Here is a 144,179-nt window from a genome sequence, read left to right on the forward strand (position 1 = left end):
GAGACCCAGGCCCCCGGCACCTACCACTGTCCAGAAACCCCGGCCCCCCGGCACCTACCCCTGTCCAGAGACCAAAGACCCCCGGAACGTACCCGTGTCAAGAGACTCAGGCCCCCCGGCACCTGCCTCTGTCCAGAGACCCAGGTCCCCTCGAACCTACCCCTGTCCACAGACCCAGGCCACCCGGCACATGCCCCTGTCCAGAGACCCTGGACCGCGACACGTACCCAGGCCCAGGCCCCCCGGCACCTACCCCTGTCCAGAGACCAAGGCCCCCTGGCACCTGCCCCTATCCAGACGCCCTGGACCCCGGAACCTACACAGGCCCAGGCCCCCCGGCACCTATCCCTGTCCAGAGAACCAGGCTCCCTGGCACCTACCCCTATCCAGGGACCCAGGCCCACGACACTTACCCCGTCCAGAGACCGAGGACTCCTGACACCTACCCCTGTCCAGAGACCCAGGCCCATGGCACTTACCACGTCCAGAGACCGAGGACCCCCGGCACCTACCCCTGTCCAGAGACCCAGGCCCCCCGGCACCTACCCCTGTCCAGAGACTCAGGCACCCCGGCACCTAGCCCTGTCCAGAGGCCCTGGACCCCGGCACCTGCCCCTGTCAAGGGACCCAGGCTCCCCAGCACCTGCCCCTGTCCAGAGACCAAGGCCCCCCGGCACCTACAGCTGTCCAGAGACTCAGGACCCCGGCACCTGAACATGTCCAGATACCCACGCCCCCCGGTTCCTGCACCTGTCCAGAGACCCAAGCACCTAGGCACCTACCCCTGTGTAGAGACCCAGGCCCCCCAGCACCTACCCCTGTCCGGAGACCCAGGCCCCTGGCACCTGCCCCTCTCCAGAGACCTAAACCCCCGGCACCTGCCCCTGTTCAGAGGCCCTGGACCCCGGCACCTACCCAGGCCAAGGCCCCTCGGCACCTGACCCTGTCCAGAGACCAAGGCCCCTCGGCACCTACAGCTGTCCAGAGACTCAGGACCCCAGCACCTGAACATGTCCAGATGCCCTGAACCCCGGCACCTGCCCCTGTCCAGATACCCAGGCCCCCCGGTCCCTGCACCTGTCCAGAGACCCAAGCACCTAGGCACCTACCCCTGTGTAGCGACCCAGGCCCCCCAGCACCTACCCCTGTCCGGAGACCCAGGCCCCTGGCACCTGCCCCTCTCCAGAGACCTAAACCCCCGGCACCTGCCCCTGTTCAGAGGCCCTGGACCCCGGCACCTACCCAGGCCAAGGCCCCTCGGCACCTGACCCTGTCCAGAGACCCAAACACCCGGCACCTGCCTCTTTCGAGAGACCCAGGACCCCGCACCTTCCCCTGTCCAGAGACCAAAATCCCCAAACACCTACCCCTGTCCAGAGACCCAACCCCCAGCACCTACCCTTTCCAGAGACCCAGGATACCGGCGCCTACCCCTGTCCAGAGACCCAGGACCCCGGCACCACCCCTGTCTAGAGACCCAGGCCCCCCGGCAACTGCCTCTGTCCAGAGGCCCTAGAGCCCAGCACCTACTAAGTCCCAGGCCCCTCGGCACCTACCCCGGGTCAGAGACCCAGGGCCTCCGGCACCTAGCCCTGTCCAGAGGCCCTGGACCTCGGCACCTGCCCCTGTCCAGAGACCCAGGCTCCTCGGCACCAGCCCCTGTCCAGAGACCCAGGCCCCTGGCACCTACCCCTGTTCAGAGACCCAGACCCCGGCACCTACCAGTTTCTAGAGACTCAGGCCCCCCGGCACCTACCCCTGTCCAAAGACCCATGCGCCCCGGCACCTGTGCCTGTCCAGAGGCCCAGACCCTCGGCACCTGCCCCTGTCCAGAGGCCCTGGACCCCTGCACCTGCCCCTGTCCAGAGGCCGAGGACCCCTAACACCTACCCCTTTCCAGGACCACGCACCTATCCCTGTCCAGACACCAAGGCCCCCCAGCACCTACCCCTGTCCAGAGAACCAGGCCCCCAGCACCTACCCCGTCCTGGGACCCAGGCCCCTGGGCACCTACCCCTGCCCAGAGCGGGGGAAGGGGGAGGTTGGAAGAAGCCTCATTTCACCTGCCCTTTCCAAAATTTCACTTCAAGAGCATTCAAAAACTCAGTATGTCCAGGTATAAATCTCCAAGTTTGTCTAATTTACACTGCTTAACAAAAGCGAGGTAGAGAGCAATTACTGTATCCTCCATCAATCTTTTCAGATTGCACAGAATTTCTTCCAGAAAACTCCAACAGAAAAAAAGACGGGTGTTTCCGTTTTAGTATGTACCTTGTCTTTCCCACAAGTCAGTGGAGAGTGAAAGCCTTTAATACGTTTCAATGTTCCCGGTATTGCTTTCCTTTACGATGAGCATGATAAAATAGACAATCCATGCTTACCAAGATTAAAAACACTTCCACCACGTACGGAAAATCTCTCCAAAAACACAAAATCTAATTCAAACATTATAAATAACAAGAGAAATGCAAAAACAATTGCATAAACAAACTTTAAAATGCATATGGGGTTGACAATATTGAAGCCATTACTCAAAAGGAACCTCTGTAAAACCAAGAACGCACAATCGACGCTGGAGAAAGCCAAACCAGAGGGTCTGAGCAGTCCTGCATTGCAAATTTCCACACACTCATTCCTAGACGAATACATCCAAGGCCACTCACTAACGAGAAGAAAAGTGCGTGGCGCTCCAGAGCATGCAAGTTTCGCCGCATGCATCAGGAAGGGGGCTGCGCCGGCGCGAGGACTGGCCGGTGGGCGTTCCAGCAACCTACAGCTGGCAAGGACCACGGCCATCCCCCGGGGCTAGGAAGGGTGGCCCGACTGCAGGCCTGCATCGCCGGGGTGACCCAACCCTCCCCTCCCCTCTCCCCGCGCCCGACTGCACAGCGCCGCCGCTCCCCCTCCGCCCGCCAGGCTCCCTGTTCTGCTTCAAACAAAGCGCGCACTAAGGGGCTGGCAGTGGCCAGGGAAGTGGAAACAGGAGAGTGGCGGCCATGTTGGCGGGGGGCGGCGGAGATGGGGAGACATAGGAGTACGGGCCAGCGAAAAAGGCGCGCGCGCCTGCCCCGAGGCCCAGGCCTGCCCCGCCCAGGTCCCCACCGCGGCCCCGCCGGCAGTGGGCATGGTGCGGGTGCCGCCGAAGGACAATTCTCCACCAGGCCCCGCGCGGGCGGCGCTCACCTGCGCCCCGGGCCAGGCCGCCGCACCCCTGGCCCGCCCGCAACCCGCACCCCCTCACGGGCCTGCACGACCCACGCTCCCCCGCGCGGACCTTACCTCCTGGCCGCTGAGGCCGCCGTCCACATGCCCGCAGTTGCTCTTTCGCGCTCCCGCCGGCCCCAGCCCGAGCCAGACGGCGCCTCGCCGCCGGCTCCCCAGCATCCAGCGAACCCGCGGCACCGCGCCCGACTGACTGCAAACTGCAACCGCCGCCCTGGCGCCGGGCGCCGACTGCCCACTACGCAGGCGCGGTGGAGCGGGGCGGGGTGGGGCGGGGCGGGGCGGGGCCGGGCCGGGCCGGGCTGGGCCGGGCCGGGCCCGCGAGCTCAGGACTTCCGGGTGCGCGCCGGCAATGGGGGGCGGCAGGCGCCCGGAGCCCTGGAGCCTGAGGGGGAAAGCTTAACTCATAGCCTCATATGAAGCAAGGAACTATATGTTTATAGATTACATATACATGAGATACCCTTTCTAATGATGCCTAGGATGCATATCACTAACAAATCACCCCAAAGCTTTGTAACCTAAAACAAAACACAGCATGGCTGTGGCAGGACAGCAACAACCTTGGCGGCTGGGAAAGAAAAGTGCTGAGGAGGAACCATTGATCTCTCTCAGCTCTTATCTGCCGGGCATCTGACCACTTGAATGCAGACTGCCCTAGCCACCTTCAGCCTGACCAGTAGGAAATCTTCATCTGAGAATTCTCAAAATCCTCCCAGCAGTGGTAACTCCAGTAACTCCAGGAGTTAACAGGATCCACGTCAGAACAAGATCAGTTTTCTGGATGTTAATCTGATTTCCTTCACCTTGATCTGATCTGAGTCACAGACTATAGCAATTGCTTTAAATTTAACTGTTGGATCTATATTGCCTAGGACAAATTTTAAAAAATTGTTTAAGGCTGGGCGTGGTGGGTCATGCCTATAATCCCAGCACTTTGGGAGGCTGAGGCAGGTGGATCACTTGAGGCCAGGTGTTCAAGACCAACCTGGCTAACATGGTGAAAACTTGTCTCTAGTAAAAATACAAAAATTGGCTGGCAGCAGTGGTGTGCACCTATAATCTCAGCCTCTTAGGAGGCTGAGGTACAAGAATCTTGGCACTTGAAATCGGGAGGCAGAGGTTGTGGGGGTTGAGATCATACCACTGCATTCTAGCCTGGGCTATAGAGCAAGACTCTGTCTCAAAACATATATATATATATTTGTTTGTTTAATTAAAGCATCTAATGGGGTGGCCTGTATTTGGAAAAGAGTTCTTAACTGGCTATTAAAAATAATAATAATAAGGTCAGGTGGGGCATGGTTGCTCATGCCCTTTGGGAGGTGTCACAGCACTTTGGGAGGCTGACATGGGCCTGAGGTCAGGAGTTCAAAACCAGCCTGACCAACATGGCAAAACCCCATCTCTACTAAAATACAAAAATTAGTCAGGTGTGGTGGTGTACACCTGTAATCTCAGCTTTTCTGGAGGCTGAGGCAGGAGAATTACTTGCATGTGGGAAGTGGAGGTTGCAATGAGCCAAGACTGTGTAACTACATTCTAGCCTGGGTGACAGAGGGAGACTCCCTCTCAAAGAAAAAAATAAAATTAAAAATAAAGGAAGTGGAGGTAAACTGCTCTGTGAGATGTCCTGATGACCTTGCATGTGTCCATATAGGCCACATTGACAGGGCTTAACCTCAGTTGATCTAAATCTTGGTAAACTGCCCCATGATCCTCCCAGAACATGAGAAAGTGAGAGGCCTGTGAGGAGCTACTGCGAGGCCATTTCTCACCCATCTCCCTGTCTTCCTCAGAGGCTATGGTGAGATAGAAGGGTTTCATTTTTTTTTTTTTTTTTTTGAGATGGAGTTTTGATTTTGTTGCCCAGGCTAGAGTGCAATGGAGTGATCTTGGCTCACCACAACCTCCATCTCCCAGGTCCAAGTGATTCTCCTGCCTCAGCCTCCCAAGTAGCTGGGATTACAGGCATGCACCACCACACCCGGCTAATTTTGTATTTTTTTTTTTAGTAGCGATGGGGATTTCTCTATGTTGATCAGGCTGGTCTTGAACTTCCAATCTCAGGTGATCTGCCCGCCTCAGCCTCCCTGTAAGATCTTTTAGGCTGACTGACGTGCCATGGATACCATATTAACCTCTGTGACCTGCATGGACACTCCAGATGAGTTCCTAGAATATCTAAAGTAACTGGAAGACTGAAGAAATGATCATCCCCTGTGGCATCTACTTAACTTTGAGACATTCTCTATTGTTCCTTATTCCCACACTAATTGATAAGGTCATTGGACTTTGTAACTGACCTTGGTCAACCTCCTGACTCCACACCCTATGAACCCCTCCCAGCTTGCAAACCTATGACACCCTCCCAGCTTGCAAAAAACCACCCTAGAGTAACTTCTGTAACTTTCCGCTGCCCACCCCAAACCTATAAAACCAACTTCTCTCCCACCGACCTTCGCTGACACCCTTTTCGGCCTCAGCCCACCTGCACCCCAAAGTGCAGGGATTACAGGCATGAGCCACTGCGCCCGGGCTTTTTTTTTTTTTTGAGATGGTGTCTAACTCTGTTGCCAGGCTAGAGAGCAGTGGCACAATCTCAGCTCACTGCAACATCTGCCTCCCAGGTTCAAGTGACTCTCCTGCCTCAGGAGGGTAACGTGGAGAGCATTTACACTAGGCTATCTCAGCTGTGTTCTCTGAGATCTTGTGTGTGTTATTTAATTTCTTTGAGCCTTAGTTTCTTGTCTATAAAATAGTCATAATATTATGACCTCCTTCTTTTGCTTGTTATAAGGGTTATAATAGCAGCTAATATACATAAAGTGCTTAGAAAATATCTGCCACACAGGATTCACCACTATTATCATTTTAAATATTATCATTTCCACTCTGCCTGGTGCAGAAATCACTCTGCAATATCTTTGGCAGATAGTTTTGCCATTCTAGTGATGGGGAACACTCTTCTTTTTTTTGTTTTTTGAGATGGAGTTTTGTTACCCAGGCTGGAGTGCAATTGCATGATCTCAGCTCACCACAACCTCTGGGACTACAGGTGTGCGCCACCATACCCAGCTAATTTTTGTATTTTTAGTAGAGATGGTCTTGATCTCTTGACGTTGTGATCCACCTGCCTCGGCCTTCCAAAGTGCTGGGATTATAGACGTCACTATAATTGTCACTTTTCTTTCACTCCCTGAATAAAGTACCTATGCATATATATTTGTGAATGGATCTTTTGTTTCTTTTCAAATGCTTTATTAGCAGTATTATATAATCATTTGGGTTTATTTCCATCTTTCTTTCATCCACAGGCAGCATATCACAATTTGGGTCATACCAAAGATATTTCTGTATTATTTTAAACCCCTTTTATTTTCCTTAATAGTGTTTGATTGATTTGAGGAACATATTATTCAACTCTCTGAATGTCTACCTCTTTACTGCAAAGTGAGCAAGATAACATTTACATCACAAACTAGTCTAAGGCATAAAATAGGATTACTATCTGATATTTGATTGGTACATTGCCTGACATATAATTAGGCATCATTTGATAGAGGTCTATTCACAGCAATATATCATCATTGTTTTCACCATCACCATCACCACCACCTCCATCATCATCACTCCCGGCCACAACACCTCTGTATATGTACCAGCAAGAGCGTGGCTTGAATGTAACTAATGTAGGAACTAAGAAGACTCTCTAATGTTATTTGTATTGATTAGTAATATTTGTACACATTTACTGCATACGTGTAGTATTTTTTACATGAATAGACTGTGTTAATGATCAAGTCAGGATATTAGGAAATTTACAGCATTCATCACCTGGAGCATTTATCTTTCCTCTTTGTTGGGAACGTTTTCATTCCTCTCTTCTAGCTATTTTGAAGTATACAACACATTTTTGTATATTGTAGTCACCTTACTCTGCTATCAAATATTAAAACCTTGTACTCTTATGGCACGATTGCTAACAGGGGTCCCCTTTCTGCAGGAAGTAAAAGGAATTGCTTTGCTGAGGGATCCTTTATCCCAGAACTGAGGATTTTTTTCTTTGCAACACTGAAAATTTACATGTAACACTGGACAAGTTGTAAAACAGTTAAATAAAGTAATCCGATACAAAAAAATATTAAGACTTACTCTTTTTATGTATCTGTATGTTTTTACTTATTAACCAGTATTTCTTCATTCTCTATCCCCCTGAACACCCTTCCCTGCCTCTGGCATCTATCATTAACTCTCTACCTTTATAGATGAACTTCTGTAGTTCCCACATACGAGTGAAAACATGCAATATTTGTCTTTCTCTGCTTGATTTATTTACTTAGAATAATGACCTCTAGTTCCATCTGTGTTGCTGCCAATGACAAGATTTTATTCTTTTTATTGCAATGGAATGGTACTTCATTGTGCATATATGCGTATTTTCTTTATGCATTTATTCATTAATGGACACTTAGGTTACACAGCTTTTCTATTGTGAATAGTACTGCAAGAACCTCAGGAGTTCAGGCATCCCTTTGACGTACCGATTTCTTTTCCTTTGAATAGATACATAGTAATTGGATCGCTGGATTGAATGGTAGTTTTTTAGTTTCTGGAGAAATCTTTGTACTGTCTTGCATAGCAGCTGTGCTAATTTACATTCCCACCAAGAGTATACAAGTCCTCTTTTTTCTTTGCATCTTCTCCAGCATAATTTTTTTAACTCTTAAGTTCAGGGGTCAGGTGCAGGTTTGTTATATAGGTAAACTCGTGTCACGGGGTTTAATTATAGCGCCCGTTAGTGATTTTTCCCGATCCTCTCCATTGCCTGTGGTGGGCGCCAGTGTCTGCTGTTCTCCTCGAGGTGTCCGTGTTTTCCTATCATTTAATTCACATTGATAAGTGAGAACATGTGGTATTTGAATTTCTGTTCCTGCATTAGTTTGCTAAGGATAATGGTCTCCAGCTTCATCTATGTACCTGTAAAGGACATGATCGCCTTCCTTTCTATGGCTGCATAGTATTCCATGGTGTATACGTACACGTGTACCCTATTTTCTTTGTCTAGGCTATCACTGATGGGCACTGAGTTTGATTCCATGTCTTTGCTATTATGAATAGTGCTGCAATGAACATAACACATGCATGTGTCTTTAGAATATAGAATGGTTTATATTCCTTTGGGTATATGCCACGTAATGGGATTGCTGGTTGGAATGGTAGTTCTGCTTTAAGGTCTTTGAGCAATTGCCTTCTGAACTGGGTATTTTGTCTGTCATCTCTTGTGTTGTTTTATTGTGACTCTTAGCCTTCTCGGATTGGGTTTCAGAATACTCCTGCATCTTATTGATCTTCCTTCCTATCCATATTTTGAATCCAATTTCTACCATTTCATCCATCTCAGCCCAGTTCAGAATGCTTGCCGGGGAGGTCGTGTGATCCTTTGGAAGAAAGACGGCACTCTGGCGTTTTGAGTTTTCAGAGTTCTTGCATTGCTTCTTTCTTATCTTTGTGTCTTATGTTTTTTCAGTCTTTGAAGTTGGCAATGTTTGGATGGGTTTTATTTTTTTTAATCTCATTTGATAACCTTGAGCTTTTGATTGTGGTGTAAGGTCAATCCAGACAAGTGACTTCATTTCTGAAAGATTTTAGGGTCCCAACACTCAGGTCCCAACTCCTGGCCTGCATGCTGTAACTCTGGGGGGACTGTATCAGGCTTGACTTTGTTCTTTGGCTCCCCCAGGTTAGGAATCCACTGTGCTTTGGAGGCTGATGTGCTCGCTGACCCCTAGCCACTACACTGTGATGGGTGGTGTCAGCCGAAGTGTTTAGCAGGATGGTGCCAGCGGGGTCCATTATTGTTTTGTATGTGCCAGGAGCAGTGGCAGCATGGCAGGCTGCATACTCTTAGACTGGGGCAGGATTCTAGCAGGTGCTAGGGTATCTGCCTCTGTGAAGGCAATGTAGCTTGGGGCTGTAGGGGGTCCCTGCTGGTGACCGTGTGTGTGGTCACACTTGTATTATTGGTATTTGGGTGGGGTGCTGGCGGGTGCAGATCTGTGTGCTTTCTCTGTGTTCAGTGGGAAGTTGTTGTTTTTTGTGGTGCAGGAGTTTCCACTGTTTTCAGTGCCTAGTTTCACTCCCATGGTAGTGTTGGCACAAGGGTACATGCTGGCATGGGCAGGGCTGGCTGGCTCCAAGACAGCAATGGCCATCACCAGGGAGAAGGGGGCTGACTGTACTCTCACTGCAGCAGTGGCAGAGAGGGATGCACACACTCACATGTACTGCTGCGGAGAGGAAAGCAAAACCCACTCATGCACACACATGCTGGCAAAGTGACATGGCGTGTTGCTCTGAACCCAGGGGAAGCTGCAGTGTGTGGAGCAAGCAGATGGGCTAGTGGGTGATTGTGGGCAGCTGCCCCATTGCGGTTCTCCACTTGTCAGCTGTGATCTGCCAGCACAGAGGCTACGATGTGGGTCCCAAGGGCACCAGTGTTTTCCCTGCAAGCAGGTACAGCCAGACTGACACCCCAAGAGAGGCCAGCTGACCAGGGAGTGCTCAGGTCAGACTGGCCCCATCTCAAGGGCAAGATTGCCCTGTAGAGTTCAGGTCCAGTGGTTCCCCGAGAGCTAAAGTCTTTGATGAGAGAAAGTTGAGCTTAGGGAGATGGCCATCCCTGGCCCTGCTCCACTGCAGATACTTCCCCACCAAACCCTTTGGGGTCCACGTCAGCTGGCGTGCTGCCCTGTCACTTCTCTAAGCAGCTCTCCCTTCCAACTGGAGTCTCCCTGGTGGTTGAGGAGGTCTCCTGCCTGGATTCCAGAGGCCCACGGCGAGAGTGGGTAGCTTCCTGCCAGTTCAACTCAGCTGTTCCCCTGAAGTCACTGGAGGCCAGGAACGAGTCCTGGTGTGTAGTGTCCCTGTGCAGGGTTCCTAACTTTCTCTCTTTTCAGCCTAGCTTCTGGGTCTTCCCTTTGTTCACTTTCAGTACCTTCCCTCTGAATATCTGTTAGACGTGCACCTGGCATCTCGGTCCCTCAGTGGCAGCTGTTCCACCTGGCTGCGTCCTGTTGGCCATCTTGCCCCGAGCCACAGGAATTATCTGGTATGGTAAATGTTTCTGAGGCTTTTTCTGCATCAATATTCATGAGGAATATTGGTCTGTAGTTTTCATTCCTTGTAGTGTCTTTGCCTGGTTTTTCTATCAGTATAATGGCGGGCCTCATGGAACAAGAGAGGGAGTATTCTGTATTTTCCGTTTCCCTTTCTGAAAGATTTTGAGAAGGATTGGTATATACATCTTCAGTAAATCCTTCTGGTTCAACACTTTTTTTTTTTCTTGTGAGGTTTTAAATTAGTGATTCAGTTTCTTTACTTACTATATATCTATTCAGATTTTCTATTTCATCATGATTTGGTTTGGTAGATAGTATATATCTAAGAATTCGTTCATTTCAACTGGGTTATCTGATAAACTGACAGAATTGTTCATAGTTTCCTCTTCAAATTTTTTCATTTCTGTAAAATCAGTAGTAATGTCCCCACTTTCTTTTTGATTTTAGCTATTTGAGTGTTGTATTGTATTTTTCTCTGGTTAATCTGTCTAAAGATTTGTCAATTTTATTTACTTTTTCAAAGAAGTAACAATTTTATTGATTTTTCTCTACCGTTTGTTTGTATTTTCTTAGTATCTCTACTCTAGGCTCATATTTGTTTTTTTGGGGCTTAGTGTATTTTATCTTTTGTAGCTTCCTAAGTTGTATTATGAGGTTATTGGTCTGAGAATTGTTTTTTTCATTAAAAATGTGTGTGGTTATGGCTATAAATTTCCCTGTTAGCACTGCTTTTGCTGCAACCCGTAAATTTTGGTATCGTGTGTTTTGTTGTCAGTAGTCTCAAGCAATTTCTAATTTTCTCTGTGATTTCTTTTTTGATCTGTTGGTTGTTTAAGAATTTGTTGTTGTCTGGGTGCAGTGGCTCATGCCTGTAATTCTAGCACTTTGGGAGGCTGAGACAGATGGATCACCTGAGGTCGGGAGTTTGAGACCAGCCTGATCAGCCTGGAGAAATCTAGTGTCTACAAAAAATACAAAATTAGCTGGGCATGGTGGCACATGCTGTAACCTAAGATATTCGGGAGGCTGAGGCAGGAGAATTGCTTGAACCCAGGAGTCAGAAGTTATGGTGAGCTGAGATCATGCCTTTGCACTCCAGCCTGGGCAATAAAAGAGTGAAACTCCATCTCAAAACAACAAAAAAAGAATTTATTGTTTAATTTCCACAAATCTGTGAAATTTTCAGTTTTAATTAGATTACAGGTTTTTTTCTTTTTTTAAATTATACTTTAAATTCTGGGGTACACGTGCAGATTGTGCAGAATTGTTACGTAGGTATACACACACCATGGTGGTTTGCTGCATCCATCCCCATGTGACCCACATTAGGTATTTCTCCTAATGTTATCCCTTCCTATTCCTCCCACCTCCTGCTATTTCTCCCCTAGCTCCCCACCCCGCAAGAGGCCTCAGTGTATGATGTTCCCCTCCCTGTGTCCAGGTGTTCTCATTGTTTAATACCTACTTATGACTGAGAACATGCGGTGTTTGGTTTTTCTGTTCTTCTGTCAGTTTGCTGAGAACGATGGTTTCCAGCTTCATCCATGTCCCTGCAAAGGACATGAACTCATCCTATTTTATGGCTGCATAGTATTCCATGGTGTGTATGCACCACATTTCCTTTATCCAGTCTATCATTGATGGGCATTTGGGTTGGTTCTAAGTCTTTGCTATTGTACAGTGCCACAATGAACATATGTCTGCATGTGTCTTTATGTTAGAATGTTTTATAATCCTTTGGGTATATACCTAGTAATGGGATTGCTGAGTCAAATGGTATTTCTATTTCTAGATCCATGAGGAATCACCACACTGTCTTCCACAATGGTTGAACTAATTTACACTCCCAACAGTGTAAAAGCTTTCCGATTTCTCCACATCCTATCCAGCATCTGTTGTCTCTAGATTTTTTAATGATCGCCATTCTAACTGGCATGGGAGGGTATTTCAATGTGGTTTTGATTTGCATTTCTCTAACGACCAGTGATGATGAGCATTTTTTCATATAGTTGTTGGCTGCATAATTGTCTTCCTTTGAAAAGTGTCTGTTCATATCCTTCATCCACTTTTTGATGGGTTTTTTGTTTTTTTCTTGTAAATTTGTTTTAGTTCTTTGTATATTCTGGATATTAGCCCTTTGTCAGATGGGTAGCTTGCAAAAATCTTTTTTCCCATTCTGTTGGTTGCTGGTTCACTCTAATGATTGTTTCTTTTGCTGTACAGAAGCTCTTAAGTTTAATTAGATCCCATTTGTATAAGTTTTCAGTTTTATTCTATTGTGATTGGGAAAAGTACTTTGTATGATTTTAGTCTTTGAAAATACATTAACTTGTTTTCTAGCCTAATATGTGGTCTATCCTGGAGAGTGTTCTTCCATGTTCTCTTGAGAAAACTTTAAGGTGTATTCTGCTCCTTTCGGGTGGAGTGTTCTATATTTGTCTGTTTGGTCCAATTGGCTTATATATTTAAGTCCTCTATTTTTTAAAAATTCTGTTATTTTAGCCATTTTTGAGAGTGAAGTATTCGAGTTTTTAGCATTTATTATACACCTATCAATTTCTTCTTTTAATTTCTCTCACTTTATCTTTGTATATTTTGGAGTTCTGATGTTTAGTAAATGTATGTTTATAACTTCTATAATTTCCTGATGAATAAATCTCTTTAACAATATACATGTCCTTTTATAACAGTTCTCAAAATTAATTGTGTCTAATGTTAGCGTATCCACCTCTGGTCTTTCTGGATTTACTGTTTTCTGTATATTGTTTGTCTTTCAATACAGTCTGATTTCTGTTTATTTGATTTTTTGGTGGTAAAGCTAATTTATTGCGTTTTATCTTTTGCGTGTACTCAAAAATATTTTTTTGTGGTTTCAATGGGGATTATACATACTATCCTAAAGTTATATTAATCTAATTTGAATTAACAACCATTTAACTCCAATCGCATTGAAAAGTTGACTTATACCCAGCCTGGCTGACATGGTGAAACCCTGTCTCTACTAAAAATACAAAAATTAGCTGGGTGTGGTGGCACACGTCTGCCTGTAATTTCTGAGGCACGAGAATTACTTGAAACCAGGAAGCAGGGTTGCAGTGAGCCAAGATCATGCCACTGCATTCCAGCCTGGGTGATGGAGTGAGACTCTGTCTCAAAGAAAAAAAAAAAAAAAGAAAGAGAGAGAAGTTGTACAATCCTATCTTCTTTTTATGTTTAGTTCACAAATTACATCTTTACACATTGCGTGTTCACTAACATGGATTTGTAATTATTTTGTATACATTTGCAATCTAAATCTTGTAGAAAACAAAAAATGGAGTTACAAGATAAAATTACAATAATGCTGTCTTTTATGTACCTGTGTACATTTATCAGAGATTTTTGTATTCTCATACAGTTTCAAGTTTCTCTCTAGCATTTTTTGAATGTCAGAGGCTCTCTTTATCACTTCTCATACAGAAAATCTAGGGGCAATGAACTGCCTTAAGTTTTGATTTCCAAGAATGTCATAATTTTGCCCTCATTTTTAAGGACAATTTTTCCAGCTGTAGAATTCTAGGTTGAAAGAATTATAGGTTTTCTTTATTTTCAATATATCATCCCACTGCCTCCTGATCCTAAAGACTTTTGGTGAGAATTTGGTCAACTATTTGTTAAGGATCTCTTAGATATGATGATTCACTTCCCTCTTGCTGAGACTTTTGGTAAGAATTTGGTCAACTATTTGTTAAGGATCCCTTAGATATGATGATTCACTTCCCTCTTGCTGCTTTCAATAGTCTCTCTTTTGATAGTTTAATTATAATGTATTTCAGTGTGGGTGTCATTGAATTCATTTAACTGGGAGTTTGTTGTGCTTTTTGTATGTGTAATTTTACACTTTTCAGAATTTGTATAAATGGAACCATACAGGTTATAGTCTTTGAGACTGGCTTTTTTTTTTAACTTATCAATTTGCATTTAAAATTCAGCCATGTCTTCATGAGTCTTGATAGGTCATTCCATGTTATCACTGCATAGTATTCCAGTGCTTGCTTGGATGTGATGCACCACAGTTTATCAATGTAATTATTAAAGGGCATCTTGGTAGATGACAGATCTTGGAGATTATGAATAAAGCTGCTATAATCATTTGAATGCAGCTTGAAATTTGTTAGATCAATTTTTGAATGTGCTTTTGCTGAATCATAGCATAAAATTATGTTTATCTCTTTAAGATTGTGAATCGGTTTTCACTTTTCTCATAACGTTTCTGGTTTATGTAACCTTTCTAATACTTCCAGTAGAATTCGGATCTCTTGTCTTATATGTTAGAGTTCAAACAGTTTTTTTCTCTCCAAATTTTTTCACAATTTTGTCTGTGTTTCTTTGTTTTCCTTTTTGACTTTTTTGGAGGGAGACCATAACTTATGCACATTCACTATCTTGAAAAGATTTTTACAAGGAGAAGTATCTGATTCATTCCATCATTTACCACTTATCCTTCTTAATCTCATTGACACTGAGCATACAGGAGTACTTTATATTACTAATAGCTCTTGAAATTATGCTCTTAAATACACTGATCTAATATACACAGAAAATAAAAGTAGAATATATAGGGTCTATTCACTTTGGGAAGGTTAGTGCTAATGAGCTATTCAGTTTCTTATAAGGATTTATCCTAAAATTTAGGTTATTTCCCACCAGAAGGAATGTGATATTTAAATGAGCAGTTTTTAATTGTCCTACACAGCTAACCACACCAACAGCAAACTAAATTGGAGGTAACTTTATATATATTTTTCACATAGAATGTTAAATGTATATAAATACTATTTATTTTACACATGAACAAATTGACATATTGCTATTTATTGTATTTAGACTTATTTTCTTATATAAACTGAATTCAGAGGAAAGTCTTAGAGAGTCCAAACAACAAGGAACAATTGAAGTATCTGGTTTCTATCCTTTGCTGTAAATTTCTGCTTAGATTAACTCTCATTTTCATCACATAGGATAAGTGTCAAAATCATCCCATCTTACTGTTTCTGCACACTTCATTCAAATCATATATTTGCATTTGCTTTCTCCTAAAAACTGTGGCACACAGTTAAAATAAAGATAATATTAAAAAGTCTTAAAGTTGAAGCAAATAACTTTCTGAACCATAAACGAACTCAATATTTTGCTTCTATCTCTTTTATTAACAATGTGTTACGTTAGTATTTTGAGTACTATCTGTAGCCTGTGCTAAGTACCTTATATGCAGTCTCTGATTTAATTGTTTTCTCATGACAGTTTAGTGGCAGGTACTATATTATCACTATGTTCTAGGATCCTTACTGCCTGTCCTACTAATTATCCATTTCTTCCAATTTCATCATATTATGGCCAATTTATGCTTTCTATCCACCTGGCTCTTGGTTAGTGGAGAAACTCATTCCTGATTTCTTTTTACTATGGTATGATCTCCCAATTCTGGTGAATTGTTTCATAGATACATATGGCTGTGGGGTGTCTGTGGCTTCTGCGTGTATATGTCAATGCTATGAGGATGGGGATTATTGTTGGAGTTTTCTTCAAGACAGATTTTAGAAGGGATGTGATCAAATGTAGAGCCATAACAATAAAAAAAACTACTTACATCCAGCCCCACCTTTAGTGTCTGGCCAAAAATACTGAAAAGAAGGAAGACTGTTATCTCACTAATTAAGCAATAGACAGGCTTGTCTGTTGATGGCTTTTCAAAGTAGAATTTTAAGATTACTTACTCAATAAAGGTAACATTTGGAGAATATTTTGAAAAGTAAAACAAGAAAATAAACATCATCTCTAATTATACCAGTCAAATATAATCACATTTAATATGTTGTTTTATATATTGCCTAACATTAAATAAATATATGTTAATGAAAATATCATCATGGCTTACATAAGTTTTTAGTAGAATTTGAATGTTTTAAAATGTTAAGTAATCTTCCAAAATATCCTTCTTAATTATCTTCAGAATTCTCCCATATTCTACCCGATTCATCAAATTATGGAAAGACAATGGAGACTAAGCCTTCCATTCAGAGATGAAAGCAGAAGGCAGATATGTGTGGGGACTCACAGTTACCATTTCTTGGAACATAAAAAGAATATTTTACCATGATTCCTGCTTCTTAATTTTTAAAACATATTTAATTTTAAATCTTCATTTTCCAGCACTGCTTTGTTTAGTGGAAAGTATCATAGTAAAATGTGAGATAACATGTTAAATCAAGTATTAGACCAAATAAAAGTTTTTGTTCTTTCCTGTCATTTTTAGGTACTAATAATTCATACTTAATGATCCCCTAGAAAATTAGGAAGTAGAAGTAATAGGAACGAACCTAATGCTATCAGACTCTTAAGGAATATAAAGCTAAGCTCTTTAGACATGAAGATAGATGATAGATAAATAAGGCCTCTGGTGTGTGCGTGTGTGTGCGTGTGTGTGAAATATGCTGGGCTCCCTGTCTGAGGGCCTGGATGCCTTAACTTGGGGAAACTGTGCCTGTTAGCTGCCTCTCTTCATGTGGTGGCTGTTCTTCATGTAGCTCATCTGTGTGGAACTGTGAGTTTCAAGTTCACCACCTCAACTCGTAAAGTGACCCTGGTTGAGATCCTGGGTGCACTAGGGCTGCTGCCACTCTGGTGCCTGCACTGCCATGATAAGCAGCATGTTTGAGTGGGGTGTCCTCAGAAGGGGAGTCTCAGGGTGTGACCCAATTGTATTATGTCACACAGTGATCTCATTTGGCAGCAAATTCTTCAATTTTGCATGGCAGACATCAGACATTTCTCTATGGATTTATGTTTTAGATGCGATGTGAGGCTCTCAGGTGGTAGTAGGGGACCTATTGCATAAGGGACCTTTACTTGGCCCAGTGAAATGCTTGCCACATATAATAGTCTATAGGAAGCATTTTGTGAGAACATCATTTGTAAACACCTGGCTTCATGGTGCTGACATAATGGCTCTATTTTTGTAATGTTCTGGCTGGTGATGATCTTGGCCAAGCCCTTCCTTACTGACAGGATCAACAGCTGTTCTGGGACCCTAACCTGCTTAACTGAGGGATGTGATGCTGGGTGGATTCAGCACGCCTGCCTTTTCTGGAGCACAGCTGTTGACTTCTCCGGTGATTCTGAGTCTTTCCTCGTCCTCAATCTCCTCTCTTCTTATTCACTTATAAAACCACTTTTCTTGGAAAGCTTCCTGATTAATGGTCCAGATAAGGAAGCTCCAGTAACATCACTTTAAAGGTTAAATATACAATATTTAGAAAGCCTCATTGATTGCAGGAAGAGTTTAAGAAACACGTGAAAGAACAATTTTGAAAATTTGTTTCTAAATGCACTAAATGCATTGACAACATATGTGTTGAGTGAACAGTATGTACCAAAATAGACAGATGAGAGGTATACATTGGGGTGTGAGTTGATAATCTAGCAATTTGTGGGACTGGAAGGTTTATGGAAAAGACAAAAGAAGAACATGCAAACAAATTAAAAAGCACTGAGAAACATCTAAAACCTGTTTGGAAATAGAAATAATACATATAGACTATCCTTCATTTGTATTTTCCCCCTGATTTCAGACTTCAAGCGCTCCGACTTTCCTCACTCTGCAAACCTACTTCTAATTATTTACATATGATAATGTGAGTCTATGCATCTTGTTCTCTATAGGATTTTCACAGGGAACCATATACACATGGTTCCATGCATAGATTTTGAGTGAATGCTTGTAACTTCAGTTTCCTTCTCTCCACTACCTTTTATAAATAAAAAGGCTGTAGTTCACATCTTTGATGGCGGCAAGTAGCAAACGTGCTGGGGAGACTAGATCTCACTCTGGAATCTGTCCTGGGATGCAAGTGCCTCCCAGGAGGCACTTGTGGTGTAGAAGACAGCTTCAAAGAGGAAAGGAATATAGGTAAAAATCTGGGTTTTTATGACAGAAAGGTGGTAAATTTCCGTCTTGAACAGGGTCAACGGATAGCACATGTGATCAGCTTGCAAACCCAGAGGTAAGCATTTTTCTCCCCTGTGTGTAATCCCAGGGAGTTGATGTGACCTGCCTGTCATCATGGAACTTAGCAAAGAAAATGCCAGGCCCAGTTCAGGCCTTTGTTAGGTCTCTCCTTCCTTCTAGCACATTGGCCAATTGTACAAGGAAAGTAGACGCAGAATTGGGTTCACGTACAGCAATACGACATTCAGCTAAAGTGGATCAGGGTGGGAAGTTTTAGGATTCAGGGGAGTTAAGATAGGAAGGGATAACTGTTCCTAATCAAGAGCGCCCTTGACAAGCAGTTAGAGAATCCCCCAATTTTCTCTCTAACATAAGTCACTGAAACTGAGAGCTAAGGCAGGTCCTCTGTGAGTCAGGAGCACTTAACTCAGTGGGGAGATCCCAGAACAGGATATTTCCTAGTTTGAGAATCCCTGTCATGCCAGCTAAGGATACATTTGCATTTTAGTTGGGACATTGCTGGACCAGCCCAGTTTTAGGCAGTTCCACTTCCCAGTGGGTGGGGTAGCAGGCCCTATAAAGATATTCCCTGCTGTGAGACTCCTAAACTCCTGGTACCCGAGCATCGATCTGCTTTGGAGAACCTAGTGAGTCTGCTTCCTTGAGTTCCTCTGTTCTTTGTGCCCTGAAATGTTGAATTTAATTGGTTATCAGCAAGTTTGGTTGATCCAATTCTGTGACCATGGGTTTGATGCTACTTAGTAGATGGAAATTTAGAATTAGAGTACAATGGTATGCTATTTTAGCTTGTTTCTTGTATACACTTAGGTGTCTATAAGGACAAAGAAATGAATAGGAAAGCTTTGATTTGGAGAAGAAGAAAGAACAAAGTATTTTTTTCCTCATGTTTTCTTGGTGTTCTTTTCAAATGTTTGTGACTTAATAGGCGGAAGAGCCTGCAATCCATCCCAAACAGCCCTTTGTTCTGTGCTCAAGTCAACCCACTGGAACTTTACAACAGATAATGGTGGTAGAAACGGCGTGTGAGATTGCCCATGGTATCTGAACGTGTCACTGCCTTTCCTGAAGGTGTAATTTTCACAGAGATAACATGCTTGGTTCATTACTGCAGAGATATTTTCTTTGGAAAAATTGTATGAGAAAATACAGGATTTCCCAGGGCCAATGAAGCAATTAATTTGCTAAAGTGGAAGAGAGAAATGAGGGCGTCATTAAAAGGCAGATAAGACTTTAAATAAATTTTTGGAGACTGGAGAAATAATATCCCATGGTGTTACATAAGCTTTGGCTTCTCTCTCTATAGGAACCCCTTCCTGTGAACACTGTCATATCATTTCTTTCAGGTTCTGAGACTCCAGCAGGATGTCTTACCAACAGCAGCAGTGTAAGCAGCCCTGCCAGCCACCTCCTATGTGCCCCATGCCAAAGTGCCCAGAGCCATGTCCACCCCCGAAGTTCCCTGAGCCCTGCCCACCACCAAAGCGTCCAGAGCCCTGCCCACCTCAGCAGTGTCAGCAGAAATGTCCTCCTGTGCCACCTTCTCCCCCCTGCCAGCAGAAGTATCCACCCAAGAGCAAGTAACAGCTTCGGGATTCATCAGGATCATGAAATGATGAGGATAATTGGCTCATCTTGTTCCACAGCTTCACCTGCATCTTCTTATCAAAGCCTACCGTGGTTACACAGGGAGCTTCTTTCCCCTTTGCCTGTAATCTGCCTGTGATGATCCCTGACAGCAAAATGTTTCCTTTTTGAGGCTGCCATACTGCCACTGTCCAGGTGGAGCTGAGAAAAGGAAGTCCTCAGCTGTGCCAGCTCTCACAGCTTTGGAAGAAAGAGCAGCAGCTCTCTCCCTGGGAACCATCAGAGAATTCTGTTGATGTTTTCTGTGTCTGTCTGTCACCTGGGCATGAGCTTCTCCCACCTGTGCAATTGTCACTTTTCTTTCACTCCCTGAATAAATCATCTTTGCATATATATTTGTGAATGAATCTTTTGCTTCATTTTGAATCTGCTTTATTAGCAATATTATACAATTATTTGGGTTTCTTTCCATCTTTCTTTCATCCATAGGCAGGATCTCACAATTATTGTTATCTGAATTTTGGGCCATATCAACGATTATTTTCATATCATTTTAAACCCCTTTATTTTTCCTTAATTAGTTTTTGATTGATTTGAGGAACAATTCAATCAGAATTTTAATCTCTTTATTGCAAATTGTGGAAAATAATATTTATATCACAAATTTATCTTAGGCATAAAATGGAATTAGTATCAGGAATTCAGCTGACACATCATTACTACTCATTTTATAGTAGTCTATTAGCAGCAGTACAGCATCAGAGAAATTCAAATCAAAACTACAATGAGCAAAGGAGAAAATGGGCAGTTGTTCCGTGTGCATTGAGTTTTACTTTTGCAGGATAAAAATGTTCTAGAGATGCATCGCATAATAATATCAGTGTACTTAACATGTCTAAACTAAAAAAATTGTTTTATTGTGCATAGAAATACAATTGATTTTTGCATATTGATCTTGTATCCTGTAATCTTGCTGAATTTGTCTGTAAGTTCTAAGTGTGTGTGTGTGTGTGTGTGTGTAAGAATTTCTTAGGTCAGCTCTCTGTATCTGTGGGTTCTGCATCTGTGCTGCTTTTTTTATGTTTGTTGGCTGTATAAATGTCTTCTTTTGGCAACTGTCTGTTGATGTCCTTTGCCCACTTTTAATGGAGTTGTTTGTTTTTTCTTGTAAATTTCTTTAAGTTTCTTGCAGATTCTGGATATTAGATCTTTGTCAGATAGATAAACAGCAAAAATTTTCTCCTGTTCTTTAGGTTGTCTGTTCACTCTAATGAGTTTCTTTTGCTGTGCAGAAGCTCCTTAGTTTAATTAGATCTAATTTGTCCATTTTTTCTTTTGTTGCAATTGCTTTTGATGTTTTTGTCATGAAATCTTTGCTGAAGACTACATCCTGAATGGTATTGCCTAGATTTCCTTCTAGGGTTTTTTTTCCCCCCCATAGTTTTGGGCTTTACATTTACAGTTTTTACAATAGAACCAAAAACAATAAAACATTTAGAAATAAAATTAACAAGAGGACAATGATATCAGCAAGATGGATGACTAGAGATGCCCAGTTCTCCCACCACCCTCACAAAAACAAACCAGAACAACAAATAACCAACTACATTTGGATTACAGTGTCTAAAGGAGAGCACTGGGATAAAGCACAGAAGTGGTGAAACCCATGCGGAGCACAGAAATGTAGGACATCCAAGAGACTAAATCAAGCAGATGAAGGAATTTCAGAACTTGAAGGTAAGTTTTTTGAAAGCATCATTTTAATTTTTTTCCAGTTAAAGGAAAAAAATTAGAAAAGAGTGAAGAAAGTCTATGGGACTTATGGGACACCATTAAGTGAACAAATATTCACATTATAAAAATTCCAGGGGATGAAGAGATAGTGAATGGCACAAAAAGCTGATTTAGCAAAACAATAGCTGAAAACTTCCCAAGTCTTGAGAGATATATGGACATCAGATCCAGGAATTTCAAGATTCCCCAACTGATTCAAACCAGAGCTGTCCTCTCCAAATCATATAATAACCAAACTGCAAAAGTCAAAGACACAGAGAGAATCCTAAAAGCAGGAAGAGAAAAGCATCAAGTCACATATAAGGAAATCCCCATAATTTGACTATTAGCAGATTTTTCACCAAAAACCATGCAGGCCAGGAGAGACTGAAATGATATAGTCAAAGTGCTAAAAGAGGGAGGCTTCAAGGCGGCTAAGGTATATTATACTTACTTCCATTACTAAGAATAACCAAAATAGAGAGTAGATAATGATACTTCAAATAGATGATCCAGAGCAGACACTGGAATTCAGCAGGAAAATGATAAGAAATACTAAAACAAAGAAAGGAAGAAGAAAGAAATTAGGCAGCCTGCTTGCCGATGATAGGCTGGGAGCCAAGAGAGACTCCCCAGTATGGGAAAAGAGTAAATGAGAATCAATATTGTGAAAATGGCCATACTGCCCAAAGTAATTTACAGATTCAACGCTATCCCCATCAAGCTACCAATGACCTTCTTCACAGAACTGGAAAAAACCACCTTAAACTTCATATGGAACCAAAAGAGAGTCCGCATAGCCAAGTCAATTCTAAGCAAAAGGAACAAAGCTGGAGGCATCACACCATCAGACTTCAAACTATACTACAAGTCTACGGTAATCAAAACAGCATGGCACTGTTACCAAAACAGAGATATAAACCAATGGAACAGAACAGGGGCCTCAGAGGCAACACCATACATCTACAATCATCTGATCTTTGATAAACCTGACAAAAGCAATGGGGAAAGGATTCCCTGTTTAATAAATGGTTTTGGGAAAACTGGCTAGCCATGAGCAGAAAGCAGAAACTGGACCCCTTCCTGACACCTTACACTAAAATTAACTCCAGATGGATTAAAGACTTAAACATAAGACCTAACACCATAAAAACCCAGAAGAATATCTAGGCAAAACCATTCAGGACATAGGCATAGGCAAGGACTTCATGACCAAAACACCAAAAGCATTGGCAACAAAAGCCAAAATAGACAAATGGGACCTAATCAACCTCCACAGCTTCTGCACAGCAAAAGAAACAGTCATTAGAGTGAATTGGCAACCAATAGAATGGGAAAAAATTTTTGCAATCTACCCATCTGACAAAGGGCTGATATCCAGATTCTACAAAGAACTAAAACAGATTTACAAGAAGAAACAAACAAGCCCATTCAAAAGTGGGCAAAGGATATGAACAGACACTTTACAAAAGAAGACATACATGAGGCCAACAAACATATGAAAAAATGCTCATCGTCACTGGTCATTAGAGAAATGCAAATCAGAACTACACTGAGATACCATCTCACGCCAGTTAGAATGGCGATCATTAAAAAATCTGGAGACAACAGATGCTAGAGAGGATGTGGAGAAATAGGAACACTTTTACACTGTTGGTGGGAGCGTAAATTAGTTCAACCGTTGTGGAAGACAGTGTGGTGATTCCTCAAGGACCTAGAAATAGAAATTCCATTTGACCCAGCAATCCCATTACTGGGTATATATACAAATGATTATAAATCATTCTACTATAAGGACACATGCACACGAATGTTCATTGCAGCACTGTTTACAATAGCAAAGACTTGGAACCAACCCAAATGTCCATCAATGATAGACTGGACAAGGAATATGTGGCACATATACACCATGGAATACTACACAGCCATAAAAGACGATGAGTTTGTGACGTTTGTAGGGACTTGGATGAATCTGGAAGCCATCATTCTTAGCAAACTGACACAAGAACAGAAAACCAAGCAGCACAGGTTCTCACTCATAGGCGGGTGTTGAACAATGATAACATGTGGACTCAGGGAGAGGAGCATCACACACTGGGGGCAGTTGGAGGGGCAGCCAGGGAAGGGAGAGAGGGGGTGGGGAGGGTTAACATGGGGAGAAATGCCAGATATAGTATGCACTTAAAGTAAAATAAAAATAAAAATAAATAATAAATAAATGAATAAAATAAAATATTATGCTAAGTTAAAGAAGTCAGATACAAAGGACCACATATTGTTTAGTGCTATTTATATGAAATGTCAAGAATAGGCAAATTTCTAGAAACGGAATGTAGAGTAGTGGTTTCTAGGGGTCTGGGGGCAGGGGAATGAGGATTAACAACTCATCAGTATGGAGTTATTTGGAGGAGTGATTAAAGGGTTCTGAAATTAGATAGTGTTGATAATTGCATGAACTGTGAATGTATGAAGGACTATTGAATATACACTTCAAAAGGGTGAATTTTGTAGTATGTAAATTCTGTGTCAATAAAGGTATTTTAAAAACAAAGAAAATGGGCTCTTTTGTAAACATAAATGCAAGAGAATAGAAGGAAACCAAAAATCTGAAGAGATAAAATCCAGAGTGATTTTGAGAGACAAAAGTCCATCAAAACTCAGGTTTGCAGGTAAGATTAGATTAAGTTTTGATGTCATCCCACCTAAGTTTATTTTTCCAGATAATGTCAAAGGAGCCACGGTAATGGAAGAAGACATGGAAAAAGGAAGTACAAGAATTTCATCTGTGAAAGAAATGTGAGTATAGTTACTAGCATATAGAACTGGCTAGAAGCAAACAGATTAGAAATCCACTAAATTTTTGAGGAATCATGTTTCCAAAGTAACCACAAGCAGGATCTGAAAATAAAATGAAATGAAGCAAAACAGCTTTTCAACAGCCTTAAATGACACTTGGTTAGAAAGTGAACTGCATTCTTCCAATCCATGAACATGAAATTTTTTCATTTGTTTGTGTTATCTATGATTTCTTTCAGCAGTGTTTTACAGTTCTCCCTGTAGAGATGTTTTATATTCTTCCTTTCACCTCCTTGATTATATGTATTCCTAGTTATTTTGTGTGTGTGCGTGTGTGGCCATTGTAAATGGGATTCTGTTTTTGATTTGACTCTCAGCTTGAACATCATTGATGTATACAAATGTTACTGATTTTGTACATTGTTAAATGGCCATACTGCCCAAAGCAATCAACAGATTCAACATCATTCCTTTCAAACTATGAATGCTATTTTTCACAGAATTAGAAACACCTATTCTAAAATTCATATGAAACCAAAAGAGAATTCAAATAGCTAAAGCAATCCTAAACAAAAAGAACAAGGAATCACATTACTTGCCTTTAAGCTATTCTATAAAGCTATAGTAACCAAAACAGGATGGTACTGGTACAAAAACAGACACAGAGACGAATGAAACAGAATAGAGAACCCAGAAATAAAGCTGCACACCTACAGCCATCTAATTGTTGACAACATCAACAAAAATGAGCAATGGGGAAAGAACTCTCTATTAAATAAACGGTGCTGGGATAACTGGCTAGCCATGTGCAGAAGAATGAAACTGAACCTCTATCTTTCACCATCTGAAAAATTAACTCAAGATGGATTAAAGACTTAAATGTAAGTCCTCAAAATATAAGAATCCTAGAAAAAACCTAGGAAACACCATTCTAGACACTGGTCTTGGGAAAGAGTTTATGACCAATTTCTTTTTTTTTTTTTTGAGACGGAGTTTTGCTCTTGTTACCCAGGCTGGAGTGCAATGGCGTGATCTCGGCTCACCGCAACCTCTGCCTCCTGGGTTCAGACAATTCTCCTGCCTCAGCCTCCTGAGTAGCTGGGATTACAGGCACACGCCACCATGCCCAGCTAATTTTTTGTATTTTTAGTAGAGACGGGGTTTCATCATGTTGACCGGGATGATCTTGATCTTTTGACCTCGAGATCCACCCTCCTTGGCCTCCCAAAGTGCTGGGATTATAGGCGTGAGCCACCGCGCCCAATTTCTTAACAATTGTAACAAAACTAAAAATTGACAAGTAGGACCCAGTTAAATGAAACAGCCTCTTCACAGCAAAAGAACCTATCAACAGAGCAAACAGACAACCTGCTAAGTGGGAGAAGATATCTGTAAATCATCTGACAAAGGGCCAGGCGTGGTGGCTCACCTCTGTAATCCAAGCACTTTGGGAAGCCAAGGCAGGCAGATCATGAAGTCAGGAGTTCAAGACCAGTCTGGCCAAGATGGTGAAACCCTCTCTCTACCAAAAATACAAAAATTACCCTGGTGTGGTTGTGGGCATCTTTAATCCCAGCTATTCGGGAGGCTGAGGCAGAGAATTGCTTGAACCCAGGAGGTGGAACCTGGGAGGCAGAGGTTTCAGTGAGCCAATGGGAGGTCAAATCACACCACTGCACTCTCAAAAAAAAAAAATCATCTGACAAAGGTCTAATATCCTGAGGATATTATCCATAAGGAACTCAAACAACACTACAAGTGAAAACCGAATAATCACATTAAAAAGTGGGCAAAAAACATGAACAGACACTTCTCAAAAGAAGATACAGAAGTGACCAAAAAACATGAAATAATGTTCAACATCACTAATCACCACAGAAATGTAAATCAGGACCACAATGAGATACCATCTCACACCAGTTAGAATGGCTATTATTAAAAAAATAAAAAAACAACAGTTGCTAGCAAGACTGTGGAGAAGAGAGAAATTTTATACACTATTGATGAGAATGTAAATTAGTTCAGCCACTGTGGAAAGCAGTTTGGAGATTTTTCAAAGAACTTAAAATGGAGGTACCATTTCACCCAGCAATCTCATTACAGGGTATATATACAAAAGAATATAGATTATTCTAACAAAAAGACACATCCACTTGTATGTTTATTGCTGTACTATTTACAATAGCAAAGTCATGGAATCAACCTAGGTGCCCATCAACAGTGAATTGGATAAAGAAAATGTGGTACATATACACCGTGGAATGTTCCACAGCCATAAAAAAGAATGAAATCATGTTCTTTGCAGGAACGTGGATGGAGTTGGAGGCCACTATCCTAAGCAAATTAATGTGAGAACAGAAAGCTACATATCACACGCTCTCACTTGCAAATGAGAGCTGAACATTGGATACTCATGGACAAAAAGATGGCAACAATAGACACAGGGGACTAATAGACGAGGGAAGAAATTGAAGGGGTTAAGGGTGGAAAAACTACCTGTTGGGTTCTATGCTCACTATCTGGGTGATGGGCTTATTCATATTCAAGCCTCAGCATCACACAATACACCCTTGTAACACACCTACAAGTGTATACCCCTGTATCAGCCCATTCTTGCATTGCCATAAAGAACTATCTGAGACTGGGTAATTTAGAAACAAAAGAGGTTTCATTGACTCACAGTTCCATAGGCTGTACAGGAAGCATGGCTGGGAAGGCCTCAGGAAACTTACAATTATGGCAGAAGGCAAAAAGGAAGCAGGCACATCTTCACGTGACAGAGCAGGACGAGAGCGAAGGTGGAAGTGCTACACACTCTTAACCAACAAGATCCTGTGAGAACTCACTCACTATCATGAGAACAGCAAGGGGGAAGTCTGCCCCCATGATCCAGTCACCTCCACCAGGCCCTTCTCCAACATTGAGGATGACAGTCTCACATGAGATTGGGTGGGAGCACATAACCAAACCATGTCAACTCCTAAATCTGAAATAAAAGTGGAAACTATAGAAAAGAAAAAAATAACAAAAAATTTTAAAAAGAAAAGTGAATTGCCAAGTTACCTAACCAAGAAGGGCATAGTCCACAGTACACACTTCAGGTTTGATTATAGAGAACAGTATAAAAAAGGGATAATTCTACCTATGGCAAAAAAATGCATAGCAAAGTTAAAAGGAGTTCTTTCCAGAGAACAGAATCAACACCTTAAAAGGAACTTCTGCCACTTCTGGTATATTGGAATGGGAAGAGTGTGGCTTCACAATGCCTGCCCAGTTGGATTTCAGAGTACCAAGGCCCAGTGGCTGCCATGTGTCACCATTATCTTCCTTTGCGCGGGGTAGTTTTGATTTAGTTTTCCTGTATCTGCATTGACATTGGATGCTGAGTAATAGGAAAAACGGCCCGTTCGTTTGCTTCATAATTTTCTGAACAAAAGGAGCCATCGGAAGACATGATGGACAGCATGTGAGACTCCCGGCCCTCACCCCTTCCTCTGGGGCTGCCTTGAAATCCCAAGCCATTTTTAGTCCCCAGCCGTCCTTGTCGCCCTACCATCTCGGCAAGGGCCCTCGATTCCTGCCCCTACATCCTCAGACCAGACGGCTCCTCAAGCCGTCAAGAGTCCTAAATTCCGGCGGACGCCCTGCACCGAGTTTCCAGCGACCCACATTCTCCCTCCGACTGCCCAGGATCGCGCGCTTGTCTCTGCGCAACAACAACATCGATGACCGCGGGGCGCAACTCCTGGGCCAGGCGCTGTCCACGCTGCGCAGCTGCAACCGGACCCTCGTCTCGCTCAACCTGGGCTTCAACCACATCGCGGACGTGAGTGCGCAGCGGGGAGAGACCCGCTGGGAGCAGGTGCGGCTCGGGCGGCTCACGCCTCCCTGACCACCCCTTAGGGCCTCCGGCTTAACTGTTCCCTGCTCTGGCTGTCCCTGGCCCACAACCGCATCCAGGACAAGGGCGCCCTGAAGCTGGCGGAGGTGGGTGTGCCGATCAGGTGGGTCCGGGACGAGGACTGGCCGGGGGAGCCGACCCTGACTCCGCTGGCGTTCGACCTCGGGGCACCCGCCTTCCACAGGTCCTGCGACCCTTCGAGCTGACGCACACTGAGGTGGTGGAGCGCCGGCGCCTCCTGCTGGAAAAAGGGACGCAGGAACGCTCGCGATCGGTGAGGAATCCCCAGGCCCCAGGCCCAGGCCCTCTAACCCTCGAGCCCACTTCCGAAGTCCGCTGCTTTTCAGCAAACTGGACATCCGGTTAAATCTCCATCCTCTGTCATGACTTTTTCCCTCCGACTTCTGCATAAACGTTTGCCAAGCCGCTGCTGGGCGGGCTCTAATTGCAGAACCACCCTATGGGCAGTTGAGTGTATTGGTTAAGAGACAGGACACTAGATTTAGACCATCTGGACCTGAAGTCCGGTTCATCCATATCCTAGCTTGTGACCTTGGGCATGTTACTAAACTTCTTCTTTTAATGGTAGAATATTTTGCTTTATTTCATTATGTGCAGGATATTTGGGATAACTAAACTTTTTTTTTTCTCTTGAGATGGAGTCTGGCTCTGTTGCCCAGGCTGGAGTGCAGTGGCACAATCTCGGCTCACTGCAACCTCCGCCTCCAGGGTTCAAGCTATTCGCCTGCCTCAACCACCTGAGTAGCTGGGATTACAGGTGTGTGCCACCAGGCCTGGCTAATTTTTGTATTTTTTAATAGAGACGGGGTTTCGCTGTGTTGACCAGGCTGGTCTCGAACTCCTGGTCTCAAGTGATCCGGCCCCTCTTGGCCTCCCAAAGTGTTGGGATTACAGGCATAAGCCACTGTGCCCGGCCTGTTATTTAACTTCTCCTTGCTTCAGTTTCTTCATCTGTAAGTGGGGATGACTGTACCTATTTCATGACTGTTGAGAGGATTTAATGACTTAATTCCTGCAATCCATTTAAAATAGCACCTGGCACTTAGCTCAATAAAAGTTAGCTGCTATTTTCCCCCCTCAGTATGACAGTCTGAGATCCTGCCTCACCCTTTGTCTCACCCCCACCCAGGTCCCTCTGCTATTTCTATTTCTTCTCCAAAGCATCTCACCCCAGAGGAGTCCATTACAAATTATTGTAGCATTTAGGCAGGGAGGTGGGTGGGAGGTGCTGTCAGCTCCACTGCTCCCCAAGTACGGACACAGCTACCTTTCATGCCCCCATTGAGGAAGGGGCTCTGGCTTCTTCCTCCCTCCCTTTCCATTTGTGAGCACAGCCCTCCTCCTCGAGACACGGGGACTCCAAAACAGACTGTGAGAAGAGTCAGATGGTAGGGATCAGCAACAGCGCATTGGTGGACAAGACAGACAAGACGCAGGCAATGAAAACCCCTAAGGGCCTGGGCAAGAAAAAGGAGAAATCATGGGTAGGTGTGCAATGGGACAGAGCCTGGGTGCTGGATGGACAGCGGAGGGGGCTTCCATCACGTGCAGAGGCAGTAGAGGGAAGAAGGCCACATGGGCCTTTGAATTCCCCCTAAAGCCTCCGGTCCTAACCCCTCTCCTTCCCTCACCACTGCTCATCCCCTCCAGAGGTGGGACTTGCACTTCTCTTCTCACCTTCTCCACGAGAATTGACCAAGAAAGAGGAGAAGTCAGGGGCTGGGCAGTTGCCCGCACAAGGAACCCCTAAGAAAGAAGACGCCACAAAGGCAGGCAAGGGGAGTAAGTGCGGGCGCCCCTGGGCAGCACCTTCCCACGTGGAGGAGGAAAGAGTGCTGGGCAGGGTGCAGGAGGCTGTTCTGGGCCTGAGCGCACCTGCCTGGAGCTCACCTCACCATGTCTCTCTGGGCCTGATTTCCTTCTCACAGTGGGATGACGTGGGGAGCCTCATCCGGCCCGGATGTCCTGAGCCACTGCTCTCCACACCCCCTTCGTCGGAGCTGGAGCTCTGTGACTCTGTCTTCAAAGAACCCACCCACCTAGCTGGGGTCCCCCTCCAGCCATTTCTTTTTTCTTTTTCTTCTTTTTTTTGAGATGGAGTCTCACTCTGTCGCCCAGGCTGGAGTGCACAGATGCGATCTCAGCTCACTGCAATCTCCGCCTCCTGGGTTCAAGCAATTCTCCTGTCCCAGCCTAGCCAGTAGCTGGGATTACAGGCATGCACCACCATGCCCTACTAACTTTTGTATTCTTAGTAGAGAAGGGGTTTCACTATATTGGCCAGGCTGGTTGAGAACTCCTGACCTCAGGTGATCCTCCCACTTTGGCCTCCCAAATTACTGGTGGTGTGAGCTACGACGCCCGGCCCCCTCCAGCCATTTCTACTGCACCCAAACCCATGGTTGGGGGGTGTCTTTGCCTCACCTAGCCTGTTCTCTCTGGGGAGGGAGCCTGGGTGGTATCAGAAATGTGCACTGTGCATTCTGGCTCCTCTTCTGGCCCCAGAGGTAACCATCCCTGAGCAGAAGCCAAGCAGGATAAAAGGGATCAAGATCGGGAGCAGAGAGAAGCGCAGCATCTTCCCAGAGTTGGAGGTAAGCTGCCGGGAGGAATGGAGGCAAAGGGCATACCCCTGGGATTCCAGGCTTGCCTGGTACCTCTCATCCCAGCCCCTCTTGGAATGTGGTCTCCAGCCCCATGCGGGTTAACTAGGAGATACAAGTGAACCCCCTCTTCCCTTGGCAGCTCCTTCCGTAACTGTCTCCAGCACTCCAGGAACAGGAACAAAAAAGGTCAAAGTTATTTACAACAGCAAAGATGCACATACAATAAATACATATTTATAGGACCAAAGTGACAACGGGGAGGGGAGGCACCCACCTCCGCCTGGGGTCTTGTGGAGAAAGAGGGGAGGAAGAAAGTGCATTTACACAGAAGTCTCCTTCTCTCACTTGCATGTCTGAGGGCAGCGCACGTCCAGGCGCGCACGCGTACGCACGTGTATCGGGTGAGGGCAGCCGTGGTGATTGGGGGCCTTTCAGATGCTGTCAGCATCCTTAGGAGACACCAGGCCTTAGAGGGTTGGGCTAAGGGAGGGAAAAGACACTGAAACTTGACTCTGATTTGAGCAGACCAAGCAACATGCCGGTCTCCCCCAAGGCCTTGGCTGGATCCGAGTTTCCCCAACTGCCTCCTCCACAGTGAGGACAGTTAGGATCCCCCCACCCTGGGTCCGGTCTCAGGCCAGTCCCTGAAGGAGTGGGGACGCAGGGGATTTGGTGGTTTGCACGGTTATGGTCCTGGTGATGCGGCTGCATCTGCTGCGCTCTCTTCCAGGGGGTGTCAGAGCCTGCGGGAGGAGGATGAAGGTGAGGAATTGGCCAGCCTGAGGCCACCGCTTCCACGTTTTGTCTAGAAAGTGTTCAGGCTCATGAGAGGAGCTCCTTCAGCACCTTCCCTCTCCTCCAGAAACCCTAGTTTCTTGTAGGGCTTGAAAAGGGCTATCTACCGAACTCCACTTGCATCAGCCCCGAAAGCCCTTAGGTCAAGTAGGTATGTGCCAAGTCTTCCTGAGTTACAACATAGCCTGGCCCACCCAGTATGGTTCTGCGCCATTTAATAAGCACGAGTCTTAGGCCAGCACTGCGGTGTGCACCTGCAAGCCCGTATCTCAAATATAATATATATAAACACACACACACACACACAAATAATGAAAATAATTTAAAAAAGGAAAAAAAGTCTCAGATGTGACACCAGGCTCCTCGTGGTTTGTTACCTCCATAGCACAAGGAATAAGAGGGCTCAATTCTAAGCTCCCCATTTTGCGGGGAAGCATCTGTGGGGTCCCTCTCTGAAGCTGAGGGAATGAATTCGTTTCACTCAAGGGGAAACCAGACTCTCAGAACCACCATCTCTTACTGCTTGGCAATGTGTCCTCACAAATTGGGGGACCTCTCCCTGACGGTAGGTACTGAGAGAGACCTGGCTTCACTCACCATCCTCAGGGCAGGGTCCCAGTTCATGGCTGTTCCCGGAGTCAGAAGCCAGGGACTCCTTAGTGGGAGGTGAGAGGGAGCCATCTGTCCATCGAGCTGCTGCTGCTTCTGTGTGGAAACTGCCCACAGGCGTGCTGCCACCAGACGACTCTCCCCCAAGGGACTTGGGCAGCTCTCTGTGGGCCAGCACCATGTCCTGGAAGAGTCGGCGGGGGATTGTCTGCTCAAGTCCTTCTATTGCTAAGGCCCCTGGGGAAGGGGTCACACTCTGATCTGTGCTGGGCCTTGGGGAAGGGGGTGTGATTTAAGGGTGGCTGGGTGAGCTGGGGGAAGATCCCTGGGCCAGGACAGGATCTAGGGCTCATAGGGAATGGTTTTGGGGTGATGGGCTGGAGTCTTGCAGGGACAAGCCCTGTTTCCCTCACCTTGAGCCTGTTGAGCTTGAGGGTGAGCTGCTCGATGGTATGGAAGATCATGCCCACATCCCTGAGGGCCAGGTTTTGGGGAGAGCGGCTGGGGCGTCTTGGATCTCCATTGCCTCCCTGCAGCTGAGGCTGAGGCTCTATCTGCCCTGCAGGGAGGCTGGCAGGCTGAGGGGGGCTCGTGGGTGCCCCTGAAAGGTCGGTGCTTGAGTCCAGGGGTCCTGCTGGCATGCTGACATAAAAGCAGTTCCCTGTCCCCACAAGAAGAGAAAAGTGATCAGGAGGCAAACAGAGAAGTTGGAGCTATCCCCCCGCTCCCGTGGGGTTCCCCAGCTGCTTGATAGTGCAGGCCAGGCAGCCCTCTCCAGGCGAAGTCTGAGCACGTGGGCCTTGCTCACTGTCTGCCAGTCCCCTAAAAAGCCCTGGTCCCCAGCCTTTCTAGACGGTACGTTGCTCAGTCTGGCCCCAACCTGGGGGAGATGCTGAGCAGTGAACTCAAGGGAGAAGTGTCGGGCTACAGTGTTTTGTTTGGGGAAATGGGAGTGGCTCCCCCTCCTTGAGTAAACAGATCAGGGGCTGGTTTCAGGCTCTTCTTCTAAAAGGAGCAGGCAGCAGCCCTCTCGCCCTGCCTGACTCCAGCTCTGGATGAACTGCAGCCCTGCCCTGCGCCTCTGCCATCCATGCCACGAGCCTCTGGAGGTCCCTCGACCCAACCGAGGGGTGTCAGAGACAGCTGGAGGAAAGATTTGGAGGGTTCCTGACAGGCAGGAAGCTCAGAGAACCACTGTGGAACCTGGGAGGCCCTTTCAGCTGCTTTCCACAGTGACACTGGAGTGGCGTCTGGGGTGGGGAAGCAGCTGCTCGAACATCAGGTGAAGGACACTGGGCTCCTGGCATCAGGCCAGGCTTCCCTGCCCCTCTCACAACTGCACGCTGGTGTTTATCCCTGCTGCTCTAAACGGGAGCCTGGACAGGTGGCTTCTTAAGGCTGGACGGACAGCACAGGGACCATCCACGTCCTTAGGTCCACATCTTCCTCCTCCCCTTTCCGGGCAGCTGAGGGAGCTGGTGGGTGTGTGTGTGACCACGGGCAGGGGTCCGGCTCTGCCCTCAGGTCCCACACGCCAGTCCTGGCCTGTCTTTGGCTCCGAGGAGAAAGTTATTACCCATAGCCTTTGTTCCGCTTTCCACTTCAGGCGGCTCGGGCTCTGACTGGCCACTCTCTGGTAGTGCAGGGACAACCTTGCTGCCTGCCACCTCAGCTGCACTGACACCACCACCACCAGGAAGAGGAGAGACCGAAAGACAAGGAAAGGGAAGGGAGAGCGAGCAGGAAGGAGAGAGGGCAGGAGGTGGGGGCAGGGGAGGAGAAAACGGGAAGAACAAGGTGAACACAAGATCATACACGATGACATCCCAGGCAGCACGGAGAACTTTCCACCGATTCACCAAGAGAGAGAAGGAAGGTCAGTTCCCAGAAACCCAGGACAGGCAGGCCTCGGGCAGATGGAATGAAAAATGCTACTGGAAGGGAGGCAGAGCGGAGCCCCAGGGGAGGGCAGGAAGCCCCTGCTGCAAGGCCCCAGGCGCGGAACCCCGCCCTGTGCATGCCCCAGGCTTTGTTCTTTCTTTCTTGCCACCCTCTCAGACTAGCCCACTCTTCCCAGGGTGGGTACCTTCCTCCCTGGGCTCACTGCTTGGGCCGGGCAAACCTGTCTGCCTCCCTGCGAGCTTGTCTCCGCTTTTCTTGTCTCAAGGCCGCCCGTGGTGCTCCCCAACCTGGGCTGCCTTCCTGTCACCTTGCTCACTCCCCAGACCCCTCACTCGCCAGGTGTCTTCCCAGCCTTGTCCTTCACACCCTCTAGTCCCATCTGCCACCTCTGCTACTGTTGTCACTGGGCACTTCCTTTGGCCGGCACTGTCCCAGGCTCTAAGCATACAACAGTAAGCAAAACAAAAAGATCCCTGCCCATGCTGAGCGTACATTCTAGTGGAAGGACACACAAAAATAGACACTTCAGTCAGTTATACAGTTTGTTAGAAGGTGGTAACTTCCACGGGAGAGAAGAAAACAACAGAGTATGGCGTGAGGGTTGGGCAGTGCTGGCGTTAAACAGATTGGGTAAAGGAGACACAGGAATAGACACGGAGGTGCGGCGTTAGGAGAAAAAGCATTCTAAGCAGAAGGAAACAACAGGGACCCAGCCAGAAAGCCTGAGATTTCTCCTGAACCCAAGACCCCAGGTTACTCCACACACAAGCTCTCAATGAGAACGCCGTCCCCTCTACCAATCCCATCACGGTAAGTGCATCTGAAGCCCTTTGAGCGCCCCGGCTCCCCATGTTTCCCATTCCTGTAGCTGCGGCACGCATCTCTCTCCCCAGCAGTAATCCCCGGCTAGAGGATGCAGGGGACCCCGCCAGGCTGCTCCTCTTCCTCCACAGCTGATGCCATCACCCAGAGAGGCTGGGTGGGAATCTCTGGTCAGGTGAGTGAGCTCACACTTGCCTAAGTATATTCAGTCTGCTCTCCTTCCTCCTCCAGACTCTTTCTCCCACCCTGTTTCTTCTATACTCTTCATCAAAACCTCACACCCTGGGCCCTGATGGCCTCTCCCATCACCCCCATACTCACACCCAACCTGTGCTGGCTCCCACTGCACAGTTCAGGGCCCTTACCTCCAGGCAGCTCCCCAGGTTCAGGTTCACCATGGAACACGTCTGAGTCATCCAGTTCTACCCTGAAGGAGGAAACCAACCCAGGGTGAGATGTCATGAGATTCCATCATGGACTCCTGTGTTAGAATGGGCGATGGAGTAGGATCTGAGGACGGTGTGGGGCCTCCTCACCTGGCTGGTTTGCATGGCAGCCCGGTGAGGGGGGCTGCTGGCTGAGCTTCCTGGTCCCCTGCTCTACACCCCCATCACCCTACTTCAGGCTCAGGCTCTATTACAGTCAGGTGGCAGGCTGTGGGGGAGCAGACAGGGACAGGAAGCAGGGACAGGGGGCATGTTCTTCCATCTGCCAGCGCTTGGAGCTGTCTGCTCCCTGCTAGCATTTCCCTGTTGTGGCTGTCCACCCCTGGGGTGAAGGACTTAGAAGCAGCAGGAAACAGGAGGTTTGGAGTGGAGAGAGTGTGGGGTCTGGAGGGCTAAGCGCTGCACCTGCTGGGTGTAGATCCCTGGTGGGCTGGCTCCTGGGACCCTGGGGGTGGAGGATGGACAGGCATTGGGGCAGCTCTGGGGTGCCTGGTGGCGTGCTGCACAGCCTCTTCTAAGCGCTCCATCCATCTGTTGCTCGGCAAGAACAGAGAGGACTGTAGTGAGAGCAAGACCACGGCACACACCACCCCCGTGCCGAGCCCACTGCTTCAGGGCTTCCAGGTCCTTCTCCAGGCCCTAAAGACCCTCTGCCTGGCAGGTTCCCACCTCCCCATACAGTCCTCCCTGGCTGCTCCCTTGGGGTTAGATTACTTGCAGCGACCAAATCCTAGACACCAACCCTCTGTTACGCTTTGTGCAAAGCATTCTGTTTTCTCTCTAAAGTAATTCCCTAACAGGGAGCATTAGCCACATTTTACAAATGAAAACCCTGGAGGTGGGAAACGGGTTGACTCGACCCGCCTCCTTCCACTGTACCACACCACCTCTGGCGGCTGCCGTCAGAAAACACGGGCTGAGTGGGAGGCAAACGCCTGAGAAGGATGCATGAATCTAATTCGCCGGATGGTGAAGGGAGTAGGGCAGGAAGCAGAGAAGCAGCAGCGGCTGCGGCTGGAAGACCACGAGGAGCTCATTCTCCCAGAGGCGGGCCTGGTGACCAGGTCAGGGGTTATGACCCCTCCCAGCTTCTCTTCTTCTGTCCTACCTCCCACTTCCCTTCCCAACTCCCTGTCCAGGGACTGCTCTGGGGCCCAGCCCTGGCCTTGCTGTCCACCATCCTCATACACACCACCCTGGTCCCAAGGGGACCACAGTTACGGATGACCCCTCAATCAAGTCTCACATGTTCTTGTCTGATGGCGTCAGTGCAACCAGCTCATAGATCTGGGGTGGGCCCAGATTGGAGGTGCAGATGATGAAGAAGGCCCATTTATCTGCATGAGGAAAGGAAGGTAGAAGGGCCTATATTAGGGACGGCAGTTGTGACTGCAGCCTGGGCCAGGGTGACAGAGTGGGACCCAAAGCCCTGACCCTCAATGAGGATGAAGAGTGCAGCGTGAGACAGAGGTGGGTCATCGGGACCACTTGGAATCCACTTACACAAGGGACAGAGGAAATTCCAGGACCCCTAATGTCACCTTTCACAGCCACCATTCCTTTCATGCTCTAATAATAGTGATGGCCGACGCGTGTATGGTGCTTAGGACTGACAAAATGGTTTTTTTATCTTGAGACAGAGTCTTGCTCTGTCGCCCAGGCTGGAGTGCAGTGGTGAGATCTTGGCTCACTGCAACCTCCACCTCCTGGGTTCAAGTGATTCTCCTGCCTCAGCCTCCCGAGTAGCTGGAATTACAGGCCCCTGCCACCACGTCTGGTTAATTTTTGTTGTTTTAGAAGAGATGGAGTTTCACCATGTTGGCTAGGCTGGTCTTGAACTCATGACCTCAAAGTGATCTGCCTGCCTCAGCCTCCCAAAGTGCTGGGTTTGCAGGCGTGAGCCGCTGAGCCTGGCCAGGAGTTTCTAAAACTTTTTCATACCTGTCATCCCTTTTGATTTCCCCAAGAATTTGGGTAGGTATCACTCCTATCTCACAGATGAAGGAAGTGAGCCCAGAGAATTTGGTTGCCTGACTCTTGCTCCAGAGCCCTTTCTCACACACATGGCACTTCTCACTGAAATGCCTTTGTCCAGTGGACCCAGCTCTGTACTGTAGGTACTAACATCTAACATCTTTTGGAACCAAGCTCTGCTCAAGTCACTCTTGTAGCAGAAAGCTGTGTCCTACTCACCCTGCCTAATCCTATTCTTCCCCGTCCTGCTCGGACACTCTTGCCCCATCCTCAGTGTGCACATCCCAACCAAACCAGCACTGTGCTGGAGGACCGCTGACCACGCCTGCGCAAGGCTGTCTAGTTTCCTCTCGGTGCTGGAGGACCGCTGACCACGCCTGCGCAAGGCTGTCTGGTTTCCTCTCGGTGCTGGAGGACCGCTGACCACGCCTGCGCAAGGCTGTCTAGTTTCCTCTCGGTGCTGGAGGACCGCTGACCATGCCTGCGCAAGGCTGTCTAGTTTCCTCTCGGTGCTGGAGGACCGCTGACCACGCCTGCGCAAGGCTGTCTAGTTTCCTCTCGGTGCTGGAGGACCGCTGACCATGGCTGTCTAGTTTCCTCTTGGTGCTGGAGGACCGCTGACCACACCTGCGCACGGCTGTCTAGTTTTTCTCTTGGTCCCCCCCAACCCTCATCCTACCCCACTCTGTCCTCTGCTTAGGCTGGGTCAGGACAGGAAGAAAGGAACATAGGTGGACTGGTAGGTCCTGTAAAGGCCTCAAACTGGTCTTGCCTCATCCAGCTGGACAGGAGTAATAGAGATCACGGTCCCCGAGCCCGAGGCCAGCCTGGACCATCTCCCCAGGTACCTGTGGCCACAGAGCGGATGAGCACGGCATTGAGCTTGAGCACGGGGCTGAAGGTCTGCTTGCTGCCTGAGGAGCCCACGGCAGTCTTGCTGTGGCACTTCAGCCGTAGCTTCTTCTTCTTTTTCTGCAGCAGCACTAGGAGGTCCTCCAGCAGCAGCACGTGAAGGTCTGGAGGGGTATGGTCGGGGGCAGGCGTTACCTGGTCCCACTCATCCCTCACGAGCACAATGCGGAGCCTCAGGCTCTTGGAGGCTCTAGGAAGCCCTGGGAGTCTGGTGACCCCATTTCTCTTTCTGGTTACTCCTTTCCCATGTCCCAACATGTCGCCTCCAATCATGTTTCAATGCTTGGGAAACACACAGAGAAGAGCCCAGGGAGGCCCACCCACTGCAGGTTCCCGCTCAGTCCCAGTGCCCTGGCACATACCCAAGGTCTTATCCTTGCTGATCCTCCAGGTCAGGGGCCCTTCATGAATCATTTTTCTGGTTGTAAGGTCCAGGCTCTGTTAAGGAGACACCATTCATTCATTCATTCATTCATTCCAGTATTTGAGAACCTACTGTGTGCCAGACATTGTGCTAATGTGCTGGGAATTGGTGAATAAGAAAGAGTCCTTGCCCTTACTCTCTTGTAGGGGATGAAGACAAGCAAAAAGGTAACTGTGAAGTCATGTGCCACGTGCCAGCTGGGAGATATACTGATGGCTCTGACTTTGGGTCTCCCACCCGCCCCTACCATGTGCCAGCTACAGTCCTAAAAAGACCACACACTGCTTTTCCCGGCCATGCCTCCAGCTCTGCTCCCTCCCAGAGGACCTCCACCTTTCCTCCAGTTCTACCCGGTGCCCTGCTCTCTCAGGCTGAGTTCCAAGATCTAGTCTTTCCTGGGTGTGGCTGTCTGCCTTGTTCATCTAGGGACAGGGTGACAGTAACAGGGTATGTGTCTTCTGGGGCTCCATCGTGCCACCGTATCTGGTCTGTGTCTCCTACCTCTAAGACTCTCCAAGCCCTGCCAGAGTTCTGCTCCTAAGGGTGCGCAACAAGTGTGAGGGGTTGACGGTGCTGCAGCCTCTGCCTCCTACCTGGAACTCTGCTGCCAGGGGGTTGCTGGCCCTCTTCAGGGCGGTGGCATCCAGGCATTTCTGGTAGCCCTCTAAACGGTGGCGGTTCTCTGTTTGCTTCACTGCTTCATTCACATACTTGAGAATCTCCCGGCACTGGTCCCGGGCCCGGCAGAGCTTCTCATGCTCAGAGGTGCCACCTACCAAACAGGACAGAGGAGATGGTTGGGGCTCCTGCCTGAGAAGTCTATCACAGCGTCAGCTGTTACCTGCCTGAATGCATCCATGGCAACTGGCTTGCTTCAAACCAGCAGGTGTGGGTGGGTAGAGGTGAGCCACTCCTGCCTCACATGAGGACCTCAAGTGATAAGGGTAACTTTTACTGAGCATCACCAGGTCTCAGACAGACCACTGCTTTGAAGACACTGATAGCTCTTGGGAATTCCTGCCTCTACCACAGCCAGCTCTACAGATGCAGGGGACAGACTGTGGGAATGGTCACGATAACGCCTCCAGAAAGCCCGTTCAAATCAGGCTGGGGTTCCTAACACTTCTCTGTCCTGATCCCAATGTCTGAAATTTGGGGGTAGTAAAAGATGCCCAGGACGCCAGGGAGAGTGACAAGCTGAGGCTAGACCCCCTTGTTCAGTCTTCCCCCTGCTCCTCTAGGGTTACCACATAGGCTGTGTCTTTTGTGCACTGCAGGGGGCATGAATGGGGATAAAGTCCAGCCCCATTCAACCAGGGGGACCCAGGTGCCCTTGAGTGCCAGCCTGTGCCAAGCACCAGATGGATACTTTCCCTGGATTTACACAAAGGCTCCAAACAGGTGGGCCTCTGATAGCGGCCCTTACTCCTCCCACTGTTGAATACCTTATATTTTCCAAAGGACATTTATAATCATTTTCTTCTCTGACATGCCCCACAACAGGACAAGGATGAAGACACCAAAGGCCACAAGGCACAGTGACTTGCTAAGGTCACAAAGCAGTGCCAGAATGAGGGTCTGGCAGGAGGCCTGCTACCCGTGGTGCGAGCCCCTTCCCAGGCCTACCCTCTGTGTGCTTGATGATGCTCTCCAGCAGCCGTGGATACTTGGTGAGCCGCTGCATCTCAGAGACGATGAGGTCTCTCAGCTGCAGCCGGTGGCACTGAGGGTGGCTCTCAGCCTCCTAGACAGCAGGAGACACAGAAGGGAGGAGATGTCAACGTGGCTGGGAGCTGGCTTATGGCCTCAGGGCCAAGATGGGTGTGAACATGAGAAACAGATCCTAACTCCAGATGGGTCGCTCAGAAATGGTAGTGGCAGCTTCTTCCTTAAAGGTGTAGAGAACGGTTGGTGGTGGCAGGGAGACACCAACCCAAGGAAGGGATACGGTCAAAACAGAAAGGCAGGTATACTGCTGCCACTCTATAGACAACGAAACTGAGATCCACCTCCGTGCACACAGGTGCTGGTGGGTAAGCCAGGCCTCTGACTGCTAATCCAGGATCCTTTTCAACAAACAGCCGTCTCTTTGTCTAGAGTGAGTCAGTGCTTTTGAGGAACTCATGCGGAAGGATGGAGGGAGTCGCTGTAGAGAGGGAGGGTGTGGCCAGAAGGAGAGAGGCTCAGGAGACCCTTGGTGACGCTGATGGAGATGAAGGAAGGCCGGGGCTTGGGTGAGACATACCTGCATGAAGAGCTGGAATCGGCTCTCCTTGCGCTGCTTGGTCTTGATTAGCTCTAGGGCTATTGACTGATAGGAACAGAACTGTGCAGCCACCTGCTGGAATTCCTCTTGGGCAGGGCCATCGAACTAAAGAGGCAGAATGGACACAGGACGAGGCATCACATCCCTGCCTGGGACCGGTCCCCTGCCTATCCCTTCCTTTGCCAAATTCCCTGGCCTTGGGGAATGAGAATCTGCCTCCCCCAATCTCCTTGCTGAGAGGGAAACATTTGGAGCTATACCCGGGCCAGCATGAGGTCACTGATCTCTTTGATGACGGGGCCTTCCTCCCGGAGCTTCTTCATGGCTTTATACCAGGAATCTAGGGTGAGAATAGAACAACTAGAAATGCCTGGGGTTGAGCTCAATTGCCAGAACCTTTCTGACAGAAACAAGTGAATCTCTGACGACAGTGCCATGGGGAGGGTCTGGAAACCATTTTACTTTTGGGTGAACTCCAGTGCTGGTTTCAGGCTGTCCACAGATCTTTTCCTCACCAGGGATTGGTGGGGGGTTATCTACTCAGGGAGGTCCTGGCAGGTGGGCCAAAGTGGAACAGGAAGCTGAAGGGCGGCAGAGGAGGAGTCTGGAGGGGCACCGGCTCCTTACTGTGAATCTCTATGAGTTCAGGCAGCTTCGGGAAGAGTCGGGCCAGCTCCTCCCTGGGCATCAGGTTCTCCTTCTTCATTCGCTGGTAGAAGATCAGGTCCAGGACACGAAGTGTGCGCAGGTGGGAAGCTTCAGTCACAAACAGCTCTGAGTGGTGGTTGTGACAAGGAAGGTAGAAAGCCAGGGAGAAAACAGATCAGCAAGTATCTAGAGTCCCTGCCCGGGCCCCTCCACCACTCTACTTTTGGGGGAATTGAAGTGCTGGTTTTAGATCATACAACTTTTCTCTCACCCCAAGGGCCAGAACTGAGGGGGACCTTACAGCAACAGGCAACGTGGAGCTGCTCCAGCCCACAGGGGCCCCCACCCTATTTGCCTCTTTCCCACCCTTGTGTCTTAGGCATTCTGGACCTATTCCCACGTGTGTGAGCAGAGCTGCGGGCAGTGGTTCCCACGTGTGTGAGCAGAGCTGTGGACAGTAGTTCCCACGTGTGTGAGCAGAGCTTCGGGCAGTGGTTCCCACGTGTGTGACTGGAGCTGCGGGCAGTGGTTCCCACGTGTGTGAGCAGAGCTGTGGGCGGGAGGGCCCATGTGTGTGAGCAGAGCTGCGGACAGTGGTTCCCACGTGTGTGAGCAGAGCTGCGGGCAGTGGGGCCCATGTGTGTGAGCAGAGCTGCGGGCAGTGGGGCCCATGTGTGTGAGCAGAGCTGCGGGCAGTGGTTCCCACGTGTGAGCAGAGCTGCGGGCAGTGGGGCCCATGTGTGTGAGCAGAGCTGCGGGCAGTGGTTCCCACGTGTGTGACCGGAGCTGCGGGCAGTGGTTCCCACGTGTGAGCAGAGTTGCGGGCAGTGGGGCCCATGTGTGTGAGCAGAGCTGCGGGCAGTGGTTCCCATGTGTGTGAGCAGAGCTGCGGGCAGTGGGGCCCACGTGTGTGAGCAGAGCTGCGGGCAGTGGTTCCCACGTGTGAGCAGAGCTGCAGGCAGTGGGGCCCATGTGTGTGAGCAGAGCTGCGGGCAGTGGTTCCCACGTGTGTGAGCAGAGCTGCGGGCAGTGGGGCCCACGTGTGTGTGAGCAGAGCTGCGGACAGCGGGGCCCATTCTCACCATTGATGACCTCTTGCTGGACAATCTCCCTCTGGGTTAGCCCAGCCACCACATCCTTGCCCACTGTATCCTGCCAATTTTGGGCATCTGGCTTTGGCTCCAGGTCAGATAGCAGGCCCAGATCATCCTCTAGGAGGTGGGGAAGGAGGGCATCTGTGCAGAACCCCAAGCTGGGGCACTCAATGCTCCTAGGTGAAAACAGGCAGCTCAGCTTCACTCCGGAGGAAGAACTCACACAGAGGGTTTGGCCCTCCTTCTCCTGCTCAACCTGCTTGCCCCATGCACATGTGAAACTGGTGGGCCCAGAAGAGGAGAAACCCACCCAACCAGCCTCTTGCGGGTGAGAGAGCAGCTAGGTGTGGCTGGGACATGGAGACACCAAACAGAGGCCCCACAGTGCCCATCACTTACCTGCGGCCCATTTTGGGAGTGAAAGGAGGGGTTGGGTTCTCAAGAGACCTGTGCAGGGAATGTCAACTCTCAGCAACCCTCTATCCTTGCCCACCCCCCAAAATGACCATGGGTGCAGCCACTGTAGCCCTGCCCACCTGGTGGAGAGGCTGGGGACGGAAGACGATGCTGACTGGTGCAGGCGAGTAGCCTCTGCGGCAGCATCCATGTCAATGTCACTGCGACAGCGGGGCACGTTCTCTGCCTTTTGAGACTGTTTCATCTCTTCTCGGCCCTTGAGGCTTTCAGAGCAGCCCAGGCGAATCTCTGAGCGTGAACTGGGGAGAAAAGACAGAGACTTTGGGACTTGGGAAGCCAGTGGGCCATGCTTACATCCTGGCCAGCTCTTACCTGCAGCTCCATCTCAGGGGTGCCCCCATGCTGCAGGTTCTCCCTGCCAAACATGGCCAAGGCACCTGGATGGCAGCAGAAGCTTCTCAGTGACAGGCCATTTTTGCTGCTCTACAAACTCCTTCCCTCTCCCCAGCCTAGCCTGATGGATGAACAGAGTCATCTTCCTCTGGAGCTATTAGGAAGGGATCCTAACAGGAAGATGAAACCTGGGGCAAATGAATATAGAGTTGTAGTGTGTCCAGAGGCCTGAGAAACCATGGTCCTGTCAGGAAGGTGGTGGACATCATCGTCCCTCATCAGAGACCACAGGGTTCCAGCTTCCTGCCCCTGGGGCCGCCCAGTGGCCAGTCCACGTTGCCCTTGCTTTGGAACGAGTCAGCTCCCACCTTCAACTCTGCTTGAGGCGGACCTCTTTTACAAGGTCTTAAGAGGAAAGCAGAGCCACTATATTGGCAGCTCATTTTAGGATATTCCACAACTGTCAGAAATTTCTATCAGAAAATTCTATCTGCTGCCTGTCAGAAATTGCTGCCTGTCAGAAAATTCTGTCTGCTGCTGGATTCCTAGCCCTCCAGTTGTGGTGAGGATGAGTTCCATTCTTATTTTAACAGTGCCCTTCCAAAGATTCCATTACCTCTCAGGAGCAGACAGGCTTGTACTTAAAGGGGCCTTTTACTGATGGGCAGGACCCACTCCTTGGCCAGCTGTGCTTGGCCACTGAGTGTCTCTGGAGTTTGATGAGATGCTGATGACTGGGTGTTGCGGTGTCGGGTCCTGCCATGCATCAGCCCAAGACAGCTGGCATCAATGACCCCTAACTGCCCCAGGATGGTCCCCCACCCCCATGCCGTGGCCCTGCTGGGCTGGCTCTTTTCTGATATTATCAGTAATCTACATCCTGCTCTGCTTCTAGGACCACAGGAGGCCTGGAAATGTCTGCAGAGCTCTTAACAGCACAGCAAGTTGCTGCAATGAGGAGCTAAATGTCTCGGTCTCCATTCATCGTGGCCAAACTGCCAGATGATCCAAAATGGAGCTCATCTCCTAGGGTCCTGAGATGGGTTTATCTGCAGGGTTAGAAAACACACTGCCCACCGATCCCCTACTAAATCCACCCTCCAGAATTCTGTTAGAACAATCCCGACCCAGGCTAACTCGGAACCCTTTTCACAGCATCCTAATGGGTCCCTGTACCACCACAACAAACACCCAGTAGAGTCACTGGAGCTGCAGAGCTAAGCACCTTCCTTCAAGCACCCAGAAGTGAGTAATGGTCCCACCAACAAGTGAGGTGTATCATCTAGCTTTGGCCCAAAATTCCTAGGGTACTGCCTTCTAGAACTGGGGAATCTTAAACTTGCTGAGTATCTACAACAAGCTCTCACCCATCATACTGCTAATACTATTTCTTCTGAGATTGCCAATGAATTTATAAGCATCAAATCCAAAGGCTTCTGCTTGGAGTGGCTTTAGGATCCTAGTGAACGTCTTAGGGCAGATTTACCTAACAATGCCAAGAATGTAAGTTTGTAAATGGTCTCAGATATTTTCTCAAAAGCTTACAATTTTTTTTTTTTTTTTTTTTTTTGAGACAGAGTTTCGCTCTTGTTACCCAGGCTGGAGTGCAATGGTGCGATCTCGGCTCACCGTAACCTCTGCCTCCTGGATTCAGGCAATTCTCCTGCCTCAGCCTCCTAAGTAGCTGGGATTACAGGCACGCGCCACCATGCCCAGCTAATTTTTTTGTATTTTTAGTAGACACGGGGTTTCACCATGTTGACCAGGATGATCTCGATCTCTTGACCTTGTGATCCACCCACCTCGGCCTCCCAAAGTGCTGGGATTACAGGCGTGAGCCACCGTGCCTGGCTGATGTCTTATAATCTTAAAATATTTGCTATATCTATGACATGTACTACCACAGGAATCACATAATTTATGTATTAATTAACGTTAGACCTCAATCTTCCCCCTAGTACAAATCTAACCTTTACCTCCCATAAATCTGTCAATTCTCATGACAACAAAATCTTTAAATAAGTGTTAAGCTGAAAAAAGGCTTCAGATAAACAGAAGGAGTAACCTGCACTCAAGCAGGAAAGCTTAACTCACGGTTTGATAATCAGTTATTTCTTTTTTTTTTTTTTTTTGAGATGGAATCTTGCTCTGTCACCCAGGCTGGAGTGCGGTGGCGCAATCTCGGCTCACTGCAACCTTCACCTCTTGGGTTTAAGCGATTCTCTTGCCTCAGCCTCCCGAGTAGCTGGGATTATAGGCAGTTGCCACCATGCCTGGCTAATTTTTTTGTAGTTTTAATAGAGACGGGGTTTCACCATGTTGGCCAGGCTGGTCTTGAACTCCTGACCTCAAGTGATCCACCCACCCCGGCCTCCCAAAGTGCTGGGATTACAAGTGTGAGCCACTGTGCCTGGCCTGGCAATTAGTTGTTTCAAAGGCAAAATAGGCCAGGTGCAGTGGCTCATGCCTATAATCCTAGCACTTTGTGAGGCTGAGGCAGGAAGACTGCTGTGGTCGGGAGTTTGAGACCAACCTGGGCAACGTAAGACTGTCTAAAAAAAAAAAAAATTCGCCAGGTGCATGCCTGTATCCCTAGTTATTCAGGAGGCTGAGATGGGAGGATCTCCTGAGCCCAGGGGTTTGAGGCTGCAGTGAGCTATGACTGCACCACTGTACTCCAGCCTGGGTAACAGAGCAAGACCCTGTCTCAAAAAAAAAAAAAAATCAAAGGCAAAATGGCTTGAATATCCAGACTACTATGTGCTGACTTGCTTTCATGCCTGCCTGTACTCCACCTCAATGGCTCTCAGGCTTGAGTGTACACAAGCATTATTCCCCCTCATAAGACCATATGACTATACCTTGAGGGTGACTTAAATAATTTGCATGAATACTTCTGAATACAGGCATTTGATTTTAAGTGTTGGCTGTAGAATTTTAGACATGACTTGATTGCTGTCATGCCACAATCAAGAGCAAGGAAGTCCAAGAATATGTTTTCATGCCAGACAAGGACTCTAGTTAGAACCTGACCAAAGAAGGAGAATATGAGAGATGCCAGTGTCTCAATCCCTTTTTCCTTCTTAAAAGGAAAAAACAATTCATTTGTAATCAATCCACTTGGCCTCTCTTTGCTGAGGTGGACATGATGCCTATAGTTACATCCCTTGTCGTTAAAGTACCCAGCAGAACCTCATCTCTGGCTCTGAAACGACTTTCTTTTGCCTGCTGGGTCTTTATTTCTCAGGATTTCCTCTTGCCCCCACCATAGTCTTCCTTATCCTTGTCACTTAGGGTTTCCTGATTAACTGCTTTATAATATCTAGCTCGATCTTAGATGAAGGCTACTGAGTCGTCAGGTGGTAAATCCAAAGGGAATTTTAAAAGCGTGCCGTTCTTGGGCTGGAAGTCGGGGATCTCCTTGCTCTCCTACTGGCCTGCTCACCAGCACACAATGTGTCTCCTGAAGATACAGGGGCTGGGGAGGAAGTTCTGTACAGGGAGCTTAGAGGCTAGTGGAGATGGGTAAGGTAGCTGGAATGAAACCCTAGCATCAGCCCCGCCCAGGCCGTACTCTTTGAGCAGCTGGCAAGTCCCATCCAGCCTCTGCTACCTGACACTCTCCAGCAGGTCCTCGGGAAAGCTTCCGGTCGAGAGTCGCTGTGTCCCAGGTTCTGGGGCATCATCCTGCTGATTGTTCTCAAAGTGCTGAATGATGTTCCTCACACTGCCTGGTTTGACTAGAAGCAAAAAGAAAATGAAGGAATGTAGGCTTACTGTTCAGGGATGGCTTCTCAGGCCCTGACTCCCCCAGACCCCAGCAGACAGAGCAATGAGCAAGCGTGGATGAGAACAGCACCGGACCAAGAGTCAGGAGATGCGCCCTGGTCCCGGCTCTCCTATGAATTCGCCGTGTGGCCCTGGGCAGTCATGCTACCTCTATTCTTTCCTCACGTGCAAAATGAGAGGGTTTGGAAGTCTATTTTCCATAAATGTTCTTTTGGCTCTCATATTATTACAATAATACTTCTGCTTGAAAGTCATGATTAGGTTTTTCCTAAGGGCCACATACAGTTTACAAAAATACCCAGGAAGACCAAAGCACATCTACATGTAATTTGACCATGTTGCCAAAATATATCAGGCGTTTCTCAAATTTAAATGAATTTTAGAGTTCATTATTTCTGTTTCTCTCTGTCTCTCCTTCCTGTGTTTTCTGCCCTTCTCTGGCCTCCATCACTACAGAATCAGACTCTAGTACTGAGAGATGACCTAGGAGGAACAGAGGAAAGACTTCACTGGCATTCAAACTCCAGCCCCCTTTCAAAGCTAAGGCAGAAGAGAGCTGTTCTTGTTCAGACAGGGCAGAAGAGAGAGTGAAAAGGCACAGGTAGTGCCATCTAGAGCCCCTGGAGAACTCAGACCCATTGTTCCATGGCTCTCGGCAGGAGGGAACAGAGATAAGGAATTCACCATCAAGTCAACTAGCTCAGTTCTCAGCCCAGCCCAGCGACACTAGAACAGGGGTGGGCCAGAGATGCTGGCTGTATGAGACCAGCGGGAAGGATGAGTGGAAATGGGGAGGCAGTATCAACAGCTCAGGGTCTGGGCCTTGATCCTAACCATACTAAGAGTCCTGCCCATGACTTCAGAGATTCTGACATCTGAAGTCATGGGCAAACTTATAAATATACAATCTTACAAAGCTGTCTCAAAATCTGACTTTCGTAAGAAAATTTCTAAGTCAGAGAGAACAGAAAAAAAAAAAAAAAAAACATTTAGCTGCTGTTTTCAAAGTCTACAGCTCCACAGCCTTTAGGCAAGTGGCTAGGGAGTATTTTTCTAAAACTGTGTAAGTGGCTGTGTGTGCATATTATAGGAACAAGGGCTACTAACATCACTCTTGTTTTGGAGATTAAGAGCAGATCCGCCTGTCCCAGCCTGAATGTGCACCTGGGCCTTGAAGCCATGCAGATGCCAGGGTCAGCTGAGCAGACACAGCCCTGAGCCGCCTTGGCTGGGTGGTGATGTGGGAGTCTGGGAACGTCCTATAATGGAAAGCCAACAGGCTGAGTCCCCTCTTCCCTTTCCCATGGGCCACTTGGAAAACACCCAGGTGTGCTCTAGATAGAGTTATATCTTACCTGTGGCAAGAAACAGGTGTAGCCCTGAGATCTGGTATAACTGAATGACCCAGAGTAACGGGAAAAACAGGTAGAAGGAAATGCATTTTTAAAAAGAATGAAGTTATTAGGCACATGGTGCCTCATGCCTACAATCCCAGCATTTTGGGAGGCCAAGGCAGGAGGATCACTTGAGCCCAGGAGTTTGAGACCAGTCTGGGCAATATAGTGAGTGAGACCCTGTCTCTACAAAAGTAGTCAGGTGTGGTGATATACACCTGTGGTCCCAGCTACTTGGAAGGCTGAGGTGGGAGGATTGCTTGAGCTTAGGAGTTCAAGGCTGTAGTAAGCTATGATTACATCATTGCACTCCAGCCTGGGTGACAGGGCAAGACCCTGTCCCAAAAAAAAACAAAAACAAAAACAAAAAAAAACCAAAAAAACAAAACCGAGGACTGGATTTCAAGGCCATTCTTTTTTCCCCATTGTTTTATAAACTTTTTTCATTAATTCCTTATTTTTACTGCTTAAAATGGCATAGAGTCTAGGAGTTTAGTAACTTTTAAAATAATTTTGAATATTTTTCATTGCCACTTTTACATAAATTGTAGTAAAAGAATAATTTCCTGATTGAGTCCCATTGCTCCCTCCCTCCCTCTCTCTATTTACTGTAGAGCCTAGAGTGTGAATCAATTGCATGCACATGGACCTTATTAACAGGAAATGAACTTGGTGCGTTCTGGGACACTTCACTGTAGGCGCTAAGCTTCTCGTGCGTTAATGTGTATCACGTTAATGTTTTAAATACATAGATTCTGGAAGATATTAGGTCCTTTAAAATACATTAAGGGTCATTCTTTTTTCACTGCCGTGGTTACGTGGTGCTGGTAGTTAAAAGTCAAGAGAGATGGAGGTGCTACACTGAAGGGCTTAAGTAGATGATAGGAACAAAAATACCCAGGAGAAAAAATTGTTAGAGACTCCTACTTTACTTTAAAAAAAAACACACTTTCAAAAATGAGAATTTTTATTATTATTATTTTAACTAAAAACAAAAATCTGAGGCACTGGCTGGGCATGGTGGCTTGCACCTGTAATCCCAGCACTCTGGGAGGCCAAGGTGGGCAGATCACTTGAGGTCAGGATTCGAGACCAGCCTGGCCAATATGGTGAAACCCCGCCTCTACCAAAAATACAAAAATTAGCTGGGCATGGTGGCACACGCCTATAGTCCCAGCAACTCGGGAAGCTGAGACATGAGAATCCCTTGAACCTGGGAGGTGGAGTTTGCAGTGAGGTGAGATCACACCACTGCACTCCAGCCTGGGTGACAAGAGTGAGAATATGTCTCCAAACAAAATTTAAAACAAAATCTGAGGTGCTCTGCTTCACTGCAAGACCCTTCAATGTGTGAGGATTCCTCTCATTTATATAGAACTCTGGATTTTTGAATGCTTATCCATGGAGATGTGACTGAATAACAGAGAAAAGGCCTCGGGCTGTGAAAACACTGCCAGAGGAACCAGAAGTCTAGCCTTGGCCAGAACTACCAGAAAGAGCTGTCCCTGCAGAAGAAGGGGCCCTGCCCCCTGAAACTCTGGGTTAGGAGACAAGGTCTGGTACCTGGCATGAGGGTGGTGCCCTCCCCAACCCCCCACAGGGTTTGCAGCACACAGCAGCTTTAGCAACAAAGAGCAATGCATAAGAGAAATGGAGAGGAGAAAGAAAGGGAGGGAAGAGGAACAGAAAAGACAGGATTTGGGAGATGGAAACTCAATGCTAATACAAAGACAAACCCAAAGAAAATGGTCCTTTTACCTTCCACAGGGACAAGGGAATATGAAATGCTAAAAGAAAAACCAAAACAAAAGTAAACCATTAAAAGTCACATCAATGTTTTAAGAATCAAAATACAAGTTACATCAAGCCAGAAAATGAAAAGGTAGTGGCAAAAATCAAGGCCGATCTCGAAGAATCCCTTTCCCTCTCCTGCAATGCAGCAGTTTCAGAAAGGGCAGCTGGCCCACCCCACTGCCCTTCACAGATTCCCACTGATGCTGGGGGGTTTAAGGTAATGACTGGGAGGGGCAAACAACAATTTCCAGACAAGTTTCTCCGTGCTGGGAAGAGATCAATGGCAGGATCACTTGAGTTTTAGGTTATTGATGGCATTAGAGGAAACTCTGGGTCCCAAACTTGCCCCCAAACTGACTAGTTCTAATAGTGACTCAACCATCCCCCGCCCGCATCTGTACTCCTGCAGTCCGGTATGCTGGGAAAAATGATAGGCCCTTGGATGAAGGTGAAGGGGGCATTTACTGTCCACAGGGCCATCCTTGCCAGGGGGAGATGTTTCTCACATGGCTGTTTGCTAACTACAACTGTTCTGGGTTCCTAGACTAAGACCCAGGGACCGGCACAGCTTCCTTGGCTTGGAAACATCTACCTGAACCCCAGAGATCCTGCACTGGATTTGGCAAGGGGAGAAAGTGGCTGTGGTCTCAGTTTGAGCCTGTGGCTCCCAGAAACACTGGAAGGCCCTCTGCCAACATACCAGTATATAAAAGGGCTGAGGTCCCTGCCCAAGGAATGCCCAAGGCTGTTGCTCCCCAAATACTCACTGCTTTGAGAAGAGCTTTTGGGCTTCCCAATGCATTTGAGGATGGGCTTTCTCTTCTTGTCCTCCAAGGCATCCTTTTCTTTCTTGGAATTGCTGCTCTGCTGAGACAGGAGACATTGGGGTTTGGAGGAGGTCCCGATACCCAGGTGTGGCTGCTAATCAGTTCTGTCACTGTCCCCCAAGGCTAGCCCTCAGCAAATAACTGGAGAGTTCACTCTTGCTGGTACCCTAAGAGTACATTCACCTCTGGCCTGGGTTTGGAAGGGACTGAGAGCTGCTCTAGTCTGGGGGTTCTCACTGACTCCACATCCAGGTGGAGGGATACAGCCAGAGATCTGCAAGATGGTTTTCCTGATCTACCTCAGCACAGCTCACTGCAGCAAGAGGAGGTATTTTCTAGGACAGCTGTCTTACCTTCTTCTTTTTTTTTTTTTTGCTTTTGAGACAGAGTCTCACTCTGTTGCCCAGGCTGGAGTGCAGTGGTGTGCCCTTGGCTCACTGCAACTTCCATCTCCCCAAGCAATACTTGTGCCTCAGCTTCCCGAGTAGGTGGGCTTACAGGCATGCACCACCACGCCGGGCTAATTTTTATATTTTAGTAGAGATAGGGTTTCACCATGTCACCCAGGCTGGTCTCAAACTCCTGAGCTCAGGCAATCCGCCAGCCTTGGCCTCCCAAAGTGCTAGGATTATAGGCATGAGCCACTGTGCCCAGCCCTCACCTTCTTGGTCTTAGGGAAGCAGGGTAGCCACTTGTCCTTGGCAGGAGCAGACTGGGCCTTTTTAGCTGTGTTAGAAGGTCGTGCCTCTCGAAGACGGATCCCAGCATGGCTCATGTAGGTATTGAGGGCGAAGTCCATGGGGGCGCTGCAAAAGAGGAACACTGTCTTAAGTCAGAGAGCTCAAGTTATCTTCCCTGTGTGTTTCACCACCACCCAGCGGAGTGGGGAAGGGGTAGTTATAGGTCAAACTATTCAAAGGGAAGTCTAGAATAATGAAATGGGAGAGCAGGCAGAAGCTGGCTAAAAGTCTGGGCTGGCAAGACTCCCAGGAGAAGTCTTAATTCTTTCCCGAAGCAGAACTGTTCCCCATGAGCAGATGATGGTCAGTGGAAGAACATGCCAATTCCCTAAAATGTAAGTAAATAATTTCCTGGCTGGTCAAGTCATAGGCAGACCTGGAGGACTGGCTGAGGTCAGCAGCTGATACTCTCAGGCATATGTGCAGGGGTGAGGAGGCCAGGGCAAAGGAGAAATGCCAAGCAGTCTCTGCCAAGGTATACTGCCATCACCATCCTCCCATCCCCAGGACAGAGAAAAAGAGACAGAAAAGGAGCTGGCAAGTGGCTTCCAATTGCCACAGATGAAAATGTCCAGAGCTCTGTGTTTAAAAATGCATTTGTACCCACAATTTCCTGGATGGATGATGATCCACCCTGTGCATTCAATGCAGCAAGGCTTCGGCTCTGGCTGTTTTTCCCTCTTCAACAGACTCCTAACCCCATTTTCTCTCCCCTATTAGTTTGTCTGCTCAGGGAGTGCAAACTCACTTTAACCTTGGCTAATGAGAAACAATGAGATGAATATATAGCTTGCAAAACAAAATTCTAATATGTGCCAAGAAAGGAACTGTGCTGCACCCCAGCTCCCCTCTGCAGATGCCACTAACAGGCTGACTTCATGATTACTGTTACCACTTTAGGTGATTTAAGGGAAAAAAGTGGCTCATCTGGGTAGAGAAGCTGCAGCCAGGTATGGGACTGTGAGGAGCGATGGCAGCTTGGTGTCTTCCCAATGAGGAGCAGGCCCACATGCCCAGGCAGCAATCCCTGAACACTCTGGCATGGGCCTCATGATCTCCCCTGAGAGCTAGACTTGCAGGAACCGTGGTCCCGCGTGGTTGTACAACACTAGGGACTGCCCTGTGATTGGCAGAAATGGAAAGCACAGTAGCTCAATCCCACTCCTTCCACCTTGAAAGCTCCAGGCGCATGTCATAGACTTGCTTACCTCCTGTCTTCCTCATACTCGGACCTGGAATGAAAGAAAGAACAGATGACTCAGGCTGCAAAGACACAGGCTGGCCACCTGGTCAGACACTAGGAGGAGGGTAAGATTGCTCCTAGATGAAAGGAGGGTTAGTGGGGGCAAAGTGCCCAAGTGTTTGGTACACAGGAGGAACTCCATGATATTTGCCGAGTTGAAATATCAGCCTTAGCAGAGACAGCATACATGTCATCCTCTTTGCTATTTTGACTCTGTCTTTGAAGTGCCCGACTGTGCCCATGGATCTGGCTTGTATGGAATGGCTTAACCAAGGCCACATAACTACTTAGTGAGAAGCAGTATTAGGCAAAAACTTGCTTCTAAGCTTGAAGTGTCCCCACGAAGTCTGCGATACTGGAGCTTGCATCACAGGAGCCTATGATGCTTTAGAAAATGGGGCCAGGAATGCATAACAAAAGCAGCTGTGCCAGAAGCACCTAGTTCAGGTTTCTGACGTGGATGAGTAAAAGATGGTTCAATTTCTGCTAAGCCAGTTCTAGCTGCCTCCTGAAGGAACTGTATCCACTGGGCACACACAGCACTGGCGTCACTCACTGTGACAGGTAAGATCTTAGAGGCAGGAAGGGAGAGAGGTCAGGAAGAGGGCCAGCAGGGGAGGCAGAAAGCTCATCACATTCGTGGGGCCCGTGGTCTGTCATAACCACCAAATGACTATCAGGAGCTCTGAGCTCTGCCACACCCTTGACACCTGCAGCCCTCAGCCTGACCAATGCAGCAGGAGGGCATGACTCCCCGTCTTCCAGGGGCAGGAGAATCAGGCAAGAAGTGGAAGAAGGTGAGAGACTGAAAGAACAGATCCACAAAATATGTCAACCTGCTTGGCACATTCAGTGGGGAGGGAGGAAGCTGAAGACTCACAAAATATCTCCAAGGGCAGTCAGCTGCTTCTCGGCCACTTGGTGCTCTCGGAGAGGGTCGCCATCCAGGTCCAGCAGGTCGTTTTCACCATACAGGCTGCCCAGGCCCAGAGTGCGCTTCGTTCTAAGCCAGAGAAACACAGGGAAAGAAAGAACTATACACAAATGCTCAGTAGATGGACACCCAGAAAGAGTGAGGCAAACACACATAACAAGAGACACATGCAGGCCCCAGAGGGAAGGAGCAAGGGCCAAGTGGTGGAGGTGAGAGGAGAGTGGTGGGAGGGCAGCTCCTGGGCCAACCTGTAGTCATGGATCTGCTCCTGGATCTCAGGCACAGCTGCCTCTTGAGCTTCACAGAGAACGCCGTGGGTGTCCTTGCTGTTCCGCAGGTGCAAGTCTGTAGTGGGAGACCAGAGAAGGCACAGTGGGTGGGGTGCTGGGGGTAGGGGGAGGTCACTTCTGCTGAGCAGCTCAAGGCATTTCAGCTCCCTGTGACACTGGGAGGAAGGGCTGGCTTTCTGCCCTGTTAGCCTAAAGGAAAAGGAGGCCTGGACCTCTCAGATCATTCCTGAATTCAGGACTGGAATCCTGATATACAAAGTCCACGGCAAGGACAAAAATATTTTCTGGATGTTCTGTGCTCCATTGAGAGAAGTATTAAAGCCCCTCTCATCAGATGTGTCTAAGTGCCATTCTGACATCCAAGTGCAGACCTCTGAGAGGCTTGCTCCCCTCTACTGCCCCAGAAGCAACTCACAAGGCTAAAAAAGGCGAGCACTTCACATTCCATGAAACCTGAGCTCCCCAGTATTAACCGAAAGATGTCTCTCCTCTAGTTCCTGCATCCATCCCCACCCAGGCCAGGCTAAGTTCCTGGGAGCTGCGCTTCACTCTCACTCTGCATTTGAGCAAGCTCTGTTCACCCTCTGCCTGGGTCCATAAGCTCTCCTCCCTGTCACATGTGCCCACAAATCATCTCTTTCTAAATGCAGCTTCCAATTCCTGTCCTCTAAAAAGCTGCTAGTGATTAGCTTCTCAGGCTGACATCACCTTAGACTGCCTCTGCTTAATTCTTCTTCTCATGATCAGAAGGAAAAGGGAGCCCGGCACCATCTAGCCTGCTGGGTCCTCACTCTGGACTAGCTGCTGTCAGTTCCTTAACTTGTGTAAGTTAAGGAACAAAAATAACTCCCCCCACAAAATAAAACCAACAAGAAAAACCATGCTAGAGATTCCAGCTCTGCAGGAGGATGGAGTGAGGCCCTAGTTTCTCTATTTTTTGTTCCCCAAGGGATTCTTGATAATCAACCTGGCTTAGGAATCCCTGATCAAGTGTGATTTCCTCTTTGTACAGATAAGCCAGCGGAGGCCCAGAGAGGTCATGTGGAAGGGTGGCAGACATGAACCTCGGTCTCCTAACTCCAAGTCCACTGTCTTCCCATGACAAGCTCCCCACAGCAGAGTGAGCGCCTAGGCAGGGTCTGTCCCATTTGCACCTGTCCGTTAGCTACCGTGCAGTGTTCTGGAGCAACTGTCCTATGGGTCCATTCCCCTATTAGAGGACGGTTGCCCAAGGATAGCGACTATGTCCCTTCTGTCCACTGGAGCTTCCTGAGAGCTCAGGAGAAGAAAGGCACCAAGCAGAGACTAACCAACCAATGAGCCAACTTACCAATTAAAGCCTGTAACGTCTCAGGGATCTTCACTCTCAGAGGCTAAAAAACAGAAGCGTGGAGCAGAATGGTCAGGTCTGCACACTCCAGAGAGATGAACAGTGTGCGGGGTGAGGAGGGCTTGGCCACATGCCTTTTTGTCTACATTCGCCCACCATCCTTCTCATTACTCTCCAACTGCACACCTGAATTCTAGGCTAGGGTTTTTGGGAAACAGAGTCTGAGGCTACAGAGCGAGCTGGGACTATATTCTGAGAGCGGCACACGCAGCTTTTTCCACTCTTATTTCCAGGCCATTAGAGTACATGGAATGGCATGTTGTCCAAAAAGCAGACCTGTGCTGACTTAGCAGCAAGGGAAAAGCCTTCATTAGGCTATATGGTGAACTTTTCGTCCCCCCGACTCCCAAGGGAAAGCTAGCCTTGTGTCACCCAGCCTTGCAGTTAGTATGGTGTCTGGCTTTTGCTACACAAGTCCTTGAAACCTGGGTACTGGAGCGGCTCCGAACACCCAACAGAGAACAACCAGCAGCTCTAACCTCCCTACTCAAGACCCATTTAAGGGGGCAAATATAAAACTCTTTTTTTTTTTTGAGACAGAGTCTCACTCTTTTGCCCAGGCTGGAGTACAGTGGTACAATCTCAGCTCACTGCAATCTCCACTTCCCAGGTTCAAGAGATTCTCCTGCCTCAGCCTCCTGAGTAGCTGGGACTACAGGCACTTGCCACCATGCCCAGCTAATTCTTTTGTATTTTTAGTAGAGATGGGGTTTTACCATGTTAGCCAGGAGGGTCTCGATCTTCTGATCTTGTGATCCACCCACCTCGGCCTCCCAAAGTGCTGGAATTACAGGCGTGAGCCACCGTGCTGGGCCAAAACTCTTAAGAAAAACCAATTTTCCCCAACCTCATTAACCCTACAAGCTTACTGCCAGAAGAATAAAGTCACCTTGGAATTAGTTTAGTTGATCAGGTTAGAAAGTCTGGGATGGCAGTTGCCCTCTGCAGGCAGAAGTGCTCTTGCCCGTGGGATCCCTGACACACCCCTGGGAACTCTGCGCCAGTGCACAGGGTGCTGCCTATGCCAGACACTCAGAGGCCTCCCACCTCTGACTCCTGCCTTCGGGTAGTAATAGCAAGTCGGACTGAGCTTCAGAAGCCAGGATTCTCCTCTTGCCTCACTGATCTAGATCATCTGATGTCTCTAGACCTCTGTTTCTTCAACCCAGAAATGGGCAAGGCAGGGATGGCTGGGGGGAACCAGGGTGCTGAATCAGGGGAGGGTAAAGAGAATCTGGTACAATCTCTTCCTCCAAACATTCCAGAGAGACACAACGTGTATTCTATGTGGAAAAAGAGGTACAGCGAGATTTTTTGAGAGTGGCACTGGAACAGAATCCAGGGATACTAATCTCTCGGCCTAGATTCCTCTTTAAGAACATGTCTCCGTTTGGTCCGAATGTTTTGCTTAATTTTCCTCTGCCTCCGGGTAGTTCAAAGAATATAATAAAATTGTAATTCAATCTATGACTGCCTCACCGCATTTTTCTCCAGGAAAATACTCCAGATGTCATTCCCCAAGCTTCGGGACTCCTTGGGGCTTGTCTGCTGATAAACTTCTGCACACAGGTAAAAAAGCTAGGAGGAGAGATAACTGGGTTAGAGCAGTGGTTTTCCCCCAGCAGGAATTTTGCCCTCTAGGGAACATTTGGCCGCATCTGGAGACATTTTTAGTTGTCACAACTACTGGGCGAGTATGGTGCTACCGGCATCTAGTGGGTACAGCCCGGCGACACAGCTCTATTTCCCCAAAGCCTCAGGACAGTCTACCACAACAAAGAATTCTCCAGCTCAAAACAGTGCTGAGGTTGAGAAAGCTGGGGTCAGACCATTTCGAAACCTGTGGTAAAATAATCCCCACCCCCTTCCCACGGGCACATCTTCAACACTGATCACGCCTCAACTCCGCATCCTCTCCACACGTGTATTTCACTTGCGTCTTGTGCTTGTTTACGTCTTGTTTCCTAAGGGGTCATGTTTTACTTCTCTCTGTGGTGTGCCCTGTCTTATTCAGGAATGCTTCCGAGTCACCAGCACTTGGACTTGCACACAGGTGTTCAGTGAATACCCGTGGATGGCTGTTCATTCTGGCTTCTGATGGTATCCCCAGAAAGACTAAACAGCAGCCCATGCCCCAGGTGAGAAGTTTATTCTGAAGACTACAGCCCCAACCCCTCTCCTCCATCTCCCTTTCCTTTCTAAGCAGCTGAGCAGAAGGAAGAAACTGGGAAGGCTGCTGGCTCTGAGCACTGTCCCCAGGCACTTTGGTCTCCATGCGCTCACATTCCCTCGTGTCATCATCTTAGCACGGAAGACCTTTCAGCCTTGCCATCTGCCAGTTTTCTCGCAGGGCTATTGTCTCAACTCCCTAGTCAGTCTCTATCTACCTTCATTTAAAATACTCTAGGAACAACTTCTCCAAGACGACGTTCTGAACTGATCAAGAAGGAGTTTTCCTGGCCTTGCCCTCTTACTCCCCTCTAGGCAACTGATGTAGTGAGTTAGCTGTGTCATACAGTGAAAAGTTCCTTCTGCATAGGTTACATCTTCTTGGCTATTTTGTCCTTGAAGAGCCCGCTGTGCCCATGGATCTGACTTGTAACAGTTAGGGAGCAGAAACAGAGGCTAGAGGTTCTCTCTGTTCAGCACAGCAGGCACTCAATCAAGACGGATGCTTCTGACTTACCAGTGGACTGGGGTCCGCCTCAGAGAAGACGTAACGTAGAAAAACCCCCAGGTGAGCTGGCCGAGACTTCAGTTTCTCCAGATCCTGGAATATGATGTTGCTCTGAAAGGCAGAAGGATGAGTGTGATGGGAGACAGGGCACAGCAGCACAGCTGGTTCCAGCTTAGCTCCCATGTGATCCCCCTTCCTGGGTTCATAAGAGAACAGCTCCCTGCCCCAAGTTCCCTTCACAGCTGGTGCTAGTCAAACTGCTTCTAGTCAAGAGCATCTTGTGTGACACACAAAAAAAATGATAAAAGGAGAAAACTAGGAAACCGTTACCTCGTTGTTGACAACCCACAGTTTGAAAATACCACCTATATAACTCCTGACACCAATGTTTTCCAGTGTGTGAAGTAGAACTCAAGATGATTTTAAGTGAGATGATTTTTGTTGAGGGTCAAAATGATCTTAGGTGATGTGGACATGGCATTAAACAACATTGGCTCATATTGTAAGAAAGTTAGTTTCTTTTCAGTTCTCATTCCATCCTTTTGATTAACCCAGAAAAAACTTCGGCCTGGTGCCTGCATAGCTTTAATACCTTTAACCAAGGCAGAATTGGCCTCAAGCTTCATTAAAGCCTTTGACAAGCAATAGAATTGAGCTAGAGTTTATCTTTCAGCTTGTTTGAAATTTTGTCTCTATTTTTTTTTTTAGTAATTTTTTACATCATGTAGTTTTAAATTGAGGACACAAAGGAGTAAATATAAAATAAAAAGTCTTCCATCCACTTCATCCTCAAGCCAGCTAATTCCCCTCCTCAGCGGGAATAACCATCAGATTCTAAACATTCATTCAGAGCGGTCTTAAGAAAGAGGCTCCTTTTCCTCTTTTTAATATAAATGGCAGCTTTCTTCTACACTGTTCTATATATTTCTAGGTAGAATTTAACAAACTTGGTTCTAAACTTATATTTAGTGTTACATTTTCTCTGCATTTATAGTGTGTGATGTTGGTTTTCATTTAAGGTAATGACAAATTCCCTTAAGATGAGTTTAAGTTTAAAGAACTGAGTTGGCTTAAAGAAAAATATTAAGTAACCTTATACTTAGGTATAAGATTGAATATAATATATATACTATATATGTAATATAATATTATAATATAATGTATATATAGGTAGAATGTTGAATATTTAGATGTCTAATAACATCTGAACATTGTTAGATGCTAATGTTGTTAGACACCATTGACAGTGTCTGAAAAACAACAGGACAATTCTCTGGCTCTCAAGTCAGTCCACTCCATTGCCAGACAGCCCAGCTTCTTTGCAAGCTGTGTGCATTGAGTCAAAACCCGTCTTCCTGAAGTGTCTCCTGGATCTAGCTCTGTCCCTGAGAGTAGGGCCTTTCAAATCAGGTTTTGCAGAACCTTAAGGCTCCATGGAAGTGCCCTTGAGGGCAGGGGGTTGTTGATCAGTAAAGGTTCTAGGAAAGCTGAGGGTTTTTTTTTTCTTTTTTTTTTTTTTTAGATGGAGTTTCGCTCTTGTTACCTAGGCTGGAGTGCAATGGCGCGATCTAGGCTCACCGCAACCTCCGCCTCCTGGGTTCAGGCAATTCTCCTGCCTCAGCCTCCTGAGTAGCTGGGATTACAGGCATGCGCCACCATGCCCAGCTAATTTTTTGTATTAGTTAGAGATGGGGTTTCACCGTGTTGACCAGGATGGTCTCGATCTCTTGACCTCGTGATCCACCCGCCTTGGCCTCCCAAAGTGCTGGGATTACAGGCTCGAGCCACCGCGCCCGGCCCGCCTTTACTTTCCTAAGAGCATCCTTTGACACCCAAAAGTTTTAAATTTTGATGAAATCCAACTAATCTTTTTTTTTTTTTTTTTGGTTAGCTTTTGGTGTTCATCTAAGAAACCACTGCCCAATCCAAAGTCATGAAGATTTACTGCTATCAAAAATTTTTTCTAGGAGTTTTATAGTTTTTAAAAATACTTTTGGCTTTTATATTCAAGTCTTTGTCCATTTTGAGTTAAATTTTGTTTACCGTGTGAGGTAAGGGTCCAAGTTCATTAACTGTATGTGGATATCCATTTGTCCCTGCCTCATTTGTTCAAAAGACTATTTTTTCTCCATTGAATTGTCTTGGCACCTGTGTTGAAAATCAGTTGACCACAGATGTATGGGTTAATTTCCAGAATCTGAATTCTATTCCATTGATCTATAGGTCTGTCCTTGAACCAGTACCATACTGGCTTGATTACCCTGACATTTGCCAATATATAAATATCAGCACTTATAATATAGTATATATTCATTCATCCATCCATATCCTATGGAATCACTAACTCATTAAAGGAGAGGTTCACTTCTGGTTTATCTTTGTAACCATTCCAACGCCCACCCCTGACATTACTCCCACCTACTGCCCCAACACGCACTCAGTACCTAGCATACAGCAAGAACTCAGTGCTTGTCAAATAAATACATGTATTTTTACATGTTTGTGTCTTTGACCTATGCTGTCTTTTCACTAGCATTCCCTCCCCCATCTCTTTTGCCTACTCAAGTACTGCTCTTCAAGGCCCAGCTGAAATATTATCCACTCTGCAAAGCCCTTCCCCATATTTTCCATTATTACTTAATTGTGCTCTCCTTTGTTCTCTTATTGTAAGCTCTTTGTTCCTCCCACTCTCCCTCCTGCTGTAATTTAAATTTCCTCCATTAGATTTTAAACATGTTGAGGGGAAGAACCAGAATCTTTTTCATTTCTATATAGCCTAGAAAATAAAACAATTTTTTTTTTTTTTTTTTGAGACGGAGTCTCACTCTGTTGTCAGAGTGGAGTGCAGCGGTGCAACCTCAGCTCCCTAAAACCTTCACCTCCTGGGTTCAAATGATTCTTCTGCCTCAGCCTCCCGAGTAGCTGGGCCTACAGGCGCGCACCACCATGACCGGCTAATTTTTGTATTTTTAGTAGATATGGGGTTTCACCATGTTGGCAAGGGTGGTCTTGATCTCTTGATCTTGTGATTCACCCACCTCAGCCTCCTAAAGTGCTGGATTACAGGTGTGAGCCACCACGCCTGGCCAACCATGTTCTGTATATGGCGGCACTTACATGTATGGCTGTAACAGGAATCTGGTTATTCTACTCCAGCAAATTAATCTACTTACTGTTCTCTGTGCACATCACTTCTAGGCCTGAAAACTCTCTTTATCCTTCATCCAAGTGCTCCCCACCTCTATCAGGCTGGCCCAGGACGCACCTGCCCCTTCCTTTCTTCTCTCTTTCCCTTCCTTTCCTTGGAAATGTCCCAGATAAACTCCATTGACCTTTTTCTTTTGGTCTACATATTCACTATCCTATTACACATGGAGAATCCTATTTATTCTACTGGTGAAGTTCCGCTTTACTAAATTCTACCGGCCAATGGTCATTCTTTAGTGGTCCGGAAGTTTCATTTTTTGCGGTTTTACTGTGATGGGATATTGCCTGTAAATGAAGTTGTGCACGCTGGCAGGCTGCTCTGAGAAAGTATTATTTCACTCAGGCAATGGCCAGTCTACCGTTGGCAGTGGCCTTACCTGTAATTCTTTTTCTTCCTGCCTCAGCATATTTCTGAGGATCTGGGTGGCATGCTTTTGATCTTCGGGACCCTAGAGATGGAAAATATGGCAGTATAAGAGTTAGGGATGAACTCAATAGCTTAACTCTCTTCTATCTGCTGATTCTTGGGCAAGGAAAGCTACGAGAGTAGAGCCTGAATCATAAGTATGTTTTATTCAGTACCTTGCTGGAATGCAGGAAACACACATCTTATTTTGAGTTTATTCCTGAACTTCTAGAAACCTTGGCTGTCATCACCTTTGGCATCAAGTTGCTCCCTAAAGTCTCCCAAGACTTGTGGGTTTAGTCTTCATTCCAACTGAAAAATCCTGTTCCCTCTACCTGTCTGCATCTTGTCCTCTTTCAACTCTTCACATAGGCGTTCCTTCCTTGCTTCCAGAGCTCCCTTTCTACTTGTTTGTTTTGTTTCTTCTTTGAGATGGGGTCTCCCTCTGTCACCCAGGCTACAGTGCAGTGGCACAATCATGGCTCACTGCAACCTCTGCCTTCTGGCTCAAACAACCCTCTTACCTCAGCCTCCTGAGTACCTGGGACCACAGGTGCGTGCCACCATGCCTGGCTAATTTTTTGTGCTTTTGGTAGACACAGGGTTTTGCCATGTTGCCCAGGTTGGTCTCAAACTCCTGAGCCCAAGTGATCCTCCCACCTCGGCCTCCCAAAGTGCTGGGATTACAGGTGTGAGCCACTGCACTGGCCTCTACTTGTTTTTGTCCTTTTCTGATCCCTCCCTCTACTGAGTGGGCTCTGTATTTTGCACCTTGAAGCAGGCTTTTCTCTAGGAAGCCTTTCCCCTGCACCTTGACTTTATACCATACCCTGGTTAACACTGGCTGGCAACGGTCTTGAACAGATGCATTCTGTCCCTGCCGGAAGTGTGCACTCTCTCTCCGATGAGGAGTACTTTTGGAGAGCGCCCTTAGAGCCTTCCACACATTTAGGGAACACCCAATGTTGCTGTGTGATAAAACCACATATGCATTTCCATGGAAGGAGGACACTGAGGCAGGGAACAACTGTTACTGTGCAGCCCTGGTTTTTGTTGAACTCTTTCAGTCGTCTTCCATATGTCTTTTGACTTGCTCTGCTTACCACAACCCCAATGGATTTAACCTGCTTTCCTCCCCAGTGCGGAGCTCTTCAACAGGACATTAGGGTGAGGAAAGAGAACCGGAAGGATCATTACCTGCAGAGGTCTGGGTCCTGTGATGCATTGTGGAGGTGGTAGAGGTGGAGGAGGTGGTAGTGGGGGGATCGCTGGGGTGATTCGGGGAGCTCCTGCTGGGAATGGGTCCTGCTGAAGTCCAGGGATGCCCACGGATGAAGGTGAAGAGCCCAGGAGGGTGAGTTTGACAGAGGCATCAGCTAGAGGGAGACAGAGACTTGCTCCAGGAGTGCTGTTCTGGACAGACAGTCCAGGTACGGTGGTAGGGGGGTCGAGGGGACTGTTCTCCCTTGTCCTGTCATTAAGCTTATAATTCTGTAGATTAAGTTCTCCTCACTTTTAATGCCCCATCCATTCTTTAATCCCTGCCTTGATGCCCTGCATGGACCCAAGTACCACTTCCTGCCCTTCCTTCACGCACAGACCTCAACTAGAACTCCACTCATAAATATCTGGGAACACACCCCACGGGCCACCTCAGCAGCCCCTTGTTTCCCCCTTTATCTCACTAAAGTGCATAGCCAGTGTCACACTCTGGGCATATTGCCCACATGGCACAGATCAGGCACTCAGATTCCAGCCCTCTGCCCTCCCCAAACTTCCCACATTCTTAAATTCTTTCTTCAACATTTGTTGCTTCTATTTGAATATTTGCGCAGACTCAAATTGTTGAGCCTTCCTGGCTACAAACAGATTATGGTTGCTTTTCCCTGCCAACTAGAAAACAAATGAGTATGAATGTCCATGAATGGGAGAGGGAATTGGAAGGTATTTGAGGGAGACCTGGTCTCAGTAGGATGTGGTCTAAACAGGAGTGGCAAAGATGGGTGTGGGTAAACATAAGACGTCTCATGACAGCCTAGTAGTGTCTCCACTTGAAATAATAGGGAATTGTGGCCATTTAAGTGGATCACTCCATGTTAAGATTAAAGACGTGACTTCAGCTGCCTCACACATCTAAAAGGAAACCTCCTGGGATGGCAGGCCTGCCCTTTCCTCCCTCCCAGCCCATCTGCTCCCCTACGTTAGCTGTCACCTCTCTCCAACTCACATTTGATCAGCTTTACCACTTCCAGGTGTGAGCTATTGGTCACCATGGTGCCGTTGACCTGTTGGAGGGACAAACAATTTTGAGTAATGGTGATGAACAGCTAGGGCATCCTTCTGTAAGTTCAAAACACCACGTCTTCAGGAAGCCATTTTCCAGTGCTCTTTAGCCTCCTCTGGTCACTTGTTTACTCAAGTCACACTATGAATTTGTTCTGTTCATATCTGCTATTTGTTCTGTCTCTCCAGCGAGCCTGTAAGTTTTCAGGGATAAGACCTGCGTCTTCATTCCTTAATTTGTTCATTCATTCACTTAGTTTTGGTATACACTTTTCCGACCATTTGTCTCACACACATGTGAATGTCCACTGCCCCAGTGTGCTTCCTCCTCACAGAGGACTAAGCAGTCTCTGCATCTAGGATTTCCTCAATGGTTCCCCACTATGCTGCCCAGGCTGGTTCTGAACACCATTCTGTCGAAGAAAGGCCTGAACAACCAGGGCAGGTTATAGTAGTTCAGCATGGGCAAGGATCCCAGGTTGGCATTATACGGAGGAAAGAATATCAACCTGAGAATCAAAGTCTTGGGTCCTTCCACGAGTTACTACCAAAATAAGTTAATCTTATTTTGGTCAGTTATGAAATGAGAATAAAACTTGTTCTCAAAGCTTGGTTGCTTCAGAGTCAAGAAGGGCCACAGCTATCTTCCTCCTTGCTCTCTCTCCACACTATACCACTGTGCTCCCTCGCATGGACCACCCCTAACTCAGTGGCTGCCTGGTAGTTGGTATCAAGATGGAAGTGTGCAGGATGGGGCAAGGCCAGGGGTGCCCTGCACATCTGCCTCCACAGCTGGGAGTGGGAGTGCATGTTGGGGTCACTCACTTTGATGATCCGGTCGCCCTCCTTCATGCCGGCCTTCATGGCTGCACCTCCTGTAAGGAGAAGGCCTGGTCAGCAGAGCCCAACAACCTCTACCAGAGGCCACTGAAGCTACATCAAGGTCCCTGTCAGATCACCTCTCCTCTGAAATTTCCTCCTATTTCTCTGTGTTAAGTACCTCCAATGCTGGGTGCACTTCCTATTCCACTTTAGAGACACAACTACTTTTAAGCTAGAGTGAACTATGTAAGGTCCCATCTCCTGCTCTTCCTTCCACCTAGATAAGGTGCTAGACTTCTGATAGCAGGCCAAGGCAGGAGGCAGGCAGGGCCAGGCTCTGGGAAGAGCATGTGTGCTTCATTCTAATGTATCTGGATATGTTCCAAGGTCAAATCGAGTTATTTTTTATTATCCAGGGGGAAAAATGAGTTTCCTGTATGAAACAGAATGGTTAAAATAATTATTAAGGGAAATATGGAGAAAAGGCTTAAAACAAGACTTTCCTAAGTCCTGAGAGGTTTTGTAAAATATTCTGGGGGTTCACATCATTAAAAATAATAACTTTTCTTTTTAAAAAAGCCTTTCTAAAGCCATTTACAGTTTTTCCCTTTTTTTTCTTTTTTTTTTTTTTTTAACAGACAGAGTCTTGCCCTATAGCCCAAGCTGGAGTGCGGAAGCATGATCTCAGCTCACTGCAGACTTAGTCTTCTCAAGCGATCCTCCCAACTCAACCTCCCAAGTAGCTATGGGACTACAGGTGTGTGCCACCATGCCCGGTTAATTAATTAAAAAAAAATTTTTTTTTTTGTAGCGATGAGGTCTCACTATGTTGCCCAGGCTGGTCTTGAACTCCTGTGCTCAAGTGATCTTCCTGCCTTGGCTTCCCAAAATGTTGGAATTGTAGGCGTGAGCCTCCATACTCAGCCCAGTTTCTCCCTTTAAAATAAACCAAATTAAGAGCTTCTGATGGTGACTGACTGAGGTGCTCAAAAGATCATGCTCTTCACCTTTTCAACTTGTCATCTGACTGGAGGCTACAGTGGTTTTGATCACAATATGGTTTGTTTGTTTTTTTGAGATACTGTCTCCTCGCTCTGTCACCAAGGCTGGAGTGCAGTGGTGTGAGTTTGACTCACACACCCCTGACCTCTTGGGTTCAAGCGATCCTCTCACCTTGGCCTCTGAAGTAGCTGGGACTACAGGCATGTGCCACCACACCTGACTAATTTTTGTATTTTTTGTAGAGACAAATATTTTCACCGTATTGCCCAGGCTGGTCTTGGATTTCTGAGCTCAAGCAATCGTCCCGTCTCGGCCTCCCAAAGTCCTGGGATTACAGGCGTGTGTCACCATGCCCAGACTCACAAGATAGTTCTAAATGACTTATAGTCCTAGTTTAATTTACATCCAGGAAGCGCAAAAAGCATTAAAGCCAAAACAAGTTAATGAGAAGCATAAAAACTACATATTGTACATTTGTCCCAGCGTGATCATTAAATCTGTAAGTTGCATTCCTCTGATCAAAACAAAACTCCCACAAAGCCCATCTAAATGTTTCTACTCTGAAAAGAAAAATACAGTGATGACTGCATTCCGATTTGGCTTTTCAATACTGGGACTCAAGACTACCCTCATCTAAAGTGTGCTATTTATGGAAGAACACTTGCAAATAGCTTGAAATTCCTGCTTAGACATTCATTTAGAAACTAATGCTGAAGAGAACAGAGCTGTCTTGCCTGAATGTATGAAACATGTGAGGTGACTTCTAATAACTTAGTGATTAAAAAAAAGCAACTAAACTCTTCAGAGTAAAGGAACTTCAGCAAGCATGAGAATCACTGCAAGAATTTTTAAAAGTGTGTTTCATGGACCTCTTGCCAGAAAGCAATTCAGTGCCTCCAAGGTCAGCCCCAAGAAAAAGGATTAGGGTTAGGGCCTGCCTCAACCTACCAAAGTGCTGGGAGTAATGATATTTAATACACACATATACCTGCATAGCAAAAGTTTGAACATGAAATAAGAGCTAATTAAAATACAATATGATAACCTGAAGTGACTTTGTCTTGTTTTTACTTTGGGTATATTTTTATATCACATGGAAATGACTTTTAATTGTAAAAATTAGCTACCCTTGGGTGACCTAAAAAATGAATACCTGTCTAAAGATACAACAATCAATGTTCCCCCCTGTCTTTTTTTTTGTTTGTTTTGAGATGTGTTGCCAGGCTGGAGTGCAGTGAGGCAATCTTGCCTCACTGCAACCTCCACCTCCCAAGTTCAAACCATTCTCCTGCCTCAGCCTCCTGAGTAGCTGAGACTACAGGTGCCTGCCACCATGTCTGCTACTTTTTGTATTTTTAGTAGAGATGGCGTTTCACCATGTTGGCCAGGATGGTCTCAATCTCCTGATCTCATGATCCACCCACATCAGCCTCCCAAAGTGCTGGGATTACAGGCATGAGTCACTGATCCCAGCCCTTTGTCTTCTTCTTTTTTTGTTCTGAGATGGAGTCTCACTCTGTCGTCCAGGCTGGAGTGTGTAGTGACGTGATCTCAGTTCACTGCAACTTCTGCCTCCCTGGTTCAGGCTATTCTCCCACCTCAGCTTCCCGAGTAGCTGGGATTACAAGTGCCTGCCACCATGATTGGCTAGTTTTTGTATTTTTAGTAAAGATTGGGTTTCACCATGTTGGCCAGGCTGGTCTCGAACTCCTGACCTCAGGTGATCCACCCGCCTTGGCCTCCCAAAGTGCTGGGATCACAGGCAAGAGCCACCTTGCCCGGCCTCCCCTTTCAATATGTCTTACCAAATTATCACTTTAATCTTCACCTTTTATTCTTTTGCTCTCCTTATTATCCTAATTATCAATATATATACTATTGAATGATAATTTTAGTTGCTTTGCTTGAGGAAGAATCTTTGATTACAGATCTGTGAACTGCTGTTGGGCTTTTGTTTGGTTGACTGGATAGAGTAAGCTGAAAGCAATAGATGATCACTCAGGGCTGAGGATATGTGAATCAAGGTCAGAGGAGTGGTGGTGAGCTATCAAAGAGATAGCTCTGGAAGCGTTGTTCAAGGCAGAATTATTGGAGTGAAGGGCTCAGCAGAGGCTCTTCACTCTGTTTCTGTTTCTATGAGATCTTCTGTAAAATACTCATGACTAGTAAATTTGTTGTGGAATTGGTCTGTCTTGAGATGTATTAAAGAAGTCCCGAGTCCTTGGGTGTAGGGTATAGCAGAAACTTCCTTTGGAGGGCCACACCATTGGGATTCCATGGGGGAATGTTTGTGGCAAGAATTTCAGTAGCATAATGAGCAGGAACTGGCCCTCCTACAGAGTCTTTCCTCTCTCATTAAGAAGAGTGCTCCTCCTTTCTTCTGTGAGCAGGTCAAATGGATTTGATGATCAAGGGCCAAGCTCCGGGTAGGGGGAAGAGTAATGGGTAAGGTTGAGGCACTGTTGCTTTGCCTAGCCTTGTTAAAAGAAGCCCAATTTTGTTTTGCAGGCAACTCTCAGCCCCAGGCGAGAAATCAGGATTAAAGTAATTACAGTATCCTACTTCTCTTTGCCAGTGATTGGTTTGGGGAACTAGGCATATGAAGTGATTCTGGCCTGTAAGATACAATGGGAAATGTTTGCTGGGTGACTTCCAATTTTCTTCCCTAATAAGAGAGGTTTGTACTACCAGAAGACTCTTTCCCACCAGTCTTCTTCCTTCCTGCTTGGATTACTATGGTGTGAGGATGTCATGCCTGGAGCTTTGGCAGTCATTTTGCTACCCTGAGATGAAGGCCAATGCAATCGAAGGGAGGCTAAACAACTTTGGAGCTACCTAGCTCTAGACATTTTGTCAGGTGAGACGAATAAATACATTTGTGGTTAAGCCACTGTTAATCAGGTTTTCTGTTATGCGCAACTGATATAGAACCTGAGTGCTCCCCAGCCTTTGGTCATAGGCTAGATGAAGTTACATGCTTCAGTGTCCTCAACTTGTGGGCAGAGTTGAAGTTTCCGAGTTGCAGCCCAAGGCAGCTGCAGAATTGAGGTAGTGCTCTGGGGTCATGAAGGGTTTGCTTTTGTTGCTAGGCAGCACGCTGGGGTCTGGTCCCTACATAGCTTCCTCTCTCTCTCTGTCAGCATTCTTTATCTGTCTCCATACTCCCTCCCTCCATCTTCCAGGAATTTCTTCCTTCCATCTTCCGGTAGCTTCTAGCCTAGAGGAGCCCTCTGAGGTAGGTCATGCTCCAGTTAGAGTTGGGTGTGTTCCACTTTTGTGGGATCCTTTCAACTTGGACAGGCCACCCCCCCTCCCCAGAGCTCGTGGGCATAGATGCAGTGCATCACAAGCAATCGCCTCAGGTCACCTCTGATGAATATTCCACCTGTGGGGTGATCTGACCCCTTCCTTTCAACCAACATCATCTTCTATGCCATGCCCCACACATTAACCTCCAGTGCCATTTGTGTGTCTTCTTTTGAGAAATATCTGTTCATATCTTTTGCCCATTTTAAATTAGATTACTAGATTTTTTTCCATGGAGTTATTTGTGCTCCTTATTTAGTCTGTTTATTAATCCTTTGTCAGATGAATAGTTTACAAATATTTTTCCTCATTCTTTGGGTCGTTTTTCACTTCGTTTATTTTTCCTTTGCAGTAGTGACTACAGCATTTTGTCTTTCTTAAACTTGTATTTTAGGTTCAGGGGTATATGTGCAGGTTTGTTAATACAGGCAAACTCATGACATGGGGGTTTGGTGTACAAATTATTTCATCACCCAGGTGTTAAGAATAGTACTTGATAGTTATTTTTCCTGATTCTCTCCCTCCTCCTACCCTTCGCCCTCAAGGAGGCCCCATTGTCTGTTATTCCCCTCTTTGTGCCCATGGGTTCTCTTTTCTTTTTTCTTTTTTGGGACAGAGTCTGTTGCCCAGGCTGGAGTGCAGTGGCACCACCTCAGCTCACTGCAACCTCCACCTCCCAGATTCAAGCAATTGTCCTGCCTCAGCCTCCTAAGTAGATGGGATTACAGGTGTGCATCACCATGCCCAGCTAATTTTTGTATTTTTGATAGAGACAGGGTTTCATAATGTTGGCCAGACTGGTCTTGAACTTCTGACCTCAAGTGACCCACTCATGTTGGCCTCCCAAAGTGCTGGGATTACATGTGTGAGCCACTGCACCCCACCCCATTGGTTCTCATTATATAGCTCCCACATATAAGTGAGAACATATGGTATTTGGTTTTCTGTTCCTGCATTAGTCTACTAAGGATAATGGCCTCCAGCTCTTGCATATCCATGTTCCTGCAAAGGACATGATTTTATGGCTTTTTAATGGCTGCATAGTATTCCATAGTATATATGCACCACATTTTCTTTGTCCAGCCTACTACTGATGGGCATTTAGATTGATTCCATGTATCTGCTATTGTGAATAGTATTGCAATAAACATTCATGTGCATGTGTCTTTATGGTGGAATGATTTATATTCCTCTAGGTATATGCCCAGTAATGGGGTTGCTGGGTCAAATGGTAGTTCTGATTTTAGTTCTTTGAGGAATTGCCACACTGCTTTCCACAATGGTTGAACTAACTTACACTCCCAACAGCAGTGATAAGTCAGTATTCCCTTTTCTCTTCAACCTTGCCAGCATCTGTTGTTTGACTTTTTAGTAATAGCCATTCTGACTGGTGTGAGATGATATCTCATTGTGGTTTGAATTTGCGTTTCTCTAATGATGAGTGATACTGAACTTTTTTTATATGCTTGTTGGCTGCATGTATGTCTTCTTTTGAAAAGTGTGTGTTCATGTCCTTTGACCACGTTTTCATGGGGTTGTTTTTTTCTTGTAAACTTGTTTAGGTTCCTTATAGACTGTGGATATTAGACCTTGGTCAGATGTATAGTTTGCAGAAATTCCCTTCATTCCATAGGTTGTCTGTTTACTCTGCTGATAGTTTCTTTTGCCATGCAGAAGCTCTTTAGTTTCATTAGATCCCATTTGTCAATTTTTGCTTTTGTTGCAATTGCTTTTGATGTATTCATCATGAAATATTTGCCAGTTCCTATGTCCAGGATGGTATTTCCTAGATTATCTTACAGGGTTTTTATAGTTTTAGTTTTTACATTTAAGTGTTTCATCCATATTGTGTTGATTTTTATATATGGTGTAAGGAAGGGGGAAGGTCCAGTTTCACTCTTCTGCATACGGCTAGCAAGTTATTGCAACACCATTTATTAAATAGAAAGTCCTTTCTCCATTGCTTGTTTTTGTCAGCTTTTTCGGAGATCAGATGGTTGTAGGTGTATAGCCTTATTTCTGGGCCTCCATGCTGTTCCATTGGTCTGTGTTTTTCTACCAGTACCACACTGTTTGGTTTACTGTAACCCTGTAGTAGTTTGAAGTCAGGTAATGTAATGCCTCCAGCTTTGTTCTTTTTGTTTAGGACTGTCTTTGCTATTAGGGCTCATTTTTGGTTCCATATGAATTTTAAAGTAGCTTTTCCTCATTTTGTGAAGGGTGTCATTGGTAGTTTAATAGGAATGGTATTGAATCTATAAGTTGCTTTGGGCAGTATGGCCATTTTAATAATATTTATTCTTCCTATCTGTGAGCATGGAGTATTTTTCTATTTGTTTGTGCTATCTCTGATTTCTTTGAGCAGTGTTTTATACCTGTCATTGTAGAGACCTTTTACATCCCTGGTTAGCTGTATTCATAAGTATTTTACTGTATTGGCTGTAGCATTTTCTTAGCAAACAAGTCATTTAACCTTTCCATGTCTCAGCTTCCACACTGATAGATGATTATATATACATTTGATTGCTACTGTGGAAACCAGATGAAGTGAAAATGCCCAGGTCTCAATTGGGCATTGATGCTTCTCTTGCATTGACCTCCTGCTCAAGTTATGCAGTTTATATGAGGGTTTAAGGAATTTGGCTCAGGGCGGAGTGACTTTCTTTTAGTGTTTTCAGTAACAACCTAAAAACACCAAGTGCTTGGGATTGGTCAAGGCCCTAGCTGGGTACAAACCTGCAGAGGAAGTCATGTAGCTGACTGGGTCACAGAGGGGTTAGGTACTTTGTGTTTTTCAGTCAGAACAGACAAAACAGCGGGAAAAACTGAGGGACCCCACAACATGAGATGATGTATGTTAACGTTCGTTAATATTTACTAGGGGCCAGCACTTTAGGTAGAGAGTTCAATGACAGACTTCTTATTTTTCTCACCCATTTTACAGATGAAGAGCTGAAGGATAGAGAGGTGAGATAATGGCCCAGCGTCACACAGCTGGTAAATTGTAGAGCTGGGATCTGAATCTAGGTATCTGTCATCAGAAGCCCTGCTCTAAACAATAAGCCAAGTATTGCATTTAACATACTCCTCAGCATGTAGGAAGTGCTAGAGAAAGATTATCTTTGACTATAATTTTTTATGAATGCACATTAAGTCTGTAGTACCATTAGATGGATTCGTTTAAAATTCCTTAAAGTGCCCCAAAGATGGTAGAATAAGATAATGCAATCTAGCAGATGTAAAGACACTTAACAGTGTTAAAAATTGGTTTTAGTTTATAAGATAACTTGTATAGGCATACCTTGAAGATATTGTAGGTTTGAACCCAGGCCACTGCAATAAAATGCATGTGACAATAAAGCAAGTTACTCAAGGTTTTTCATTTCCCTGGGTGTTAGGCTGGGCGTGGTGGCTCATGTCTGTAATCCCAGCACTTCGGGAGGCCAAGGTGGGCAGATCACCTGAGGTCAGGAGTTTGAGACACGCCTGGCCAACATAGTGAAACCCTGTCCCTACTAAAGATACAAAAATTAGCCAGGCACGGTGGCACATGCCTGTAATCCCAGCTGCTCGGGAGGCTGAGACAGGAGAATCTCTTGAACCCGAGAGGTCGAAGTTGAAGTGAGCAGAGTTGGTGCCACTGCACTCCAGCCTGGGTGACACAGTGAGACTTCATCTCAAAAAAAAAGTTACTTTTTACTATATATACTGTAGTCAGTTAAGTATGCAACAGTGTTATGTTTAAAAAACCCAACATAAACAAATACTTTTTTTTTTTTTAGTATAAGTATGTTCCATGCAATATTTGGGATATATTTATACTAAAAAAGGTATTTGTTTATCTAAGATTTAAATTTGTTTGTGTCTTCTGTGTTTTTATTCACTAAATCTGTTTGCCCTTGCTTGGGAGGCTGTTCTGTCTTCGCTGAATGAACAGGCTCCTTTCCTTCAGCTTCTCATTAGGTTTGATCAATGAGAGACATCAGCTGGAGAAAAGGGGACAGGAAGAGAAGGAGGTAGAGGTTTATTCTTCTCTGGTCTGCTGCAGATTTGCTGTGTTCCTCCTCACTGGTCACAGCTCTGGGTTCAGGTAGCTGCTCCCTCCCTTGCCCTTTCAGGCCTATGATTGGTACCAGTTCCCTGCCCTTGCTGACCCTAGGATACTGAACTATCCCTTTTCGGTTTCCCCAAACTCAGTCCACACCTTTGTAGATGAGATTCCTTATTAAACTCTTGTCAAATTGTCCAGTCCGTGGGTTTGCCTGCTTCCTGTTGTACCTCAACTGATAAAGGCATGCAATGTTCCACATCTGATGTGGTCTGGATTTGTGTTCCCAGTCAAATCTCATGTTGTAATGTAATCCCTAGTGCTGAAAGTGGACCATGGTGGGAGGTGATTGGATCATGGGGAATGGTTTAGCACCATCCCCTTGATGCTGTCTTGTGACAGAGTTCTCACAAGGTCTAGTTGTTTAAAAGTGTGTAGCACCCTGCCCCCTTGGCCCCCCTCCTGCCATGTAAGACATCCACTCTCGCTTTGCTTTCTGCTATGAGTACAAGCTCCCTGAGGCTTCCTGAGAAGCAGATGACACCATGCTTCCTGTACAGCCTGTGGAACTGTGAGCGAATTAAACCTCTTTTCTTTATAAACTATGCAGTCTCAGGTATTTGTTTATAGCACTGTGAGAATGAACTAATACAATGTGTAAAGAAGATACTGTTAATATAGCTATTTTGCAGATGAAAATAATGAGGGTCAGAAAAAGGTTTAGTAGGTTGCCCCAGGCTTTGCTCCTACTAAATGGTGAGAGTAGGTAACAAACCTAAATCTGTCCATTCCAAAACTCAGTTCACAACTATGCTATGCTTTATTAATGAGCTCAAGGAGGCTGGAACTGCTAGACAGGTCACTGTTTATGCTTTTCTACCGGCATGCGGAGGCACAGACAGATGCTGTAAGACAGACTATATCATGGCCCCAGTCCAGGTTTTTTTTTTTTTTTCTTTTTTTTTTGAGACAGGGTCTTGCTCTTGCACCCAGGCTGGGGTACCGTGGCACAGTCATAGCTCACTTCAGCCTTGACCTCCTAGGCTCAGGTGATCTCCCACCTCAGTCTCCCAAGTAGCTGTGACTACACGCATGTGCCACCGTGCTCAGCTAATATTTTGATTTTTAGTATAGACAAGGTCTCAGACTCCTGGTCTCAAATGATCCTTTCTCCTTGGACTCCCAAAGTGCTGATATTACAGGCACAAGCCACCACCTGGGCTTTTCTTTACTCCTTCTTGTACTTGGAGCCTACTTCCCTACCTCTTGACTTGCTTTGGCTAATAGAATGAGGCAGAAGTGATGGGTGCCATCCATAAGGCTTGGTGGCCCCAGCAAGACTTATAAGATCCAAGGAAGAATGGATGAGTGGAATACAGTGGGGAGTGATAACCAGGGCTTCAGGTAGGAAACTGGGGGTCTAGGTAACTGGATTGAGACAGAGGAGTATAACAATTGCTTATTGGCTAGTACCACTCAATATTCAAGGCTATGAACAAGCGTATTTTGTAAAAACAAAAACCAAAAACCACAAACGAACGAACAAACCAAAAAAACTGAACGTGGGAAGCTCATCTTAGTTTAATCTAATTTCTATAAAATTTTTACTTTTCTGGTTTGTAAGAGAGGAAGTAACAGTAACTCAAAGGAAGTCCCTATTACTGGGACTTAAATGTTTAAAAATGTTAAGTAATTTTATGGGTTTATCATTTTGCTGGGTAGGCTTTGAGAGCATTGTCTTAAATGACAGCAGGACAGTTTTAAAAATCATTTCCTGAATCTAAGGGTCTTGCATCTACTTTGAAGGTAGTGAAAACTCTTCTGGAGAGTTATGGGTCAACAGCTCTTTCTAGGGAAGCTTTAATACCATCTGTACCAGAGACAAGGGGATAGGCTATCCTCTTTGCAGGTTTTCATATGCCTACCTTGACCACTGTATTAGTCGGGGTTCCCTAGAGGGACAGAAGTGATAGGATATATATATGTGCAAAGGGGAGTTTGTCACGTATTAACTTACACAATCACAAAGTCCCACAATAGGCTGTTTGCAAGCTGAGGAGAAAGGACAGCCAGTCCGAGACCCAAAAGTGAAGAACCTGGAGTCTGATGTCCGAGGGCAGGAAGCGTCCAGCACAGGAGAAAGCTGTAGGTTGGGAGGCTAGGCCAGTCTTTCCTTTTTATGTTTTTCTGCCTGCTTTATATTCTCTGGCAGCTAATTAGGTTGTGCCCATCAGATTAAGGGTGGATTTGTCTTCCCCAGCCCACTGATTCAAATGTCAATCTCCTTTGGTAACACCCTCACAGACACACCCGGGATCAATACTTTGTATCCTTCAATCCAATTAAGTTGACACTATTAACTGTCACACCCACCGTGTAGGGCAGTGACTGTGTCATATTCATCCCTTTATTTCAAGCATCTGATGCAGTCCCTGACATTGTTAGTGGTTGTATAAATGTTTATGGAATTGAAGTGAATTTTACTCTTTTGTATTTGAGAGGCAAATATTCAAACAGACAATGGGTAGACTATATATACAGTTACCTGCACTAACCAATACAGGAAGCCAAGTAACAACTGCTATAGCACTTGACCCCAAATGCCAAGACTTGATTAATAACTGACAGCATGTTCCCTATTTCTTTTTTTTTTTAGATGGAGTTTCGCTCTTGTTACCCAGGCTGGAGTGCAATGGCGCGATCTCGGCTCACCGCAACCTCCGCCTCCTGGGTTCAGGCAATTCTCCTGCCTCAGCCTCCTGAGTAGCTGGGATTACAGGCACGCGCCACCATGCCCAGCTAATTTTTTGTATTTTTAGTAGAGACGGGGTTTCACCATGTTGACCGGGATGGTCTCGATCTCTTGACCTCGTGATCCACCTGCCTCGGCCTCCCAAAGTGCTGGGATTACAGGCGTGAGCCACCGCGCCCGGCTTTGTTCCCTATTTCTAACTTGGGACCAACTGGAATAAGCCAAATATGCTCCCCTAACCAATTACATAGAATTTCCCACTTATAGTTAGCCTGCCTACAGCCTTCCATGACAACAGCTTCAGGGCATACCTGAAGCCTTCCCTTTTGCCACCATATGCTTTCCAAGTCCTCTGGCTGCCTTTGTGCTGGTGGCTCTTTTGCTATAGCAAGCTCTGGGTAAGTAGCCATTGCTGTTTCTCATTTGGGTGGTTTTCATTTATTTCTACACATTTGGAGTAACTGCTTTTCTTAATAAATTGAAATAGAAGGATTTAAATGATTTTAATCAAATGCAACAAACATTTATTGCATGCCCAGTGTCTGCCAAGTGCTAGGTTATTTCCTATGTATTCTGCTATGGTTTTATATGTATTTATAGATGGAAAATGACATAAGGTGTGTATCTACCTTAGTAGTGGTTAATTCATACATGCACCCACTTCATAAAATGTATAACATTAAAAGAATATTTTCACATATATGTTTCCTATAATAATATGGATAATTAAAAATAACATCATTGATATTTCTGTTTTCTTTGGTTTCCTTTAGGATTCTGTTTCCTGTTTCGGACTGAGACTCTGGTTCAAAATTGAGTGGGTGGGGACAAAGCAGAATCATCGGTCCTGAACATGCAGATGTCTTTTGACGTCTGAGGGAATTACACACATTAGGTTTCATTTTCCAGCTTCATTTCCTATGACATGGTAGCGACAATTAAGAGCAATTGAAACGCTTCTGCTCATAGTCTTTAGACTTCAATCACAGGACCGTTGGTAGAAATTCAGCCACAGTAAAACCCATGGAGCCTTCCTGGCAAATTTGTGTCATACTCACCTGTATTTCCTTACCACAGTCTTTGACAGACATCTTTAATCCATCACTGTATTTCTGCTTGAATGAGGCTCCTAAAAACAGTGTTGCAGGCAGCCCTACCAATCAAATGCAGGGGTATACTCAATTAAACTGATTTGCCATGGCTGCTGTAGAATTTTGTCTCAGTCTTGATCTAACAAAAGCTCAGGTGTTAAAGTTTATTACATGAGGAATGGCTGAAGAAGCTGCATGTGACTTTCAGATTTTTTTGTTGTTGTTGTTTTGTTTCTTAAATTTATTTACTATACTTTAAGTTCTGGGGTACCTGCATGTGGAGAACATGCAGGTTTGTTATATAAGTATACATGTGCCATGGTGGTTTGCTGCACTCATCACCCCATCATCTACATTAGGTATTTCTCTCAATGCTATCCCTCCCCAACCCCCGACACCGTGCTATCCCTCCCCTAGCTCCCCCACACCCCCAAAAGGCCCCGATGTGTGATGATCCCCTCCCTGTGTCCATGTGTTCTCATTGTTCAACTCCCACTTATGAGTGAGACCATGCGGTGTTTGGTTTTCTGTTCTTTTATCAGTTTGCTGAGAATGATGGTTTCCAGCTTCATCCATGTCCCTGCAAAGGACAGGAACTCATCCTTTTTTATGGCTGCATAATATTCCATGGTGTATATGTGGTACATTGTCTTTATCCAGTCTATCACTGATGGGTATTTGGGTTGGTTCCAAGTCTTTGCTATTGTGAACAGTGCTGCAATAAACACGTGTACATTTTTTTTTTAATTTTAGATCCACATTTTGATTTAGATTGGGTTCTTTCTTCTTTGATTTTTGGAAGTCATTTGATTTAATTTAATTTAATACAGCTGAGGCAAAACTCAGAAAATTAAATAAACAGGAATATATTTAAAATTCTGCATTTAGGCTCAAAGGCCCACATGCCAAGTGAGGGAAGCAGGTTCCACAAAATTGACCTGGGATTTTGATAGTTGATATTCTTAGGACACATTGACAGAAGTCCAGCATCTGCTAGGTTGTAGGAAGTAACAGTTCCAAAGTATTCTATCCTGATTAGACACACCTGGATGATGATCTTTGGTCTGGGAATCCTATTTTAAGAAAAGCATTAAAACAACAACCAGAGAGTATTACAGGAACACGATGAAGGAAAACAAAGGATCTGAACAGTATGTCGTATGGGGAAAAGCCGACGAAGCTGATAACAGTTGGCTTGAAAAAGAGAAAGCTGACGTGAGCACAATGACTGTCTTCACATATCTGCAATTTTATCATGTAGAAAAAGGAACAGGCTGATTCTGTCTTGTTCTGGAGAATGTTTCTTTTCTCTTCTTTTTCTTTTTGCATAATTAGATGTAAAAAAATTATGGTAAAATATACATAGCATTAAGTTTACTATCTTAACCACTTTTAAGTGTACAGTTCAGTATTGTTAAGTACATTCTGTTTGTCTCCAGAAGTTTTTGCAAAACTAAAATTCTATGCCCGTTAAACAACTCTCCATCCCTCTCTCCCTCCAGTCCCTGGCAACCACCATTCTACTTTCTGTTTCTATGACTTTGACTCTTCTAGACATCCCATGCAAGTGAAACGATACCGTATTTGTCTTTTGGTAACTGGCTTATTTCACATAGTGTAATGTCTTCAAGTGATATCTATGTTGTAGCATGTGTCAGAATTTCCTTTATATATGCCACACTTTGTTTATCCATTCATCCCTCCATGCCCATCTGGGTTGTCCCCACCACTTGGCTATTGTCAATAATGCTGCTATGGACATAATTCTTTTGGCTATATAACCAGAAGTGAAATTGCTGGATCATATGATAATTCTGTTTAATTTTTTTAAGGAAGTGCCATACTGTTTTCTATTGCAGCTGCACCATTTTACATTCCAGCAACAGTGTGCCAGGATTCCAGTTTCTCCACAATCTAGCCAACACTTGTTATTTTCTGCTTACATTTTGGGATAGCAGCCATCCTAATAAGTGTGAGGTGCTATCTCATTGGGATGAGGAGTGTTTCTTAAACTATAAAGACTCATTCCCCTTTTGAAAAAAAAATTTCATCCCTCTTAAAATGGTATCTGAAATTTCAAAATAAGTGGAATATTTTGTACTGAGATAAAACAATGATGTATCCTAGTATGCTTTTTCCTATCCCACATACTCCTTAAACCTGCAGCCTCAAACTCCTGTGCTTAAGTGATCCTCCTGCCTCACACTCTCAAGTAGCTGGGACTACAGGTATATGCCACCATGCCCACTGAATTTTGCATTTTTTTTTTCAGAGACCAATAGAAGGAAGTCCTTTCTACACTGGATGGTAAGTTGGAATAGATGGCCCAAAGATCCACCAAGCCACTCTTCCTCCTCCCCACAACAAATCTTTCCATATCTGCAATTTTATCACAGGGATTGGCATACTGCAGCCCACAGACTAATCTGTTCTAAAAAAGTAGATCTAGAAAGCAATTTGTGTAAAAACATTCAAGAAGATTTTGGAAAATGTTATTAAAACTTAGAAATTTGAAGTGAATAAATTAACATAGGAATAAGTCAGTAGATAAATGTCCATTTATTTATTTATAATAGTATTTACAACATTACAAATTATAATTTACATAAATATATAAATAAATCATAATGATTTTGATAGCAGCCATGATACTGAGTATGAGGTGATATCTCATTGGGATGGGGAGTGTAATGATTTATTTACATATGTTTTTACATTTATAAATATATAAATTATATATAAATATATGTATATAAAATTATATATAAAATTATTATGAGTAATTAAGATAATAAAAGTATGATATTAATTTTATAAAATGTGGATATATTGGACTGGATATATATGATTGAATTGGTATTTGTGATTAGAAGATACTATTCTAAAAAGTAATAGAAATCATATCTTGGACATTATCCTATGTGATAGAACTAAAAGTCAATATATACTTTATTTCTCTTTCAATACTAAGGGAGAAATAAAGGATACGTCAGCATTATGGATGGCTTAAATTTTATGCTTTGTGCTTTTTTGTAGTTTCCAAACTTTCTCCCATGAATGTGTAAATATGTATCATTTCAGTAGTCAGAAAATGATTATATTATGAAAGGTAATGAATTTCCATTACCGAGGCATTAATTAGGAGCTGGATGTTTTAATTTACTTGTTTTTTTTGGGGGGGTGGGGTCTTGCTGTTGCCCAGGCTGTAGTGCAGGGGTTATGAATGCATGTGATCATAGCACACTGCAGCCTCAAACTCCTGTGCTTAAGTGATCCTTCTGCCTCAGCCTCTCAAGTAGCTGGGACTACAGGTGTGTGCCACCATGCCCACTGAATTTTACTTTTTTTTTTTCAGAGACCTATAGAAGGAAGTTCTTTCTACACTGGATGGTAAGTCGGAATAGATGGTCCAAAGATCCAACTCAAATACTTTCTATTTTTCTGTTTATAGTAGTTGGAACATTAGTTGGATTCCTAAGACCTGGGAGCTAGACCTGTGTCTATCCCTATCCTCCACTTAGGTTTGCAATTCAGTTTGGCTTTTAAGCCTTTGTTTTGTTTGAATGTAGAATGAGAGTGAATAATGCCTTTAATCTTTCTAATTTACAAGGATACTGCAAAGACAAATGAAACAATGAAGCATCTAGCAGAAAAACATCCTGTTTTTTTTTTTTTTGTTTTTTTTTTAAACTAGAGAAGAAGTCTCGCTCTGTCACCCAGGCTGGAGTGCAGTGGCGTGATCTCGGCTCACTGTCAACCTCCACTGCCTGGGTTCAAGTGATTCTCTTGCCTCAGCCTCCTGAGTAGCTGGGACTACAGGCACGTGCCACCATGTCTGGCTAAATTTTTTTTGTAATTTTAGTAGAGATGGGGTTTCGCCATGTTGGCCAGGCTATTTTCTAACTCCTGACCTCAGGTGATCTGTCTGCCTCAGCCTCCCAAACTGCTAGGATTACAGGCATGAGGCACTGTGCCTGGCCATTTTTAAGAGCAATGCTTGTGTTTTTTATTTTTGTACTGCACCCAGAGGCTTAGCAATGATGTTACAGTTCCAGAGCTCTACATCCCAACCATTCTCTGGCTCTCAGATTTACCTGGAGCAGGTCACCCTCTGACCTTTCAGGGCTGAGTGACACATATTTTTCCTTTTATTTGCCAATGCCTGTGTTACAGCTCAGGCTCCCAGCATGATGTTATATTTCCGTAGTCCTGACTGGGCAGGAGCCATGTGAGGACTACAGCCATAACAAGCTGTAGGTGTTCAATCAATGTTAAAGGAGTCCAGCTGAGTTGCTTCTTTGCTCCTGTGTGTTCTGACTTCACTTGAAATCCTTTGATTACCTTGGTTGGGGAATCTTCTTGGGAGCCCTCTGAACTTTCTTGGAAATTGTCTAGACTAACTCAGCAGAGAGCAGTTTTAATAAGGCTGACAAGACAGAGCTGTGAGGTTGGTGAAAAGTGGTAGCTGTGGTTGTGCTGGAATGAGATGGAGCCTGGGGTGGAAGATTTGGGTTCTTTTCTGAGTTCTTCTGTCATTAGCACGTTGGTTGACCCTAGTTTCTCCAACCTGACCCGGGAGGAGCTGGACTCTGGGATCTTTAAAATTTTGTGGGGAGCTATTGTCTGTGTTGAACCTGTGATTCCAAGTTAATAACCTAGGTTTCAGTCTGGCCTCTGTACGGTCTTGGGGAAATCATTTCATATCTTTGAGCCTCAAGAATTACATGAAATTAAGTATTTATAATAACCAGGCCTATGTCTAGTGCCTGGTAGGTTCTCCTAGTATTCTTGTCTGCCATCCTCCCCTTTTGTCAAATGGGGATAAATTAATCTTCATCAAAACATTAACTGAGACTTAGAGTGCCCTCACATAGACCCACTTATATTCTCAGAGGAAACTCTTAAAGATGGTGTCAAAATAAATCCAGACTTAGCAAGGACAGGCTTTATTCAAAAGGATTATTGTAGGTGGGGTGTGTGTGTGTGTGTGTGTGTGTGAAATGAGAATGGGGAGCGACCCTTGCAATAGGGAGAATTATTGACCTTAAGATGTGCAATTGTCTCGGGAGCTAGGCGATTGTCTCAGGAGCTAGGTGAATAAGGGTTTTCTTTCTTTTTTTTTTTTTTTGAGACGGAGTTTCGCTCTTGATACCCAGGCTGGAGTGCAATGGCGCGATCTCGGCTCACCGCAACCTCCGCCTCCTGGGTTCAGGCAATTCTCCTGCCTCAGCCTCCTGAGTAGCTGGGATTACAGGCACGCGCCACCGTGCCCAGCTAATTTTTTTTGTATTAGTAGAGACGGGGTTTCACCATGTTGACCAGGATGGTCTCGATATCTTGACCTCGTGATCCACCCGCCTCAGCCTCCCAAAGTGCTGGGATTACAGGCTTGAGCCACCGCGCCCGGCCGGGTTTTCTTTTATAAAGAGGAGTTAAATAAGGCTAGAAAGAACTGTGGTGTGGGGACATGGGATGAAAGAGTGACATGACCAGATAGTTTATCAGAGAACATTTTACCCTGAGGTCAGCCTGTTCTCTGGAGGGGCTGTCTGCTGGTTAAGGCTGAGAGTGGGTCAAAGTTTAGAGGCTCGTAGGAGAGAGAGAAATGTCACCAATTTAACCAAGTTAACTTCTTCTTTTTTCTTTGAGACAGAGTCTTGCTCTGTCACCCAGGCTGGAGTACAGTGGTGCGATATGGGCTCACTGCAGCCTCCACCTTGTGGGTTCAAGCAATTTTCCTGACTCAGCCTCCCGAGTAGCTGGGATTAAAAGTGCGCACCACCATGCCTGACTAATTTTTGTATTATTAGTAGAGAAGAGGTTTCGCTATGTTGGTCAGGCTGGTCTTGAACTCCTGACTTCAAGTGATCCATCCACCTCATCCTCCCAAAGTGCTGGAATTACAGGTGTGAGCCACCACATCCAGCCAAGTTTGGTTAACTTCTTATTTTGTCCTATTGATCAGTGAGGATGAAACACTTCAGCTAATCATTTATGAAGCAAAAAATGGGAATTTGGAAGGTCTGTGTCTAGCCTTGTCATAGGTAAGCAAGGGGGCATCTGTGAATCTTCTCTCAGTCATATGGGGAATGGTGGTTTTTTATGGTAAACGATTTTCCACAATGCAAAATGATGTTTGTGCTCTTCCCCCCATTCATATGTTGAAACCTTAATCCCTAAAGTAATAGTATTTGGAGGTGGGACCTTTGGGAGGTAATTAGGGTTAGAGCCCCCATGAGGGGGGATTAGTGCTCTTATAAAAAGAGAAGAAGACATGGCATCTCTTTTCCTGTGTGCACCCACCAGGGAAAGGCCGAGTGAAGATGTAACCAGGAAAAGGGCCCTCACCAGAACCCAGCCATGCGGGCACCCTGATCTCAGACCTCCAGCCTCCAGAACTGTGAGAAATAAATGTTTGCTGCTTAAACTACCCAGTCTCTGGTATTTTTGCTATAGCAGCATGAATTGATTAAGACTGGGGGGGATGTCTTGACCTTCCCTGTTTTTCAGAAGCACAGGGCTGAGGTAAAATTCAACGTTGTCAATGGTTAGAACTTCAGGATCCAAAGACATGAATCCCAGTTGGTGACTTTCAGGTTCTGGTAGGATGTTGGCAGGTGGGTCAGATCTTTCCAATGCTTCTCAGTGCAGATTCTGCTGAGCACCTGTTGGTGGAACTCTGGAAGGAATTCTGGCAGGTCCTTGGTGGATGAGGTCAGAGGCTGAGAGAGGAAAGGAAAGGGCCATGAGAATAAGATCACCTGAAACTGGCATGTTCACTAACAGCTTCCTCTAACCAAGTTCCAGCTGACCATACACAGCCTTGTGTTTTAAAATGCAAGCGGAAAAAACAAAAAAAGATGGGGAAGATTGTTTCAGTTTTCCAGGCTATTCCTTCTCACTGAAAGGAGAGTTGGGAGAACCCGATTATCATCAGCAGCATCAACAACCAAACTCTTAGCTAAGCTGAACCTCCCTTCCTGAAAAGGTGTGTGTGTGTGTATGCATGCGTATGCGTGCCAAGGGAGAAGGCTTTTCCTAAACATAGGGACAGGAAATGATAGGAAATGGGAGAAGACATTATTGCCAGAGTTTCAAAGCCCTTCCAGGGCACCCTTCCTTACGGAAGAACTGGGTTGTGGGGTGCAGCTTGCTCAGGAAGGGAGACAAAGGGAAACATGAATGATCATACTCTTTTTCTCTATTTTAAATGCCCCACCTCTTACAGAGAAAGGGCTCAGTTAAGAGCTGGATATAAAACCTAACTCTGCAACTTACTATCAGGGTGATCTTGGGCAGTCATTTCATTCTGGATGATGATTTTACTTCCTTATCTGGAAAAATGTAGAAAACTTATCTTAAAGGGTCATTAGGCAAAGTGCAGGCCATGTAGCAGGTACTTAACAGATGGATAATAATGAGAAGGGAAGGGAAAAGGGAAAGACACTGACATTTACTGAGCTCCTACTTTGTAAGGGGTGGGGCATTCAAAATAGATATGAAGAATATGGTGTTGGCTCCAACTAATCAGATAGTGGCCACAGTGTTCAGGTTCCTTGTTACACCAGACATCAATTCCTTAACTGCCAGATATGAGATGGGTGTGTGTGTGTGTGTGTGTGTGTGTGTGTGTGTGTGTCCTGGGGAAAGGCCTGGGTTAGCCAGGGTGGTAGGTGGGTTTAGGATAGTAGCTATTTACCATCCCATACAGAAGTAGTATATTTATATAAGTAGTATATTTATATTTCATTTTCACAACGATTACAGCCAAGTGGAATGTTATCACTTAGGGTAGGTCCAGAACACTTTCTTCCTTCCATGTTCACCTTTGCATTATTGCTAATGATACCCGTGTCTGGTTTGTAGGAAATTCAAGTCATGGTGCAAGAATAGGAAACGTCTTCCCAGGGAGCTTTCTTTCTAATAGAGTATTTGCCCAGAGTGAGGATTTATACCAGGGCCTATTAGTTCATCAGGTGAGCAGGAAAAGAATAAAAAGTGATTTTAAAAGTTACAAGGAACATAGCCATACAAACACATGTTGTGATGGCTAATCTTATGTGTCAACTTGACTGGGACATAGGGTGCCCACATATTTGTTTAAATATTATTCTGGGTGTGTTCATAAGGGTGTTTCTAGATGGGATTAACTTTTGAATCAGTAAAATGAGTTAAGCAGATCACCGTCCCCAGTGTGGATAGGCCTCATCCAATCTGTTATAGGCCCAAATAGAACAAAAAGGCAGAGTAAGAGAGAATTCATTTTCTCTGCCTATCTTTGAACTGATGCATCTGTCTTCTCCCGACTTTGCAATTGGACTCAGATTGGAACTTATAGCACTGGCTCTCCTGGGTTTCCAACTTGCTGACTATAGATTGTGGAACTTCTCGGCCCCCATAACCATATGAGCCAATTCCTTACAGTAAATCTCTCTCCCTCTTTATGTATATACTCTGTTTCTCTGGAGAACCCTGACTAATGCACATAGGAAGTTGGGTCCCTGACATTGGCAGAGGTAAGAGGACACTCCTGGAGCCCTTGTAAGATGTGGGTGGTCATGGTATGTGTGTCTCTAAATCGTGGAGAGGCCTCTGTATAATGTTGGCTCAGGGCCTAGGATCTGAGCTTCTGTTCATCTCATAGGAAACAAGGCCAACGAGAGTGAGCTGTGCTGTCCCATTGCTGTCCCACCGGTTAATCATCTGTCTCTTCTCTAAATACCAGTTGAGAATTTAAAAAGGACTTTTTTCTCTTCCCCTCCCGTTTTGCAGTTTGTTGATCTGATTGGTTCAGTGGTTCAGGAAGCCATCTCCAGGATAATACTACTGTACATTTACTTGTTTGTATGCCATTTTACAGATGACAATGTCAAGAATCACGTCATGCTGTCACAGAAAGAGCACTGACACTGGATGGGGAGGAGGAAAGGTTCCCACACTGGCTGACGAATACCATAGTCACTCTCCTTTCACACATTCCGACCTCAGATACACTGTGTATTGCACAATAGTCTTGTTTCAAAATTCAAAGCCTGCAAACCTTTGGAATGGGAAGGAGTATGGATAGGAGACTGGTTCTAGAAAGAGGAGAACCAAGAACAAAACCCAGCTCCACTACTAACTGCCTGTGACCTTCGGCAAGACCTAAAACCTCTCTGGGCAACCTCTTTTAGCTGAACCATCATACCGGGCTTCCCTTCCTGCTTCTGCTCTACGTAGGCACCACCACACTGCAGGCAGAGAAGGGCCAGTGACCTCACCCCAGCCAGCAAAGCAGGCCTATTAATAGGGCCCCAGGCTGCTCTGGCTTCCCGTCTTGGGCGCCCCCAGGGCCGGCTGGCGCCTCCTTGCTTGCTCTCCCCGCGGAGAACTAGCGGAGCTGACTCCCCCTACACTTCCGCCTCCCTCTCTGGTCTCAGTCTCCAACAGGAAGGGTGGGCTCTCGGGGAAGCACAGCCTAGAAGAGCAGTGATATTGGCTTTAAGAAGAGAAATTGAGAAGAAAACAAATCTCGACTCCTCCGCTCTCACTCAACCTGTCGTCTTCCCGGGGGACAGAGGTGGCCCAGACGTGTGCAGACGAGCAGGAAGGACGCGCCAAGCTTTTGGCCTCAGGTGAACCAAGTGCAGAAAGTGGAGAAAAAGTATCCCTCGCCTGATGCCACGCCCCTTCCTCCCCCAGTCCCTAGTAAAGCCTCCGGACAACCTCTGTATAGCGACTCCCCAAGTCCCATCTACTCCGAACTGTTAGGCGAGTGTGGACACCGCCCGCATTACCCTCGGTTCCAGTCCCCGCCCTCAGAGGAGGGGCTGCAGCCCTCAGGGTCAGAGGCGGAGCAGACGGCTGGGGGAGCGCCGGCACCAGGAGGAAGTAAGCTTTCGGCGGGCGAGGGCTGTGGATCCCTCGGGGAGCCGGGACCGCTCACCTGGGCCCGGCCCGGCCCGTGGAGATGGGCTCGGTCTCCTCCGCGCTGGCGCGGTCCCGCAACGCCGTAGTGCAGTCGGGCTCGTCGCCACCGCAGCCTGAGGCGCCACCGGCTGCTCCCGTTGCTCTCGGAGACCCATTCGCACTCCCTAAAACTCAGAGGCCGGAACTCCGGCGTGGGGAGACACCCTCCTCTCCCGCAGCCTGTGAGGCACAGCCCGCGGCGAGGCGTCACGAAGAGCTGGCGAAGTTGACGAGGCAGGAGCTGTCCCCGGTGCTGAAGTGTGCGGCGAGTATGTCCCAGCCCTGCTGGCCCCGAAGCCGCAGCGCGGCGGGTGAGTTTCCTTATCTTGCTTAAGAATCTCGGAGAGCGGCTGCCTAGAGACTTTGGGGGAAAAGAGAAAGCACTATCTCCCAGCAGGATTATGCTTTTCTCTTCCTCTTGCCCATAACTTATTTTACACGTTAGGATTGATTTCTGGGTTCAATAGGGGGTTATTTCATTAGGCCCATCTTTCACAGAGGTTTAAACAGTAGCTGGCAAGATAGTTTACACCCTAAGGATCCCTTTCTCCAGCTTTGTACCGGCGCCGGCACCATAGGGAGAAGCCTTCCTTGTTGTCTTGGAAAGGCTAGGTAAAAGAAATACCTTTTCTCGTTTTCTCCCACGAGAATTGGGAAAAGGGCCAGAGATTCCTGCTTGTCCAAAACTTAGTTACACGTGTGAAAAAGGAAGCCAGCATTTGAACCAGTCTCTTCTGAAAGGACTTGAGGTGTGCAGTTGGGGGAAGACTTGCTTTTAGGGTAGACAACATACGAGAAGTAAAAAGAGCACACAAGATTTGAAGTCAGAGGTGGAAATGCTTTCATTGTGATCTTGGGCAGGATACTCCCCCTGTGCCTCCGGTTTTTCATCTGTGACACAGGGATGATAATAATTCCATCTCACTAGGGAGCTGGAAAATCTGACCATACAATGTAAGAAATGCTGAGAAAACTGTAAAATGCTATGCAAATATTCAGTGTTACACATGAACCAGATCTTTGAACATCTTCAGCTGAGGGAATAGTGAAACTTAACTTACTTTAAAATTTTTAGTTTGAGATATTCAAAGATTCCATTTAATAGGGGCAGATCTCTTCTGCCAGTGTTGTGCAAGTGGGAGGAAAACGCCTTAGTTGGTACATGTGATTTTAAAAATCTCATACACTGGAAATGTTGCTAAGTACATCTCTGGCCTTTTGGTCTCATATATGAATCCTCATTTCTCCCCAAGCAAGTTTGTGGTGCTCACAGAGATGGTCTGTTGACTTTTCAAGGATTCAGTAGATTAAGTCGACAATGAGGGGGACTGGCTTACATTTTAACTTACTGAAAGATGAGGATCCATATATTCTTATTCCCTTGAAAGTTTTCAGAATGTTAGAAGAAGACACAAACACACTGTCCTTTCAAGGGGAGATTTATCATTGTAAAACATGTTCGTTTCTTCCATCCAAAAGACACGCCTTTGTGGTATTAAGTTCAATTACAAACATATGTAACCATTAAAGGATATTACCATATTAATGGAAAGAGAATCAGATCAGGAGTCAGGACACCTGGGTTATGCTAAGCTCAGTATCCTTGGGCAGGCTACTTACATTCTAAGCTTGTACAGTCTGCTTTTTAAAAATGAGTACAGCCAGGTCAGCCAGATGTGGTGATCCCAGAACTTTGAGAGGAGAAGGTGGGTGAATTGCTTGAGTTCAACAGTTCAAGACCAGCTTGGGCAACATGGCAAAACTCCATCTCTCCCCAGTATTCAAAAAATTGGCTGGGCATGGTGGTGTATGCCTGTAGTCCCAGCTACTTAGAGGGCTGAGGTGGTAAGATAGTTTAAGCCCAGGAGGTTGAGGCTGCAGTGAGCTGAGATCATGTCACTGCACTCTAGCCTGGGTGATAAAGTTAGACCCTGTCTCAAAAAAAAAAAAAAAAAGAGTACAAATATAGTTACACCATTTCCTATGCCATGAAGCTCAAAGGAAATTATGGAGGCAAAAATGGTTGTGTGTAATAAATATAGTACAAGAGTAAGGCATTATTAATGAAAATTAATATTTTTAAATGTGTAGATGCACATTTAGTTTTTATAAAATCTGTCATCATCCACCAATATAGGATGAAACATGGGTTTCTTTGTGAAACTCTTTTATATAATTTTTGTGTGTGTAGGGATATCAGTTCAATTACAAACATATGTAACCATTAAAGGATATTACCACATTTTTTCCCCTCCCTCCTTCCCTCCCTCCCTCCCTCCCTTCCTCCCTTCCTTCCTGCCTTCATTCACTTTTTTTGAGACAGGGTTTTGCTCTGTCACTGTCTGCAGTGGTGCAATCACATCTTACTGCAGCCTCAACCTCCTGGGCTCAAGCAATTCTCCCACCTCAGCCTCCTGAGTAGTTGGGACTAAAGGTACATGCCACTATGCCCAGTTAATTTTTATATTTTTTGTAGAAACAAGATTTTACCAGTTGTCCAGTCTGGTATTGAACCCTTGGGCTTAAGCAATCTGCCCAGGTCGGCCTCCAAAATTGCTGCACCTGGCTATTTTTCTTCTGCTTTCACTGGTGTGGGCAGAAGATTTGGACATTGCAATTTATTCATACATTTATAGTGGCAGAAAACCAGTTTCTAGGAATTTTCATTGAATCAATTTCTGTTCTGGATTTGATGACACCTTAGAAATACTTCTAACTTTAACTTTTTGATTATACAAGAATTTTTTTCAATCCCTTCAATTTTATTTCATAAGAAATATATGCAATTAAAAATTACATTTTGAGTTTTATGTCACCTAGGATACTTATGCAAGGTTATTCGATTTCTATATGTTGATCTTTTTTGAAAGAGTGGTATTTAAGCTCACATTTTTGAAGAGTGGTGGGTTTAGATAGCTGGAATTGCAGATGAGGCTCATTTTTAACATCTGTAAAAATGAAATGAGTTGTCTTTAGCAATGAAGCTAGGTGGCCTTTTGCTGGACTAGATTGAACTTCTCCAGATATTGTGTGGAATAGCACAGAACTGGGAGTAAACTATCCATGCTGCAATCTAAAGCTTGTACTTTGTAAGCCAAACTGAATATCTATATATATACGTATGTGTAAGTATATATACATAAACAGTATTGCTGGATGCTATTTTATGAGATTGTGGGATGGATGCTTTTATCATCACTTTACAGATGAAGACATTGAGGCATAGAGAGGTTAATTAGCTAGTCACATAACTGGTAAATGACACACTTTAAACACAGGTCGTCTGGTTCTAAAACTATATTTTCTTATCCTTTTCTCTATGCTGCTCATGTTAAATTCTGTGTGCTTATTTTCCTTTTGTTAACCCTTTAGTTTATTATTTATTTATTTTTATTTTATTTTTGAGACAGGCTGGAGTGCGGTGGCACCAACTTAGCTCACTGCAATCTCAGCTCATTGCAACCTCTGCCTCCCAGGCTCAAGCAATCCTCCCATTTCAGTCTCCTGAGTAGCTGGGACTACAGGCATGCATCAACACACCCAGCTAATTTTTTGTATATATTTTTTGTAGAGACAGGGTTTCACCATGTTGCTAGGCCTGGGCTCAAGTGATCTGTCTGCCTCAGTCTCCCAAAGTACTGGGATTCTAGGCATGAGCCACTGCACCCAACCTAGTTTATTGTTAGCAATGTCTTTTGAAAATTTTATCTTGTTCCAGATATGGTCAGAGGAACCACGGGAAAGTATTTTAGTCCTGGAAGGGAGGTTTCAGAGTATTAAGAGAGAAACAGTCACCTTGGGTATTACTGGGGTGGTAATTAAAGCCAGGGAACTTTAATGGGGAAGTACAACTCAGGGTACTGAGTCAGCTGTCTCTCCTCCTGGAAATTTAACTGCTTTGAGCCTATGGGATTTGTTATGTTAAGGATGTTCCGCTACTCCTTAGGCATCACGTTGTAAAGATTAAATGAGATAAGGTGCCAAAGCCCATGTGGGGACCTGGTGTATGTCAGGGGTGGATGTTTTGTATGTTTGTCCGTTTTCAAAGCTTTGTTTTCAGACCTCACTAGTGGGAAAGAGGAAGCAGTTTAGCACGTTTTCAATGAGAAGTTACCTCAGAATAAACAAATAATGAAATAAAACACATTAGAAACAGTTAACAGCTATTCTTTTATTGCCTAATAATCTGGAGTTGATTATGAGGGGCTCCTAGCTTTTGTAAGAAATTCCTCTGGTTGCAGAGAGATCTTGACATTATTGATTAAAGTGGTTTTTTTTTTGGTTAACAATCTGTGTATTAAAATTATTGAAGCTCTTTTACTTTTCAGTTGCTTTTTTTGTCTTGCTCCTCTAATATTTTGAAAAGGGTGTGTCAAATGCTGATTTTGAAGTGTTGCCACTATTCATCAAATAGCAGTCTTAGAGCATTGTCTTGCTGACTTTTGCTTCTTGGTTTCCGTCTACGTCTTCTGTGACTCTTGATGACTTTACCACTATTTGCCTCTAGCTGGGTCCTCTGAGACATTAGGATCAGTGAATTTCAAACATTGGTGTTTATCAAAATCGCCTGGAGTGATAATTCCAGCAGCTCAGGCTTGTTGCCATGAGATAGGACTAGAGTCTTAGTATTTTATCCAAATTTCCCAGGTGATTCTGTTATCAGCAAAGTGTATATCACAGTCACCCAGAAGCCTGCTAAAACACACAATCCTGGGACTCTCCTCTTGAGTTTCTGGTAAGTCTGACAAGCAACCTGAGAGTTGCATTTCTTCTTTCTTTCTTTATTTTTTGGGACAGGGGCTCACTCTGTTATCCAGGCTGGAGTGCAGTGACACAGTCACAGCTCACTGCAGCCTCAACCTCCTGGGCTCAAATGATCCTCCCACCCAACCTCCTGAGTAGCTGGGACCACAGGTGCAAGCCATTACACCCAGATAATTTTTTTTTTTTTTTGTAGAGACAAGGTCTCACTATGTTGCCCAGGCTGATCCTGAACTTTTGGGTTCAAGCAATCCTCCTGCCTCAGCCTCCCAGAGTGTTGGGATTACAAGTGTAAGCCACCACACCTGGTCCTGAGGGTTGCATTTCTGACCAGTTCCCAGATGCTGTGGATGCTGCTAATCAAAGGGTCACACTTTGAAAACCACTGTTCTATGAGTAGAAATCACTGGGAGGGCAACTAGCTATTGGGTGTATTTTGTTAGCCATTATTGAGTTCTTGGGATCTGGGCAGTGCTGTGGAGGAAAGAGATTCTGGATTCATGTCAGATTATTTATCCAATCTCTCTCCTTCACCTCGCTAGCCCTTTTGCAGCCACTCTCTTGCCAATTTCTAAAATATCAGGATACTTATGAAGCTTTTAATTTGGGATTAACATTTTGGGGTAAATTTTAGCTGAATTGAAAAGACTGACCAATGTGAAAATAAAACAAAACTTTTGTGATATTAAATATTGGTGTGTGCAGTCATAAAAAAGAATGAAATCATGTCTTTTGCAGCAACATGGATTTAACTGGAGGCCATTATCCTAAGTGAATTAATACAGGAATAGAAAACCAAGCATCTCGTGTTCTTACTCATAAGTGGGAACTAGACATTGGGTCGATATGTACATAAAGATGGCAACAATATACACTGGGGACTACTTGAGAAGGGAGGCAAAGTCAGGGGAAAGGGTTGAGAAACTACCTATTGGGTACGATGCTCACTACCTGTGTGACTGCCTCTCAATTGTACCCCAAACTGCAGCATCATGCAATATGCCCAGGTAACAAACTTGCACATATACATCTTGAATCTAAAGTTGAAATTACAAACAAATAAAAAACAAAGATTAAAAAAAATAACATTGGTGTGTAGATGGTGAAGTAGTGACACCACCTGTGCCTTAACCCTCGACATTCATAGCACCTGCAATGTGTGTCCCTGTGCCGAGTTAATCTAAACAGACACGAGCAGCCTTCTCAAGCTTATGTTAGTGACAGGCAATACTGATGAGAACGCACTGTGATGGGCAAGTGTGGGGCCCCTGTGGGTGTGGCATTCCCTCTAGGAACTGCTTTCGCCAACATACACACTTCCTTTCATCTAGAATGCAAGTCGGAGTCCCAGAGTCTTATCAAGGCAGAAAACTCTCAGGCTCACTTTCTTTTGATTCTCTTTCCTGGCAGTTACTAGAGTCATTGCTTTCAAAGTCAGTCTCAGTTTGGGGCAGAATCAAGTAACCTGCTCAGCCGCCAGTGGTACATTTGCTCCTACTGGGTGGAAGATGTGGGGAAGAAATGCTAGGAAGCTTCTGTCCTGCACTTTACAGCTTAGAAAATCCCTAGACAGCCTCTTTCACATTTGATCTTCAGGACAGTTTTCTGAGGTAGATAGGACAGATGGCCTTATTGTTCCCCTTTAATAAAGGAAGGGAATTTAAATCAACTTTTTATTTATTATTGATGACATGCTTTATCCTAGATCACTTGCAGTTAAACTTTCAGGAGTCCCATTATTAATTCTTCCAGGCTGCATGGTGCCAGAGAAGGAGGCTCCGGAATCTTGATCCTGGGCTCCCATACTTCCTGGCTATATGCACTCATTTCTCTGAGCCCATTTTCTTATCTGAAAAATGGCAATGGTATTGATCTCACCTAAACAAGGCAATTTCTGCAAGGTACTTGGCACATGCCTCGGGGCCTGCTAGTCATTTAGTCAATATTGATTATAGGCACATGAACAGTTCAGCCACGCAGGTGAGTCTGATTTGTAGTCCAGTTCTCCTTCCACAATGCCATGATGATTCTTCAGTGAAAATTAAGCAACAACTGGAGCAAGGAAGATGGGGAAGAGAGAGGGAGTGGGATGACAGAGAGGCTGAAGGCAGCAGGGAGGCCAGCAAAAGCCACAAAGCAGTCCATGCGGCCTTAGAGGGTTGGGGCCCTAGATCACCAGCTTCTGGGGTAGGACCCAGTCCTACATATTTATGTCATTCTTAGTGTTATATTTTCTGTAATTTACTCAAACTATTCAACCTAGATAGTGATGTGTGTTAGTTTTAATCTGCTTTCTAGGGGTGAAAACCCTAACTTTAAAAAATACCCCCACTGTAGTGTTCACAGCATCCATTTGAGAGTCTAAGAGACTGAGAACTGGGATCAGGTGAGATCATGGAGGTTCAGGGCTTTAAAAATAGTATGCACACATCAGACACTGATTTCTGTGGAATAGCTGAGATCAGGAAAACGGACTCTCACGTTGAGCCACGGTTGGCAGCAATTGAAGCTAATGAGCAAATCTTACAGGAAACAGATGTGGACTCTGCTCAAACTTGCCTTTCTCAGATATCATCTCCACTTTAAACTCCTTGAACCTGGGTAAAAGATATTTTAAAAAAGATTTTAACCAGTTATTAATTTTAATTTGTCAAATTAAAAAACACAAATGATACCTTGCATTTGCACAGTTTTCACATTACTTGAACCATTACAATCTTGCTTGAATCTCATAACAAACCTTTGAGGTAGCCAAGACAAGCACTATTATTACCTGCCCCCCCCACCTCCTTTTTTTGAGACAGAGCCTTGCTCTGTTGCCCAGGCTGGAGTGCAGTGGTGCCATCTTGGCTCACTGCAACTTTCACCTCCTGGGTTCAAGTGATTCTCCTGCCTCAGCCTCCCTAGTAGTTGGGATTACAGGCCCATACCACCACACCTGGCTATTTTTGTATATTTACTAGAGACGGGGTTTTGCCATGTTGGCCAGGCTTGTCTCGAACTCCTGACCTCAGGTGATCTGCCTGTCTCAGCCTCCCAAAGTGCTGGGATTACAGGCATGAGCCACCACATCCAGCCTATTACCCCATTTTTACAAACGAAGAAACTGAGGTTCGGAGTAGTGCCAGGACTTGCTCTGGTCACACAGTGGACAGAATGAATTAGGGTTAGAAACCAGATCGTGTCCTCTGTGTGTGCATCTACAGCTCCGCACTGGCTGTGTTTAAGCTGTCACTGTGGAGCACAAGCTCCTAGACAGCAAGAGGCATGCTCTTTTGCATCTATGTAAGCAGCAAAGCCCTGGGTTTTTTCCTTCTCAGCCAAGGAAAAATGTGGCCAAGTTGCTAAATACTTGTCATTTCCCAGAAGGAGGGAGTCGAAGCCCAGGGCTGGGCAGCCACTGCCAGGAAGGATGGGAACATTCTTTAGTCTAGAAGTAGCAGGAGCCTGCCGTGCCCTCCACACACTGCCAGAACAGTAAAGAATTTCAGGTTTCTCCTCAGATGACTGGATTTTTGTGAAGCTACTAATGAGGTCACCCCATACCCCAAGGGCTCACTCTCCCGACAGAACTGAAGTTAACCCCTAAAGGAGCCTTCCTGGGTAGAGAGGGAGTACTTAGAGGGGCTACTTTTTGTTGCTCTCTATTATTTTCTATACCTACTATTTTTTGACTACTCTTTTTAGCAAGTTCTATCTTATAAATATTCTGGAGGATACTAGGAAATTGTTAACTTGAACAATATATGAATTAAAGTAGAAGTCTGAATTCAGTAACAGGCTCTTTCTTCCAAGGTTTGCTCCCCCATAGTTTCTTCTCCCCAACTTGTAGATTTCAGGAGGATTCCGTCAGGTTGCCATTTTTTTCCCTGCCAGTCAGAGTACTGGGCTCCCTTATTGATGTCAGAGATCTTCCTAAGAGACCTCAGTAAAACCGAAGACAAAATGGTAAAAAGAAACTATTAGATCAGTACATCCATAACAGATTCACTTATTCTTCTTGGTATCTGAGTGGGTTTTGCTTGCAGCCCAAATGCTCCAGGAATTGGGTGGTCCTAATTTCCATGCTGCTTTGTAGATTATATGGCAGGGCAGTTCAGAAAAGGTTTTTAAAGCCCTGTCTGGCTGCTGTTTGGGACTTCTGTTTGTTTGTTTTTTGTTTGTTTGTTTGGGACTATTACTTCCTGGACTTTGACATCCTAATAACTCAGTACATTCTTCTGGCCAAGAAACAAAATATGTTACAAATATGAGGGCATCCCTTCAAAAGTAAAGCCTCTGTCTCGAAGGAAAAAGTGAATCTTACTCTTGAAATGTGTGCTGCTGTATCTTCCCATATCTGATTATTGTCATGGAAGGATGCTATTTTGAAAGTAATCAGTGACTTTCTTTTTAATAGTTGAAAAAGTACAGAGAAAACAATCATATCATTATATTTCATAGGAACAATATATGTTAACATTTATTGAGCACTTACCCTGTGCCAGGCACTGTTCTAAGCATACTTTATGCACCAGCATTACACTAAGAGATAAGTGCTATTGTTATCTCCTTTTCTTAGATGAGGACACCGAAGCTTGGAGAATTATCTGAGGTTGCACATCTAGTGAGTGCTGGGGGTGGGATTTGAACCCAGGTCTTAAGTACTGTGCTGAACTGCCTGAGACATTAGTAGTAGCTTGAGGCTGATAAAAAAAAAATTGACCAACTTGCTGCCATGCAAAGAAATAGTATGTGAGGAGGACCATAGTATTGGGGAAGTTTCCAGAAGTAAGGCTGGGTGTGATGGTTCACACCTGTAGTCCCAGCACTTTGGGAGGCTGAGGTGGGAGAATCACTTGGGCCCAGGACTTTGAAGCTGCAGTGAGCTCTACATACTACTGCATTTTAGCCTAGGTTACAGTGTGAGACCCTGCCTCAAAAAAAAAATTTCCAGAAGTACATTTTATAGTTATCTTTCATTATTTTAATGTTGTTGCCTAGATATAATTGGGAAATAAATTGGTGGATTGACAAGAGATGGCATTCAAATTACTACTACATTGAGTCAGATGATTTCTGTTTGGTTAAAGTTGAAATACAAGTAAAATAATAGAATTATAATATCGAGAAAAACTTGAGATAAATGAAGAGAGCTCCTAAAAGATCATCACCTTAATACAACAGATACTTTGATGCTTGCTTATGACCCTCTCTTTTTTTATGTGCACAGTATTGCACATAAATTGGGATTATAGTACCAAAACTTGGGATTATAGTATCAAAAAACCAGAACTTTTCCCTGGGAGTTAATATTGCTTAACAATTACAAGGGCAGGCTCTGCAGTGAGACAGATGGAGTTAGAATCTGGGCTCTGCCCTTGATTAACTGGGCAAGTTACTCAAACTCTGCAGATTCCTCATCTGTAAAATGGGGATGGAAACAATTCCATTTATTGAGTTGTTTGTGAGTTTAAGGGTTTAATGCAAAGCTCTCAGAGTGGTGGTAGGCACAGAGTCAATGCTCAACAGATGTTTTTAATTATTAGGTGTGTGAGATTTTTATTAGCAGTGGTGGGACGTTTTTAGTAGGGCTTCCTTACAACTAGGGCTAAGCAGTTATCACTGGTTTAAAAAAAAGTCACCACTTTCTAAAAGAAAGCCGTTACAACTGGGATTCGCTCCTGCTTTGTACCACCAGCTTTGCTGGGTGCCCTGAGCATTTCTTCTTGGTTTGGGGCCTGTGCCACAGAACCGACTATGCCCATCGGGACCACTCTCATGGTAACTGCTTCTTGCAGCTTTGGTCTGTTTGGGCACACAATCTAGATTAGTCTGTTCTGAGAGAGGCCTTGTTCTCCTGAGTCTGAGCTGTGTGTTGGCTGGGAGAGCCAGGCATGGGGTGGGTGTTTATGGCTAGCTCCCAGATGTGGCGTCTCTCTGGGCCTCTGTAGACCCACTGGCCGGTTGCGTCTTGGTCTCTCCCAAGGTCACAGCTTTTTACTGTTGGCAATTCCTCCTCATTTTGAGATGACACCCTTTCCTCCTTGCTCATTCCCCTGTAGACCTGTTCTGATTTAGAGAAGTGTGTTTTAGCATACAGACGTGGCCCCCAGACAATTTTTTTTCAAAGAATGTGTGCAGACCCCATCCTGAGCCTGAGCCTGAGCCTCGCTCCATCTCTCACCTGCCCCAATTCCTGACAGCCTCCCTGAGCTGCAGCCTGTCTGTCACCCCATGCTCACCTTCCCTACACCTTGAAGAGACTGTGGACTGAGTGAGGATCAGGAATGAGTGGGTGGCAGGGGATGAGGCTAGCTGATGATATTGCATGTATTGTTTAACCACAAGCTTTAAAAAAAACAGTTGACCACATTAAAACCACCATGTCAAAAAGGCTATGAAGTGGCCATCAGAATGTCTTGAGATGCCCAGTGCACTGGTCTGTTTCTCAGTAGGGAGCTGGCCTCTTGGTGAAACCCCTTCAAGCTTACGTTGTGAGTTTCCTGGAGGAACAGGGACGGGGGATGGCTCCACATCCCTCCCTCTTCCATGGCAGGGAGCACTCAGAGTCCCTTCTCATTCTTACCCTTGAATATGAACGTCCAGGGCATTCTCTGAGCACCTGCTCAGCCTGTGCGTCCAGGGGGACTCAGAAAGCGGGGGTTCTGGGAGGACTCTCCAACCTTAGATGAGTTATACTCAATGTGTCCTGTCCAGGCCCAGGCCCTTACATGTCAGTGCTTGTCAGCTTGTAAATCCGTGAGCTCATGACCAACTCCCAGGCTCTAGCAGCAGGCACGTCAAGTCACATCACATCTGAAGGCTGCCTGGAGGAGGCAGGGGTGTACTGGCGTCGGGGAGGGCACAGCTGCCCCTCCACTCCAGTGGAGCCTGGCACCTGGGTCCTCTGTGCTGTGCTCCTGGTAACACCCTCACTCCCCTCTCAGAATTCTCAGCTCTTTTCCCTAAGAGCCAGCTCCTGCCCAATTCAGGAACGAAGGGGTTGGAGGGGGCAGTCTTCTTTTGCAGGGATTTTATTTACTCTTCATGTGACCTTGGAGATGACTAGCTTATAAGCCAGCCAGCCAGAGTTGTTGCTTTTTCCATTCTGTCACTTTTTCCACAGCCATACTAATTGTGGGCTCCCCAGGGAGAAGGAAAGGAGGTAGGTGCTTTGTTCCCTGGCCCCTCTCCCACCTCCAGCCTTTTGTTTTGTTATCCCCAGTCCTGGGATTCAGGTTCTGTAATGTAGGGGAAGGGAGGAGGGTGAGAGAGGCTGGTGAGGAGGGGTCCCAGACTCCTGCCTGCACTCCAGACTGCTTCTAAAGATGTCCTGTAATGAAATGATCCCCAATATAAGGCAGGCCCTCTTTCTTCCTCTTTGAGAAGATTCCTCAAACATGTATTTTTAAATTAAAAAAAATATATTTATTTATTTATTTTTGAGAAAGAGTTTTTCTCTGTTGTCCAGTCTGGAGTGCAGTGGCGTGATCTCGGCTCACTGCAACCTCCGCCTCCCGGATCCAAGCAATTATCCTGCCTCAGCCTCCCAAGTAGCTGGGTCTGTAGGTATACATCACCGTGCCTGGCTAATTTTTGTATTTTTAGTAGATACTGGGTTTTGCTATGTTGACCAGGTTGGTCTCAAACTCCTGACCTCAAGTGATCTGCCCACCTTGGCCTTTCAAAGTGTTGGAATTACAGGCATGAGCCACTATGCCTAGCCCTGTTTATTTATTTGTAGAGACAGCAGTCTTGCTAGGTTGCCCAGGCTGATCTTGAATTCTTGGCCTCAAGCAATCCTCCCAAAGTGCTAGGATTAGGGGCATGAGCCACTGGGCCTGGCCAAAAATGTATTTTCTTAAATGACCTACTTGAATGTACAGACTTTGAAGAGGCTAGAAAAAGGTTCCATGTGTTCTTTTAATATTTGTCCTATTACTTTTGTTACATCTATTTAAATATCTCTGGTTGCATCGAATACATTAACTTAGAATATTACTTTTCCATTTTATACTCCATAAAACAATTTTACTGAATCTTGTTATAAGCGTTTTTTTTATCACCGGCATCATTGTTTTCTCTAAAGCTATTTCCGAGTCATCTTCACCTGTGTCTCAGTTGTTTGCATTACTGCACTTTTTGAATCAGTGAATGATGCTGTCACATCTTACAAGGGAAGCACTGATAACTGTTTAGGGGTCAGTCAGATTCCTCTCTCCACATTTTGTGAAGCTGGGGTTCTAATCAGCTGGAAAGGAGGGACCTGACGCTACTAAATGCCAGCTTCTTTCATATTTCAGTGTGAGTTGAAAATGGTTTCATTCTCTTTTAAAAAATGGACACTTGTTGCAAAAATGTCAAATAATGTGAAATTAGTACAAAGAATGAAGCACAAACAAACTCATCAGCTAAAGACAGATACTGCGAATGTTCTGGTGAACACCATTCCAAGCATCTCTTTAGGCACATATACACATACTGTGTATGTATACATTTTATACAAATGGTATCAGATGAAACATGCCATTTTGTGGTATAATGCTTTTCATTTTTATTTTGTGGGCAATTTTGGATATAAATACGGTTACACATCATTATTTTTTATGAGTACTCTTCTGCATAGGTAGTATACCTCTATCTTTCATTACTTTTTATTTTTTAATTTTTCCTTTTTTTTTTTTTTTTTTGAGGCAGGGTCTTGCTTTATGGCAAGACTAAGCAATCCTCCTGCCTCAGCCTCCCAAGTACTTGAGACTATAGGCACACACCAGCATGCCTGGCTAATTTTTAAACTTTTCATAGTGATGGGGTTTCACTATGTTGCTGTGGCTGATCTTGAACTCCTGGCTGCAAGTAGTCCTCTTGCCTTGGCCTCTGAAAGTACTGGGATTACAGGCATGAGCCAATGCATCCAGCCTCTTCACACTTTAATTGATGAAGTTTGGGCTGTTTGTAATTTTCTTTATTATAAACAATTCTGTGATAAACATCTCTGGATTCTGAGACATAGTTATAATGACCTTCTCTAATCTTATCCAAGGTTATAAAGAAATTTTTCGTGCTGTTTTTTTTTTTGAGACAGAGTCTCACTCCATCACCAGGCGCCAGGCTGGAGTGCAGTGGCCAGACCTCGGCTCACTGCAACCTCCTCCTCCCGGGTTCAAGCAATTCTCCTGCCTCAGCCTCCCCAGTAGCTGGGACTACAGGCACGTGCCACCATGCCCAGCTAATATTTTTTGTATTTTTAGTAGAGATGGGGTTTCACCATGTTGGCCAGGATGGTCTCGATCTCTTGATCTTGTGATCCACCTGCCTCGGCCTCCCAAAGTCCTGGGATTACCGCACCCTACCGCTTTTTTTTTTTTTTTTTGAGATGAGTCTCACTCTGTTGCCCAGGCTAGAGTGCAGTGGTGCCATCTCGGCTCACTGCAACCTCTGCCTCCCAGGTTCAAGTGATTCTCCTGCCTCAGCCTCCTGAATAGCTGAGATTACAGGCATGTGCCACCACACCAGGCTAATTTTTGTATTTTTATTAGAGATGGGGTTTCATCATGTTGGTCAGGCTGATCTCAAACTCCTGACCTAGTGATCTGCCCACCTTGGCCTCCCAAAGTGCTGAGATTATAGGTGTGAGCCACTGCGCCTGGCCTTTCATGCTTTCTTCTAGTTTTTTTTTTTTTAAATTAAAAAATAATGTATTTTTTACAGAAATAACAATCTTTACTATTTTAATCTTTGTTTTTTTTTTTTTGAGATGGAGTTTTGCTCTTGTTGCCCAGGCTGGGGTGCAATGGTGTGATTGTGGCTCACTGCAACCTCTGCCTCCTGGGTTCAAGCAACTCTCCTGCCTCAGCCTCCCAAGTAGCTGGGATTACAGGCATGTGCCACCATGCCCAGCTAATTTTGTATTTTTAGTAGAGATGAGGTTTCTCCATGTTGGTCAGGCTGGTCTTGAGCTCCTGACCTCAGGTGATCTGCCCACCTCGGCTTCCCAAAGTGCTGGGATTACAGGAATGAGCCACCGTGCCTGGCCGATTTTAATCATTTTTAAGTGTTCAGGTCAGTGGCAGTAAGTACATTCATAGACATTGTTGTACAACCATCTCCAATATCCATCCATAGCATTCTTTTCATCTTGGCAAACTGAAACTCTGTGCCTATTAAGCAGTAACTCCCTATTTCCCACTTCCTGAAGTCCCAGACAACCACCGTTCTCTGGTGGTGTAAATTCTCTCAAATTTACTTTCTATCTGTAAATTTGATTACTCTGGGTCCTGCATATAAAGTGGAATCATATTGTATTTGCTCTTTTGTTACTTACTTCACTATCATCGTGTCTCAAAGATTCATCTGTGTGGTAACATGTGCCAGAATTTTTCTTCCAGTATTAAAACATTTTATTATTAAGATTTAAAACATACAGCAAGGTTGAAAGAATTTTATAGTAAACACTCCTATCATCTACCACCAGATACAGCCATTAACATTTTACTATATTTGCCTTATCACATATCTATTTATCTATCCATTTGTCTACCTATCCCTTCATTTATCTTATTTTTTGTATATTTAAAATTAAGTTGCAGTTGCCATGCATTCACCCTATATAAGCCCACAAGCATACCACTAACTAGAGTTTGATATTTGCTGATTTTTTTTGTTTTGATGTAAAATTTATATACAACAAAATGTGAAAATCTTAAGGGTACATTTGCTGAGTTTTGAGAAATGCATACACTTGTGTAACCCAACCTCTATCAAGATACAGACCATTACCGTCATCCTGGTGAATTTCCTCATGACCCTTCCCAGTCAATCTCCGCTGCACTCCCATCCCTAGGTGTAATGACTATTCCAATTTTTGTTCCCATGCTGTTAGTCTTACTCCTTCTAGAATTTCCTGTAAATGGAATCAATCATAGAGCACAAATGCTATTGTGTGAGCTCTTATGCTGCATGTTTTTGAGATTCATCTCTGTTGATGTGTGTGTCAATAATTCATTCCATTAAATTGCTGAACAATATTTCATTGTATGACTATATAGTTATGTCTTGCATAATAAAGTTTTGGGCAGTGATGGACTGCATATATATGTCCTAGAAGATGCTAATCGAGTTGAAAACTTCCTGTTGCCTAGTGACATCACAGCTGTGGTGGTTATTTACGTGTTTGTGGTGATGCTAGTGTAAACAAACCTGCTGTGCTTCCAGTCACATGAAAGTATAGCATTACAATTATGTACAGTACATGATACTTGGTAATGATAATAAACAACTATGGTACTGGTTTATGTATTTGCTAAAGTTTCTTTTTTTTTTTTCTTTCTTTTTTTTTGAGACAGGTTCTCACTCTGTCACCCAGGCTGGAGTGCAGTGGTGCAATTTCCGCTCACCGCAACCTCCGCCTCCTGGGTTCAAGAGATTCTCCTGTCTCAGCCTTCCAAGTAGCTGGGATTACAGGCATGCACCACTACGCCTGGCTAATTTTTGTATTTTTAGTAGAGATGGGGTTTCACCATGTTGGCTAGGCTGGTTTTGAACTCCTGACCTCAGGTGATCCGCCTGCTTCGAACTCCCAAAGTGTTGGAATTACAGGCCTGAGCTACCATACCCGGCCATGTTTGCTCTACTTTCAATCCTTATTTTAGAGTGTACTTCTACTTATTAAAAATAGTTACCTGTAAAACAGCCTCAAGCAGTTCCTTCAGTAGGTGTTTCAGAAGAAGGCATTGCTACCATAGGAGGTGACAGCTTCATGTATCCTCTTGTCTTTGAAAACCTTCCAGTAGGACAAGACGTGGAGATGGAAGACAGCGATATTGATGATCTCGACCCTGTGTAGGCCTAGGATAATGTGTTCATGCCTTAGTTTTTAAACAAAAAAGTTTAAAAAAAATTAAAAAATATAGCTTATAGAATAAGGATATAAAAAATTATATTTTTTGCACAGCTGTACAGTGTGTTTGTGTCTCAAGCTATGTGTTATTACAAAAGAGTCAGAAAGTTAAAAACACAAAGCCTATAAAGTAAAAATGTTACAGTAAGCTAAGGTTAGCTTATTATCGAAGAAAGAAAAAATCTAAAATAAATTTAGTGTAGCCTGAGCGTACAGTGCTTATGAAGGCTACAGTAGTGTACAGTAATGTCCTGGGCCTTCACATTTACTCACTGTTCACTCACTGACTCACCCAGAGCAACTTCTAGTCCTGTGAGCTCCATTCACATTAAGACCCCTATGCAGGTGCACCATTTTAAATCGTTACACTATATGTTTACTCTTCTTTTTCAGTGTTTAGCTATGTTTAGGTTCACAAATGCCATTCTGATACCATTGCCTGTGGGATTTAGTACTGTAACATGCTGTACAGGTTTGTAGCCTAGGAGCAGCAGACCACACCATACAGCTCAGGTATGTAGTAGGCTGTGCTGACTAGGTTTGTGCAAGAGCACTCTGATGTTCATGCGATGATGAAATTGCCTAGTCCCTGTTATTAAGTGATGCCTGACTCTACTGTAGTTTGCTCATCTACTTCTAATCTTTTTATGATTTGATTTGACTTTCATTGAATTTGGTTTGGAGTTTATCCTGGTGAACAACGTGAGGTAAAAGTTTAAATTTTTCCAGATGCCTATTCGTTTGTCTCAACGGTATTTATTAAAATGTCCATTTTTGCTCCATAGATTTGGGATGCTAAATTTATAATACAGCAACTTCCTGTATACACTTGGGTGTATTTCTGGATTGTCTATTCTGTTCCATTAGTCTTTGCATCAGTCAGGTAGGTTCCTGGTAGGAAACAGAATTTTGCTCAAATGGTTCAAATAAAGTTTAATGAAGGTGTAGTAAGGGTTAAGGGAACCTATAAGGAATGTTGAAGCATCCAGAGACTAGCAAAGGTGGGCAGCCATCACACTTGTGGCCCTAGAAGGACTAGAGTAGAGTTATCAAAAGCCTGTGAGAGCTGGAACCTGGAGAAGGGGGTGCCTAGCAGAGGTGGGGTATGGAGGGAGCAGAGCCACTGCCCGGGAAACAGGGAGGCACAGGAAGAAACACTCTCAGCTCTCTCTTCTCTCAGCCTCTGATCTCTTACCAGTGCCTTCCATTGACTGAACCTATAGGAAGCCAGAGGGCAAAGGAGGTGAGGACACAGGGCAAGGCAGAAAAGAGAAGAAAATGATGGGTGGGTAATGGCCAAGTGGAGAAAAAGCAGCACAGACCACTTGTCTGTTCCATGCCAGTACCATTCTGATCTAACTGTTGAGGTTTTAGTAAGGCTAGTTCCAGCTCATTGTCATTGTTTTTCTTCCTCCTCCTCCTTCCCCTCCTTCTTCCTCCTCCTCTTCCTCTTCTTCTTTCTCCTCCTTCCCTTCCATTTCTCTTCCTCCCCTTCCTCACCCCCCTCCTTTTGCTCTTCTTTTAAATTTAGAGATGGGGGTCTCACTCTGTGGCCCAGGCTGGAGTGCAGTAGCCGGATCATAGCCCATTGCACCCTCTGCCTCCTCGGCTCAAGTGATGCTCCCACCTCAGCCTCCTGAGTAGCTAGGGCTACGGGTGCATGCCACCATGCCCACCCTGGTTGGTTTTTTAAAACTAATTTATATTAATTTTGTACTGCTCTATCTTTCTGAACACTCCTATTGTTTGTAGTAGTTTCTTGGTACATTATCATGAGTTTTCCAGATATGTAATCACATGTAATAGTTTTATGTGGTTATTTCTAGTTTTTATGCTTCTTTTTCTCTTGTTTAGTTATATTCATAATTACATTCATGTTATCCCTGGGACCGGGTTAACTGGTAATGGTGAGAGTGAGCCTTCTTGTTTCTGACTTTTATGAGAATCTGTATTTGTGTGTGTATATGTACATATACAAATATGTATATATATATTTATGGAGAATAATTTATACTATATTAAGGAATATAATATTATGTTAAGAAAATATATGTGTGAATATATGTGTGTGTATATATGTGAAATTATTCAAAGATTCCTATTTTATTTGGCTTAAAAAATTAGCAATAGGCGTTGAGGTTTGTCAAATATCTTTTCAGTCTCTCAGGAATCAGTACGACTTTTCTTCTTAGATCAATAAATACAAATAATCAATAGATTTCCAAATATTGAACCATATCTTCCTTTCTAGAATGAACTTTACTTGGATATGACATAATATCTTAATATTCTGTTGCATTCTATTGCTTAATATTTTATATTGGATTTTTGCAGTGATATTCTTCACTGAGATTTGTCATTAGTTTTTACTGTGTGTAAAATATTTTTATCAGGTTTTGATATCAACATAACACTCTCATAAAAATAACTTGAAAGTTTTCTTTTTTCTTTTCTTTTTTTCTGAGACAGGGTCTCTCTATGTTGCCCGTGCTTGAGTACAATGGCACAATCTCGGCTCACTGCAGCCTCTACCTCCTGGACTCAAGAGATCCTCCCCCTTCAGTCTCTCAAGTAGCTGGGACTACAGGCACATGCCACCGTGCCCAGCCTAATTTTCTGTGTATTTTAAGAGATGAGGTTTCGCCATGTTGCCCAGGCTGGTCTCGAACTCCTGGGCTTAAGGAATCTGCCTGGCTTGGCCTAGGATTGCAGGCATGAGCCACTATACCTGGCCTTTCCTTTTCTTTTTATGCTCTAGAAAAATTTAAATACCACTGAAATTACCTGCTAATTGAAAGTTTGCGTAATTCTGCCAGAAAACCTTTGGGCTTGGTTCTTTTTTAGGAGGCAGTGTTTTGACAACTCTCTGCTTCTTCTCCAGAAACTGGATCACTTAAATTTTTGGTTTCTTCTGAGGAGTCTATAGGCAAATTCTATTTTCCTAGAAAATTTTCTTTTTCATCTAGATTTTAACTTTATTAATTTAGAGTTGAGTAGTCTTTTATGCCTCTTTTTTAAGATTTACTTTTGATGTTTTTGAGACAGAGTCTCACTCTGTAACCCAGGCTGGAGTGCAGCAGCCTGATCTTGGCTCACTGCAACCTTCATCTCTGGGTTCAAGTGATTCTCCTGCCTCAGCCTCTCAAGTAGCTGGGATTACAGGCACCCACCACCATGCCTGGCTAATTTTTTTACTTTTAGTGAAGATGAGGTTTCCCCATGTTGGCCAGGCTGGTCTCGAACTCCTGACCTCAAGTGATCCACCCACCTTGGTCTCCCAAAGTGCTGGGATTACAGATATGAGACACCATGCCTGGTCCTTTTATGCCTCTTTTAATTTTGCTTAATGTTTAAGCAGGATACAGATGAGCTCCTCCACCAGATATTCACAGAGAATGGGCTGTGCATATTCCTCTCAGGCATTCCAAGTTCCTGATTTCTAGATTCTGCTGTTATTTATCTCTCCCCTCTGTGTGTGGTTGCCTGCACTCACTCCACTGCAGCCTCATTGGATGCTGTCCTGATTCCATCATTCCCATAAATATCACTGACTCAAGATTGTGAGTGTAGCAGTTAACGGAAGCTTTAGGGACGGAGCAGGCAGGTCACAGTACAGCAGGCAACTTAAAGCTGTATATTACATCCTCTGTTCTTTTTTTAATGTAGCCTCTTGGCATACCTCTTGTTGCTTTGCTCTTTTCTCTTTCCTGCCCAGTATCATCTTTCTGAATCCTGAACATTCTTCTTACTTATTAAAGAGACTTCTCTAGTTCTCTTATTCTTACTCCTTCTCCTCCAGATAACATTCTGGAACGTGTCTTTTCACAGTTAAAAACAGTGAACCCCAGAAACAGTGGGACAAATGCAAATCTCTCTGAAGACTTTATCCCTGCAGTTCTGCTGTTGCCTGGGTTTGAGGCTCCCACTACCTGTACAATCTGGGATACTGTACGACAGAAGAGGAGCTGGCTTGGTGGTGCCCTGGGATTCAGGCGAAGGAAATAGAGACACTTGCTGGAGAGCTCGATCCTCAACCCAGACCCCACATGCTCCATAGATAAAGCTTTGATGAAATAAACACTCCATCTAAAATTACAAACCTCTAAGGCAACAAGCCACCCTCAGCTGAGATATTTTAAGTGAGAAAAGCAAGATACCTAGAAATGTACATAGTAGGATCCTATTGTTGAGAAAACACACTGGCTCTCTCAAACACACATTCTGCCAAAGTGGTAGGCAGGGGTGAGGGGACACCATTGATCTCAGTAACCCAAGATCTCTGTGAGCTTGCACGTGATTAGATGAGCATCAGCAAAGTACAGGATCCTTATCAGCTGTTCCCATGGCTGATCTCAAGGGAGGTCATTGCAGGAAGAGGAGCACTGGGGAAGGCAAACATGACAGAGGCCTGTGCAATGCTGGCTCATGCTGCTTCTTCCCATCCAAGTTATCATCCATGCAGTGTTTTGATTGGAGCATGTTCCTCCCTCTGTCCAGCTGAAATTCAGAAATGACAAAATGAAAAAATTGTGTCAATATAACACAGTTGACAACTTTTTCCTCCCTCTGTCCAGCTGGGTTTTGTTTGTTGGCTTGTTTTTGTTTTTTAACTTCCAGTTACTTGTGCGATGGGGCTGAGTGGTGGGGTAAGGAAGTGACTCCTTTGGCATCATTGGAAAGTTTCTGAGTTTAATGTAAAGCATCCCTGAGTCTCACCAGGGGTGGGAGGCCACAGCCCTCCCTATACCAGCTGTTCAGATGCAGGGTTCCCATCCTGTGCAATCTGGGCTCTTCATTTCCAATATCCACCCAGGCACCCTTATGCAATTTGGGGTTTGGACTGGAGAATGTATTTCCCCGCTTCCCTGTCTCAGCCAAGAAACATCAAACTGACAAGGAGCACCCCACAGTGCCACAAGCATATGCATTACACATAACTGGAAACCCTTCTGAAAAATATTGCTTTTCATTAATCTTGCTCAGCATTTTGTGCAATTGGATTTTCTGGATTCTAATTATTATTATTTTTTTGCATTATGGAGGGGTTTTGGTGTAAACGTCAATATATTTTGCTGAACAAGAGGAAATCTGTAGCCAGCTTTGAATAGCATTTTTTCCTCCCTCATATACTAGAAATAGAAGTCATCAGTGGCATCTGGGGAAAATCAGTGTCCTTCTCTTTATTGTTCTCTCTATGGTTTGTACCTGAATGAATTGTACTGAAAGATTGTACTTATTCTCCTCACCAACCTGGAGCCCCGAGGAGGTACTTTCTTTTCTTTTTTAAATCCCAGTGCCTGGCACTGGGTTGGGTTCATTGTCGAGTTTAAGATGTGTGGTGGAGGAATTCACAGGAGCCTGATGGCGCAGGGAAAGACAGTAGATGAAACCAACGTGTTCATCCTGGTTTTGCCTCTAGTTTGCTTTTAGACCTCTGTGGGGGTAAGATACCTACCTTCTCTGGAAATCTGTTCCTTTTCTATAACATGAAGATACTAATACCTGTAACGTCTACCTCAGGGGATGTTGAGTTTAGCAAGGACTGTAATGGACATGAAAGGTACTTTGAAAAGTATACTGAGCTACATGGCAGTGACTTATTGCTGTAATGCGTGAGGGATGGGTGTTCATCTAATGGATACACAGCTACACTAATAGGCTTTTGACTTCCATCCAACCTTTATAGTGGAATACATATCCTGCAAAAACTCTTCTTATACATTTCTAAAATAATTGATAAAGCACAGCAAACATCTTTCTAAATGCAGAGCTGAGCTTGCAGGAAGTTAAGGGAAACTCTCTTGGGGGCCAAAGTAGTAGGCAGGGGTGAGGGGACACCGCTGATCTCAGTAACTCAGGTTTTAACCACTCTGGAGAATGGGACACAAGTCCTCAGCCTCAACTTAACTGGGGAGTTGCAGGTGAAACCCCTGGGTAAATCTAGGACCCTCATGTAGGAGCATGCTAAAAGAAGTTTTGCTCACCAGCAATAAGAAAAAATAACAAGTTAGGCTGGGCGCGGTGGCTCATGCCTGTAATCCCGGCACTCTGGGAGGCTGAGGTGGGCGGATCACCTGAGGTTGGGAGTTCAAGACCGGCTCTTCAAGCAAGTCTTTTACCGTCCTTTTAGAGAAGACGTCTTGCTCTTTTCTTTTAGAAGGAGAGAAATGGACATAAGAATGTCCTGCTGCAAATGTCACTTCCTGTCCCCTCAGCCCTCCTCTCCCAGAAGCTAAGGAGCTCACAGCGGTCCCTCCAGCCAGACAAGCCACATCTGGGAGGCCAGAAGCACAGTGGCATTGACAAGAGCATGCATTAGAGCGCCATCACCCAAGAGTAAGCAGCAAAATCAAACGGGGTCACCAGCTGGGGACAGTGACAGAGAGACAGGTGCCAGGCTAGAGCTTTTCTCATCATTACCTTTTCTCTCCATTTTTTAAGTACCAGAATGGTTTCTGTCCACCTGAAACCCAAGGATAAAGTGAAGCAATTGATGCCAGGGCAGGGGAGAAGGATGAGGAAGCCCGAGTGGAACAAATGGCTACTGTAGCACAGACACTGCATACACGGGACCTCACTGACCTCACTGCAGCCTCAGAAACTGCTGTGGCTTTGTCATTTTCCCAGTCCAGAGATGAGGAATCCAAAACTCATGATTACTGCACAGTCAGCAAGTGGTAGGTGTGGACCTGGCACTCTCTGACTTAAAGGCCCATGTTGATGTGATCTCACACCTTACCACCAGATTCACTGCTTCCAAAGGTAACTTTGGTGCCCAGACAAGGGGGAGGACATGCAGGAACAGTGGCACTTACCAGAGAGGTGAGGGTCAGGGCTGAGGGTGAGCTGACTTCTCTCCGAGGGGTCAGTCATCAGGGATCCCTTGCTCTGTGGCCCTGGCTCTGGGTCTAGCAAACCTTCCTCTGGAGCCTTCCCTGGGACTGCAGAGTCCCCCACAGCAGGAATCCAGTAGACTCCAGTCATGGGCTCTGTGGGGGTTCCCCTTGGGGCTGAAGGGGCAGGCTGGCTAAGGGTCATGGGTGAAGCTTCCCGTGAGAATGGTGTGGTCGTGGCATCAGGATCTGCAGTGCCGGACTCAGTGGACAGCAGGTTTGACTGTGATGATATCGAAACGGCACCGAGTCCCAGTGAGTCCAGCAGCCCCACTACTCTGCAGAAGGGAACTTAAGCAAACATTTGGCAGTGTTAGAATTTTGTAGCAAAAATATAAAACATTTGCTTAAAAAAGTCTACAGACTATAAAAGGATGCTCTGTTTTCAACAAATCTGTTGTGAATTTGAAAACCTACACTTAAGAGACTGAGGGCACAGAATGTGGTGTTGGCGTGTTCTGTGTTGGTGTGTTGGCCAACAGCAGGAAACACACATATGGAAGTAGAAGGTAGGTTTCACAGTGATTGCACCTGGCGTTTGCTCTTCCAAGTCAGGGGGTGGGGTCTGCTGAATCCTATGCATTCCCAGGCTTGGCTTATTCATGGTTGTTCTATAAACAACTTGGGGTGCATAGGGTTTCTCTTAATCCTCACTCCCTTGTCCGTCAGTAAGTGATATGGTTTGGATGTTCTGCCCCTCCAGGTCTCATGTTGAAACATAATCCCCAGTGTTGGAGGGGAGTCTGGTGGGAGGTGCTTAGGTCATGGGGGCGGATCCCTCACCAATGACTCCTTAGTGCCCTCCTTGCTGTAATGAGTGAGCTCTTGCTCTGAGTTCGTAGGAGATTTAAAGGAGCTTGGCATCTGCTCTGCCGCCTCGCTCCCTCTCTCACCATGTGATGCGTCGGCTCCCTTTTGCACTCCTCTATGAGTAAAAGCTTCCTGGGGCCTCATCAGAGGCAGATGCTAGCAGCATGCTTCCTGTACAGTCTGCAGAACCATAAGCCAAAGTAAACCACTTTTCTTTATAAACTACCCAGCCCAGGTATTCCTTTATAGCAGTGCAAGAAGGGACGAATACAGCAAGTAGCTAGTATAACAGTTTTCAAAACTGCTGTTAGAATTTATGATGAAGGATCAAGAGCAAAGAAAAAATGCCACGAGCATATAAATGACCTCTCAATAAAGTAAACTTTTCCTTGCAATCATGGGAGAGCCCAATTTTTTGAGACACATCCATCTAAGGGCCATGATTCACTTTGCTGAAAGTCTAACCACTGGATGTGTTTTCCCTGCAGGTTCCTCTCATCTATTCAGCATGGACTCTGATTCAGAAAAACTCAATTTACCTAAAAGAATTTGGAATGCCTCTCTTGCCAAGAAGGGCACAATCACCCTATATGTCTTCATGTCCCTGTAGCCGCTGAGGCCAGCTGTACCCACAGCTCTACTTGTGGAAGCTTTGTATGGCCTCATGGAGGGGATCTTTAAGAAACGTGAAGGTCAGCCGGGGCTTGGCACCAGCTCTGTTGTAGGAGCTGGCTCTCCAGCTCAGAAATAAAGCTCCTCTGCTTGCCATTGAGAGCCACCTCTCTGATCACAAATAATGCCAGGTGAGAACTCAGTCTCATGACTGGTTCAAACCTTTGTGTCCTGCAGTACCCAGTGTCCTTCACCAGTGCCCGGCACGCTCCACACATTCCATCTAGCCCTGACACCACTCTGTGAAGTTGTAAGGTCTTCATCTTTCACTCAAGAAAATTAAATCTTGAGCTGCTTAAAGCCACCAGCTGGTACTGTGGAATCAAGGACTGGAACCTTCCGCCCTGGTTCCTCTGCTCGTTCCTCACCGTGCAGCTGCCCCAAAAGACAGGTGAGGGGGTGAGGGACACAGCCCTCTGGGCAGTGCATCACATCTCAGGTCCTTCCGAATGTGGCTTTAGCTCAATAAAACTGCCTACACGGATGTTGGGCGCAGCCTCCCATATCATGCGGAGGTCAGAGGCAACCCTCGAGTGTGTCACCTCTTCTGCCGGTGCCTCGCAAGTGTTCACACGGATTGTAGAGGCAAGAGGGCTGGGGAAGCACGACGGACCCTTCACCAGGCAGATCAGACACACTGGGTTACGCCAATTGTATTTTGAAACATTTTAGAAATCTTACAATAACCCTGAGTTTTTTACTCAGACAATGAAATAAAGCCATCAGTCTTTTTACCTTCTATCCTATTCTTATCTGTTGCATTGACTAAAAAGAGATCCCAGGAATAAGACAGCTTTGACATTTCACCACAGTCCTCACATACAGCTTGAAGAGAGAGTTCGTCATTCCGGTTGACAAAGGTGTCTTTAAAGCTGACTCAGGAGATCTGGAGGAATCTGAAACATATACCTTGGCTTCAGATCTTAGGAAAATAATGTGCGGGTTATTTGGTCACATTAATTCGTGTCAGGCATATTTAAATCACCCTACTTTGGATCTTTATTAAGGGAACTGAATAGCAATGTCACAGCACATATGACAGCACATACGGAGTGGCCAACACTGTGCCACGCTCAACACTAGCGTGATCTGCTTGAACATCCATGAGATCCAGTGAGGCAAGCACACCACCACTCTACAGAGTTCAGAGAGGCTGCGCAGCCTGTCCGAGTCACACAGCAGTGAGGGCAGAGCCAGGCCCGGTCAAGGTCCCTCTGTCTCCAAGCCTGGGCTCCGGCCCAGCTCTCCACACTAGAGCAGCTGCCACCACGTGGCTTCTCCTCACTGCCCCACCTCAGGGCTGGCTTCCACCAGCCGCAAACCCATCCCCTCCTGAACCCTCCCTGTGGCCATCCACCTTTGCCATTCCCACACGGCCTCAGATGCTCACACAGAAAGAAGTCTCCACTGCCTTGCCCCGCCTCCTCCCTGCGCAGGGTTGTGGGTGATGGGCAACACACATCCTACACCCACAGGCTGGTGCCCACTTCCTTTGGGCCTGCTTTCCATGGCTGCCTGCTTGCAAGCTCTCCAGCCTCTTTGCTGACCCAGCACTTTCTAGAGTGCACTTTTATGGTTTTTCATGATATCACAGGGGTGGGTTGGGATTTCACAGATTTATTTCCTGTGGGACTCAGGGAGGCTTTAAAAGGCCAGGTTGGGGCCGGGCATGGTGGCTCATGCCTATAATCCCAGCACTTTGGGAGGCCGAGGTGGGCGGATCACCTGAGGTAGGGAGTTCGAGATCAGCCTGACCAACATGGAGAAACCCCATCTCTACTAAAAATACAAAATTAGCCGGGCGTGGTGGCGCATGCCTGAAATCCAAGCTACTGGGGAAGCTGAGGCAGAAGAATCGCTTAAACCCAGGAGGCAGAGGTTGCGGTGAGCCGAGATCGTGCCATTGCACTCCAGCCTGGACAACAAGAGCAAAACTCTGTCTCAAAAAAAAAAAAAAAAAAAAAAGACCAGGTTGGTAGACATTCCGGGGTATGCATGGCACCTGGTGTCTCACATGCGAACATCCCATGAGTCTCAGACCACGGCCTCAGCATGTGGCTCCCAGCACAAGGGCTGAGGGGCCATGGTGGGAGAGGCCACACAGCATCCTTGCCTGGCACTGGGCCCAGGTGCTCTGTGTGTGTGAAAGGGCCCATCCATGTGTGTGCAGAGTGGGATGACAGAGGTGCAGATGGACACGGGCAAAGAGAGGTCCCTCCAGCCCCAGACCTCCTGGGGACATCATCCACACAGGTCCGGACCTTCCCGACAGGATCAAAAGAGGTTCACCCGACAGTGTTGGCATATATCGAAAGAATTTTTTTTTTTTTAAGATGGAGTCTTGCTCTGTCACCCAGGCTGGAATGCAGTGGCACGATCTTGGCTAACTGCAACATCCGCCTCCTGGGTTCAAGTGATTCTTCTGCCTCAGCCTCCCAAGTAGCTGGGACCACAGGAGAATGCCACTATACCCGGCTAATTTTTGTATTTTTAGAAGAGACAGGGTTTCACCATGTTGGCCAGGATGGTCTGGATCTCTTGACCTCATGATCCACCTGCCTCGGCCTCCCAAAGTGCGGAGATTACAGACGTGAGCCACTGTGCCTGGCAGAAATAATATTTTAAAATAATTTCTGTAATTATCTCATGAGTGGCAGAAGTGTATAATACGTTACATATTTGGATTAAAAGTATTTAATTTGTGAAGTTTAATGGTTTAAGTTGTGCCCAATTGTTGTAGACTTGTACCTGGCATTTCTTCACTTTTAATACATACCCAAAGTCTCAAATAACAGTCAGTGGTCTGGGCCTGTGGGGACCCCTGGGCAGCGCTGTGTGACCTTAGGATCCACCATGGCATGGCCCACTCTTATCTACTGAGCCTTGTCTTCATGGCTCTAATCTTGAAACCCTGAATTCCAGTCTGGGGCATGACCTTCCAAGCAGTCTTTCTGATCTCTGAGGACAGCAGATTTTCTTCCTTCTCCAGGAAGCCTTCCCAAGCCACCCAGCCCACAAATAGGACCATAGTAACTGCCCAGGCCCCTTGCCCCTACCGTTCATGATGGAAGCAACTCAGCCTGCCTGGGGTCTTCCATGTGACATGTAGGGCTATGGGCAGAGGGTCAGTCCCAGCACTGCTTCCTGGGTGGGTGCCAGCTTGCAGCCCCCATGGGAGAGTGGCCAAAGCAGGTGCGCCTGGGCTCCTGCTCCATCCCTGCTGCTCACTTACATAATGATCCAACCCCTTAGAGGGGAGGCTGGGAAAGAGCTGCAACCCATGCCCACCCCTGCGCTTGGCTTGGTCCTGGTAACCTGTGTTTGGTGTCTGGGGGCTGCACTTCACCCATGGGTGCTATTCTGGCCTCAGCGCTACAGGGGTTCTGGGTTTGGGACACAGCACTTCTTTGCCCCTGCACCTTTCACAGTCTCAGACATCACAACTGGGCCCACACTGCTGTCCCCTCAGCCCTGTGATGGCTGGAAGGCCTGGGCAGAGGCCCTGAAACCCCTGGCTGGGAACTTTATGGCTTTGCCTCCTGGCTTTAGCCCCAAGCCCCAGGACAGTCCCCGATCTTTTGGACAGATGCTGTGATGGGAGGGTTCCCACTGAAGTTCCACTTGGAACCCCCTGCTCTTCCAGCTTTAGCCAGTGTGCTTGGCTGTCAGATGCTGCCCAGACATCAGCCCGGGAACGGGGATCGCTTCCCTAGCCGCTTTCTGAACAGCCCTCTCCTCCTTCTTTGCAGTGAGAATCCCACATGGCCAAACTCCAAACTTCTTGCTGTGCGCAGCAGATTCCTTTCACAGATGCTAGCACCAGGTGGGAGCAGACACTTGTGAGCTGAGCTGTGCTGAATGCAGGGCAGGTGGCACCTGAAGGCTGAGTCAGGATGGAGGGACAGGAACACCCGGGCCTCAGAAGAGTTCTGGCCACTACTGGAGACCCTCAGCATCACAAGGAACTGATCACAGCTGTCACTGAGCCACTGTGCCTCAAAGGAAACAGTGGGAGCCCCCGGCATCTACTTGGTGTGCAGTGGAGGGGCTGAAGCAGGGATGTCCTGGGGAGCTGGCGGTGGTGCATTCCCAGTGATACCTGTTGGAGAAGTCATCGGAGTGGCTGAGGGGAGCATCGGGCAGAGTCAGGACCACCCTGTGTCACTGTATGGATTTTTCCCGGGTGAGGGGGACCGTAGAGGACATGTGGCTAGAGATTGGCTTCCCACATTTTCTCCTGTAAGTAAGGTGGGAGGTGGCAAAGGGGCATCAGCACCACCATCTGGGGTGGGCTCAGGCCCCTCCTGACTCATGGAGGCTGACTCCAGGCAGCCTTATTTCTGGCCACCCCAGGCTTCCTACCCCTTCTCTGTGCACAGTGACCTCCTCTGCTCACATCATTGCCACCTCCCAAGTCACACAGCTGTGCTGCCCTCAAGTATTTCCCAAACACTGCACCCTACCCTCGTGACAGCTCCATGTGACAGACAAGAATGCCACGTGAGCCCAAGTTTAGGAAGAAAATACATTTGGGAGGCCTCAGAGAGCTTCCCAGTAGCACAGCTAGTGAGGGGTCTGTGAGACGAACTTCAGGCATCTCTCCTCCCAGTCTCACAGTGTTTCTGCAATATAACACTTGTCACACCCAGTGAAATAAACATGGCTGCTCCAACCAGGTCAAGCGGGAAGACAACGTCATCCCCAACCTTGAACTGGTCTTACTCTAGCAGGAACATGCAGTTCCAGTAGGGAGGAAATGCTGCCATGGAAATGTTTGTGGCTAGGAAGGCCTGGCCCCATCCTGCAGCCATAAGCCCTTTTCAGAGGTGCCACCTAAATCTGAACTGCTATTGATCTTTTAAAGGCATTTCCCTGTCTGGTGTGCAGGCACCTCATTCTAGACCTCTCTGTTTCCAGAGCCTGCATAGAGAGGCACTGTGATGACTCAGGAACCACCCCGCTCAGCAGGAGCACTGCTTCCGGCTCATGGGCTGTGCAGAACAACTGCCCCTGGGATCTGGCTGGAATATCCTGTACTCCCAGGGAGGAAATTCAGCTCATTTCAGCAGCCACATACAGAGCTCTTGTTTTCGGGCATCGTGCTGGGTGCTAGAACATGGGGATGTGAAGATGAGAAAGATACAGCCTCTGTCTCCTTAGGTTGGGTACAGGGAAGGCTGCAGCCAGCTGAGGGCTTTTCCAGAGCATGTGCATGGATCAAATTGGTGAATCCAAGCAGCCTTTGCATCCTCTCAACTCAAGAAACACCAAATCCTACATTTGTAATACAGCAAATATGTGTGATCACAGAGGTTGGGAAAACAGAGCAATTCATCTATTGCTTTTTAAGTAAATATTCCCTGACTAGTTACCATGTGCCAGGCATAGGGAACGTGTCAAATAAGAGCCCTGCCCTCCAGAGCTTAGATCACTCAGTTAACAGTGACCACAGTAAGTGAGGAAAGGCTGGATGTCAGGGGTGACTACTGTAAAGAAAGAGGCCATCAGATCAGGGCAGGATCTGTCATTTTGGAGTCTCAGGGCAGGCCTCACTGGGATGGGAATATTTGAGCAGTGAGTAAAAGGAAGGGGATGATGGCAGACATTTGGTGAACTGAGTGACGAGCTGCAGAAGGAACCCTTGCTGTAAAGAGCTGAGAGAGACACAAGCTGGGTAAGTCCAAGGAGGGGCAGGAAGGCCCGTTTGCAGTGAGCTGTGGAGGCAGGAAGGGACAGCTGAAGCTGCAGTGGGTCAGGGGAGGTCACGTCAGCCTCATCGGCAGTGTGAGGACTTTGGCTTTTACTCTTGAGTGAAAAGGGGGCGCTAGAGGGTCGAGCTGTAACTAAGGTCTTCTGACTGTTTTTAAAAGAATCTGTCTCCAAAAGGAGGGAGGGTGGGAAACAGGTGAGGAATGAGAAATTACCTAATGGGTACAATGTACAGCAATGATTGCATTAAAAGTCTAGACTTTAACACTAAAAATTCAGGCAACGGTTACATTAAAAGTCTAGACTTTAACACCACCAATATATCCATGTAACAAAACTGCACTCACATCCCCTAAATCAAAAAGAATAAAAACCAATACTACTAGAAAAAGAACCCATCCCTGCCTTGGAGACAGGGCTGCAGGAGAGGATGGCAGTGTGAAGACTGGCCAGGAGATCTTAGGGAGATGAGCCCAAGCCCCTGGCAGCTCAAACCAGGATGTACGGGGGGTTGGGGTGGTGGTGGGAAACTCATGTTTAAGGGAGGGCCAAAAAAAAAAAAAAAAAAAAAAAAAAAAAAAAGAAGAAGAAGAAGAAGAGTAAAAGATGCTGCTAAAAATTTTTGGATGCGTTGGCTCATGCCTGTAATCCCAGCACTTTGGGAGACCGAAGCGGGCAGATCATTTCAGGTCAAGAGTTTAAAACTAGCCTGGCCAACATGGTGAAACCTGTCTCTACTAAAAATACAAAAATTAGCCAGGCATGGAGGCATGTACCTGCAGTCCCAGCTACTTGGGAGGCTGAGGCAGGAGAATGGCTTGAACCCGGGAGGCAGAGTTTGCAGTGAGCTGAGATCAAGCCACTGCACTGCAGCCTAGGCAACAGGGTGAGACCCTATCAAAAAAAAAAGAGAAAGAAGATTTTGGCCTGAGCGACTGGAAAGGCCCTTCCATGGGTGCAGAAGGCAGGTGCGTGGCTGAGGTGTATCGAGGCTGTCCAGAGGGGGTGCTGGATGGAGGCCAGGACCCACAGCCTGGAGTCCAGGGAGCGGTCTAAACAGAGAATCCCTGTTTGAGGCTATTGCACATAGACCATGGATGGATCCACATCAGGACCTTGGCTGAGGCCATAGGCGGGAAGGGGTGTGGATGGAGAAGAGGACCAAGGCCTGAACTGGGGCAGCCTCCAGCAACAGGAGATCTACCCACCTGGAGATGAGTAACCCTTGGAAACCAAGCCTCCCACACACCACAGCATCTCACCAACCAAGAATTTAATAATAGTGATACTCAAACTCCACATTCCAAAACAGATCACTCTTTAAACACCACCTTAAAAAGTGACCTACATTTTACTTCCACTCTTTTCCTCAATTCCCTTATATTTTGATCCTAAATAAAGCAGTTAAACTTATGAAATGCACTTAAAATTTAAAACTGCTAATAGCCTCCAATGTTCCAGAGCCTGCATTTGCAGAAGGCACAGTCTGAGCTGCACAGCTCTGTGTGTGGGTGGTGCTCACCTGAGACTGGCCCCAGGGCTGTCAGGGTCGAAGGACTGGGTCCCTCTGAGGACAATGGGGGATGAAGCGGTCCTAGAGAAGAACAGGTGTGTGCCCTCGGAGATCACACTGACAGGGGCCTGGGCCTGCACCTCCAGGCCCACACAGTAGTTGCTGTACACCACACTGCCTTCAATCTGAACCTGCAGAGCCAAGAACAGAGGATGTCATGCAGGGACAAGGCAGGAACTCGCTGGAGAAACACACTCATCTGAAAATTAGAAAGGAAACTGAAGAGTTTCAATGCATTCCTGGCTATAAGTCAAACAGTCATGTTAGTCAAAATAATCACTCTACTGTGCACCATGAGAGCTGTGGCTAGAATCCACAAGAGCGTGGACATCTTCCTATCCAAGCCTGTGTTCATGTACAAAGTTGGGCATTTCCCAGCTTGCGAACATAATAGAGACTTTCCATGCGTGCACATCTTACGGTTTTCAAACCTCCTCCTTCCACAGTGAATTGTTCCATGCTCCTGGCTTTTGTCCAGCCCCCTTCACCTATCTTAGAACTGCTTCTTTCTAACCCCCAAAGATATCATGGACTTCAGGAAATGTAAATGAAATTTAAGACAAATACTTTTAAACCCAGGAATAGCAGAACATGTTATAAATAAGACATTCACATTGTTCTTTTAAAAATTTGATGCAGCCAGGCGTGGTGGCTCATGCCTGTAATCCCAGTATTTGGGGAGGCCAAGGCAGGCGGATTGCTTGAGCTCAGGAGTTTGAGAGCAGTCTGGGCAACATGGTGAAACCTCATTCCTACTAAAAATACAAAAATTAGCCTGGCGTGGTGGTGCATGCCTGTAATCCAAGCTACTTGGGAGGCTGAGGCATGAGAATCACTTGAACTCAGGAGGCCAGGAGTGGGAGGCTGCAGTGAGCTGAGAGCATACCACTACACTCCCGCCTGGGCAACAGAGTGAGACCCTGTCAAAAAAAAAGTCTGATGCAATTTGAAAATATACAGTTGAACACTTGCTGTTCTGTCACTGGGTCTCAGCCTGTCACTCTAGATTTTCTTCAGATGCACACAGTTTTCTGCTGGTCAGTCTCCTGAGTGGGACCATAGATAACAGAACAGCTGCAGGATCAGAACTCCCATTTCCACCTCAACCTCTGCTCGCTCAGCCTCTCCAGCCCCAAGGAGCCGCTGAGAATGTTCCAGGTATATACAGAGGCTGAAGGAGGCACAATGCAGGGAGCTGCTTGGGGAAGATGGAGGGATGGCCAAGAGCAAAGGAAACCTGAGGCTCTGATGGAAATCAGAGACAGCACAAGTTACCTTATCAGTCAGAAAGTCTCAGACCTAGAGAAAGACACAGGTCCCCTGTAAAGACACTGAAGAACACAGAGGTGGCTCCCGGCTCACAGTCAAGCCTCCCTCGGAGCTCCTGTTACCTGGCCCGTCCACAGGCTGGACACATGTTCTATGGCTTGTCGGGCTGAATTTAAAAATTATGTAATTTATAAATTAGAAAGCAGAGTTTTATTTTTTAAGAAAGGAATTATCTGCAGGAAGTGTAGTCTCTGGCTAAAAAATTGAAAGTAAGTATTTTGAGGAGGGAGGGAGGGGCAAGACAGGAATTTAAGTTGAATGGGATATCCCATATTCACAGTATATAGGAGCTATGGATATTTATGGAAGAGGATTGTGTTTTTGTATAATAAGTAAACATATACATGTGTTTTATGTTTACTTTTGGGTGGAGACAATATTGGAATGTATTATAATTAGGTCTTTTATGTTAAAAGGTGAAACAGGGACATGAAGGCACTTAAATGTGTAGTCTATAAAACTGGGCAGAATTAGCTTATGGTTGGTGGTTTCTTATTAGGAAAAAGTTATAGAAATCAGGTTTTTGTTTAATTAAAGTTGTAGTTATGACTTGAGGAATAGGACGGTTTAGTCAGCTGATGTTTGGTGGTTGTAGAGTTGTAATTGTTTTAATATTGTTTATTTTAAGGCTAGTATTTGTTTAGCTGATAGAGAAAAGGGGAGAAAACATTCTGTGGCAATGAGAACAGAGTTTATTTTTTAATTGTAGGACTGTGTGACTTCACCCTTGCCTGGCATCGCCTTGGGTCTTGTTTATAATTTGGTATCTTATCATCATAGAGAGTATGTCCTGGCCAGGCGTGGTGAGTCACACCTGTAATCCCAGCACTTTGGAAGGCTAAGGTAGGCAGATTGCTTGAGCCCAGGAGTTTGAGAGCAGCCTGGGCAACAGGCTGATACCCCATCTCTACAAAAAAATTCACCAGGCATGGAGGTATGCGCATGTAATCCCAGCCACTCAGGCGGCTGAGGCAGAAGTATTACTTGAGCCCAGGAGGTAGAGGTTGCAATGAGCTGAGATCGCAGCCATTGTACTCCAGCCTGGACAACAGAGTGAGACCCTGTCTTGAAAAAAAAAAAGAGGGGAGTCTGTTCTGCTCTGTCAGTTTTATAATCTCTATTTTAACATTAACGTTGATCAGTTGTTGTGTCTAAACTGTAAAAGGGAGAGGGACAATGAGGCATGGCAGGGAACTTCATTTTTTAAGGTTTTTCTGGGTCCCCTTGGCCAAGACAGGGTTTGTTCAGTTGGTTGGGGGTCTTAGGATTTTATTTTTAGTTTACAGGCTCCATCTACCTCCTCCACTTTCTGCCCCCCACCTTTTGCCGCTGGACTCCCCCGCCGTGATTGGCTCACCGTACTTCGTCTCCTTCTGCCCCCGCACCGTTTAACGCTGGACTCTCCGACAGTGACCCGCTCACCTTACCTGGTCTCCTTCTGCCCCCGCACCGTTTGCCGCTGGACTCTCCCGCCGCGACCGGCTCACCTTCCCCACCGTTTGCCGCTGCACTCTCCCGCCGCGAGCTGCTCACCGTCCCTGGTCTCCTTCTGCCACCGCAACGTTTGTCCCTGGACTCTCCCGCAGGGACCTGCTCACATTACCTGGTCTCCTTCTGACCCCGCGCCGTTTGAACCTGGACTCTCTCGTCGCGTCGCGATCGGCTCACCGTCCCTGGTCTCCTTCTGCCCGCGCACGGGTTTGTCCCTGGACTCTCCCGCTGTGACCTGCTCAGCATCCCTTGTCTCCTGTCCACGCAGCGTTTGCCGCTGGACTCTCCCGCCGCGACCGGCTCACCGTCCCTGGTCTCCTTCTGCCGTCCCCGGTCTCCTTCTGACCTCGCACCGTTTGCCACTGGACTCTCTCAACGCGATCGGTTCACCGTTCCTGGTCTCCTTCTGCCACCGCACCTTTTGAACCTGGACTCTCCCGCCGCGACCGGCTCACCGTCCCTGGTCTCCTTCTGTCCCCACACCGCTTGTCCCTGGACTCTCCCGCCACGACCCCCTCACCTTAATTGGTCTCCTTCTGTCCACGCACCGTTTGCCACTGGACTCTCCCGACGCGACCGGCTCACCTTCCTCACCGTTTGCCGCTGGACTCTCCCGCCGTGACCCGCTCACCGTCCCTCGTCTCCTTCTGCCTCCGCACCGTTTGCCAATGGACTCTCCCTCCACGACCGGGTCACCGTCCCTGTTCTCCTTCTGTCCACGCACCGTTTGCCGCTGGACGCTTCCGCCGCGACCGGCTCACCGTTCCTCGTCTTCCGCCCCCGCACCGTTTGTCGCTGGGCTCTCCCACAGCGACCCGCGCACCTTACCTGGTCTCCTGCCCCCGCACCGTTTGCCCCTGGACTCTCCCGCAGCGACCCGCTCACCTTACCTGGTCTGCTTCTGACCCGGCACCGTTTGCCACTGGACTCTCCTGCCGCGACCGTTCCTCGTCTTCCACCCCCTCACCGTTTGTCGCTGCACTCTCCCGCCGCGACCGGCTCCCGGTCCCTTGTCTCCTTCTGCCCACGGAAAGTTTGCCGCTGTAATCTCCCGCTCAGACCGGCTCACCGTCCCTCGTCTCCTTCTGCCTCTGCACCGTTTGCCCCTGGGCTCTCCCGCAGCCACCCGGTCACCTTATGTGGTCTCCTTCTGTCCTCGCACCGTGTGCTGCTGGACTCTCCTGCCGCGACCGGCTCACCATCCGAACCGTTTGCCGCTGCACTTACCCTCCGCGACAGGCTCCCGGTCCTTCATCTCCTTCTGCCCCCGCACCGCTTGCCCCTGGACTCTCCCTCCCCGGCCGGATCACCATCCCTGGTCTCCTTCTGCCCCCGCACCGTTTGCCCCCGGACTGTCCCGCAGCGACACGCTCACCTTACCTGGTCTCCTGTTCCCGCACCGTTTGCCGCTGGACTCTCCCGCCGCGACCGGACCACCGTCCCTGGTCTCCTTCTGCCCCCACACCGTTTGCCCCAGGACTCTCCCGCAGCGACCCGCTCACCTTACCTGGTCTCCTTCTGTCCTCGCACGGTTTGCTGCTGGACTCTCCTGCCGCCACCGGCTCACCTTACCTGGTCTTCTGTCCTCGCACCGTTTGCTGCTGGACTCTCCCTCCCGGACCGGATCACCGTCCCTGGTCTCCTTCTCCCCTCTCACTATTTGCCCCTGAACTCTCCGGCCGCCACCAGCTGACCGTCCGTCATCTCCTTCTGCCCCCGCACCGTTTGCTCCTGGATTCTCACGCCGCGACCGGCTCACCGTCCGCACCATTTGCCGCTGGACTCTCCGGCCGCGACCGGCTGACCGTCCCTCGTCTCCTTCTGCCCCCGCCCCGATTGACCCTGGACTCTCCCGCAGTGACCCGCGCACCTTACCTTATCTCCTTCTGCCCCTGCACCGTTTGCCGCTGGACTCTCCCGCCGCGACCCGGTCACCGTCACTCGTCTCCTTCTGCCTCCGCACCGTTTGCCCCTGGACTCTCCCGCAGCGACACGCTCACCTTACCTGGTCTCCTTCTGCCCCCGCACCGTTTGCCGCTGGACACTCTCGCCGCAACCAGCTCACCGTCCCTTGTCTCCTTCTGTCCACGCACCGTTTGCCACTGGACTCTCCCGCCGCGACCGGCTCACCTTCCCCACCGTTTGCCGCTGCACTCTCCCGCCGCGACCGGCTCCCGGTCCCTTGTCTCCTTCTGCCCATGCAAAGTTTGCCGCTGTAATCTCCCGCTCAGACAGGCTCACCGTCCCTTGTCTCCTTCTGCCTCTGCACCGTTTTTCCCAGGACTCTCGGGCCGCGTCCGGCTCACCGTCCCTGGTCTCCTTCTGCCCCTGCACCGTTTGCCCCTGCACTCTCTCGTCGCGACGGGTCACGGTCCCTCCTCTCCTTCTGCCCCCGCACGGGTTTGCCCCTGGACTCTCCCGCTGTGAGCAGTTCACCGTCCCTGGTCTCCTTCTGCCCCCGCACCGTTTGCCCCCGGACTGTCCCGCAGCGACACGCTCACCTTACCTGGTCTCCTCTCCCCGCACCGTTTGCCGCTGGACTCTCCCGCCACGACCGGATCACCGTCCCTGGTCTCCTTCTGCCCCCACACCGTTTGCCCCTGGACTCTCCCGCAGCGACCCGCTCACCGTCCCTGTTCTCCTTCTGTCCTCGCACCTTTTGCTGCTGGACTCTCCTGCCGCCACGGCCTCACCATCCGAACCGTTTGCCGCTGCACTTTCCCGCCGCGACCGGCTCCCGGTCCTTCGTCTCCTTCTGCCCCCGCACCGTTTGCCCCTGGACTCTCCTGCCGCGAGCGGCTCACCTTCCGCACCGTTTGCCTCTGGACTCTCCCGCCGAGAGCGGCTCACCTTCCGCACCGTTTGCCGCTGGACTCTCCCTCCCCGACCAGATCACCGTCCCTGGTCTCCTTCACCCCTCTCACTATTTGCCCCTGAACTCTCCGGCCGCCACCGGCTGACCGTCCGTCGTCTCCTTCTGCCCCCGCACCGTTTGCCCCTGGACTCTCCCGAAGCGACCCGCTCACCTTACCTGGTCTCCTTCTGACCCCGCACCGTTTGCCCCTGGACTCTCCCGCCGCGAGCGGCTCACCTTCCGCACCGTTTGCCGCTGGACTGTCCCTCCCCGACCGGATCACCGTCCCTGGTCTCCTTCTCCCCTCTCGCTATTTGCCCCTGAACTCTCCGGCCGCCACCGGCTGACCGTCCGTCGTCTCCTTCTGCCCCCGCACCGATTGACCCTGGACTCTCCCGCAGCGACCCGCTCACCTTACCTGGTCTCCTTCTGTCCCCGCACCGTTTGCTGCTGGACTCTCCCGCCGTGACCGGCTCACCGTCCGCACCGTTTGCCGCTGGACTCAACCGCCGCGACCGGATCAGGGTCTCTGGTCTCCTTACGCCCCCGCACCGTTTGTCGCTGCACTCTCCCGCCACAACCGGCTCCCGGTCCCTTGTCTCCTTCTGTCCACGCACCGTTTGCCGCTGGACTCTCCCGCCGCGACCGGCTCACCGTCCCTGTTCTTCTGCCCCCGCACCGTTTGCCGCTGGACTCTCCCGCCGCGACCCGGTCACCGTCCCTCGTCTCCTTCTGCCTCCGCACCGTTTGCCCCTGGACTCTCCCGCAGCGACCCGCTCACCTTACCTGGTCTCCTTCTGCCCCCGCACCGTTTGCCGCTGGACTCTCCCGCCGCGACCGGCTCACCGTCCCTGTTCTCCTTCTGCCCCCGCACCCTTTGCTGCTGGGCTCTCCCGCCGCGACCGGGTCACCGTCCCTCGTCTCCTTCTGCCCGCGCACCGTTTGCCCCTGGACTCACCCGCAGCGACCCACTCACCTTACCTGGTCTCCTTCGGCCCCCGCACCGTTTGCCGCTGGACTCCCCCGCCGCGACTGGCTCACTGTACTTCGTCTCCTTCTGCACCCGCACCGTTTAATGCTGGACTCTCCCGCCGCGACTGGCTCACCGTCCGCACCTTTTGCCACTGGACTCTCCTGTCCCAACTGGCTCACCGTCCCTGGTCTCCTTCTGCCCCCGCACCTTTTGCCCCTGCACTCTCCGGCCGCGATCTGCTCACCGTCCCTTGTCTTTTGCCCCCGCACCGTTCGCCCCTGGATTCTCCGGCCGCGACCAGCTCACCAACCCTGGTCTCCTTCTGCCCCCGCACCGTTTGCCACTGGACTCTCCGACAGCGATCCCCTCACCTTAACTGGTCTCCTCCTGTCCCCGCACCGTTTGCCGCTGGACTCTCCCGCCGCGACCCGGTCACCGTCCCTCGTCTCCTTCTGCCTCCGCACCGTTTGACCCTGGACTCTCCCGCAGCGACCCGCTCACCGTCCCTGTTCTCCTTCTGCCCCCGCACCGTTTGCCCCTGGACTCTCCCGCTGTGACCTGCTCAGCATCCCTTGTCTCCTGTCCACGCAGCGTTTGCCGCTGGACTCTCCCGCCGCGACCGGCTCACCGTCCCTGGTCTCCTTCTGCCCCGGCACCATTTGCCGCTGGGCTCTCCAGCAGCGACCCGCGCACCTTACCTGGTCTCCTTCTGACCCCACACCGTTTGCCACTGGACTCTCTCGCCGCGATCGGTTCACCATCCCTGGTCTCCTTCTGCCCCCGCACCGTTTGAACCTGGACTCTCTCGTCGCGACCGGCTCACCGTCCTTCGTCTCCTCCTGTCCACGCACCGTTTGCCCCTGGACTCTCCCTCCCCGGCCGGCTCACCATCCCCATCGTTTGCCGCTGGACTCTCCCGCCGTGACCCGCTCACCTTACCTGGTCTCCTTCTGACCCCGCACGGTTTGCTGCTGGATTCTCCCGCCGCGACCGGGTCACCGTCCCTCGTCTCCTTCTGCCTCCGCACCGTTTGCCGCTGGACTCTCCCGCCGCAACCGGCTCACCGTCCCTTGTCTCCTTCTGTCCACACACCGTTTGCCGCTGGACTCTCCCGCCACAACCGGCTCACCTTCCCCCCCGTTTGCCGCTGCACTCTCCCGCCGTGAGCTGCTCACAGTCCCTCGTCTCCGTTTGCCCCCGCACCGTTTGCCGCTGGACTCTCTTCTACTCTTTGCCAAGCTGTTGCCCTTTCCAACCCCTTTGTAAGTCTATGAACAGATTCTCTTTTCAGGACCCTCTTTCTCAAAGCGCACTCTAAAAAATGACCTCTTCCCTCTTTTAACCCACATGTTCTCGCCATTTTTCCAGCCAAAATCCACCAAGCACATGCTGAGAATCCAAGCGCCAAGAAGTCACTGTGAATGTCTCTCGTTTGCCCTGCCCTCTGACTGTCATCCCCTTTCCTTTCTGGGTGTTTGGTCCCTAAATGGCAGGGCCATATATTCTCCCGACATCCGGGCACCAGCACAGGGATTATTCACATTAGGTACACAGGAAGGTTTTGTTCAGAAACGGGAAGGGGTTCTTCATCAATTGCTTTGCCAGCATAACTTGCTCTCTTGGGGGGAATTCATCATTTATCTTAAAATCCTAGCCAGATTTGTTTTTTAAACAGCTTCCCTTTTCCTGGATAGAACAGGCGTTGAATTACAAATGCTGAGCTCTTGCTCCAGGGCGATGGGAAGCATGGGTTTCACGGGGCTGGTAGAGCAGTAAGTCAGCGAGCTGACCTTGGCAAGGGCAGTGTAGTTCCGGTACTCCAGGGTGTGGCTCGGGAGGAGGAGGGTCTGTCTGTGAGTGTCCACAGCAGCAGGAAGGGAGACAGGGAGCTCGTCAGAGTCCACCAACTTCCAGGTATAAGAAGAAAGACCTTGGGAAATGTCACAGAAGACTGCAGCTTCAAACGTCACTCCCAGCCTCACCGGCTGAGACCTCCATATCTAAGTATCAAGAAGAGATGTCTCGTTAAAATGTCCATGACGTCTAATGCACTGGTAAATTACTAGAAACTTAGTCTTAACTTTAGATCTCCAATTATCTGTTTGCATATTCACAGAATGGTATTCTTAGGGCTGGACTTTACACCAGAATAAAAGTACATCTGTTTTATAGACAAAAATAAAAGGTAAACAAAACAGAATAAAAATAGTAAGTAAATATTTATATATTCATAATGAGAAAAATCTTCCTATGCATAAAATTAATGGAAAAATAGCAAAGATATCTGCTATTTGATTACATAGAAAATTTAAGCTTCCAAATATCAAAAGTATACACGTTATGCTCCTGGGTTTTGGCACCTATGTGTGTGTGTGTTTGTGTACATATATATACACATATATATATGTATATACACATGTGTATATATGTAAAAATTTATATATACACATGTACATATATATGTATGTATATATATAAATTTTAAAAATCAATATAATAAGAAAGTCATTTACAATATACATGACAGATATTTGCTTTCCCTATTTTTTTCTTTACTGAAATATTCTGAAGTCATTCCCAGAAATCATGAAATTTAACCCCTAAATACTAAATATACATCTGATAACTAAGGGAATTTTCCTACTAAACACAATACTGCTATCTTACCTTAAAAATAAACAATAATTTCTTAGTATAATCTAAATGTCGCTTATGATCAAATTTCTTGTATCGTTTCCAAAACATATTTTTGTGCAATTGTTTGATTTGAGATGCACAAAACTTCTCTGGTTTAAAAAAAAAAAAAAAAGGAGAGAGGAGAAAAAAGTTTTCTTATCAGCTAGAACTATGAGGTTTTCTAAACTGCAGTTTGTTCAGGAACATAAGAATAAATGTTTAATTCTTTCCCTTAATTACCAACATTCAGAGTAAGAAGTTGGGGCACTAGTTACTTCCAATGGTGACCAGTGTGTTCTGTGTGTCTGCCTGCTTGGTGGGTACAGGAGAAGCTTCTCTTTCTCTTTCAGCATAATTACTTTTAAAACATTAGCATTATTCATTCAATCATAGATGTTATCTTTTCCATGCTCCAAGTGGCCCATCTGGGCCTGGGGCATTCTCTTTGGCCTGGCTCTGGTAACCTTCTCATATGACCCTGCTAGTCTTTGAAAGTGATGGTTTGTGGCACTATTCTTTCTACTTTCATTTATGCTTTAAAATTTTCATAACAAAGAATTTTAAATGTAAATAGTAACTGATACATATATAGAAAGCATATTTGCTCACTTTAATAAGCCAATAAGGACAGGATATAAGGGGAAATATTAGTGTCTACCCATCCATATCCCTTGTCCTTCCCAGCCGCTCTGTCTTTCAGAAGCCCCTCCACACCCTTTACTTTGAGCTGGAGCCAGATTCCAACTCAAGCATGGAGGAGTAAGCGAGGCTAGGGGGCTTCAGGATGGAGTCTCGGCCTGGCCGGGTGCCTCCACCCTGGGGCAGACGCTGGGTACAGAGGCTCTCCTTGGAGGGTTTTTTTCTTAATTCCTAAAGTTTCCATAAAAATAAAAATTGGAAAGTTTCCATAAAAATAAAAAATCAGCTGGAGGCAGCTGTGAAATGGGATTTTAAGAAATCTTGGTGCTCATTATAAATGAATTTTTATTTTTGATATCCTTTAAGTGACTTTATAATTAAATTACCTTTCAATTACTTTTTATTGTTTCTATTCTGAATAGGATATAATTCTAAGATTTGTCACAAAACTGCCCAGATTTATATGGGTTACAGCAAATTTTAATACTAAGATGCCAATTTTTAGCTCATTCATAATAATAAACATTAAAAAATACTAAATGCCTAGTGAGGGTGAGAGTTGGTCCGTCGGTGCAGATGCACGTAAGTTGCTACAAGAACATCTCTAGGCTTGTTGAGGTTCCGGGAAACACATGGTGCCCTTCAATTCTGTAATTTGCAGTCATTATTCCTATGAAAAGGCCACACACTTGCAGACCAGTGTGCAAACAGTGTAATCGCCAACTTATTTGCAGCAACAGGAAACTAGAAACTTGGCGAGGCACGGTGGCTCATGCCTGTAATCCCAGCACTCTGGGAGGCCAAGGCAGGTGGATCGTCTGAGGTCAGAAGTTTGAGACCAGCCTGATCAATGTGGTGAAACCCTGCCTCCACTAAAAATACAAAATTAGCCAGGTGCGGTGGTACGTGCCTGTAATTCCAGCTACTCGGGAGGCTGAGGCAGGAGAATGGCTTAAACCCAGGAGGCAGAGGTTACAGTGAGCCGAGATCATGTCATTACACTCCAGCCTGGGCAACAAGAGTGAAACTCTGTCTCAAAAAAAAAAAGAAAGAAAGAAAGAAAGAAAACTGGAAACAACAATTGTTCAATCAGAGGACTTTATAAAATGATGCATAATTTGTATACATTATTTAACATTAGGACACCATTAAAAACATGTAATCAAAAGGCTGCTTACTAACAAAAGAGAATGCTCACACTGCAACCCAGGTTTGTGACAAACACACATACCACACATAAAAAGCCTCAGAAAAATACGGAAAAGAAATACATCCGACAAAAGTGGCTATTGCCTACTGCTTGGATTTCAGATGATTTCATTTTTTTCTTTATACTTTTAGAAAACATATAAAATAAATAAAAAATGACCAGGCAGGGTGCTTCAGGTCTGTAATCCCAGAACTTTGGGAGGCCAAGGTGGGTGGATCACTTGAGGCCAGGAGTTTGAGACCAGTCTGACCAACATGGCGAAACCCTGTCTCTACTAAAAATATAAAAATTAGCTAGGCATGGTGGTGCATGCCCGTAATCCCAGCTACTTGGGAGGCTGAGGCAGGAGAATTGCTTGAAGCAGGGAGGCAGAGGTTACAACAAGCCGAGATTATGCCACTGCACTCCAGCCTGGGCAAGAGAGTAAGACTGTCTCAATAAAATAACAATAATAATAATATTATTATCGATATTGGTTTCTGTTTTATAGATAAAATTAAAAATGTTTTACAGATGAAAAACTCAAGAAAACCACTCTGTGCCAAGGTTCAACCTAACAGGAGCCGGAGCCCTCCTGCCTGGGGTGTGTGCTTTTTCCTGCTGTGCCTTTTGCTTCAGTCCCTTTGCTGTTTGGGTCCATCTCTCACACCCAGAGAACACGTTCCCCCAGCACGCAGACCTGCCTAACAGTGTGGGTGCTTGCTGGCCTAAAGGTGGGCAGGGGTCTTGCCTGTGTGGGGGCCAGGACCCTCTCTGGAGTGCCTTGGGAACTTGGTCTCTGCACACTGATCTCCACCAGCACACACTGGGGGTTGACCTCTCAGGGCCAGATGCCATAGAAAGCATTTTAGCTTTATATGAAAAAGATACTTTCACATGCATGTTTATAGCAGCACAATGCACAATTGCAAAAATGTGGAACCAACCCAAATGCCCAAAAGTTACTGAGTAGATAAAAAAAACTGTGAGATATATATATTATATATTATATATATATATAATATATATATATGATGAAAATAGAACTTAGCCATTAAAAGAAATGAATTAATGCTATTTGTAGTGACCTGGATGAGATTGGAGACTATTATTCTAAGTGAAGTAACTCAGGAATGGAAAACCAAATATTGTATACTCTCACTCATAAGTGGGAGCTAAGCTATAAGGATGCAATGGCATAAGAATGACACAATGGACTTTGGGGACTCAAGGGGAAAGGGTAGTGAGGGGTGAGGGATAAAAGACTACAAATTGAGTGCAGTGTATACTGCTTAGGTGATGGGTGAACCAAAATCTCACAAATCATCACTAAAGAACTTACTCATGTAATCAAACATCACTTGTTCCCCAATAGTGTATGGAAATTAAAAAAAAAATTTAAAGTAAATGGATGAAAAAAGATACCATGCATTAGTCCAAATACTACAAAGCCACATGGCTGCATTATTTCAAACAGAGTTGACTTCAGAGGAAAGAAAACTGCTGAGGAGAAAAAGGAGTGTCACATAAGCATAAAAAGCTTAATTTGCCAAGTAGAATTAACAACCTACTGTGTAGGCACCTAACAACAGAGCTTCAAACCTGATGGAGCAAGAACAGACAGACAGGAAAGAGAAGTAGACAAATTCAAAATCATCGTGAGAGACCTTAACACTCTTCCGCTAGATAGAAGTCTCAAGGGAAGTTAGAAAATGTTTTGAACTTTAAAAATACTAAGGGAGAAAATATTTGGGACATGGAGCTAGAGAAAGAGTTCTTAAACACGGCATCAAAAGCATGTTTTATAACTTATAAAAATTAAATACTTTTGCTTGGTGAAAGATATTACTAAGAGAAGGGAAAACAAGATACAGACTGAGAGAAAACATTTGTAAATCAACTATTTGGCAAAGGACTTTAATATATATTTTAAGACTCTCAAAACTTAATAAGAAAACAAACATCCAGTTAAAAATGCACAAAAGACATGAACAGACGCTTCACCAAGAATGGTGGCGAATAAATACGTGAAAAGATGTTTAGCATCATTAGCCATTAGGAAAATTCAAATTAAAACTATAATGGGATTCCAATACACTTCTATTAGAAGCCGTAAAATTAAAAAGACCAGGTGTTGGACTGATGACAGAAAAAAACTGCATGGATTAATCTGACAATCTAAGAATCCTAAAGGAAGTGGGATTTTACTTCAACTGGTCAGAGTAGCAGCAGCGCTATCATCAACAGATCTCAACAGGTGCTCAGGGGAAAGCTGAAATGGGTCAGAGTCTTCTCTCCTTTGGACCATTGGATGAAGTACTAATGAAGTACTTCATTGTTGAAGGTGAGCAAGTGAGCAGGAATTTACAAACCACTCATAAAAATATAATCCACCCGAATATTTAAAACATGAAAGCTTGCCACATTCTACATTTCAGTCACGGAATCCCTTATAATCAGGTTGTAGCAGTTATCTTCACATATAAAACCCATGTGTTTCAATTAGTTTCATGAATATAAATGTGATACTCTGCTTTCAAATCAGTGTGCTTGGATAGGGGCAGTAGAGAAATGCAGGCCGTCAGGGAGAGAACTGCCCTAGGGATCCTTACCAAGGCATCCGTCAGTAAAGAGGAACGAGTGGATGAGCCCTCCTGTTTTAATCATGCCCAAGTGTGGCGATGAACAAAGGAATACTAAACACACAAAAAAGCAAATACAATAGTTTTGGGTGTTAGGAAACAAACATCAATATATAAAATGAATTTATTTATATGAAAATATTTCATCTACAGCAAAGAAGTCAAAATACGCTGGCAGAAACTGACAAATTGACATAAAAGCTAAAAACATTGAATGTGGTTAAAGACAATGCAACATGGGGAGCAAATCACAGATACTGGGGTTCACTGTACCTGTTTTATGCCCTGGCTCCAACCACTGGGCAAATTATTTAATCATTGAGCCATCAGTTTCAGGATTTGTAAGATGAAAATTCAAAAGTACTTAATTTGGTTGTTAGGGGTTAAATGAGAAAACACATCCAAAGCACTTAAAATAACCCGTGGCACACAGCAATGACTAAAAAGTTATTAGCCATTATTATTTTATCACCATCATTGCAGAAAAAACATGTTGATATCCTTCCAAAATCCAAGCATTAGGAAAGGTACACGCTTTGCAAAACCCCCAAACTTTCTCCAAGAGAACGTATGAATCAGATTACTCATTTATATAGGGCTGCCTGTCAAAAGAAAAGGATCCCTTTTTGTGTGACCATATGCACAGAATACAACTCAGGCTTTAGAGGCTCTGGATTTTTATCCTGGCTTTGCCATCAGTTGCCTGGGTGACCTTCAAGTATTCACCTCACCTTTCAAGACCTCAGTTGATGCCTGCAAGTTGAGTTTAGCCTGGTCTTCTCTTACATCCTTTCCTACATCTACATTTTATGAGATTTGCCAGGATCTGCCATGGGATTTGTGTGGTCATGCCACCAACTACTAACCCATCCATCATTGCTGTAGGACAACCACACAAATCAACTGAAAAAGAGTGGACTCTGCAGTTCAGACGGACTCTGACTTTGTCTTCCTCAGGAAGCTAACGGAAGAAATCTGACATCTTTGTGTCCCCAGATTAATGACACCCCAGGCGCTGTCTGAGCAAGTGTGCCAGGTGCTCTGCTGACTGATCTTTTGTACTGGTAAAGCTTTCCATATGACAATGTCTTTACTTTTGTTTCTGGCAAGAATTGATAAGTTGCTTATGATATTTAATAAGAAACAGATGCTCCCAATGAGAATGAGGCCCAGTTGCCTATTAATTCTGGTTGGATTTTTCTTGCCATGGTGAATGAAAGAAGACAAAGTAGGTGATTCACATGATATGTTGCAAGACCAAAGGCATCTGCAGACAGTAGAGCTGAAGACAATTGCTCTGTATAATTCAAAATGGATGGAACAATGATATGAAGTTTAAAATTAGGAAAGCATTTGGTTTGTATAGTTAAAAGCTAATAAGAACTATGGCCCTGAAACTATTTCATATGCTAGGAAGTGACTGCACATAACAGAGGTGGATAGCTAACGAGTCAGTAGTTATAGAACATCCACTAGGAACAATATATTATTTTCAGGTTATGGATGGTACAATGTGAAAGACCAACATTTATTAGGCACCAACATTGTGTCAAGCACACATTCAAAACCATCCATCTATGGAGCTTGATAAATTAAGTATCAAGTAATTTTTCAAATATCACACAGTTTATTCTGTTCAGTTTTATTCTGGTGGTTTTCTTTTTTTTGATGGGGTTTGCTCTTGCCCAGGCTGGAGTGCAATGGTGCGATCTCGGCTCACTGCACCTTCTGCCCCTTGGGTTCAAGTGATTCTTCTGTCTCAGCCTCCCAAGTAGCTAGGATTACAGGTGTGTGCCACCATGCCCAGCTAAATTGATTTTGTATTTTTAATAGAGATGGGTTTTAACATGTTGGTCAGGCTGGTCTCAAACTCCTAATCTCAAGTGATTCACCTCTCTCAGCCTCCCAAAGCACTGGGATTCTTATGTGTTCTCAGTATCGTGTATGTGTGTGTGTGTGTGTGTGTGTGTGTTTTGATTTATTCTATCAAACCATAACTTTCAGGTATGTTATTACACTCTACTTAACCAAAATAAAACAAGGCAAAAATTTACGATTGAACCTAAAAACGTTCAAATAGCAGATGGTGTATGTTAGACACTGTGGTAGCTTAGGTTAGTATTTTTGAACATGACAGGGGTATGCTTGCCTGTCCCATCGACATTAGGCTATGTGACACACTTGGGCCTTGTGGGAGGTGCAGGACACTTCACTGAACCTTGCATTTGGGTCTAGCTACATGATTTGGCTTGGCTGCTGGAGCTTTAGCAGATGTGTTACAAGCAGAACTGGCATGTGTTTGTGTGGTTGGGCTTGTCCTCTTGTGCCTTTGCTGTTGCCACAAGGAGAGCTCCCCTGACAGTTTCATCCCCTCAGGCTGATTGCCAGAATGGGCACACATGAGGACGACTGGAGCCCAGCCGTAGCCTACAACAGGGGACAATCCCAGCTGGACCCTAAGCTTGAAACAGAGATGTCCAGCCTCACATGAGTCAGAATAAAGGACGGCTGTATAAACTATTACATTTAGGGGTGGCTTATTTTATTGCTTTGTTTTAAAACAATAGATTTGACAGTCACCATGAACGAAAACAAATAATAGCAAATAAGGTCGTTCTCTGCTTCAACTATAAAATCAACACCAATTGAATTAGAGCAGAAATGTGCAAAGTTACTGTAATGGAAAGAATGGCTTTCAGACCAGACCAGTACTTGATAAATGGAATTGAACTTCTAGGGGAATCAGCAGGGGGTTGGTTAAGCATCAAAGCCCTAAGAAAATGACTCAGAGAGGCACATTATGGATGGTACAATTTGAAAGACCAACATGGAGTTGTCAGCATTATCCCAACACAGTCAAGGGTAGAGAGATCCACTCCATAGACTCCAGTTTCTAAAGGGACTACATCTCTGCTGGAGATGAATGCACAAGAAAATCAAGGAAATTGTAACCTACAGTGACTTGACAATTGAAATGTAATACCTACATCCCTTGCCTTGGTTCAGGGCTCACCAAACACTGTACATGCTCCCAATGATGACAAGGCTTCCCTTCAGTATCAAGGAGAAAATGGGATAGTCTTGTCAACTTGAGTACTCAGGACAAAGTGATAGTTATAGTTGTCAGTGTAACCATACTGGCATTTGGGGTTACACACCCATCTGTGAATAAGGTCAGTGTGACTCTGATTTGACATCTGCCCTCATTGTGCTGACAAGTTCAACTTTCAGAGAGAGGAAAGCTGGTGACCAGACTAAGGTAAACTTCACCTGGGGAAACCCATTGGTCCACACTCTGGTGGCCTCTTCTTGTGACACTCTAACCATTTTGTGTTCCTTTCCCATTTAAAATGCTGAAATGATAGCATAACAAGAAAAAGTGCTCATTGAAATTTAGTCTAATTTTAAATTTTCCTTATTCTTTAATAATCACAAAATAAGTTGTGTAGTTAATAAGGGCCAAACAAATTTAGAATATGCAGGATTATAATGTCTTGAGAAATCAAGGGAAGGCCATTTCACAGTAAGTGAGAAGTGTTACCTGGCAATGGGATTAAAATTATAATGACAGGATAAAAGGATTTAACATCCATATTACATATTTAACAGCAAATAAGTGAATGTGGAACCTAGTTTCTTGTACATACTTAAGGCAAAAGAATCCTAATATTTGGAAATGGTAGGAAATATCTATGGGAAGACAGAAAATGCTATAGGAATTTATAGTGAAATGTAAAGCTATAAAACGGATAAAATGTGTGTAATATACAGAGCACAGGTGAGGACAAGAGTGAATAAATACTCCAAGAAAAAACAATTTTGGGTGTTCTGAGGATATATACATGTGGTTAACAAGAAGTCGGTGCTTACCTTTCTTGGAACTATTTTTTTCAAACATGCATCTTTCTGTGAGTAGAGGAAAATCATAGTTTTGGGCTAAATTGGTGAATAAATGGACAAATGTCTAACACAACTTTTGGGATGCAAGCCCCACCGTGAACCACAGATGACTTTATGACTTTATAGTCAGGTGATGCACTTAATCCTACAACCCTTCTCTGACAACCCGTGATGTAATTTTCACATCTATTATCTCATCTTGCACTCATACACACACAAAATTAAAACGAGAGGTACAGATGCAATTATCTTCATTTTAGAGATGTGAAACCCAAGTATCGAAGAAGATATGACTCATTAGGCATATCTCAGCTAAAGAGTAAGTGGTGAGTCAGAGTGAGCTCTTCGAGTTGACTGTACCTTTTTCCCCAGTTCTGCATTCAGTGGCATCATGTTTGTGGCTCGAGATTGAAAGTGCGAGTATTTACGCATGGAAATTGGCAAACAAACATCGCAAATCAAGAATTTCTGCCCCCTGCCCCAAGAGCTGGTTATAAAACATTTACCACCATGTCACCGACTAGAACACAGGTCCTATAGACAAGGGATCCATTCTCTGGGACACTCTTCTCAGGATCCAAAAAGCTCAATTCATCAATCCTCGGTGCATTGACAGGAGTCCACAAATGCCAGAGCAGACGCCTCTAGGCTCATCTCTAACTCTTTACAGAAATTTAGTGTTAACGCCCTTCCACTAATTATGTGAAGACAGCCTTTTGGGACAAGGGCAAAAAGCATGTGGACTTCAATAATTGAATGAAAATCAAATGATTTGTGTAACTTTAACTTTAAATCTTTGGTTGGCCTGCACATCATAATGAACCTTAACACATTTGGATCCCGGAGTGGATTACCCAATAGTCCACATAGGTAAATAGACAAGCGTAGCATGCTTGGATATTGATTAACTATCATTTTATTCACTTATCCTTGTAGAACTTACAGGGAAGTCATTTTATTTACAACTTTAAGATCAGTTGAATATAAACCAATGTTTCTCAAATCCTTTTAAGTATTTTGATTTTTTTATATTATCTTAACAATTATAGAATGAATGTATTTTTAAAAGTACTTGCACAAATGCTACATGGCTTAGTGACGGTGTAAAGAGGGACAAGTGATTTTCAGCTTCTTATATTCCTCTAATCTCCTATTACCCAATCTTTAATTGACCATGCCTCTTCCTTCTACAAAGACCTTATGTAACCAAGAAGAGTCCATGAGAACACCAGCAGTACCAAAAACCATGAGAGGAAGCCAGTAAGAAAAGCAGATTGCAGTAGGAATGGGATGATCTGGAAGTCACAATAATTACATTTTCACTTTAACTTCATTGGTGCTGAAGAAAACAACTTTGCCTGGCCTGGCTGTAAAGCTCACTGTATTTTACACTGAAGTTGGAATATAGAAGATTTCCTTTTTAAGCATTTATCCAAAGATTACGCCATCATGACAGGGCCTGATTTACTCCTAAAGAAGTTATGAGAAGAGGCTCATCAATTATATGAATGGCTGGGCACTGCGGTTCACACAGCACACTGGGAGGCTGAGGTTGGAGGATCACTTGAGGCTAGGAGGTCAAGAACAGCCTGGGCAATATTGCAAGACCCTGTATCTACAGAAAATGAAAAACTAGCTGTGTGTGCTGGTGTATGCCAGTAGTCCCAGATACTCTGGAGGTTGAGGCAGAGGATAGCTTAAGCCCAGGATCTCAAGGTTACAGTGAGTTATGATTGTGCCATAGCACTCCAGCCTGGGTGAGGGAGGGAGACCCGCCTCTAAAAAAAATAAAAATAATAATACATAAATAAATAAGTGTTCCTAAAGATAAACTGATTCTATATAAAAGGGAAGTGGGTAAATGCATGTGCAGTTGTTATGTGAAAGCTCTCTGAAGGCCTCAAATGATATATTGTTTCTCAGTCTTACCCTTACCTTTCTTGCCTGTGATTGTAACCTCTAGGGGCCTCATGTTACCTGGGAGTGGCCTCCCATTCTGGAGCTCCATACTTCAAACCATGAAATGTGTTTCAAGCACACCTATGTACAAATGAGAGTAAACCAAAGCACTGCTCTGCCACATGGAGGGCCTCATAAGATGGGCCAAGGAGCGTTTAATAAGCTTCCTAGGTGAGTTGGAATTAAAGCTAGTCTTGGGTAGCAGCAGTTCAGATGGCTAGTCACTGGTGGTGATTGCATTTCTTCATGAGATGAGAGATGGGATATAATAACTTCTTAGACATTTTGATCCTAAAATTACCAGCATTCCATGAGGAGTTTGCCATTTGGCTAATCGGGAGCCCTAGGAACCCTAGCAGAACTGTATCTTTTCCCCAAAGGAGAAGGGCTAGGGAAGAAAGAACAGAGAAAAGCTGGGGCAGGGTAGCAGGAAGGAATGAAAGAAGAGAAATTGTATTATGCTTTTCAGTGTACCAGGCAACTAACCTATTTACCCTCACAAGGGAGGAGCCAGCTCTGGGAGTTTTTTTCTTTTCCTAAGACCTAACCTGGGCACATTAACTGTGGCTGTCAATTCCTTTCTGGCCAAAGATTGGCATTACCAGCAAGTGAATTTTACTTATAAGCATGGTTGCATTATTTGGGGAAATATGAGGGTGGGTGAGGGAGGAGTCCCAGTAGAACCATTATTTAAATTTTGTGCAGTAAGTGGCCTTAATCAGTGAGGTATAATCTGGCTATGGTACAAAGTAAAAACTGGAGACTCTTAATGCTCAAGCCAGAATCCTCTTCAACTGAAAAGAAATAAGACATTCTTTGACACTAGTTTACAGTTCCAAAGTGGAGAGAAAAAAAAAAAAGAAGGCATTTAGTTGAGCCCAAATGGAAAATTTTGTCCAAGGGGCCATGAGCAAAAGCAAGAGAGAGAAAGAGAAAAACTCTTTTGATGTAATAACTTTGGTTAATTTTACTGTGCTAAATGATCTGTTTTCCTATAAATTAGCTTGCTCTTTTAGCTGAAGCTCACTAAAAAAAAAAAGCAAGTTAATAAAATGCACATTTATTGTGCATGCAGCATATCCAGGATTCATGACTTGGAACTCCAAATCAGAACGAGGAATTTGAAACACAAAATATAGAACGAGAGTGTACGGAAACCAAGTACAGTTGGCACTTTATAATTACAAGTGGCACAACATTTCAGCAGAAATCCAGGGTTTTTTTTTTAATGCATATGACTCAATATGGAATGTTTTTGTTCATGATGTGTAACTACTGCCATTAACAACTGTCCAGGTGCTATAATGTGTACTGAACTAACACAGGCAGGTGATAAATTTTCCTGAGCAATATACAGATAGACCTCACATGGCCAAGAAAGGCAAAATATTAGTATTAGGATTTGGGTTTGTCTACTAGTATGCACATACTTGTACTTGGTTTTATAAAGACAGACATATATGTGTGTGTATGTATTATGTATATTACATATACACACATACATATTAATCCTAACAAATGTAGTTTATATGTTATATGTAACATATATTATTTTATTATCTTTATATATATAATACATATATATTAAGCATTGTTTTTGTTAGGATTAACATTTGATGCAGCAAACAGGGCTTAATTGGAAACTTATTTATAGACCTTTAAAGAATTAGATATTTGAATAAAGAAACAACAATTATTTGATCTTCTGATTACTTTTCTTCCAATCTCCTCACTTTAGTCCAAGGTTCTTATGAAACAAGTAACCAGACACATGTTTGGGTTATGGAGGCATTTTTTACCTACTTCTCCTAAAGTTAATTTAACCAGTACAGTGGGACACCTTATTACTCTATACTTGTATTTCTGCAATTTCGAGAATGCATAGATGTCAGTCATGAGGTCAGAAAGAATCAGTCTAAGAAGAGGCATTTGCACTCTTGTTTAGTACAGTAGTCCTCTTGCTGTGGTTTTGCTTTCTATGGCGTCGGTTACCCGCGATCAACTGTGGTCCAGAAATACTACCTCACTAGTCTTGCACTTTAGGGCCACTATTAAGTGAATAAGAGTTTTTTTGACACAAACACTGGGATACCATGGCAGTTGATCTGATAACCTAGATGGCTACTGATACGGTTCGGCTCTGTGTTCCACCCAAATCTCATGTTGAATTGTAATTTCCAGCGTTGGAGGTGGTGCCTGATGGGAGGTGATTGGATCATGGGAGTGGTTTCTAATGGTTTAGCACCATCCTTTTAGTGCTGCCTTGTGATATATTTCTCATGACACCTGGTTGTTTGAAAGTATGCAGGACACCCCCTTTCATATTCTTCCTCCTTCTCCGACCATATGAGACATGACTCCTTACTCTTCACCTTCCACCCCAGTTTGTAGGTTTCCTGAGGCCACCCCAGTCATACTTCCTGTGCAGTTTGCAGAATTGTGAATCAATTAAATATCTTTTCTTTATCAATTACCTAGTCTCAGGCATTTCTTTATAGCAATGCAAGAACAGACTAATCCAGCTACTAAGTGACTGACTGGCAGGAATATCTACAGCATGGACCATCAATCTCACTTCCAGGCTTCCTGCTGGAAAGGGAGGCTACTGTAATCAAAACAACCATTTTGCAGTTTGTTCAATAATTCCCATATTTTAAGTCATCTGTTGTTATTAATTCATTGTGTGGATATTGTATTATAGAATCTGCCTGAATACCATTGTTATTTTGCTCAACTAGAGTCAATTTCTTGCCATGGAGACATACAGTTATGTATAAACTCACTGTATTCACCAAACTGTACATTAGATCCCCAGAACTTATTCATCTTGTAACTGAAAGTGTGTACCCCTGTGACCAACATCTTTCCATCCTCTTCTGCCCCCCATACCTGGCAACTGCTATTCTCATTCTGCTGTTTCTACAAGTCCAACTCATTTAGATTCCCCATATAAATGATGTCATACAGTATTTGTCTTTCTCTGACTTTTCTCTTAGTATAGTTGCCTCAAGGTTAATCCATATAGCAAATAGCAGGATTTCATTTTTTTTATGGCTGAGAATATTCCATTGTATATATACTACAACTTCTTTATCCATTCACCTGTTGATGAACACTTGGGTTGTTGCCATACTTTGGTTATTGTGAGTAGTGCTGCAGTAAACATCGAAGTGCAGTTCTCTTCAACATACTGAATTTGTTTCTTTCAGATTTTTACCCAGAAACGGGATTGGTGGATCATATGGTAGTTCTATTTTTAATTGTTTTTAGTAACCTCTATACTGTTTTCTATAATCACTGTACTAATTTATATTTCCGCCAACAGGGTACAAGGGTTTGTTTTTCACCACACCCTTGACAACGCTTATTTCTTGTCACTTTGATAATAGACATTTTAACAAGTCTGATGTGATAGCTCATTGTCATTTTAATTTGCATTTCCCTGATGATTTGTGAACAGGTACCTTTTCATGCACCTGGAGGCTATTTGTATGTCTTCTTTGGAGAAATATCTACTCAGATCCTTTGCCTTTTTAAAATCAGATGTTTTTTCTGCTGTTGAGTCGTATGAATCTCTTATATATTTTTGATATTAAACTCTTATTATGCATATGGTTTGTAAATATTTTCTCCCATCCTAATGCCTTTTTCAATGTGTTGATTGTATCCTTTGCTGTGCAGAAGCTTTTTAGTTTGATGTAGTCCGCTCATTTGTTTCTGCTTCTGTTGATTGTGTTTTTGATATCACATTTAAAAACATTCTTGCTAGAACATTGTCTTGTTTAGGAGATTCTTTCCTATGTGTTCTTTTAAGAGTGTTATAGTTCTTGGGGTCTCTTGTGGTTCCATATGAATTTTAGAATTTTTTTTTCCATTTCTGTGAAAAAATCCATTGGAATTTTAATAGGGATTGCATTGAATCTATACAAACTTTGGGTAGTATGGATATTTTAAACAATATTAATTCTTCCAATCCATGAACACACAAATTCTGTGTCTTCTTCAATTTCTTTCATCAATGTTTTATAGTTTTCAGTGTGCAGGTCTCTCAACTCCTTGGTTGAATTTGTTCCTAAATATTTTATTGTTTTTGATGCTATTGTGAATGGCAAAAACTCTTTAAAGTCAGCCTGCATTTTATTAGCATTGTCAGCATTGATCCTAGTTGGTCTACTTCAGTTTTGACTTTTAGTGGAATTAGTTAACTTTAGTAAATATTTAGTTGCACTGAATATTAATTTAGTGTCAAATATACATGTATATTTGACCTGTGTGCATGTATGTGCACACACATGCAGACAACAGTTTTGATTTGATTTTTGTTTAATCAAAGAGAATATTTGGAATCATGTCAAATCTCCTTATTTTGCAGGTAACAAAACTGGACCCCAGGAACATGTGGAAACTAAGTTGAATTTGCAGAATATGTGTGTATAGTTTTACAGTATATGCAGGTATCCATTTACCTATGTATGTATGTCTATATGTCTCCACCCATTGATAGACCTATCTCTGTCTGTATATGTATATATATAGACACAAAACATAAAA

General features: G+C 45.7%; 3 protein-coding genes across 3 annotated transcripts; 2 read left to right on the forward strand and 1 right to left on the reverse strand.

Moving 5' to 3' along the window:
* Positions 1–19,713: 19,713 nt before the first annotated feature.
* LOC135271864 (small proline-rich protein 2E-like) lies at positions 19,714–19,932 on the forward strand. The gene has a single exon (XM_064369883.1). The coding sequence runs from the start codon at positions 19,714–19,716 to the stop codon at positions 19,930–19,932; it is 219 nt and encodes a 72-aa protein (XP_064225953.1).
* An 8,024-nt stretch (positions 19,933–27,956) lies between these two features.
* On the forward strand, positions 27,957–31,503 carry LOC135271860 (leucine-rich repeat-containing protein 71-like). Its single transcript, XM_064369878.1, has 8 exons — positions 27,957–27,970; positions 28,195–28,330; positions 28,408–28,491; positions 28,590–28,679; positions 29,761–29,914; positions 30,116–30,208; positions 30,932–31,020; positions 31,468–31,503. Exons 1-8 carry the CDS (start codon positions 27,957–27,959, stop codon positions 31,501–31,503), a joined length of 696 nt encoding a protein of 231 aa, XP_064225948.1.
* Positions 31,504–31,717: 214 nt separating this feature from the next.
* On the reverse strand, positions 31,718–111,357 carry LOC105732294 (rho guanine nucleotide exchange factor 11-like). The gene is given in 36 exon segments (XM_064369879.1): positions 31,718–31,775; positions 32,421–32,620; positions 32,850–33,097; positions 34,013–34,108; positions 35,526–35,587; positions 36,012–36,137; positions 36,853–36,943; positions 38,429–38,596; positions 38,855–38,930; positions 39,510–39,688; positions 40,543–40,660; positions 41,162–41,287; positions 41,443–41,522; positions 41,810–41,956; positions 42,913–43,100; positions 43,324–43,371; positions 43,461–43,640; positions 47,348–47,474; positions 50,676–50,687; positions 50,690–50,704; positions 51,479–51,575; positions 52,200–52,344; positions 53,487–53,510; positions 54,402–54,524; positions 54,704–54,800; positions 56,076–56,118; positions 57,615–57,713; positions 58,822–58,923; positions 62,379–62,468; positions 63,623–63,801; positions 64,653–64,710; positions 65,534–65,583; positions 86,917–86,959; positions 87,123–87,186; positions 87,506–87,857; positions 111,135–111,357. Coding segments are annotated over 36 exon segments (4,134 nt in total).
* Between the last annotated feature and the right edge of the window lie 32,822 nt (positions 111,358–144,179).

This window comes from Aotus nancymaae, unplaced genomic scaffold (genome assembly GCF_030222135.1).
Source record: "Aotus nancymaae isolate 86718 unplaced genomic scaffold, 86718_ANA_hifiasm-v0.15.2.pri h1tg000094l, whole genome shotgun sequence".
NCBI lineage: Eukaryota > Metazoa > Chordata > Mammalia > Primates > Aotidae > Aotus > Aotus nancymaae.

Excerpts from the sequence above, each read along its gene's own strand:
- LOC135271860 (XM_064369878.1), top strand. Across the intron at positions 28,331-28,407 it reads GCTTCAACCACATCGCGGAC|GGCCTCCGGCTTAACTGTTC; the intron begins GTGAGTGCGCAG and ends ACCACCCCTTAG. Across the intron at positions 28,680-29,760 it reads CGCAGGAACGCTCGCGATCG|CCCTCCTCCTCGAGACACGG; the intron begins GTGAGGAATCCC and ends TTGTGAGCACAG.
- LOC135271864 (XM_064369883.1), top strand. The coding sequence starts at position 19,714 with ATGTCTTACCAACAGCAGCAGTGTAAGCAGCCCTGCCAGCCACCTCCT.